At 35.2% G+C, this 144179-nt stretch overlaps 2 protein-coding genes and 1 pseudogene across 3 annotated transcripts; 2 read left to right on the forward strand and 1 right to left on the reverse strand.

The window, feature by feature from the left end:
- Positions 1–45511: 45511 nt before the first annotated feature.
- LOC143624258 (calmodulin-binding protein 60 A-like) lies at positions 45512–49571 on the forward strand. The gene is made up of 7 exons (XM_077094972.1): positions 45512–45884; positions 46152–46230; positions 46325–46377; positions 46628–47118; positions 47574–47734; positions 47967–48173; positions 49044–49571. Exons 1-7 carry the CDS (start codon positions 45772–45774, stop codon positions 49569–49571), a joined length of 1632 nt encoding a protein of 543 aa, XP_076951087.1. The 5' UTR covers positions 45512–45771.
- A 1308-nt stretch (positions 49572–50879) lies between these two features.
- LOC143624259 (calmodulin-binding protein 60 A-like) lies at positions 50880–105672 on the reverse strand (annotated as a pseudogene). Its single transcript, XR_013152076.1, has 6 exons — positions 105484–105672; positions 52697–52809; positions 52167–52620; positions 51917–52076; positions 51618–51818; positions 50880–51335 (listed from the first exon to the last, which is right to left on the reverse strand). The product of XR_013152076.1 is annotated as a calmodulin-binding protein 60 A-like (transcript).
- A 33677-nt stretch (positions 105673–139349) lies between these two features.
- Positions 139350–141605, forward strand: LOC143624273 (cytochrome P450 Tp4149-like). The gene is made up of 2 exons (XM_077094983.1): positions 139350–140217; positions 140984–141605. Exons 1-2 carry the CDS (start codon positions 139531–139533, stop codon positions 141587–141589), a joined length of 1293 nt encoding a protein of 430 aa, XP_076951098.1. The 5' UTR covers positions 139350–139530; the 3' UTR covers positions 141590–141605.
- The last annotated feature ends 2574 nt before the right edge of the window (positions 141606–144179 follow it).

Raw genomic sequence — 144179 nt, forward strand, 5'->3', positions numbered from 1 at the left:
CAACCTTTTCAACCGTCGGAAAACTATCAAGAACCTTCCCAACAACAACGTTATTATCAACCGTCCCAAGACCAATCGTATCAAAACCGACCTTATATTCCACCTTTTTCTACCCAAATTATCCACATAATGTTTTTCAAGCGTTTGGATCTCAACCGTCTCAAATTTCCGTTGATCCTCTAGACGATAACGAGGTTATACATCAATTTGCAAGTGTTTTTCTTCACGAAGTGCAAAATTTGATTGAAGATAATTCCGCGGATGAGGAGCCGCATCAAAGAGGTAATCGGCGTTGGTTGGCCGATGAGGAGGTCGCCTTGACCAAGGCTTATTTACATTGCTCCGAATCAAAAAAACACTCAAACTAACAAAGAGAAGAAGCGTTTTGGAAACGTGTTAAAGAAAATTTCTCGAAACTTCCCGGCGCAACCGAATGAAACAAGGATCAAATGATTGGCAAGTGGGGAGATTTGAATAAAAAAATGTCAAAATTTAATGCTTGTTATGTCCAAGAGGTAACTATTTTAGTTTATTTATTTTATAATCTATTACTTTATTTTTATAATTTGATATATATATTTTTTCTAAATGTTTTGTAGTCCCGAACTCCACAAAGCGGAGCGAGCGAGGCGACTATCATAAAGAACGCTTTGGCCGAATATGTCCAAGCTTACAAATGTATGGATTTTCCCCACTTGGAAGCGTGGGAGATTGCGAGACATCACGCGAAGTGGGAACCGATTTCGTTGGTCGATTTGAACGGACCAACGACTCCAAGGAAGAAAGGATCTTCTTCAAAAAGATCAAAAACTTCCGAGTCCGGGGACTACACAACGTCTACCGGCGGCTTATCATGCAACATGCCAAACATGAACTTGAACGAGGAACCCGAAGACAATCCCGACGAAGACATACCCACACCCACACGGCCGAATCGCAAGAAAAGTGGGGAACCGTCAAGACTTGGAAAGGAAGCGGTGGCCGAAACTTCATCGAATACAAGTCGGCTAAGATGGCGGAAATGGCCGAGATGAAGGAGCGAAGGAAAGAGGCTCATATTTTAAAAATGAAACGTGAGGAGACGTATATCAACCATTTGAATGAAAAACAAAAAACGCCGATCTAACTTTCCTCCTACAACCGCACGAACATCCTGAAGAACTCTTTAAATCGCTCCTACTTCAACGCAAACGCGAGATATGCGACAAGTGGGGTTGGGAAGGGGCGTAGGTTTTTTTTTCGTTTTTTTTTAATTTAGTTGTCTTTATTTAATGTAATTTTGTTTTTTTAGTTAATGTAATATTGTTTTCTTTTTATTTAATTTAGTATTTATTAAAAAAAACCATCACACACCATCACACCACACCACCACCCCTAGTAAAAAACCATCACATGTGATGGATTTGGGGTTGGTGATGTGACACCATTTGATTGGGTGGGGGGGTGTGATGAGTGATGTCATCACATCCCCCCCCCCCCCCCCCCCCCCTTATGTAACGTCACTCTAACTACAAATTCCTAATCATAAACGAGACAAAACAAAATTTAAGAAATTTTTTCATCTATTGTCTCAATGTTTCTTGTAATTTCGAGCATGTTCTTGTAACCTGTCTAATGGAGTGAATTTCGTGGGATGAATGTGGTGGCCAGGTTATTGGCCAGTGAAGGATATTTGTCCTTTCAACTCGATTGGCCACATGTAATTAATGCACAACAAAGGCCATAGTTACATGATGTTTTATTTGTGAGATTCATGCTAAAGAGACAAGACATTTCAAATCGGGGTGGGGTTGGGGACCAAACTATATCATCGCTAAGCATGATAATAAATATTTGCTCACCTTCACTTCGAAAATTATATACCCTCGTGTAAGGGTGGTAGATTTGATTTGATGTATTAATTAAAACATCTCCCTGACAAAAGATATGAAAACAAATAAACAAACGTGTTTATTATAATAATATAATCTCACTCAAATTATTGATAAAGCCTGAACAGATACGATGAAATGAAACCTCATATGGAGAGACTATTTGAATTGCATGCCAAACTTCTTGAATTAAACCAATCTACATACATGCTAGCATATAATCATTTAGTGACAATGCGGAAGATCGAGACAACACGAACAAACTGTGCCCGCACACAATAATCACGCGCAGTAATACAAAAAATTAATAATAAAACGATAAAAAACACAAGAATTTTACATGGTTTGGCCGTAGTGGGGACATAAACTTACATGTTGCAACTGTTGGAAAATTGAATAATATGAATGGAAATTTAAGATATAATTAATACTAAATTCTTTATGTCGCTTGTTTAATTTATTAGAATTTATATTAATATCAAAATTTTTAATATGGTGAAAAACTTTTTAGAAGAGATCTTTATGAATTTGATTAGTTTTAATTAGACTTTATATCTCTAATTAAATTTCTAATTAAGAGAGATTCTTCACCATCCATAACTCTTATACATAATAGGCTATGTGCCTCATTTTTAGAAGGCTAGAAAAAATACAAGTTAAAAACTTCAAGGAAAAATGCATGCATACATGAAGAGTTATTAGTGAAGAAGAAAGCTTTGAAGAATCATATGTTGGAAACTTATAGAGATGAGTTTCTCTACTTGATTTCTCTACCATTTATTCTATTTTTCTTCAAGTTCTAACACTATTTACCTGATGTAAGTAACCTTGGGTGTGTGGACATCTCCGGTAGTACAAATTGCTTCGGCTGTTGTACCCTGGCAGAAAAACGCGTTGTCTTATGTAGAGGCGCGAAATCTGTTTTAATGGAAGCGTGTTGAACACGTGCGTCAGCCTCAACTATTAACTTTTGTTTTGTTCATTCTTGCAGCCAAAGAGACTACCGGTTGCTGTTGTTGTGGTAAAAATTGAAAATTTTATTCTTATGTTTTTGTCAAGGGGATTACAAAAAGATGTTGTTGAATAACAAGTTGAAGACTTTATCATATGAAGTTCTTGAGTTGAATCATTAAACATATTTGTTATGTTTTTTATTGTTTTTTTTATTTTGTATTACGATATTTGTACCTCTTAGTTTCTCATGTTAATAACGAGAGTATCGTTATTATTTATATTAATTTTAATACAAAACGTGACCCATGTTCCTACAATCTTAAAACAGATTTCCATGAGATTGTTAAGGCAATTTTAAACCTTTTTTTACTAAGGATATTGGGTTCACAGAAAATATTAAAATTATTTTGTGATTGTTGCAACAATCTTGTATATTTGTTTTTGAAAGTATATATGTAGTACAAATTGTTGTGTATGGATTTACAAAGATGTGGTAAAATCTTAAATCCTATACCGTGATACAAGAGGTGAATTTATAGAGATGTGGTACAATATTAAATCATATACCATGATACAAGACGAATGGTTTTTGATTCAATCGTTCGATTTAAGACGGTTTTTCAATCGTTACTTTTCTAACTTGTGTGTTAGACCGGGTTTATTGGTGTAAGCCTATGTTCTTTGTGAACATTAAATTCTCGAATGGGCATGTTAGACCGGATGTATTTTATAAGCAATACATTTTGTAAATGCTTCATTTCCTAACATGCATGTTAGAAATTCTTACAAGTTTATAAATTGTATGGTTTAAAACGTTTGTCCAAACGTCCTGTTTCTTAAAACGAGTGTTAGAAGTAGTTTATTTTATATAAACTAATAAGTCTTATAATGATTTTTGTAATCATTTATTCTGTAAGGAATTTGTTTTATGACGGTTTATGTAATCGTTTATTTCTAACGAGTGAGTTAGAAAATAATGCACGAAGACATCCATTGGATGAATTTTAGTGAAATAAAAACATAGGCTTCCATGTTTGTGTTATAGTTAAATGGCACATATGAGACTCTCATGTGTGTCTATTAAAATTCCTCTCATTAAGTTACCAATAATCATAGACTTAATTAAGTGTAATGAAAACATTAACTAAGTGTTAATGAAAGCTTTAACTATGTATTAGTTAAGTGACTCTTGTGCTAATAAGGTTTTATGAACTAAATGTTTCATACTGTAACATAGAATAATATAGAAAAACAAATGGTTTAAATATGTTGTGTCTCAATGTTTAATTTTTCTAATAAGTGTGTTAGAAAGAATTATTTTATAACTTTAAACAATGCTTGTCTAAACATTTTAATAGTCTAACGTGCGCGTTAGATATGATTTTATTAGTGAAAGCCGATGGTTTTAAACGGTTTCGAAAGAAACAAATTATTTTATAGAATAAACAATAAAATAAAAGTTGGTGTTTTTATGAACATAAGTTTTGTAAAGTGCATGTAGTTAACAACTTGTTGTTTTGGATAAATTATGATTGATTAAGAGTATGGTTTCAAAATTGAAACAAGGATATGAGGATATGTGTGCATGAATTTCTATTTGAGGGAGTACCTTAATACATAAAATGATATCATTGGGATGATTTTGATTGGATGATGATGATGTTGAAGTTAATAACACTATTTGATGTCTAAATGTCGTATGTGTATCCATTGATTGAATTCTTAAAAGGTGATTTACACTTTATGTTGTAGTTTCGGTTGTATTATTATTTTGTGTTCAATATTTTTGGATAACACATGCAGTTTTACAACCAAATACAACAATATCTATCGTGACGAACAATTTATATATATATATATATATATATTTACGAAAAAATTACGTTATAAAAAAAGAAATATATTATTTTAAATTGATAGTTCAAAAAGAACTTTGCATAAGAAACAACTAGTGAGTTGTTACATTACTAAAGTCTATGACGACACATCAAATGTATAACCACATCATGAGAGGGTCATGAAATAACGTGGTGGGTGTATTAAGATGAAATACACAAGATTATTATATTCAAATCCTTAAAATTCATAAGTGTGAATTATAACATATAAACTAATATATGTTAATGAGAAATTAAACTTCTTGAAAATTCGCTAAGTGTGAATTAGAACATATAAACTATTTCTTGAAAATATGCTAAGTGTGAATTATAACATATGAACTAATATATGTTAACAATAAATTAAACTTCTTGAAAGTTCAATAATATTAATTATAACATATTAATTAATATATGTTGATGGTGTATTTAACTCGTTGGAGATTCACTAAAAGTTAATTGTAACGTAATATTGTTAATGAGATATTTATATCATTGGATATTCATCTTTGAAAATTCACCGAGTGTGAATCATAAGAGATCTATTATGTTATTGTTGTAATTGAATCTTAATAGATTTATTATAATATGCTTACAATAGCGATAAATAGATAGATGTTTCAACTCCCATCCATTTTTGAACTATGTGAAAGTTTGTCTTTTATTTTGAGATAGTATTTCAATAAATAGTTTCAAGAGACAACAACGAAATGTATAAATCACTTTATGCTGGTGTGAATTCCAAGAGTTTGAGTGTCAATCTAGTTGACTTTATCTCAACATAATAGTGATTGTATACGAATAACATTCATTTTGTAGGTGATAAACGTATTCATCAAAATGATTCGGGTTAAGACTTATAAGTCAATGGTGATGCCTTATAAATCAAAGGCAAAAGAGTTGCGTTCCTTACATGAATGAAAAAGTTATTTATTTATGTTCTATATACAATAACTTGTGAGACTTTCCTAAATATTAAGGTTTGGGGATTGTGAATAAGTCTCATTATTATGTCTAAACAAAGGGTTGAGTGTTTCAAAGTAATATTGTAATGGCTATGAAGGATCAGAATGATGCATCTTCTGTTCACATGCTAAAGTATTGTTTTCTAAAGTATGCTAGACTAATACTTGTTAATTATGGTGCTTTATGGAGTCTAATTAACGCGAAAAATTGAAGCATTAACAACACAAGAATTGTGTATAGACAAATTCAAAGAAATTTTCATTCAATATAAGGTAACAATGTAACTTATGAGGATCTTGAGAAGACCTCAACTTTCTAGGGTTGCCTTAGAGAGTGATTTAGAATCCTTCTAAGTTGGTGATGTTTGATAACAAACTTTTGACAAATGTCACTTTATTTGTAAGTAATGATGAACTCATTGATACAAAGACATGGTCTTGTTCAAATCATGAGTGACAAGTTGTCTTCATAAGTAAAGTTAAACATACAATATCAAAATGCAAGAAATGTGGGGGGGGGGAGTCATTTATTTAAAAGTGTGTAGAAATGGTAATTGATATGATTTATCAAACTTATGTAGAAAGGAAGAATCTTTCTTTACCCCATTCTGTTATCCAACAGCACTTAAATGTGGAGGTTTCTTGCATTTGAACTTGGAAGGTTTAGCAATGAGGATTATTGTAATCCAATCTAACATTGCAAACACACGACTTAGTGGAGAACAAAAGGTCGTAGTGCATAATGGAGATGTGTTTGCCTTAACGATAAGTGCATCTTACAAGACAAGTATTATAACAAGAGTCAGGTGGCCACTGAGGTTATAGTCTTAGAAAGTTGACAATAGGCAAAATTAATTTATAAGTTAAGAACACATCATGACAACTGATCTCAACTATGCAAGTTATTTGTAGTGACTAGACAGAGTCAAAGATAATGCTATGGATCCAACAACCTGAGGGTTTAGTAGAGAACAAGTTGTGGAATGAGACTAAAGCCCATGAAAAAGGGTATATAAAGGAAACCTAACTTAGATGACTGGAGATTTCAAGATCTAAGTTCAATAGGACAACCTAATTATATATCTAAGGGTGGTCACTGTGGGGGCGTAGCTTATGCATAAGTTGACATATAGGCTGATATATATATAGTCTCCTAAATTATTAAGGGAGTCTAATTACTTCCTAGTCCATTCTTATAACAACAGTGACATGTTGTGAGGCTAAGCATAATATATGGTTAATGATTTGTGTTAATCATTATAACACTAATGCTTTTAATGATTCATGGATAATCACTTACGTGAAAGAGAATTGGGGGTCGCTTCAAATGAAATTGTGGGGTGTGCAATTCCTAGAGCTTTCATGGAACAAGGCTAGTGTTCCAGGACCATAATGGACACGACAATGAGGGGATGTGCCCGGCTAGGGAGAGTATTTTGTGAAGTGTATTGTCGTCAACACAAATGGGGGTTTGTTCAAGGACATCACGTTTACTAACCGCTAGGAGACTAAGTACGCTTCACAAAGGAAGGTTCAAAGCTAACACCTACATATCCTGCAATACTCAACTGTCGAGGTTACATTGGATATTTTGAGTGTTTTGATCAATCTCCATTCATATGGGGGATTGTTGGAAAATTGAATAATATGAATGGAAATTTATTATATTATTAATATTAAATTCTTTATGTCACTTGTTTAATTTATTAGAATTTATATTAATATTAAATTCTTCATATGGTGAAAAACTTTTGAGTAGAGATGTAACACCCCGTAACCGCAGCGGAAACGTAAACGGGATGCAACAGACACCTCTGATATCAACCACATTGTTTATAAAGAAAACTGAATGCATTAATATACTTCAAAATTACATTATCTCATCTTTCATTACCGTCTAGGTGATACACACATCATACAATATGATTCATAATTCTATCTGTTATAATGTATCCTAACATCCCGCACACAAATCTTACACACATCAAGCACTTAGCACATAAGCAATCACTTCATCTAAATTGTACCTGAAAAGCATGTGAGAAAACGGGTCAACTACGAATAGTTGGTGAGTTTCACAATTCGAGTAAACCATGATATATCAATATCAAAATATAATATTATCGATGTAATTATGCTGAGCCCACAAGTGAAACCTCTGTTAACCCAGAGACACATCCAATAACCTCTGGGGACACTGTTAACCCAGAAACACATCTAATAACCTCTGGGGACACTGTTAACCCAGAAACACATCTAATAACCTCTGGGGACACTGTTAACCCAGAAACACATTTAATACCCTCTGGGGACACTGTTAACCCAGAAACCCATTTAATAACCTCTGGGGACACTGTTAACCCAGAACACTGTTTCGGGCCTTACAATGTTAGCAACTCAGACAATTACCATCTTAATACATTACCGTACGATTCCCGTACAATAAACATTATATAAATTCATTCATTTCCATGCGATCAGCATGTACTTAAACATTTTGATGGAAACATGCTTTCCGCCCCGGGAAAATATTTGAAAACAATTCAGAAAAAGGGGCTCGTGAAACTCACCTTAGCACATGCAAGCAGGTAACAACAATCATTATCAATTAACACGTCCAATCTGTAATATGATCCCTACGATCGTTATTATACAATTATTGTTTATATAATCTTTAACCTTATCAATCGGTACATCTGGGGACACTGTTAACCCAGTACTGTACCCGTTCCGGGGGCAATGTTAACCCAGAAACACTTCTCCGGACTCAGATTGTGATGTCGTTTTAGAGTTCCATGGTCCCAATTACTATTAGTCGTTTTTTCTCGTTTTGCGTGCCTAGCACGGTTATTCGTTTTTATGTTTTAAAAATGAGTTTGGTCACACACGACCCGAGAATAGTCGTTGACTGATAGTTTAAGTAAAGTTGTGAAATTTGAGCTCGGTTTAGACGCCCCGTTTGGCCGCGGGACCCGTTTCCGTCTTTAGCGTACCGGAAACTTGTTAAAATAGGTTAAAATTACTCAAATCATCCGAATTATTTTCGGATGATTTATTTTTACTTGTTTAACTCATTTATATGAAAATAGTTCATTTTTAGGGTTTTTATACACCAGTCAGCTCGCTTAAGCGAACTTCACCGGTTTACGCGTTTTAACTTTAAAAGTTTGATAATTAGCACAAATAATTTTTCGTTTATTCTCGGATCTTGAAATTTTGCACAAATCACTTTTTAACAGTGGGGAATTTTATAAAAATATTTCCAGAATTAATTCTTATATTTAAAATTTATTTATCTATTTTTAAACACCATTTAAACACTAAATATGTCGTAAATACCAAACGATCTTAGAAAAATCCCAAATTTTTCCTGGATGTCCCCTGCCATCCACATAGTCTCCTGTAATTTTTCCAGAACCAAAATCTTCTTTTACATGCCATTTTTACTAAAACCGACCTAGAACTCCCTAGAACTCGTTTAACCGAAAAGCCTACTTAGACTTCTCCAACTGAACTCAAATTTTGTGTGTGACTTATAAATGATAAAAAAGCTTATCTGCAATTTTACAGAATTTTTCATGATATTTAACTATTTTTCACCATTTTTGGCCAAAACCGAGCATTAAATTCACTAAATATTCATCCTTTATCCAAAAATTACCAAAAATTCACAGAACTCATATTTTCATGTGTTTAACACCTCTGTAAAATTTCATGCCCTAACTCTAAACGACCAACAATCTGTCCAAAAACACATACACCGACATAAACCGAATATACCTTTCGTTTTCCGCCACTACAAGCTACAAACTCGTCTTTCCGCCTTATCTACCACTAAACACAGAGCCTACAATCAACATACCACAATACCAAGCAAGTTACACTCACGATCAAGCCATTTCTTTCATGGTTTCGATTATGATTCAAAAACAAATATTTAAACCGTAAAATTTCGTTTTTGGTTCGTTTAACTCTTTTCTTGGACCCAGATCCCTTGTATAACCCGTATACATCACTTGATCATGCAAGAATCAGTTTTCATCTTTGAAACCTCATTTTCTTGCAAACAAACTCAAGAAACGAAGATGAACACGTATATAACACGATTTTTACCTCGGTTTTCTTGCTCAATTTCCGGATTTTTGGATGTTAAAGTTGAGAGAGATGAAGGATTGTTGAATGGATGTAAAGAAAAATGAAAATGTAAGGGGTATTACACCCCTATATTCCGATCGGAATTTTGGATGGGTGGGGTGGGACCCACAACTTCATTTTAAGCCACATATTTGGATTCTCGTAATCCGGATAATGTTTTGGATAATCTGGTTCAGTTCGTTTTTCGGTTAAACGTTTAATTTGGCTTAAAACGAAGCCAAAACGGTTGTTTTTCGGCTAAAAATGAAATTTATATAAAACCGATTTAAAAAAACTTTAAAAACTTAAACCATGACATTTATTAACTCAGAACATCATATTATTAATTATCGCGCATCTTTTTCGGCTTGATCGATTGTCTCTTGCTCGGTTTGGTATTAAAGGTTTCGTTTAATGTACCGTCGTACCATTAAATCGAAATTCTTTTTCTGTGCCGTACTTTACTTATCCCGAAGCATTAATGCTTCGTAAAATCACTAAATATCATATATCTCGTCTATAATTGAACCCTCGATTCGTTCGGGTTTCAATAACTATCAATCGATTAATCGCATATTCAATACGATGAATTATTTATTCACGCACAATCAATACAGTGAACCCTGTATTCTCGTATAGTTACTATGGTAACTCATGTACCCGACATTACATATGACGTAACTAACGTCTACCGGTTAGGGTATACCTGGTTTCGTCGGAATCGTTACAAGAGATCTTTATGAATTTGATTAGTTTTAATTAGACTTTATATCTCTAATTAAATTTCTAATTAAGAGAGCTTCTTCACCATCCATAACTCTTATAAATAATAGGTTATGTGCCTCATTTTTAGAAGGCTAGAAAAAATACAAGTTAAAAACTTCAAGGAAAAATGCATACATACATGAAGAGTTATTAGTGAAGAAGAAAGCTTTGAAGAATCATATGTTGGAAACCTATAGAGAAGAGTTTATCTACTTGATTCCTCTACCATTTATTCTATTTTTATACAAGTTCTAACATTATTTACCTAATGTAACCTCCGGCGTGTGGACATCTCCGGCAGTACAAACTGCTTCGGCTGTTGTACCCTGGGAGACAGACGCGTTGTCTTATTTAGAGGCGCGAAATCTGTTTTAAGGGAAGCGTGTTGAACACGTGCCTCAGCCTCAACTGTTAACTTTTGTTTTGTTCATTCTTGCAGCCAAAGAGACTACCGTTTGTTGTTGTTGTGGTAAAAATTGGAAATTTTATTCTTATAATTTTGTCAAGGGGATTACAAGAAGATGTTGAATAACAAGTTGAAGACTTTATGTAACATCGAGAAAATTCGAGTTCAAATTGATAACTTTCCAAAATCTAAGGATCAAAAATGTCAAAATTCCAAACCTTAGGGTTTAAAATAAAAATTTTGTTTGCTTGTCCTCTCACGATACGCTACGGGACAAAGGATAATCCCATCGCGTATCGCGAAGGGATTGGTCCAAAGGTTCTAGAAGGAGTCAACAGCGATACGCGATCGCTGTTGAACCAACGTCATCGCGTATCGCGATGACGTGGTCTGACACAGTGTGACACGTGTACCACGTCGCAGACGGTGGCACAGTGTGTCACCACGTGGCAACACGTCCACCACGTGTCGCCACATGTCAACACGTGGCACGACGCCTGCCTCATGTCACCACATGGCAGGTCTACGTGGTGACTCAGGCATCCTACGTCGCGATATGCGATGGGCTTGCCAATGAGGCCGTCGCGTACCGCGACGGGCTCCAAATTTTGCCCATAAATAGAAGGCCACGGGTTCAGTTCCAACTCACACCAAAATCAGTACTTCTCTCTCTCTCTCTAACACTCTCTAAGTTATACAAACCATACCCTCGACCCGTCTTGAAGTTCGTGCCATAATTCCTCGATTTCCGTGTTCGTTTCCTCGAAGTTTGTGCCACTCTCCACCAACATATCGACCAAGAAGGAGTTTGTATATCTCGACATCAAGATGGTGATTACTCTCAAAAGGGGTACCGTCAAGTGGTGAAAGATTGGTGTTATCGTTGACGTGCCAAGAAAGGTGTATCAAGAAAAAGAGTTGATCAAGAAAGTGAAGCGGCGATTGGAGTGCTACTCAAGTCGTTAGGGTTTATAAGCCAAACAAAGGTAGGCATAATGCCCGAATAAAATAATAATAAAATATTATAAAAGGCTTAAACCTTAAGTCGAGGTTATACTCGATACCTCGATAAAAGAAAAAGTAAACATAATAAAGAAAAGAACAAAAGATACGATATTGAATATTGATAAATATATATGTGTGTAAGTATATATTCTTTGTTATGAAAATATTATTTAAGCAATAATAACTATTCTTAAATAATAAAAGAAAAAGAATACGTTTCTTAACGTTTCTTAGAGAAGAAGAAACGTAGGGTTTTATAAATAAACTAAAGGTTTATAAATTACTTTTTAACTAAAGGTTTTTAAGTAAAAGAGATTTATGAACTAAAGGTTCATCGAGGTAAAGTTTATAAAATAAGACTAAAGGTCTTAAGCCGGAATGTATATCCGACTAACAAATGTTTATACTCGTACTATAGGTGCGAGATAACAAGGGAAAGACCCTCGGATGGTGATTGAAGCCGATCCAAATCAAAAAAGGTGAATATGCCCCCAAGCTTTTACGAACTTGTTTTCAAACGAGTCAACGTGTTATATGAAAAACTTTACATGTGACTAAGTGTCTCTAAAACATTTATAAACAAGGGTATAAATATTGGCCTCAGGCTATAGTATACGTTTGTTTGGATCCTTTCATATGTGGTGGGCACATCAGACCTGGTCACAATTACGCTCCCCTGTGGGGAGTATGACCTTGTGTATACGTATAGGCACTCAACTAGTCGAACGTTGCGGTGTTTCGCTGGGGGAACTGAGTATAGAGACTTGAATTTATAAATTGTATGTTTTAACTTGATTATTCCTAAGCCACGTTGGGCCGGGATCTATGTAGTCCCGAGGGGTGATTAAGTAAAGAAAATATTTTAGCGTCAGCATGTTCATCAGCATTCGTTGCTGACGTATTTTCTTACATTTTGCAGGTGACCAAAGTTTGCGCTTGGAGGAACGAAGTGCTCAAAAGATATCCAATGGCTCGGATCTATTTTGTATAAACTTAAAATATTAAAATGGTGGTTTGTAACTAAAAACAAGTAATGCTTTTGTTATAACTTAAAACTGGTATTTTTATAATCCCGTCTTTTGTTATATTACACTTTAAACCCACAAGTATATAAAGTCTTTCGCTATTAAACATAACTCTGATTTATTTACAATTGTGGTACCAACATAGGTGTCACACGCCTAGGCCGTGGTCTGGGGTGTGACAAGTGTTGGTATCAGAGCCATCGTTCTTAGCGAATTAGGTATTACAAGATAATACCTAAGCTTCGATCCAAGTATAGGAATTATTAGTTTATTCGAAATAGGGATAAGATAGGCTGGTAACCTTTTCTTTCCCTCCTCATTCTAAACCACCCAAATTGTTAGATGTCATTAAAGAACATGATAGAAAATTTTGTGCGCAAGGCAAAAGAGGTTGGATTCACCGAACCTTTCCCTGAGGACAACATGAGTGAAGGTTACTATTAAGCATACTTCGACCAAGACATAGAACATGATCTAACCAAACCCGTATATTACCCCGGAAGCAAACACTATCCAATAAATGTTCCCGATAGCCCACCGAAACAAAGAAGTGAACCACCGAGGCACTCAAGCTACCACCCACCAACAATACCCATGTACCATCCATCTGAGGTTCCCACATACTATGCATCAGAGATCCCCACATACCAACCATCGGAGATACCACCGTATTACCCATTAAGCAATCCAACATATTTACCACCAAATCCTCACCCATCCTATGCTTTCCTCTCCAATCGACCAATTAAAGAAGAACCAAGGTCTCCATCCTCCGACTAGATGCAATGTCACTCAGATCAACGAAGATGGCATACCGGATGCTCTACCTACAATTCAGTTAACTCCCAACCTAAAAACGGTGAAGGATCATCCCGCAAACCCAGGATGAGGGTGATGATGCCCTATGAAAGTTTCCAAATGCCACCGATTGTAAAAGAGACAGTTCAACTCATGGAAGAGGAACCAAAAGAAGAAGAAGAACCTGAAGAAGAGGAGGAACCCGAGGAGGAAGAGGAAGATCTAGAAGAAGAATCTGAGGAAGAACCGGAAGAAGAGTACCCTGATAATCCTAACGAGATATCAACACCAATGGAGGAATCACTCACTTCCCAAAATGCAAGCTATGGTTCTGTTGACCCCTATGTTCAATACCTCGAGAAACTCAAGAATCATGCTTCATCAAGTTTCCCACCTTTTCAAGGTACGATACCGACGGAAGAAGAGCAAGCCAATGAGATTAGAGAACAAAACAAATCTGCCGAAGCTTTCTTCCACTATACATCCGACGTGACCGCCTCCCCGTATCCAGAACCAAGAAAATACTACGACATGGTGATAATGGGTTACCGTGACCCACCTCCAAGATATGGATACCCCAACTAAATCCCGAAGTCACATAGGAACACTTGGACCGCGCTTTGCATGAGTCGAACGATTTGAGGAAGAAGATGGCCGTTGACGGGAAGAAAAAGAAGAAGATAGGAGAGACACTTCTTCGAAGATGTAACAAGTTAGCCAAGGTGGTGAGGAAGTTCATGAGAGATTGACGAGATGATGGAGAAGAATGTGATGGAGAAGTTATGTGTGTTAATGTAATTTTATGTGTTTTGTGAAAAATGTGTAACAAAGAACGTTGAAACGTTCTTAATAAAGATAGGTTTATCAATATATATATATATATCAATCAAACGATATATATATATGTGTGTGTGTGTATTGTAAAATATATATATATATATATATATATATCCTATTGTGATATATATATTAATGAAATAAAATGTATGTTTAATAAGGGAAAATTTGTTAAAATTTCAGATATAAAAGACATAATTGAAAAGAAAAAGATAATGTCTGAACAAAGTAACAACAATGAGAACGCTCGAAAAGAAAAAGAAATAAGAAAAGAAAAGGGGAAAGACCCCGAGAATTAACAAAAAGAACCAATTCCTGAAAAGTATATGAGTAAAATACAACGAATGATAAAGGATGCGATTAGAGAAGAATCTATGTCAAGATCCCAATCAAAACATTCCAAACATTCCTAATCTGTTAGTCCTTCCCATAAGTCCGCTAATTCTCGTCCAAAACCCTCCCATTTTGAAGAAAGTGTTCCCGAATCGAATGTTGATGGAGGAGTTAGACAAGAATTTAAGAAACTCAAGATCGGTGGGTGTTCGTTTAAAAATTTCAAGTATTATGGACCAAAGGAGTTCCATGGTGATAAAGGAGCCATCACAACCGTGAGGTGGCTTGAAGAAATGGAGACGATTGTAATAACAAGCAAGTGTTCCGATGAAGAAAAGATTCAATATTCTGCTCTCATGTTCAAAGGGGAAGCGCTCGAGTGGTGGAATACGATGATCATGAGTAAAGGAAGGGAGGTGATGTACAATCTTTCTTGGGAAGAGTTCAAGGTGATGATAATGGCAAAGTTTTGTCCCATGCATGAAACCGACCAAATTCAAGCTAAGTTTCTTAATCACAAGGTGGTGGGGACAAATCTTAGAGAATACAACACCAAGTTTCATGAATATTGTCGTTTGGTTCCCCAGCTGGTGAATCCTGAATCCAGCAAAGTTACACGCTATATTTGGGGACTACCGCGGGAAATCCGCGATATGGTGAGGTCTCATTTACCTCAAACCGCCAACTCCGCAATGGAGTTAGCTGGTTACTTGATGGGTGGAATGATCCGCAACAAGGAAGAGGATAAGAAGATGAAAACAACAACCGCCCAAGGGAGAACAAGTGGAGGCGTCAACTATAAAGGCAAAGGCGCAAATCAAAGTCGATCAGGGTTTAACTCGAATGCACCATTCTGCAAGATATGCCGAAAACACCACCGAGGGCAATGCCGAAATGCCTCAACAACCGTGTGTGAATCATGACAAAGACTGGGCCATGCTGCTGCTGACTGTTGGAAAAAGAAGATGACGTGCTACAATTGCAAGGAGATGGGACATCTGAGTTTCGAGTGCCCAAAGAACAAACCCGCGACTGGTGGTGCGGGTGGAAGTGGCCAAAACAAGAAGGGAAATCCAAGAGTCTTCGTACTCGACACGAAAAAGGCCGCTGACATACTGGAAACCATTACCGGTACGTTTCTAGTCAACGACACCTATGCTAGAGTTTTGTTTGACTCGGGTGCCAATTTGAGTTTTGTAGATTATAGCTTTTGTAGTCTATTAAACGAACCTCTAACAAAGTTATATAAAACTCTAAGCGTCGAGACTGCTAGTGGTGAAATCGTTAAGATCTCCAAAGCCCTTGAAAACTGAAAAATTCATCTAGCTGGTTATATTCTGCCTATCCAACTCTTACCAATGGCACTTGCCGGTTTTGATATTGTACTTGGTATGGATTGGTTATCCAACAACCATGCTCCTATCATCTGCAATAGCAAAACCATTGAACTTCAAGCCCCCGATAAACGAACCATTCGAATTGAAGGGGATAAGGATGCTGACCAAGTTAGCATAATTTCCATGATTAGGGCTAACAAATGTTTAAATCAAGGATTCTTAGCATTCATGGCCTACGTCACTGAAGAATCAAAGCCAAAGGAGATAAAGGACGTACCTGTCGTCTCCGACTTTTCTGATGTCTTTCCTGATGAACTTCCCGGAATCCCTCCCGATCGCGAAGTAGAATTTAGGATCGATCTTATTCCCAGTACTGCTCCAATTGCAAAGGCACCATACAGTCTCGCTCCGACTGAAATGAAAGAATTAAAGAAACAACTAGATGAGCTGCTTGAGAAAGGCATCATTCGACCAAGTTCGTCACCATGGGGAGTGCCAACCTTATTCGTCAAGAAGAAGGATGGATCTATGCGTATGTGTATCAACTATCGTGCGTTAAATAAAGTCACAATCAAAAACCGTTATCCACTCCCTCGAATCGATGATCTTTTTGACCAACTTCAAGGTGCTAGTTTCTTTTCTAAAATCGATCTTCGTTCCGGTTATCACCAACTCATGGTTCAGTCCGAAGATATCCCGAAAACTGCATTCCGGACAAGGTATGGACATTATGAGTTCACGGTCATGCCGTTTGGACTTACTAATGCTCCAGCTGCGTTCATGGACATGATGAACCGAATTTGTAAACCTTACTTGGATAAATTTGTGATCGTATTCATCGATGACATATTAATTTATTCTAAGTCTAAGGATGATCATGAAAACCATCTTCGAACTTTGCTTGAAATTCTTAGAACCGTGAAGTTGTATGCTAAATTCTCAAAATGCGAGTTCTGGTTACACGAGGTACAATTTCTTGGTCACATCATCAACGTCAACGGTATTCAATTCGATCCCGCTAAGATTGAAGCTATCTCTAAGTGGGAGATCCCAAAATCGCCAACCGAGATCAAAAGTTTCTTAGGTTTGGCCGGCTATTACCGTAGGTTCATTGAAAACTTTTCCGGAATTTTTGTTCCCCTAACTTCTTTGACTCGCAAAAACATCAAGTATGAGTGGGGAACAAAGCAACAAGAGGCATTCGATATACTTAAACAAAAACTCACCCAAGCACCTATACTGGCATTGCCAGAGGGTACTGAGGATTTTGTTGTCTTTAGTGACGCGTCTCATTCCGGCTTGGGATGCGTACTAACGCAACGCAAGAAGGTAATCGCCTATGCCTCTCGTCAACTCAAAGTACACGAAAAGAACTACACAACTCACGATCTAGAGTTAGGCGCCATAATCTTTGCACTTAAGATATGGAGGAACTATCTCTATGGAGTAAGATTTACCGTGTACACTAATCATAAAAGCTTAAAACATATCTTCGAGCAAAAAGAGCTTAATATGCGCCAACGACGCTGGATGGAAAATCTTAACGACTACGACTATGAGATTGTTTATCATGAAGGCAAAGCAAACGTCGTGGCTGATGCCTTAAGTTGTAAAGAGCACAAAAAGCCAAAAAGAGTCTGTGCGTTAAGGCTAGAACTTCAAGTCGATCTCTTCAAACAAATCAAATCTGCTCAAACTCAAGCGATCAATGAAAACAAGATCTTTGACGAAAAACGTAATGGCACTATTGACTCGCTAGTCAAGAGTGACGATGGTATCCTTAGACTCGATAATAGGATATGGGTACCAATCGTTGGGGACTTGCGTGAGAAAATCATGAATGAAGCTCATAAGTCCAAGTACATGATCCACCCCGGCAGTGACAAAATGTACCAAAACCTTAGACCAAACTACTGGTGGAACGGAATGAAAAAGGACATCGCTTCGCATGTGGCGAAATGTTTAACATGTTTGAAGGTCAAGGCTGAACACAAAAAGCCTTCGGGATTGCTTCAGCAACCCAAACTTCCCATATGGAAGTGGGAGTTAATCACTATGGATTTCATCACCAAACTCCCGAAGATGACCCGACAACACAATGCAATTTGGGTTATCGTGGATCGATAAACAAAATCCGCGCATTTCATACACATCAACGATTCATACTCAATGGATAGATTAGCGCGTATCTATGTAATTACCATTGTTGCTATGCATGGAGTACCGCTATCTATAATCTCTGATCGAGACAGTCGTTTCATGTCTCACTTCTGGAAGAGCTTCCAACAAGCCTTAGGCACAAAGCTAAACCTTAGGACCGCCTATCATCCGCAAACTGATGGGCAAAGCGAAAGGACAATCCAAACGTTGGAAGACATGCTCCGCGCTTGTGTGATCGACTTAGGTGAAAGTTGGGATGACCACTTACCCCTAATGGAATTCTCATACAACAATAGCTATCACACAAGTATTCAAGCCGCACCATTTGAGGCGTTATATGGTCGTAAATGTAGAACGCCCGTGTGTTGGTCTGAAACCAGAGACAATCAATTATCTGGACCCGAGATAGTCCAAGAAACCACCGACAAGATTCTTCAAATACGAGAACGACTTAAGACGGCACGTGATCGCCAAAAGAGTTATGTCGTTGTCCGTCGAAAGCCGTTGGAATTTAATGTTGGTGACAAAGTTCTTTTAAAAGTCCACCTTGGAGAGGCGTTGTTCGCTTCAGTAAGAAAGGAAAGCTAAGTCCTCGATTCGTTGGACCCTTCGAGGTACTTGAATGAATTGGCACTGTTGCATACCATTTGCGACTGCCCGAGGAAATGCATGAGATACACGACGTATTTCATGTTTCAAATCTGCGAAAATGCTTGACCGACGAATCTCTATCGATGCCCTTAAAAGATGTAGAAATAAATGAAAACTTAAAATTTGTTGAAAAACCAATTCAAATAGAAGATTCGAAAACAAAGAAATTGAAAAGACGAACATTAAAAGTTGTGAAAGTTAAATGGGACTCACGAAGAGGACCCAAGTATACATGGGAACTAGAATCGGAAATGAGAAAGAAATACCCCGACTTGTTCTTATAAAGCAATCTCGAGGACGAGATTTGTTTCAAGGTGGGGAGGATGTAACATCGAGAAAATTCCGAGTTCAAATTGATAACTTTCAAAAATCTAAAGATCAAAAATGTCAAAATTCCAAACCTTTAAATTCCAAAAATCTAAAGAAAATATTTTAGCGTCAGCATGTTCACCATCATTCGTTGCTGACGTATTTTCATACATTTTTCAGGTGACCAAAGTTAGCGCTTGGAGGAACAAAGTGCTCAAAAGATATCCGATGGCTCGGATCTATTTTGTATAAACTTATAATATTAAAGTGGTGGTTTGTAATTAAAAACAAGTAATGCTTTTGTTATAACTTAAAACGGGTATTTTATAATCCCTTCTTTTTGTAATATTACACTTTAAACCCACAAGTATATAAAGTCTTCCGTTATTAAACGTAACTCTGATTTATTTACAATTGTGGTACCAACATAGGTGTCACACGCCTAGGCCGTGGTCTGGGTGTGACACTTTATCATATGAAGTTCTTGAGTTGAATCATTTAACATATTTATTATGTTTTTATTGTTTATTTTTATTTTGTATTACGATATTTGTACCACTTATTTTTCTCATGTTAATAACGAGAGTATCGTTATTATTTGTATTAATTTTAATATAAAATGTGACCCATGTTCCTACAGCAACTAGGTTATTTCATTATTCAGCCACAAAAATACATTTACATGATACAATGGTAAAAATAACTAGGATTAAGGTTCTAAACTTGGTGACTAAGAAAAGTAAATTTGATCCCTAATTGAATTATTGAATCAACAAACCGGCCCCATTATTATCTTCCAGTAGACTGTAGACCCCAAGCAAAAAGTCGCCAAATCCTAACATGCAATTTATGCTCATAACAATTACATGATACAAGGTACTATATGGTTTAGGTCTAAAATAGACCATGCATACATTGGTTACAGTCTCCGTCAGCTAGCAATAAATTTTCAACAATTTGGACTACGTGATAAATAGTAAAGGCGTTACTAGTCAATTGTTGGAATGTGTGAGGATTGTAATTGTAAATGCTCATTGAAATACAGTTTGTTACATAGGCGAACAAGAAAATAATGAAAGTATCGATCAATTGAATGAACATTCTTTCTTAATATCTTCTCTATTAATTCTGCATGTATCACTATATCCAACTAGACTTCTTGTATTTAACTACATATATATCATAAATCAATAGACTAGTCACAGACACAAATAATGTAAACTGCACAAATTTGAGAATACATGAATAATGTAAATTGTATATATTAGTGAATACAAGAATTATAAGGGGTTTAGTGTATACCTTAATATGGAAAAAATACACAATATACTCGCATGGATTTTGTTTAGAGATTTGTCCATTTTCAAGTTTTGTATACGGTTTCTAAAGGATGTTGTGTAAGAATAAATATATGGATATATATATATATATATGAATGACCTACATGATCATTTATATTATAATAGATCAAAGTTAATTAATTATACCTTATTATTATAATAGCTAGGTAATTGTTGATGGACCAAATTACCTTTTCTTGCTAATCAAGGGTTTCCCCTTGGGTGTATATAAATACATGGAGAGACTAATTAACATCATTGAACATAACCTAAATTTCACATATAATTCGTGACCCTCTCTCCCTCTATATTATTCGGTTTCTCAAGAACCCTAATCCCCATCACTAATATACATCCTAAAGGAGAACCCGACCAAGCTGACTGTCATGTCGTCTGGATCGTTCTCATCAGCCGTGACCTCTCTCTCTGCTGTGACAGTTATGTTTTAGTTGTAGGTTTATCATAATATTCATGTTTTTTATTATATACATGAAGAACTGATGAACATGTGGTATCAAGAGCGATGTTGATTAATCAGTTCTTCATGTCTTCCATTAACTCAGGATCTACACCGGAAGACATGGACTAAAATCTGATAAACCCTAACAATTTTTGTTTTTTTCTTATTAGTTCATTTTATTTTATTATCATTATTAAAAATCCGAATTTAAGAAACCCTAACAAATTTTTCGGTTTTAAAACTCGAATATGATATAAACTGACAGGATTTCGAAATCTGATAAATTAATGATCTTCGTGTTCATGATAGTTTTTCCAAAACCCAATATAATCTGGTTCAAGATCTATCTGGATTGTTATAATGTTTCACTAAATTATTTATTAAGATTTAAACCAAGATATTTCGAATTATGTAAACATAATAAAGGAATTACTTTGAAAATAAGAAAATCTTGGATAAACAAACAATCTCTAAGAATTCAGATCAAACATTATTAACTGTTCATCAACTTATCGGTGTATGTGTTTACGGTTAAAACAGTTTTCGGAGAACACTGAATTTCTGAAAACACTAAAACCCGAAAACGCATCAAACCAAAAAACTAATTTCCCGAGACTAAATGTTTTTTCCATGAACAGTACACTAAACCAATGTTTTGTAAATACTTATAATATAAACATACATGTTACTTAATTGTTTGTTTGCTATTAACTAAACCAATGTTTTGTAAATACTTATAATATAAACATATATGCTACTTAATTTTTACAAAACATATAAAAAGCTTAACTTGAATAAATGATGTTGAGTCAATGATTTGACCAAAATGAGATATATGGAAGATTGGAATCTTCTCAACCTCCTCAGAATTCGCTAAGTATGGATTCGGGCACACCTTAGACCTCTGAGCAAGCTTTTACTTAGCCGGGTACGATATTTTGTCTATCGGGAAAGGTTATCTTCAAGAAGTCTTCTTTAGTGGATATCCGAGCAAGGTCTGCTAATTAGTGCATTACCAAGTATAGTTCACTGATATATGCATGTCCGGGCAAGGATCACTTTATCAAGCAGGTTTGTTCTTCATAGCCAAGTAAAGTTCACTTCCGAGTAAGCTTTAGGCTAACCAAGCTCAAGAAACCAAGTATTTGGAAGATCGGGCAATGTATTCATTAATAAAGATGGTCTGAGTACGCCTAGTGTTTAATGAAGTATTACAAGTATCATCGGGCAGGATTCAACTCTAGCAAGGTAAAGTGCCTCCAAGCACACTTTGCTAATAAGCTTATTCCAGGCAAGGAGTTGATATGACCATTGAAGAACAAGGTTGCTCGTAAGGGTTTGTTGGGCAAAGTTTGATAAAGCCAAGAAGATTGAAGTCTACCCGGTGAGTATTTTACTTGGTAAAATACTCTTCAAGTAAAGTCTACCCGGAAACTGATCCCGAGCACACTTCTATGTTACCAAGTTATGAAGGATGGCCGAGCATACTCGGAAAGACAAGATTGATGCAAAGCCTACCCGGAAGACTTGTTTCACACTTAGAATATTTCTGAATATGTAATTTGAATATGTATTATCGGATAGGGTTTCTAGAAGGAATGACAGTTGTCCACAGGTGTCAGGCCTATATAAGGAATAATTAGGGCACACCTAGGAAGACACACACAACACGGAAATTAACACAGAGAGGCAGACAGACACATTTATTGAGAGAGAATATTGTGTGACGGCTGTCCTAGGATTCCTACAAAAAACCCTAAATCGATTATCCAATTTGTATGAGTAACTTTATATGAATGGAAATCTTTTTGAGTGAATCATGTCTGTATTAATTACCTTTGAATACTTATTTAGCAACCACATGTTTGTTATTGATTCCGCCTTTAACAAACGGTAATCATTCTAAATATAGAAACCCGTCATTAACTCTCTTGTCGACACATTTACATGTGTGAGTTATGACATGATTTAAGTAAGATCCATCTGAAAATCGGGGACCTGACAAATGATGTACACTTGCCCAAAGGTGATGTGATACATCTGACATATTACTCAAGTCTAAATACAAGTTGTGTTAGCTTAGCTTAAAGACGATTTAAATGTATCACTTCTGCCCAAAGGTGATGTGATACATCTATATCAAAGCAAAACTAAGTCGTGTATAATTAAAATGGTTGTCTCACTTCTGCCCAAAGGTGATATGTTATAATTGTTTTGCACATATACTTAAGTAAAATTTAATTCTGCCCAAAGGTGATTTATCTTTTATTTAAGTAGAATTTTATTAATTATATTAGTCTATTATTTTGATGTTAACAATAGACATTAATTATAACAGCTTCATAATTTAAATGGTTCTTATCTATGCCTGCATTAGTTTACCCCTAGTTCACTCTAAGTTTCTTCTAGTTTAGTATCTTAACATTCTCATATAAATTCCAATAACTGCTCCGAATGGTGGAATTACATCATTAACTGGAGATAACTTTGCTGCCTGGAAGGACTCTCTTATGCATAATCTTGCCTTCCTGGATTTCGACTTTGCTCTAAACGAGGATGAACCTCCAGCACTAACCACTGAACGCACTCCTGCTCAGCACTTATTATTCAAAAAATGGAAGAGATGCAACCGCATGTCTCTAATGCTTATGAAAACTCCATTAGCATGCCCATAAGAGGATCCATTCCAGACTCTGAAAATGCTAAAACCTATATGGCTTCTGTGGAGGAACAATTCAAAGGAACGTCTAAGGCGCATGCTAGTACTCTTATTCTCAAGCTGGTGACTACTAAGTACGATGGAAGGAGTGGCATTTGTGGGCACATTATGATGATGAACGACATGGCCCATAAGCTGAAGGGATTAGACATGGAGATCAGTGATGGTTTTCTGGTGCACTTCATCATGACCTCTCTTCCAGCTGCCTATGAAGCTTTCAAGATCAATTACAACACCCAGAAGGACAAATGGACTACAAGTGAGCTGATTGCTATGTGCGTGCAAGAGGAAGAGCGTATGAAGATGGACAAACCTGAAGTTGCTTACCTTGCCACCAGTTTCAATAAGAGGAAGAACACTAATCCAAGAAAGGAGTTTGCTAAAATTCAGAAGACTAATACAGGTGCCTCAACCAGCTCTAAGAACTCCACTGGAAAGCCTTTCTGCAAGTTCTGTAAGAAGGATATTCATAAGCAGAAGGACTGTTCAGACTTTAAGGAGTGGTTGGCTAAGAAAGGTAATGATCTCTTTATGATACTTGAGTCCTATAGATTAACTGTTCTTGCTAATACATGGTGGTTTGATTCTGGTTCTATGGTTCATGTGACCAATTCTACTCAGGGATTCCTTTCAATCCGGAAGCTGGAAAGAGACCAAAGAACAATAAGACTGTGGAATGATAAAGAGCTTGAAGTCAAGGCTGTGGGAACTGTACAATTAATAATGAAAACTGGTTTATGTATTAAACTTTATGATACCTTATATATTCTTGAGATTACTCGGAATCTTGTATCAGGACCAAAGTTAGACATGGACGGTTTTGATCTTTCTCATGGTAGTGGCAAACTTACTATTTCTTTAAATTCTCAAGTGTTTGGTTATGGCTTTTTGGATGGGGGTCTTTATAGATTAGAACTAGATGATAATTTTTCTAAATCTTGTTGTCATATAATATTAATGAATCACTCACAAAGATTAAAGAGAAACGAGACTTAGAGACTTCTTCTATATTGTGGCATCAACGTTTAGGCCACATCTCACGAGACTGGTTAGCCCGCCTCGTGAAGAATGAAGTCTTACCACATCTCGATTTCACCGATTTTGGAACATGTGTCAAATGCCTTAAAGGAAAAATGACATCAGCAAATAAGAAAGGCGCCACTAGAAGCTCAAATTTATTAGACTCATTCATACTGATATTAGCGGTCCTTACCCCATTGCTGGCATAGCTGGACATACTTCATTTATCACTTTCATTGATGATTATTCCCGATATATGTACCTGTATCTAATTAAAGAAAAATCTGAATCTGTAACCACTTTTAAAGATTATAAAACTGAAGTTGAAAAACAATTAGATCGTCAAATCAAAGTTGTCAGATCAGATAGAGGAGGTGAATATTATGGAAGACATACTGATGTGGGTCAGGCCCCTGGTCCATTTTATGAGTTTTGTAAGGGGAATGGGATTATGAACTAATATACCATGCCAGGTACTCCTCAGCAAAATGGTGCCGCTGAACGGAGAAATGAACCCTTATGGATATGGTACGCAGTATGTTAGCCAACACTAATTTACCTCTATTTCTCTGGACTGAAGCCTTAAAAGCAGCCGTTCATATACTCAATAGAGTTCCTTCTAAGTCTGTCCCTAAAACTCCTTATGAACTTTGGACAGTAAGGAAACTGAGTCTTAATTATATGGAAGTATGGGGCTGTATTGATGAAGCAAAACTTTATAACTGTAACATCCCAAAATTTCAATAAATAATATTTTATATATTATCTCTTATGATGGACAAGTTACTTGAGTGGGTAAAAGAAATAATAAGATAATAGATGGTAAGATAAGTAGGCTATTAAAGCGAATTAATCATGGACTAAAAAGGAAAGATGGACTTTAGGTCCATGGGCTTAAGGGAGTATAAATACCCTTAAACCTTAAATCTTTCCATTTCCATCCATCTTATCCATCTTATTCTCTCTTTACACCGTAAAACACACACTCATCATACTACATACGGCCGCAAGAGAGAAAGAAAGGATCTGAGACCGAAATCAAGCCAAACATAGATAGATCTTCATATACAAGATAGATACGAGATCATAGTTCATAAACGAGCTAACCTGGAGCCTAAATACAATTAAAGGTATGTACCTTAACCTTAAAGTTTATGTTTTTATGAATGGTTAGCCATGAAAATTAACCCTGGTGTGGATCGGGTCTAAAGGAACCATAAAGTTACAAACTTGATGTTTAAAATGGACTTAACGAACTCATGGCTATATACGGTTCATAAATAAACCCTAGATCTATCCTATAACGTTATAAATCTATAAAGGCTTAAAATTTATACCTAAAACGGGCTAGATCTAGATGATGTAATAATGACGGGTGTAAAACGGTTAAGAATAGTAGGAAAGGGTGGTTAAAATCAGAGATATGGATCTTTAGTAGTTGCTAGAGATGAGAAAGGATCGATTAGGATAGAAAGATATGAGCTGAAAGCATCAGGCATCAGTTCTCGGTATTGGAGATCTCTGTCATAAGGTTCTCGGTCAAACACACGGGTTCTCGGTCAAACCTGAGCTCTCGGTCAAACACACGGGTTCTTGGTCAAACCTGAGTTCTCGGTCAAACATGAGAGTTCTCTGCCAAAAGTTCTCGGCTGGCCAATTTCTGTTTGAGTGAGCCTGAACCCAGTTGGGCCTAGATGCCATATTGGACAGTGGGTTGACCTGGCCTAGATGCTAAGCCCATATCTAAATTCAAAACCAAACCAGCCATCACCACAAACTAAACAAGCAAGCCCAACTTAGGATATATGTTGGTTAACTAAAATACCGACTTAATTAATTATGTGGTTAGTTAACATATATATATATATAACAGTTAGCTGGGCGCATTTAAAGAAGAGGATAACGATTAACGGCGAGCGCAACAGGATCCAGGTGAGTTTCTAGTCCCATTCCTTGTTATGTTTCCGGGGCTGTGTGCATACTTGATGTGTTTGTTAATACACTTATCCTAAGTGATAAGTGTATGCCTTATGTGATGATGTGAAATTTATGAATGATTGCTTGTCAGTACGTGAACGATCTTCGGATATTGCACGTAGTGTCAGGTTGTAATGCTATGTATAATGTAAGTATGATATGTATGCTTATATGTATGAATGTGATAAAGTTAATAAAAGAAGGAAAGGTATGGTGGTATGGTAACGAAGAGGAAACCGAACCCTAATAATATTCGAGGAAAGGTATGGTTGTATGGTAACGCAGAGGGAACCGAACCCTAATAATATTCGAGGAAAGGTATGGTTGTATGGTAACGAAGAGGGAATCGAACCCTACTAATATTCGAGAACTAGGGAACCGAACCCTACTAATATTCGAGGTAAGAGGGAACCAGGCCCTAATAATACCCGAGGAAAGAGGGAACCAGGCCCTAATAATACTCGAGGAAGTAGGGCGTAATGCTCTTTATAACGTAAGATATGAAAGTATGAAAGTATGAATGAAAGTATGTAAGTATATATGAAAGTATGAAAGTATGTAAGTATGTATGAAAGTATGTAAGTATATATGAAAGTATGTAAGCATGAATGAATTGTATATGGTATGATTAACTAGAACTCACTCAGCGTAGCTGACTTTTAGTATGCACACGGGTGAGTAGGATGAGGCAGCTCGCTTGAGGGGAACACTTGGCATTGAATAAGAAGCTGGCATCGAGAGACTCGAGACATTTATGCTTAATATTATGATATTTTGAAAGACAAAATGTTTATTTTAAGGCAAGTTATGGATTAATGTAATGTTTATGAAAGTTTTTAATTTCCGCGTATGTTTTTACTAACTCTGATTATTAGAACTATGTTTATGAGTAAATCCAACGTCCAAATGTGAGGCACCGGTAACGGGGCCTTACAATAACTCTTTACTAAAGAAACTTGACCCTAAAACTGCTACCTACTTCTTTATCGGGTATTCTGAAAATTCAAAGGGTTATCGTTTCTATTGTCCTTCCCATGTCACTCGTATTGTAGAAACCAAGCGCACCGTGTTCCTGGAGGATTACAAGAACAGTGGGAGCAGTACTAATCCTTATGAAGAATTGCAAGAAATACAAGATGCGGGGGAAGACTCGTCGATTATTGTAACTCCGGTTATTCCTCTTGTACCCCATGTAATTGAACCTTCTGCACCACCTTCTCCACACTCAGAACCTGTTATATGGAAAATGAAGGCACATCAAACACTTAAAACCAAGACAGTGCTGAACCTGCTAATAAACTCAGAAGGTCATCCAGGTCTAGAAGACCTACTAACTTTGATGATTATGTCACCTACTTGACTGAAGCTGATGCCGGAAAGCTTAATGATCCTATCTCTTATAATGAAGCCATGAGCAATGATCAGTCTTCTGAATGGAATAAAGCAATGATTGATGAGCTTGACTCCATGAAGAAAAATGACGTTTGGGATTTGGTAGAATTTCCCAACGGTGTCAAACCCGTAGGATGTAAATGGGTGTTCAAAACAAAACCTGATCTAAATGGGAACGTTGAACGCTATAAAGCGAGATTGGTTGCAAAGGGCTACACTTAGAAAGAGGGAATTAACTATCAAGATACTTTTTCACCTATTTCTCGAAAAGATTCATTAAGGATCGTTATGGCCCTAGTAGCTTACTTTGATTTAGAGCTGCATCAGATGGACATGAAAACCGCTTTCCTTAATGGCACTTTAGACGAAGAGGTGTACATGAAGCAACCTGAAGGTTTTAAACCTGAAGGTCAAGAACATCTAGTTTGTAAGCTCAACAAGTCAATATATGGGTTGAAACAAGAATCACGTCAATGGTACCTAAAGTTTGATGAAGTCATGAAGAAACAAGGTTTTGCAAAGAATCAAGTGGATCAATGCACCTACCTCAAAATGAGTGGGAGTAAGTTTACTATACTTGTTCTTTACGTAGATGATATTATATTGGCAAGTAATAGTTTAGACATGTTGCATGAGTCGAAGCGATTACTCTCACATAACTTCGACATGAAGGATCTCGGAGATGCTTCTTAGGTTATTGGCGTCGAAATTTACCGAAACAGACACAGAGGGATCTTAGGAATATCTCAAAGGGCCTACATTGACCGTGTCCTTACTCGTTACAAAATGTAACATTGTAATCCAACTGCAGCTCCTGTAGTTAAGGAGACGTTTTCGGGGCATTCCACAACAGAGGTTGAAAAGGAGCAAATGAGATTGATACCTTATGGATCAGTAGTCGGGAGCCTTGTGTATGCACAAGTTTGTACTCGCCCGGATATTGCTTATATTTCTGGAATGTTAGGCCGTTATCAGACTAATCCTGGCCTTGAACACTGGAAAGCCGCTAAGAAGGTGCTTCGATATCTTCAAAGGACGAAAGACTACAAACTGACTTATAGAAGAAGTGATTATTTAGAAGTGGTAGGTTATTCCGATTCTGACTTTGCTAAATGCAAAGATGACTAGAAGTCCACTTCGGAGTATATCTTTATATTAGTAGGCGGGCCCATCTCATGGAGGAGTTATAAGCAACTGTTAATGACTACTTCCACTATGATGGCAGAATATATAGTTGTTTATAATGCTACATATTGTGTAATGTTGCTTAAAACTCTGATCTCTGGACTCATATTAGTCAATTCCATTTCTAGACCATTGAAGCTTTATTGTAATAATTTAGCTGCCGTTAATTTCTCGAACAGTAACAGTTCGACAGAGCTGGTTTATATCTTGATACAAAGTATTTGTTCGTGCGTGAACGAGTTGAGGAAAATAAACTTTGTATATAGTATATTAGTACACTTAATATGTTAGCGAATCCGATGACTAAAGGTCTCCAACCTAAAGTTTTTGAATAACATGTTGCTAATATGGGATTTACTGAAGACCTTATTTAATTGCATATTGTACTTCTTTACATTTTATTTAATAAAATTTCCTCAGTTTTGATTTTGTATGTCTCTTAATATGTTTTACATGCGTAATGACATATAGAAAAATTATTATACAAATCAAATATTTGAAGGGCTTACTTATCTAATTTTGATCATAACTACTTAGGTTTTAAACAAGAACTGCAGTATGATTAATGGGGGTCTTGAGCTGATGTTCAATTCAATGACTGTATTTCTCTGCTCCAGTTTGAGTTTAAAGCTTAATAAGTGTTAAAATCTACAGACTAATCTAATGCTCATAATAAATTATTATTTGGCCAAGTTGGAGAATGTAAGAATAAATATATGGATATATATATTTATGAATGGCCCACATGATCATTTATATTATAATAGATCAAAGTTAATTAATTATATCGTATTATTATATTAGCTAGGTAATTGTTGATGGACCAAATTACCCTTTCTTGCTAAGCAAGGGTTTCCCCTTGGGTGTATATTAATATATGGAGAGACTAATTAACATCATTGAACAAAACCTAAACCTCACATTTAATTCGTGACCCTCCCTCCCTCTATATTATTTGGTTTCTCAAGAACCCTAATCTCCATCACTAATATACATCCTAAAGGGGAACCCGACCAAGCTGACTGTCATGTCGTCTGGATCGTTCTCATCAACCGTGGCCTCTCTCTCTGCTGTGACAGATATGTTTTAGTTGTAGGTTTATCATAATATTCATGTTTTCTATTATATACATGAAGAACTGATAAACACGTTGGAGTTTCCCGGCCAAACATTGTACATATTTAATGGTGTCCCTTTTTATACACAATGACCAATAGTCGATCTTAAGATCCCGATAAGTTAAGCTTCAAGACTAGATGGGGACCATCAAAACAGATGACGAGATCGATTGTGGGTAATATCAGGTAGCACCAACATTGATACGCTCTTCTAGGTTCACTCAACATAAAAGCCAAACATGAGAAATCTCCAAAGAAATATCAAATCATCTATACTTCTAAAATCTTATTGGAGAGGGAACCATTTAAACACCCCTTCGATCTACGAGAGGTCAACATGAATATCAAGTGAATTAATAGCGTGTCCGAAGAACTGGACTTCAATCATGTAACCGAATCTACATTTGGATATATTTTGTTTTATTTTTTATATTTTTTATTATTTTCATTTTTTGTCATATAGCTTTCTTTTCTCCCGGTCTTTGGTATAACCCACAAACAGAGCCGGCCCTACAAGGTAATCAGGTAAAGCTAGGGCTTTAGGCCTCCGAAATTTTGAGGCATCGTTTCTTCGAAACCAAAAATACAAAAATTTTATACATATAACATATATTATTTATACTTTCAGATCAATAGTATTCTGTTGCTGTAGTGCGATGGTAGGGCTCTCGCTTTGTAAAGCATTTTTCCCGCTTTCGATTCTCAGTCACGTCTGTCTATTTTTTTGTTCCACAAGCTTTTTTATCTAGGTATTGACAGCCTTTTTAGGAATATTAATATTAGTTTGTTTTCTGGAAATTACTATATTATTTTATTTATTTTGTTGATGGTTATCTTATTTTTCTTTTCCATTGGCCTATTTATGCCATTTTTTAATTTTCTTTTTCTAGTATTCTCTGATTAATTTTCTTTCTAGCATAGTAGCATTTATATTTATATAATAAAGGAATACGTATTTTTTTTTGTTACTTAACACAACTTTGTACCAAGACAATTTTGTATTAAAGTTATCAAACAGAACTTAATTAAAGTAGGATTTTTTTATCGGTATATTACTTATATATTGCGCACAAAAAGATAAGTTTAGATTGGGTTTTATAGTTAACAAATCAAATTTTGTTAATGGGTTATATAATTTAATAATTTCAAAACTGTTAATCGAATAAAAATAATGCAAAAGGCCTCTTGATTTTTGCTCCGCTTTAGGTCTCTTAATTTGTTGGGCCGCCTCTGTCCACAAATGCATATCATTTTCATTTTTAGTTTTGAAATAAACAAGAATATTGTATATTAACACAATATAATGGATCAATAAAACACAGGGCCACATACTGATTCTTAGGCGGACTCCCGCATTGTGAAGTGGAGTCCGATTGGTCTGGTTTGCCAGGGCGGACTAGAATCCAGACATCGATGATAGGCACATTTCACTTTAACTACTATTTGTGTCTATTAAAAAAAGAGAGAATTGTTGTTTTCATCCTTGTGGTTTGACCAAATATGTGGTTTTGGTTTCAGTCCAACAATTTCAAATTAGCGGTTTTGTCCAATGGTTTTGCTTTCGCTTTCAATTAAATCCAACGCAACTACCCGTTAACTCTAGTCATTAAACTCTTTAGCATGCCCCTCACGTGGGGCAATGTTATCCTTAATTGGTTGTGTAATGATTGAAGTCACCATAGATGATCTTAATCCTCGTTTGTTCATGTAGGGTCTGTGAAAGAGAAAGGAAAGAACGACGAAGATGAAAATGGGATTTGGGATAAGGGTTGGGGTATATTCGGGAGAAAAAGGACAATATTTCCCCTAGCGTGAGGGGCACACTAACGGGTTTAACAACCAGAGTTTACAGGGCTAGTTGGGTCGGGTTCAATTGCAAGTAAAAACAAAACTATTGGACAAAAACCGTATATTTGAAGTTACTAGACTAAAACCGCATATTTGGTTAAACCATAAGAATGAAAACAACAGTTCTCTCCAATGTTTTCATACCCGGCCCGCACATCGACCCAGACGTCTTACCGGGTCAAAGGTCGGACTAACCCGGGAAGGCGGACCGGTGTTGGCCCGGATGACGTCATAAATAATTTAAATATATATTTACATATATATAATTCGTATACATATAAAAAATAATAATAACCAAAAGTAATAACAATAACAAACTTTAATGTTTATATATGTTTTATACATTGTTTTTTAAATATGTATCATATATATTTAATCAATAGAGACATCAATGAAGCTTGGTTGGTTGGCTCATGGGTAATTATTAAACTTTCTATCTCTGAAATGTCTCAAGTTCGAATCTCGGCATTCACATTTCATTTTGAATTTAATGAAAAAATTGTTTTTACCGGTTCAACTGCTGGGTCAACCGTTCGGACCGTTCCTGGCCGACCATTCACCCGCAAAACCGGCCGGGTTTTTCAAAACGGCCCAAATACACTGACCCAACCCGGTATAGGGACCAGGTTCCGGTCCGACGGCCGGGCCGGGTTTCAAAACACTGGTTCTCTCTTAAAAAATAGTTTTAGTAGTCCCATTGGATACTTCATACCTTAAGAAAAAAAAATTAAAAAACATATAATACGCACTCCAATATACTTCAAAAGGTTTTTTAGAAAGATTTGAAATATGATGTAGAATGTTGAGGTGGAGCTTGGTAGGTTTTAATGTTGGAGATATTCCTAAGAATCATGAATTCAAGTTAATAAGCTACATAAATATTCAAGGGGCGGAGGCATTGGTTAAACCATATGGCTTCACCACTAATTAATAATGATCGTATTTTACGTGAAAGTTACTTTACTGAACATCAACTTCTTTCACTTTCACCTGAGAATCCAGATCTTGAATCCATTCTTAAGAACCGATGAGCTACTTGTAGTGGATAAAACAATTCGTGAATCTTTTAATGAGTAAATATTATTAACCGTCGACTTATTCAACTCCCGGTAACTTATGCACATTCTCTATGCTCGCATGCACATATAAGAGCGACATGTTCAATGGGAAGTGCTAATAAGAATAAGCCCCCCCCCCCTCCCCCCAGTAACTCTTGCATATATGTCAGAAGGAGCAAGACGGGTGTTTTGGTAGATGTTACCACCCCCATAATGCGATCAATTCTAAGTTCCACATGCATATTTTAGGAGGTGCACCTAGAAGTCCCTCTAAAAATACGTTTATGAGTCCATAAGGACCAAATTAGTGAGTATCCACATGTTCTTAGTGCTTATTGAAATTAACGAGTATCTTCGTTAATGATCGTAAGATGTATTCAGTATTTTCTCACCATGTATCATTTTAACAAGAGAGCCATTAGTGTTGACCACATTTTTCAAATACATGTAGAAGCGTGTTTACAAAATAATTGGACTCAAATGATACACATTGTTCATTTGTAGGCTTCGGCCTAGTTTTGGGTCAATTAAGCTGATAAGGAGGAGACACATGATACTGTTAATTAACGACCCCGTATGATAAGTGTGGTTTCGAATGATTGGAATAGTAGCATCGGTATTCGGTAATCGAACGATTTTATTATCTTTAAAGAAAAATTGAAGAGGTTGAAAAATTCCTTGAAAACTTGGAATTATGCTCGTATTTCAGCAATTGATGAGCAAATATCGAGTCTTGTTAGTCAGATGGTGGAAATTGAACATGCCATTGATAGGGGCGAGGGTACGGAGGCTTTGTGTTTAGAAATAAGGAATATTCTTAAGAAACTTCAAGATTTTGACAGGGTTAAAGTGATGGATGCTAGTCAAAAGGCAAAAATAAAATGGGTTATTAAGGCATATGAAAACTCTAAGTTTTTTCATGGAATTGTTAATCAAAAAAGATGTATTTCGTCGATCTAGGGTAATAAGAAGGATGGTATTTGGACTTCAAACCCGGATGTCATTAAAGATGTGTTCTTTGATTCGTTTAGCAACAAATTTAAGAAATTTGAGGGGATAAAGCCGATTGCTGGCACTAGAGCGTTCAAATCTTTGTCTGTGTTAGATTGTTCCACACTGGAGGCTGAGTTCTCATTTGACGAGGTGAAACAGACTGTGTGGGACCGTGGTAGTCAAAATTCACCAGGTCCAAATGGTTTTACTTTTGGTTACTGGGAGTTTCTTAAAAGAGATATATTGAAGCTGGTTGATGATTTTATAGGTTGGGTAAAATTCCTTTAGGGTGTAATTCATCTTTTATCTCGCTTATTCCAAAGGTAAGCAGACCCTTGTATGTTTCGGATTATAGGCCAATAAGTTTGATAAACGTACAATACAAGATTATTGCTAAAATTTTGGCTAATCATCTTTCTTAGGTTATTGATTCGGTGATTAGTTCCAAGCAGTCTACATTTTTAAAAGGAAGACGGATTCTTAACGGTCCTCTTATGATTAACGAATTTGTTGACACTTATGGTAGTGGTAGTAAGAAGATCTCGATGCTAAAACTTGATTTTGAGAAGGCATATGATTCTTTAAGTTGGGATTATTTATTTTCTATTATATATTTCCTTGGGTTTGGAGGTAAATGGATTTCATGGATTCGAGCTTGTTTAGTTTCTATTAAGGCGTCTGTTTTGATTAATGGTAAAGAATTTCAATTGGAAAGAGGTCTTAGACAAGGGGATCCATTGTCCCTTTTCTTTTTATTATTCCAATGGAGGGGCTCCGTGCGACTATTGAAGACAACGTTCAGGTGGGTTCGTATTCGGGTGTTAGAATTGGAAGAGGTGAATTAGTTCTTTCTCATCTCTTTTATGTGGATGGCATTATTTTGTTGGGTAAGTGGTCGATTGGTAGCTTGCAAAATATCATCATGGTCCTTAATTGGTTTTTATATATCCTCGGGTCTTAAGCTTAATTTCCATAAGTCTAGTCTGTTTGGGGTGGGAGTAGAATAGTATGAGGTTATGTCTTTGCTGATATGGTGGGATACAAAATTTAGAAGATTCCTTTTGTGACATTCGTCAATTTCGGATCTCGATTCATATTCATTTTGTAAACTTTTATTATGTAAACCAACCCGTTTTGTAAACCGAAACCTTCAATATAATAAAAATGATAGATTTTATGTTACATTATTGTTTTATACTAGTCAGGTCTCAAAAACACCCTTTTCAGTCCCTAAAATGGCCTTAATACACTTAAAAACAACTCCGGCGGCCAAAACTGCCAATTTTGAAAGTTATGAATTTCCACCAGGTGAATTTAGTGCCGCGCTAAGGTCAAAGGGCAGAGACCTTACCGCCACGCTAAAGGCAGCCTGCACCATCTCATTTTTTTGTTAGTTTTTAAGCAAACATGTGACTTAAACCATCCCATTTTCATACAAAACCCTTTATGCTTGACCATTTCAACTTACCCTATATAAACACCACCATTTCTCTTCATTTCCCCTGCTAAAACTCCAAATTCTCTCTCAAATTCAAAGATCTGAAGGTTGTTTTCTTAGTGTTCTTAAAGGTTTGACTTCCAAAAATCAAACTGAGTTTAATTTTTCATTATAATTAACTTATGTAGTCTTACTAACACTTGTTTATGGTTGTACAACATATATAATATACACCCCTTGTTACCTTTGGTAGTTATTCTCCGGTTCCGATCGGTGAGGTTTCGGATCTTGTAAGGCAATGCTTCATGGAGAACTTCGTATTCTTGATATATATATATATATATGCGTATATAACTTGTTTATACATACTAACCATGCTTAAATTCTGCTCATTTTAGTTTATTTAGAAGTTCCATGGTTATGGGTTTGAGGGTCTATGCTTCGGTTTAACCGTAAACCGAACTTTGCTTAATAGTTTTAGTTAAATACTTGTTTTAAACATGTTTAATGTTGGATCTCAGTTTATAAAACCATTTTTTATGAGTTCCATGGTTATGGGTTGGTAGATTCTAAACTTGGTCTTAACCCGAAACTAGATCCGAAACCGTAAACCGAACTTTTGTTTAAAGACTTTATTGTTAACTTTTGGTTGTAAAACTTAAGTATTTTCATTTGTACATTATCATATAAGTTCTTGGATATTTGGGCATGTGGAAACCATCTATGAACTTATTGTGAGATGGAAACCGAATCGATCCGATTTTTACTCCCTTAAGACACACAAGTGTGTTTTTAGCTATCAAGACTTGTATCTTTCTTTAAAAATAGTTTACAAACTGATTTTAATTATTTTCTTAAGTACTTGGAAATGTTGGATCCAACTTGATCTCATAACAAAGTTTGAACCGACAAAACCGAACACTCGCTTAACGTACGTTGTTAGTTTTAAATCAATAGATCTACATACTTGGTTAAGTCTTACTTAATTTTTACGAGTTATCTCATAACATTTAATATTTTGAAAAGTTGACTTTGGGTTTGACCAATTATCAAGACCCGAACCAACAACCCGAACACTCGTTAAAACCCGTTTTATTATCTTTAATCCCAAGGGACTTGCATTCTTGCATTTTACCCACCTTATTACTTAAGATAGGTTGAGTAAATATTAAGGTTAGATACTTTAACTCGGTTTCGAGCAAACTCACATTTTAAAGGGTTATTATTATAAGTTATTAAATAGTTACATTTTAAACCTTGAACTTTAAATTGTTTACTTTTCGCAACAATTATTTTGTTTAAAGACCTTTAAGACAACCTTTCTAAATCAAGACTTTCTTTTATTTAGGCTTCATACGTTAAACTCGTCATTCCGGCAAATCTCCAAATTATCATCTTTCAAGTTTATTATTTGAACGTGAGTACTTTCATACCCTGTTTTCTATCTTTTATTTTGGGGTGACATTTCATCTTATCTAAACTAAATATTTTATACTTGGGTCTTAAACCACAAACGTTATTGTATACTTTACTTAAATACTTGCTCGATTTGGTGTTCTATGATTATATGCCTATGTGTTGATCGCTTTTGGTTGGTTGATCTATAAATCCTAGACTACTTGGCATCCCCTTGTAGCAAGGTTTCGTTAACGTAATGCAATTAATGATAACTATAAAATCCTAGACTATTTGGCATCCCCTTATAGCTAGGTGTCGCTAACGCAATTCTATTAGCGATTTTATCCAAATTATTGCTTTTATTTATTGTTTCGTATACGAGTTTTGTGGCTATTTCTTACTATATATATATGCTCAAACTTATGAATTGATGACCAACCTTTGTGTTGATAAACTTTATTTTATGAAATGTTACAAGTTTGCATCTATGTTGATTATGGAGCTTGTGGAGAAAACGTCACAAATACCTTTAGGATATTAGTGAAATGAACAATATTTGATTTGCTATGTTTTGTGATATCTTGTTATGACTATGTTATGAATATTCGTTATGTGACATTTTCGATGTTGTGAAATGAAATGAGTTGTTAAATATTGTCGCTTTAATTAGTGTCATGTGCTTATGGGCAATTGTTACACCTCGACATGTTCCGCCGCATTTGGTAGGGGTGTGACACCTTTTACTTATTTTGGCCTTCCAATTGGAGCTAAGATGAATTCTTCTCAGGGATGGGATTTGATTTCGGAGAAATTCAAGAAACATCTTTCTAAATGGAAAACTAATTTGTTATCAATCGGTGGTAGATCAATTTTTAGTTCGTCAGTTCTTGAGTCCATCGGAAATTATTATTTATCTATGTTTCAACTTTCGGTCACAATTAGAAAGAGACTAGAGGCTATGAGGGCAAGATTTTTCTGGGGAGGAAATGATGAGGTTAGGAAAATTCTGTGTTAAGTGAGACATGGTTCTAGCCGATAAACCTAAAGGGGGGGTCGGGAATAGGAAGCTTATCGAGTCTTAATCAGGTTTTTCTTTATAAGTGTAGGTGGAGGTTTGTTTCAAGCATAAATTCTATATGGGTTAGAATGATTAAAAGTATTTATGGAGATATTCTAGATAACATAGGGGTTACTGAAGAGTGATACTAGTAGGGTTCATAGAAAAGGAATGTAGGCAAACATTAGTCAAGCAATTATTAAGCTTCATAAAAAAGACACTATTCCAATTTTTTCGATGATAAAAAAGTGGGGAATGGGAAAAAGACCTTATTTTGGAAAGAGGTGTGGCTAGGTGACAATGCTTTATGTGTATGATATCCTAGACTCTTTAATCTCAAAGTTCAGAAGGAGGTTTTAATTGGTGATCATATTATCACTCCATGTTTCGAGTGTGATTGGAGACAGGAGCCTTGAGGAGGGGTAGAGGCTTCTCAACTAACCGAGTTATGTAGGGAATTGGGTAATGTTCGAATCTCTTATTCGGGTGATAAATGGAAGTGGGACTTGAAAGATGAAGATGATTTTTCAGTTAAGGGAGTGAAAAATGTTATAGATCGGTTGACTCTACTGGATGCCCCTCACGCTACTAGATGGAACAAGACGTTGCCTAAGAAGGTGAACATTCATGCATGGAGGTTATTGTTGGACCACATTCCGACTAGACTTAACTTATTCAAGAAGAGGACTGGATATACCGTCTATTATGTGCGTATTGTGCTTCCCTTCAGTTGAGACTGTAGAACATATTTTTGGCGAATGCAATATTGCTCAACGTGTGTGGTGTGGGATTGGGAGAGGGCTTAATGTTTCGTTTCAAGTTCCAAGAAGTCCGAGATTGATCTCAAGTTGGTTGGATTCAAATCATTTTACCAAACCAAAGAAGAACTTGACTTAAGCTAAAATCTTTACCACTTGGTGGAGTGTGTGGAGAGGGCACAATAAAACTATTAATGGGAGTCGTGATGGAAGTAAAGAGTTGTTTCTTGATTTCTAAGATTTCCATGTCTTTTTTATGGTATTCTAGACGTAATGGTAAACGTATTTCTTTCCTGATTAGTGGTCTGCTAACCTAGTTGTTTCTTGTTTTATAAAGTTTGTCTTTGCAAAAAAAAAAAAAAAAAAAAAAAAAAAAAAAAAAAAAAAAAAAACCATACATGTGAGGATTGATACATAGTTCATTTTCAACAACAAGCTGGTGAAAATTGACAAAGTGATTAGATATATAAAGGTGCTGAGTTTCTCGTAGATTAAAAATATGATGAATCTACATTGAATGGGTGGAAATCTTTTGGTTTGTAGTTTGTAATCGTTGTTGTTTTTGGCCCCTGCCTTGCTACTGTCTCGATAGGAAGGGTCTTCGCTGAATGTTATTAGAAAAAAAAGAAAGAAAGAAAGAAAGAAACAATGTAATATTGTGAAACAAGGCTAATAGCTAAAGAATAAGAGAAGACATGTAAGGAGAAAATGGAGAGATTTTATTACTAAGGTGTGTATTACAATAAGATACAATGATATGTATATATAGGAAAAGATTACTTGGAGAAAAAGCCAAATCTATATTAGGTATTGATAACCATAATAATATATATTTATAACACTTCCCCTTGGTTATCAACTCAATACGTTTGGATATGCTGCCTCATTAAAAACATTGCTAGGAAAACCCAGTTGGACAAAACCATAGCTAAGGGAAAAAGAGTGCAGCGCGTATTGTCTCCCCCTGATTTATATATCATTTAAAATGGTAAATATCGATCTTCTGTCCCAAAACTTTTGTAGTCAATCATTTGTGTCTTCGTCCCTTGACATTTGAATCTTTAAGTTGAATAATGTTGTATGATCTTCACGTGAAAACTTCTATTGCTTCATCTGGTAAACACTATGATCCTGTTGTGTTTCTCTGCATCAACAAGACTAACCAAACTTGTTTTGATGGGTTAGTAAAATATAAACACATATCTTTCATACCTGAAATACATGTTTTAACCTATTCCGATGTTTCCTAACAAGACACATGCTGATAAATATAAATAAAGAAAATAATAATCATATATAGATAACAGTATGACATAATGCACATATGCATTTAATAATGGTATTTTCGAACCGATAATATTTCATATTTAGATAAGAAATGATATCGAGTCATTGTTTGACATCCTTTAACGTGCTAAATATGATTAAACTTGTCCATGATAAAATGTCTCAACATTTTCTAGATGCACTTTGATATTTATAAGCGTATAATTACACATCTACTCGAACTATAAGTCGAACAATAATCACACTATGTCAAGGTCTTTCAAAAAGAATTTTCTCTTTAAAAGCTCATAAGTTTCTCTTGGTGACATGTACATCATTGTAAACTGTGATTATAATGACATTTTAAGAGTGAAATTTTGATAAAAGTATGACTAATTATATCCAACTCATCTCCCTCTTTATCAAAATATCTCTTGATTTGTGTCAAACTCAATTTGTATAATTTAGTCCAAACGTAATAAGCATAAATCCATGCATTCACCAATCCATCATGGACTTCTTTTTAACTTGACGAATATGCATACGCATTCACTTTTCCAGGATTTTTGTTGCATAAACTTGCACATTAACATATCATTTTGTATCACATATCAAAAATCCATATTGTACAATCTCTTTGTTTATTGAGATATTGTACTTATCACGTACATTATCTTCTATGTGTATGCTTATTGATGCACATATTCAATTAATTTTTCAAGTATTCAATTACCTTAGGAAACTCTTCAGGAGTTCCATTTATTTTCAACATATTCAATAATCGTAAAGTATTAAAAATATGAATCTATACACAACAATCATTGTGTTCTCGAGAACTTACTTTACATAATTTGATAATTCAAATCCTTCATAGATTTTCTTGTAAACTCTCAGTATCAACTGAATAACAATATTTATTGGACGCATGTCAATTCTCTCTTCATATTACCAGACTGTTAGTTATCGAAAAATCATTGCTTCCACCATCGGAGAATGTGTCTCCTCATATTTTATCATGGGTCTTTGAAAAATCCTTGTGCCATCAGTTTTGCCTTATATCACTTGATGAATTTTCATAACTCATATACAAGACCCGTTTGTATCTAACACATTTTACAACTTTAGTTTGTATGGACTGCTGGTACAACAAACTTTTTGTTTTTTAGAGAATTCAATTCTGCCCTGTTTGCGTCTTTCCACTTTGGCCAATCATTTTTTATAGGCAGATTTAGAATCTTGATCCTCATCATCATTTCAAGCGCTAATTATATATATAAATGAAAGTATAACGACGTCGACTTTATTTCGATTCCATATATCTTTATAGACATGATACAATAATTTATTGAGAACTATTTGTTTTCAGGTACCTAAGGTTCTTTAAGAACCATCATGTCAAATCTCATTCAAGAGACCTTTTACTGCACCTCGACTTGACCATCTTTATTACTTGCTCCAATTTTCGAGGAAATTTTACCTTTGGAACCGATTAATCTACCACGCTACAAGCGTGCATTAGAATTATTATCAATATGTGTTTGTCATTCCGGGACTTTTATTAATTGGAGCATAAGCAGTTCGTATAGGTGTCTTAGCTAGACACACTCTTTTGGTCAGTGAATCGTCTGGTAATTCATTCGTTAATCTTTATTCATGAATTATCCTTTGAACTTTTAGTTCATATAATTTAGTTTGAGGATCAATGATAATTCATGCCAACTGCTTTATATATCCCCCTAATGTTGGGAATGTTGATTCACTAAAGTGAAAACTAATGAGCCATAAGCAAATATCTCATTAGTGGCTCTAAGTATATAATCATAAATAATACCGACATAAATTCCCAACTTCCTCTGTGACCTTATCTTTGTGTTTTATGGTGGATTAATTTCAGTATATAACACACATGAAATATTAGATGAGATTTGCTTGGTTACTGACCAAAAACCAATTATAATGAGGAGGAAGTATCATAACTTGTTGGCTTGATGTGAATTAGTTTCTAAGACATGTAAAATCATATGTACTCAAATTCAAACATGAACCTTTGTTCTCGTGATAATTTCCTTTGCAACCAATTATAGACGTTGAGTAGTCGTCTTTAACAAAACACTTTATGTAAGAACATAATCTATTATGAAGTTCAACACTTATTCAAATTATCATTATTAACTTGGGAATCAAATTCATTATTATACCAATATGGAATAATACGCTTGCTAGCTTATTAGCTAAGTCATTGATCATGCAAACATCAAGTTGCGATCTTGATAACCATTTAGACGATGCATCGATTTTCAAAACACTAAATGGTATCATGTTAGGATATGTGTATCCTTTTCTCAATTCCATAACATCTAGGGATTCACACCCTCTTTCATTGGTAAATAAATGGTTTCCCTTGAGAGCAATATTATATGTATAATTATTATGAAGAATCTTTTGGTTACTCAATAAATTTCACATCATTGACTCGGTGTGGTCTAACCGGTCGTACCTTTAGATAATCATGATCCATAAACTTCAGGTTTATAATCGTATATGTATTATGCTTCTTAATTGCAAGACTATAAATATGAGATAACATTGTATTATCGTTTCAAGCGATTATGTGATTCACTTTTGTATTTTGATATTTTGTTCTCATATGATCATTCTTATTGCCACTTGTGGTGGTCCGTTTTATTGTTAACATGACCATTATTATAACTCCAATGGGCAAGCTAATTCTTAGCATGATCGTCATTAAAGTTTCTCAATTACATCCATAATCACGAGGTCAATGTATGGTCACATTCACTTAAGGGAATGAAGTGAAACTAAACTAGTTTCATGGTTCTTCATTATATACTCAATCACATGAATGTGAAATTATTTCAAAATATATGTTTACCCATAAAACCAATCTTCTTCCCTTATAAAAGGAGAGACGATTTTGTGACAGACTCATGTAAATTTAAATGACCTGCTACAAACTGATCGATAATGAAATTTATGGAGTTGGACACTATGAGTGTATTATCTAAGCATATTTGTATATTTTTCATGAAAGTGATAACCATAACTCTGGTATTTATTAGCTTTATCCTATAATCTCCATACAAATATGCAATAGCTTCTAAAAGATATTTTTAACAATAATATACTACAAAGATAATACCATCATAAGTATTATAATGGTTTTAAACAAAATTGCAATAGAAATAATTTTCTAATAAGAACTACTAGATTAGACATCATACTATTCTCATTTCTATCAACATCAAATATATGCCTTCTTAAAATATTTTGATTTCATGAAGGGCAAAACTTATGTATGATAAAAGGCACTAAGAAATCATACATCTTGAATAATAAATTGTATTTATATACGTATAAGGATTAACTTAGTTTTTACATAGATCATGTTTATAACATGCAACCAAAATCAAATCAATAGATAAAGTTCTAACTTTTAGTGCATAAAAGGATACGTGACTTTTAGTTAAACCAAATGCTTCAAACTTTATAAGAAAACATGATCAACCAAAGAAAAAAAAATCTAAAGAGATGGATACTAGAATGCAATTTACTTGCAAATCACTCAATATTTTAATATAAAAATATAGTTAAACAGTTAATATAAAACTTTATACTCTTTACAAAAATACTACTAGAAGGTTACAATCTTTTGTTTTCTGTTTGTAATTAAAAATCACCATATGCAACTTGATTTGTTCAATATAATGAAACCATTTAAAGAAAACTAAATTAATCAATCGTGTTGTGCAAATGTAGTTGAAGTTTATCGTGTATATACGTCCAACATCTAGCAATCTTTCTTACACATTTAAATGCAAATTCACATTTATCTTTTAATATCATGGAAATAAATTATCCAAATAAAATATGTAATATTTACTTCTCTAAAATGTAAATAATTCCATTTTCATAAGCTTGTATACATAGAACTAAGGATTATCACCAACAATATTTTATGACATAATCGATATTGGTAATATCTCGTTAATAACAATAAAATTTTAGGCATATCACACTTTCTAATCAATTTATTATATATACTGCCTTATAAAATTTATGCAGTTTATAAGGTTGACTCATAAACATTTACTATACAAAAAAAAACTTAAAGTGGCAAAATAAGATTAAAATTTTATATTATATTAATAAACTGGATTGATATGTATACGCAAAAATTAATATGAATTACGAGATCCTCTTTTGATTTCTACTATTTATTAAATTGGCGGTACTTTTATGCCAATAACTAATTATAAACCAAAATTAAACAAGTGTGGTTTTTTAACAATAGCAATAAAATCCTTTTGAATCACATAAGAACACCGGTTGCATATGTGATGACCAACAATAACTATGAATCTTTATTAATTAAAGCTTGTGTAACAACTTGTTTGTCAAATTAAAAAAAAACTAATCACGTTTAATCTACTTCTTGATGCCAAAATTTATTCCCCAAATCTCAAGTCAAAATTCATGGCAAGATTTTAATAATCGGTTTCCCATATATTACCCAGAAAACAAATTTCATAAATTAATAATTAAGTATGTATATATTGTTACCTTTTTGTAGAACGTAGCAAGTCAGATGGTCGTCTCCAACAATTACCAGAAATTGAAAAGCTACTTGCCCCATTAGATCAACTTGTTGAAATCGAACTCGTTGAGAAACAAAAATAAATTAGGGTTGTTGGAGAGAGCACTCTCGTGCTGATAACGTATTGTGAAACAAGCCTAATAGCTAAAGAATAAGAGAAGACATGTAAAGAGAAAATGGAGAGATTTTATTACTAAGGTGTGTATTACAATAAGATACAATGATATGTATATATAGGAAAATATTACTTGAAGAAAAAGCCTAATCTATATTTGGTATTGATAATCATAATAATATATATTTATAACATGTAAGCATTTAATGGTAAAGGAGAATAGGAATATTTAGCTTTAGCCCATACTTAAAAGATTTATTTATATTTATACTCCTCTTGAGTATTTTAGTATAGGGACCAACTTTTGGCATATTCCGTACTTTTGTCCTTGCGAATGTAGCCCTTAAACTAATTTGTATTTACTCAATAAATTATCAAAAACAGCTTCGGGAGTTTTGTCTTGTAATCTGACACCGCATGTTGGTCGTGTTTGGTTTGATACTGTTCACCCTCACCGATTCATTCTTTATTAATCATCATTTCTTCAAACTCATCATCTCCACCTGGAAATAATAATTATACGTCCTCGTCTTCATTCAAAACCCTACTCTCCATACTCACCGCCTGTGGTGGTGGTGGTTCTAATCATGTCACAGAAGCGGCAAAAGCACGATTACACCACGCCGGAGGAACATCATCAACAACAACATGAACATGAACATGAACATGAACAAGATCGAAAACGCCCTTCTTTTAAAAGGTAAGTCCCATAAAACCCTAGCAAGCTTGCTTACCCTAAGATTTTATTCAATATGTTTTGGTTGATATATGTTTAATTGTGGACTCTTGGAGATTACGAACAAACAAACAAACAAACAAACAAACAAACAAACAAGCAAGCAAACAAAAGTACTATACAAACTAACATGTGACATATGAATCAAAACATTAGCAAAACAAAAGGTACTGGAAATTAATAATAATATAGTATATGTTTAAGTTATGTTTTCTTTCTTGATTTTTACAGTGCTGTGCTGGAGGTGATGAAGTTTTGTACCATTCACAAGTATGTTGAGCCTGTTTTGGAGCCATTGATCCGACGAGTGGTACGCAAAAATGTATCATGTGTGTTAAACTTAAGTTTATGTAAATCTTGTATTTGCTTATTATTGTATGATTCTTGTATATATTGGTGTCTAGGTGAGAGAGGAAGTTGAGGTGGCACTCCAAAAACATATAGCTAAAATGAAATGGTAAGGTGTACATATGATTCCGGCCCATTTTATCTCTTCACGGGTCAAACGAGTTAAATCATAAATTAGCTTAAAAGAAAACGGATCATGATATATAAGTAGCCATAGTGCATATGTACATGTGAATGTTATTGTAACCTTTTCTTTATATAAAACCATACTCGATCGGCACATAAATTATTTTGTAAAAAAGTTCAAATGTTTACATGACCTAATCCGTAATTAGGATTAACACGTGTTGCTCACACAGGGATAATGAGGATGAGATAGAATCTACCTTACAAAGAAAGTTTAAGTTAGAGTTCTTAACTGCTTTGTCCCTTCCGGTTTTCACTGGGGCCCGTATTGAAGGAGAAGATTGCAACATTCTAAAAGTAGCATTAATCAATTCCCATACGGGGAAAACAATTTTGACTGGGATTGAATCATCGTCAAAGGTGGAGATAGTGGTTCTTGAGGGGGATTTTGGTGATGACATTGGTGACAATTGGACACTTGAAGAGTTTAATGCTAATATTGTTAAAGAAAGGCGCGGGAAAAAACCTCTTATTAGTGGAAACTCATTGTTGAATTTAAAAGACGGGGTAGGTCTAGTTGGTGATCTTTGTTTTACAGATAATTCGAGCTGGACGAGAAGCCGTAAATTTAGGTTGGGAGCTCGGGTTTTGGATAATGTTGATGGAGTTAGAGTGAGAGAAGCAAAGACGGAGTCGTTTGTTGTCAGGGATCATCGTGGGGAATGTAAGTGTTTTTGAATTAGCCCATAAAGAGTCGATTTGGGTTGTCTTTTATCTCAAACAGATCAAATCATCAAGCAAATAAAAAGGATAGCTAAAATTGGAACGGGCCACACGGGTTGAAAGTAAATTATAGTCTATTTTCACGCCTACATCATTTTATTTGAAGATTTAGGTTATTATTGTAGTTATGATACTGCTTTCTTAACAACACATTAGCTTTTTCAATGTGAAATTTTGATGGCCCGTTTTGTCATATATAATGTGTCTATAGTGTTAGCCACCCATCTTTCCATCTCTAGTATTTAACATTTTGGTACAACAAAAGGTTACAGCATGTCATTTTCTGCAAGTGTACTACTTTGAACAATCATTATGAATGAAAATTATATACCTTAATTTACCTTCTGCAATCATTTATATTAAAAAATCTAATATGTGATTTTTATTGTTTTTTAGTGTACAAGAAACACCACCCGCCTTATCTATGTGATGAAGTATGGAGACTCGAAAAAATCAGCAAGGATGGAGCATTTCATAAGCGTTTAAACAAAGAAAATGTCAAAACCGTGAAAGATTTCTTAGTTCTTTTCTTCCTAGATCCTACAATGCTTCGACATGTAAGTTTTTTTTTTTTTTTTTTACTGTTTTGCTCATTAAGAGTCTTCTAATAATGATTGAAACTAGACATGGTCGATTATTTTTTTTACTGTTTGGACCCGTCTACTTATGAACTGGTCGATTTGTGCCGATTTAAATTAGATATGACACTTATTGTAATTATCTTATGCAAATACTAATTTAAGATTATTTACCACCTAAAACCTTTTGACTAATTTATGAACACTGCAGATCCTGGGCCCTGGTATGTCTACTAAAATGTGGGAAGTTGTTGTGGAGAATGCTACGAGATGTGTGATCGATGACAACAGATTGTACTTGTATTGCCCTCAATCCCAGAAAAAAGATGGTGTTGTATTTAATGTTGTGGGACAAGTTCTTGGAGTTCTTGCAGATTGCAAGTATGTTGTTTCTGATAAGCTCTCGGACACTGAAAAGGTTAGTTTGTTAGTAATTAAATTCATAATTAGCTGATAAACTGCGAGAGAAGTGTATTCGACCCCTTCACTTACTAACGGGTCAATTTGGGTCATGTTATATCTCTGGAGTCAAATGGATAGAAACAGCTAGAAGGAAAATGGAATGGGTCACCGGTAAAAGGAAAAGGGAACGGATAGGGGTGTAAAACTAGCCTGGGCCCGAGCTTCATTTATCAAGCTTGAGTATGCTCTCGAGCCTAAATGAGCCTTTTATCATACAAATTTTATTTTATATATTAAATATTTATTTACATAATAATTGTTATTATATTTGAAATTTTAATAAGAATACCTACATAATATATATTATGTTATATATAAAAATTATAATTTTAAATATATAAATAAATAATTATAAAAACATATAAATAAGTTAATAAATATAAACGAGTTGAGCTCGAGCTTTAGGAATAGAGATTGAAACGAGCTTAGCTCAAGCCCGAGCATTCGTAAGTTAAACGAACCAAGCCCGAGCTTAAACAAACTCGGGCTCGGCTCATTTACTCCCCTTGATGGGCCAAACAGGTAAAAGGAAGAGTGAACATGTCAAATGGGTCGAAAGTCCAAACTGTAATTTTAATTTGTAAAATCTTGGAATATTATATAACTATGGTGCATATTACGATTACGAAGATTATTTTATGTAGTTTTTTTCTATAAAGGTGATTTTTAGCAAAAGAGAAATAGAAAATAATAACTACGGTTGGCTTGCGAGTCGCAACCCGATTGATAAAACTTATATTTTACATGTTTGGCCGGCTAATAAGTAAACGGGCCGGGCTCATATTTCAAACAAATTACTGAACTCTACTCTAAATTCCATATTCAGACAGAAGCCCACAAATTGGTATTACATGCATTTCAAAACTTGGACAAAGTTCTTCCCTATGACGATGAAGCGTCGTTTAAAAACAGTATCTGTTCTTTCACCGAAGATTTATACCCGTTACACTTACACACCCAAACAATGAGCCAAAATCCTGAAGGCAATACTAACCCGGTTCCAAAAGGCCGGTTTAATTACCCCCTAATGAACCCGCCATCCCCAGATATCATCCGGCCCGGCTTGGGCGAGTATGGCCGGGACCCCATTGATGTGAGATTTGATCAACCGATGGACTTTGAATGCCGAGTGGATAATACCTTTATTTGTGACCCGAGCTCATCTATGCATCTGCAGTATCTGGGTGGTGATGGTGAACTGCAATGTGCAGTTGACCGGTTTTTGTTTCCTTGTTCGGCTATGGTCAAAGCTCAGAGGAGATGGAAGATCGTGTCGAGTGTTGTGAAATGGTTCTCGCTTATGCTAGCAATACGGAAAGGGGATGTGTCGTCAAATGATCATATGCGGTTATAGAGAGACAGACATAAGTTCAGTTTCAGGATTCGGCCGGTCCACTGGTCAATGATTTGGAAATTGGAATACATGAAACAGCTTTAGGTTGTTTGTTGAAGACCTTGGTCAAACTCAGCTAATCATCACCGAAAGAACTTGGTGTCGCGAGGTGGTACTGGTTTTCATGTTCATAGTGGGAAAAGTTGTTTTTTAAATTTTATTTATGTAGCAATTGTTGCTTCAAAAATTCAAACTGCATGGTTCGGGATTGTTATAGTCGAATTATATCATTGGGTTGGATCTTTTTTCGGGTTTGTTAAGTTTCTTGCTTTCAATTTCTAGCCATACACTGGGTCTTTAGGATATCATATGTTATAATAGAGTGAATTACATAGTATAATTCGCACCACCATTGCTTGACCGTAAATGAATTGTAAATTTACACTATATTATAACAAAGGAAAATTCAGAAAAATTTTATCAGTCTTTGGATGTTGGAGAATTTTTACCAACCGAAATTAATCAAATTTCAATCATGATATAGAATTTAGGATCAACAAATACATACACACAATGACCAGTGTCCAGATTCAAACTCATTTTAAAAGTCCCTACTCCTTTTGGCTTATTGTTGGAAGCGTTTGGTTTTTACTCATACACGGAATACCATAAAAATAAAATGCTTACGGCATTACAATCTCCCTCTCTTCCTTTTTAATTCAAAGGCATATTTTAGAAAATTATTAGTAACATAGTGTTATAGTTGATGTCTTCGTCAAGTAACGATATCGTGGACATGGACTAGCAACTAAAACCATGTTTGCGAAAAACTATTCTGGATATCAAATTGTGCTATGGATAGAATAGAACCCGTGTTAGAACTTAAAAGTAATCCACCAAATTAGATGCAAATCTTGATGGTTAAAATACGGTTATTTAGTTCTTGTGTTTAAGTTTGGATTTATAAAAATCATGGGTATTTAGGCTTCATCTGTTTGTGTTCACTGTGGTATACAAACCCTTCTGACCTTTTACCCCGCTTGACCAGATCATTTCGCTAGGTATAGGGACCAGTGGGCAACTTGAACAAACTCTAGGGCTAAACAATTTCTATATACACCACACTTAACGGGAAACAAAAATAATATGTATAGGTATATGTTTAAGACCAGTTAGAAAGGGGGGGGGGGGGGGTTTGGGGGGTTGATGGTTATGTAATATCTTATGTATCACATCCAAAGCACAATGCCAATGTGGGAACTCATTCATTTGTACATATTGCTTTGAGTGTAAAACGGTTATTTAACCGCCTGCATTTATCTCCCCGCTACTTCTAATAATATTTTATGCACCACATGCGAGTGCACTATGCGATATTGCGATTCTCGCGGTTTCGAGCATACTAAAACGAACGTGGGGATTCAAACTCATGGAATCTACTATTATCGTTTACTACGAAAATCTTTGTTTCTTGCGAGCATGAGAACCATGGAAACTTTTGTTTGGCAAGATTATGGTGAATCTTACAACCAAGAACAACTTCCACAATCTTTTACAGGACCGGTTTTCCTCTAGTTCAAGTCGCAGGGAAGTACAAAGACCCTCGTACTCGCGATAAACCTCATCATTAAGTTCGGGTAAGAACTGATGGTACGGATCTTGATCATCATGAAGCAGGGTGTTTTTAAGGAAACGATTGGAACGTGCATCGAGTTGGCCCTTAGTAAAGCGATTTACACCCCCCCAGTTCTTAAATGCAGAAATTACCAACTCCTTGGCAAATTCCTGCTACCACATATACACTATACAATTAGAGGTGGTAATATGATAAAGAAAGCATAAAAAGCTACTTTTATGAATGATTAGGGTGTCAGATATTAATTAATTAAAGAATTCATTGTATGGTATTTTGAAGAAAATGATTTAGAAGATTTTATACATCTGGGAAACTTTTGACCCATTTTACCTGTCAGAAATAAAACACTCTTCATAACTAAATAGGCCAACTCTAATTAGAAAAAAAAAGGATATTGTAATGTGATTCTAGTGATTGGATGAGAAGCATACCTTTTGGGTCTCTTGGAGTGTATGTTTGGAAAGAAATGAGTCCCCATGGTACAATCCCAAAACATCACCCGAGACTCTGAAAACAACTTCAGTTGTTTGGTCAGCACTAGAACGGTACGTAAGTATAGCTTCACATTTTCGAGCATGATCCACAGTTTCCTCAAAGTTTTTTGCTTTTGTGCACGCTCCACCATAAAATATCTAAAAAAAACCCAAGTAAATATTTCAAGTATAGTGGGGGGGGGGGGGGGGGGGTAGTACGGTCAGCAAAAGGGAAAGAAATATAATATCAAAGTTACCTCCTTGAGACATTGAGGTCGTAAAAATAGGTGCAGAATAAAATCTCCAACCGTTCCGATACCTGCATTGATTAACCTTCCTTTTATAGGTCCCTTTCTGTCGATATTATTTAATCGCCATACACGTCATCCAGAGATGGAATGGGATGCTTCTTGTTTTCTGCAAAATAATTCTCATTAGATAGTTCATTTTAGATATTACATATTGATAGTTTATTTGACATCTAAATATAGATAAAGGTTTGCTCACCTTTATCGCGAATATCTTTGATAAGGAAGGGCTCTGTATGTGCATCTTTAACATGAACCCCGTCAAAGTTGTCCACAAACTTTGCTTGCAGCCTAAGGTTGGGCGTTTTCGTCCACGCGCTCTCATGTGCAAACCAAATCTTAGGAAGATCAACGGTACCTTGTAGAAGATTCACAGGAAATTTAGTCACATAAATTCATTTCCTCCATTGTGGCTAACAAGTTTGCACTCAAATTCATTTCTTCCATCCTCAGCTTATGCTTTAATAACTACTATTTCAACTTTCCCAAAGGCTTCAGGCCCTGATTTCACTTCTTCCTCTGTTTGACTGTCTACTAAGGTCACAAAAACAGGCATGCCACCTATGCATTCTATGTTGTCCCCGGTCCACAAAGAGGAAATGTTGTTTGAGATCCTTAACTCTAAATTTCTTCCTAGTACAGAATTGTTGGACCTATTAATTGATAAGCAAACCTGTAATGAAAAACTTGATAATTCAACCTTTTACTGTAAACATAGATTGCACTCACCTGTGCGTCGCCTCCTCGTCACCATCTAGGCAGGGTTTGATGTTCCAATGATACGGACAAGTAAGTATTTGTAGAGAGTAGGATGGTGACAGATTCACCTTCCACGCGTCTTCCTAGTAATTGCCAATACCGGTTTTAACTTGAACTAAGATGTGCGAGTCATTCTTTCCGTCTCTTCTTGTCATTTTATATTATTATTATTATTTAATAAAAATACACACTACAAATTTTAAATATTATATATATATATATATACTATATTATAATACATATAGGAATTGCAAAAAGATAATTTGTCAAAAACTCTTAAAATTAAGAGTTTTACAACTCCTATAGCATATGTTACAACCCACAAGCTCCCTGGCTCCAAACAACAACTTTCAAAACCCTAAGGGGGTGTTTGGTAGAGGGATTTGATTGGGGAGAAATGGAATTAGAAATATTTCTTTTGTTTGTTTTCCACTTTTCATTTCTATTTCTCTTTCTATTTCTCTAAAACTAGAGAATTCCATTTCTCTTTAAAACAAAGAGAAATCCATTTCTCAGCAGCCTCCTCATAGCATGTCACCACCTCGTCTCCGGCCACCACCTCGTCTCCGGCCACCACCCCGTCTCCGGCCGCCACCTCGTCTCCAAGTCTGCAACCGCCACCTCGTCTCCAAGTCTGCAACCACCACCCCGTCTCCGCCGTTCGCAGTGGTGAACACAGAGATGGTAACCGGTTGTAGGTTGCAGGTGGTACGGGTGAACGGAGATTAGGGTTTCAAGTGGTGGTTCGTGGTAGGTTAGGGTTTTCAGATGGTCGGGTGATTGTGGTCGCAGGTGGGTGACAGTGGTGGTGGAAATCGGCGGTGGTCGCAGGTGGCTTCTGATTATCATCATCATCATCGCCACCACAACCACCACCACAAAATCTCCAAAGAGGCAGTGATGACAAATCTGAGCCTCCTTTTTCTATATCTTATGTTCCAAAAATTTGAATCTTTTTAATTTCTTGTGTACTGTGGTTGAAGAAGGGGATTTGGTGGCGGCAGCCGGTGGTGGTGGGCTGTGGTTGAAGAAAGGGCTGTGGTGGTGGTGCTGGTGGTGTGGGGCTGTGGTGGTGGGGCTGGTGGTGGTGGTGGGGCTGTGGTGGTGGGGCTGTGGTGGTGGTGCTGGTGGTGGTGGGGCTGCGGTGGTGAGTGGTGTCAGGTTGGGTGGAGGTGGGGTTGGGTATGGAAGAGTTCTCTGTTTATTTTCTCGTGTACCAAACAAGAGAAATGATTCTCATTCTCCATACCAATTCTCTTTCTCTACAATTCCATTTCCATTTCTATTTTCTTTCATTTTCCATTCTCTGTACCAAACACCCCCTAAGGCTCCATTTCAAAATTCAAACTCTGCATTTACTCTTTTCTTTGCCGCTCACGACCACCACTATACCTTCCATCTCTTTCTTTCACTTTTGTTGAGCGATCTCAGAGAAATAGACGAGGGAGACGGATCAGGTACTGAACAGTTTCCGGCTGGTCATCGACGTAGCCGTTGCTCTGAAATAGATAGAAGCCTTGACGACCATTGCGACGGTTTCGCAAGGAAAATAAGTATTTCCGGCTCAACCTTGATGAACAGGTGATCTAATCATCTAAAACGCATGATTACACAGATGTAAATTTTCAATTTTACAACCTTGCAATTACTAATTACCGTGTTATTACTTATTAGCAGTTACAAAATGTTAGGGTTCTCAATCTTGCACTTTGTACAATTTTAAGTTTAAAGGAGATCTAATTTCTATGTAACTGTTGAAAAATTGCAGCAGGTTCTAGCGGTGGTGTCTGCAATTGAGCGAAAGCATGAAAAGGAATTTGCTTCATTGACATATAGTTACAAAAGTTTGCACGATGAATGGATTTTTGAGTGAAGGTTTGTTTGTATGTTATCCTTTCATTTCATTTATAGGGAATTTATGTTAACGTGTAGTCTGAATATCTACTCATTGATATAGAGTTTCATTATGCTCTACAAATAATATTTTCATACGGTGGAGTGGGAATTCGTAAGATTCAAATGAGCTGGCTGCAAAACGGGTCGGTGTTATCTGCCTTCACATTTTTATTTCCCTCTTGACATTGTGTTATTTTAGTATTCAGGTTTAATTGGTTTATTGTAGCTTTCTAACCTTGATAGGTGCAATTGAAGCAGGATGAGTGTTTTTTTATTGTAGGTATGTCACAACAACTTTGTTTGTTATTCTTATTACTTGCATAAATGTTGTGACCCTTTTATAATGTAGTTTATTCTTATTTATGCATGTGTATTGATATTGATATTGATATTGATATTGTGGACCTGCGGTTAATCATATCAGCAAAGATGTTTAAACAGAAACATTATTGTGTTTTCAGATGTTGCAGGCGTCTCTTAAAAAGGTGAAGTATGTGCCTTTTACCTCTTTTCTTTCAAAATTGGCTACCATTTTGCTGTTTCTCATGTGTTTACTGTTTTCAGATGTTGCAGGCGTCTCTTAAAAATGATTATGAAGCTGCTCCACATGATTAACAAGTGTGTTTTTTTTGTAATGGCAGTTTGTAGTGTGTAACATCCCAAAATTTCGAATAAAAACATTTTAATTGTTTTAACGGAAAGGTTCACCTGAATTAGCAAATAATAAATAATAATGCTAGTGAGATAAGTAGGCTAATTAGATGGAGATAAATATATACCAAAAAGGAAATATGGGCCTTAGGTCCATGGGCTTAAGGGAGTATAAATACCCCTTAAACCCTAAGGGGGTGTTTGGTAGAGGGATTTGATTGGGGAGAAATGGAATTAGAAATATTTCTTTTGTTTGTTTTCCACTTTTCATTTCTATTTCTCTAAAACTAGAGAATTCCATTTCTCTTTAAAACAAAGAGAAATCCATTTCTCAGCAGCCTCCTCATAGCATGTCACCACCTCGTCTCCGGCCACCACCCCGTCTCCGGCCGCCACCTCGTCTCCAAGTCTGCAACCGCCACCTCGTCTCCAAGTCTGCAACCACCACCCCGTCTCCACCGTTCGCAGTGGTGAACACAGAGATGGTAACCGGTTGTAGGTTGCAGGTGGTACGGGTGAACGGAGATTAGGGTTTCAAGTGGTGGTTCGTGGTAGGTTAGGGTTTTCAGATGGTCGGGTGATTGTGGTCGCAGGTGGGTGACAGTGGTGGTGGAAATCGGCGGTGGTCGCAGGTGGCTTCTGATTATCATCATCATCATCGCCACCACAACCACCACCACAAAATCTCCAAAGAGGCAGTGATTACAGATCTGAGCCTCCTTTTTCTATATCTTATGTTCCAAAAATTTGAATCTTTTTAATTTCTTGTGTACTGTGGTTGAAGAAGGGGATTTGGTGGCGGCAGCCGGTGGTGGTGGGCTGTGGTTGAAGAAAGGGCTGTGGTGGTGGTGCTGGTGGTGTGGGGCTGTGGTGGTGGTGCTGTGGTGGTGGTGCTGGTGGTGGTGGGGCTGTGGTGGTGGGGCTGCGGTGGTGAGTGGTGTCAGGTTGGGTGGAGGTGGGGTTGGGTATGGTAGAGTTCTCTGTTTATTTTCTCGTGTACCAAACAAGAGAAATGATTCTCATTCTCGATACCAATTCTCTTTCTCTACAATTCCATTTCCATTTCTATTTTCTCTCCTTTTCCATTCTCTGTACCAAACACCCCCTAAATCTTTCCTTTTCCATCCATCTTATCCATAATATTCCCTACACCTCCATAAAACACACACAAACGTTCCATTTGCGGTCGTGAGAGGAAAAGGAAGATCCGAGATCAAATCAATCCTTTTATTGATAGATCTTTGGTATACAAGCTATATACAAGCTACAAGTTCATAACCGAGCTAGACCGTGACCTTACTAGCGATTAAAGGTATGTTCTTGGTCCTAAAGTTTACGTTTTTATGAACGGTTTGCTATGAAACTTAACCCTAGAGTAGATCGGGTCTAGATGTTTCATAAAGTTGCAAACTTGATGATAAAAATGGACTTAATCTATTCATTAGCTAAGGATCTAGCTAAAATGGGTTTAAAACCGATAAAGCTTTAAGCTTTAGACCTAAAACGGGATAAAGGTTTAAACTTTGTACCTATAATAGACTAGATCTTGATGAAGGACTACTAACGAGTGTAAAACGATTATGAGTAATGATAATAAAAGGGTTAAAGGTCATGATTTGAGCCATAGAACAAATTGGCTGGGCAAGGTGGGAACCTAAGGTAGAAAAACAAGTCGAGCTGGGGGTTTTCGGCCAACAATGAAGATCCTTGGGTATATTTTGTGGTTCTCGGCCATCCGGACAGTCAAAAAAAGTTCTCGGCCATGTGGTTCTCGGCCATGTGGTTCTCAGCCATGTGGTTCTCGGCCATGTGGTTCTCGGTCATGATGTTCTCAGCCAAAAACACGGTTCTCGGTCAAACTGGGGATTTCTGCCTAGAGTTCTCGGCTGACCCAGTTTCTGTTTGGGCCTGACCCTAGCAGGGCCTAAGCTTTAATAGATAGTTGGGCCTGGCCTAAACCCATAACCCATCTAACAACAAGCCCAACATAGAAGATGCTTAAGCTAACTAAATAACCCACTTAATTAAGTATACGGATGATTAACACACACACACACACATATATATATATAATTAACAGTTAGCCGTGCTCAACTAAAGAAGGGGATTACGATTAACGGCGAGCGCAACCGAATCCAGGTGAGTTTCTAGCCCCATTTCCTTGTTATGTTTTCGGGGCTGTGTGCGTACTCGATGTGAATGTTAATACACTTACCATAAATGGTAAGTGTATGTCTTAATGACGAATGTGATAGTTATGAATGTATGCTTGACAGTACGTGAACGACCTTCGGGTATTGCACGTACTGTAAAGGCAAGAATAGTGTAGTATGTATGATATGTGTATGTGAATAAGGAGGTATGTATGCTATGATATGTATGATATTAAATGTATGGATGTGATAATGGTGATGATAATGAAAGTTAAGATAAGGTTAAAGGGTTGCATACCCTAATAATATATGCGAGGGTTAACGGGTTGCATACCCTAACAATATATGCGAAGGTTAAAGGGTTGCATACCCTAATAATATATGCGAAGGTTAAAGGGTTGCATACCCTAATAATATATGCGAAGGTTATAGGGAGAAATGCTCTTTATAACGAAAGGTATGAATATGAAAGAAAAAGAGTAAGTAAGTAAGTAAGTATGTATAAACGAAAGTATGAAAGTATGGGGTACGTATGAAAGTATGTAATTATGAACTTGTTGTATGTTGTATGATTAGCTAGAACTCACTCAGCGTAGCTGACTATTAGTATGCACGCAGGTGAGTAGAATGAGACAGCTGGTTTGAAGAGGGACACATGACAGATGAATAAATAAGCTGGCATCTGAAGATGTAATTGTTAATGTTTGAACTAAAAAACATGTTTTAAGCTATGTTTTAAAGACAAGTTTTGAATGTTTGTATTGACTGTTGATGTTTTATGTTATTCCGCGAAGGTTTTAATTAACTCTGATATTTAGAACTATGTTTATGAGTAAATTCAACGTCCAAATGTGAGGCACTGGTAACGGGGCCTTACAAGTTGGTATTAGAGCAAAGTTCGAGAGATTTAAGCATCTTACGTGCTTAGACTCGAACAGAGAATGAGATTAAAGTAAGAAAAGAAAGAAGATGCCAGTTCAAGAATGCCATGTATCACTCAAGCAAGCTCAGAAAGGTAAAGTATGTGATTAATTTCACATGTAATGTAGAATAATGTATGAACGCTAGCTTAATTGTTAGGGATAGGAGTATATGATGATATGAACTGTTTGATTGTTTAACTGTTTAATGTAGAACCATCACAAATAGACTCATAAAGGGAAGTGTATAGGACACAGAAAGTAACGTGATCATCTAATCATAGCTGGCCACTGTTATTACCTGTTAGCCTTACTATCCTTGTATTAAATAGTTCCTTGAGTGATGACGTTTGTGTTTCCCTCTTTAGAATACGATATCTGGAACGGGAGGACATGTGGGAGCGGGAGGTCGCACTGGACGATGTGGCAGGCCTCGTTGTGCCCAGCAACCTTCGGTTGAGACAACTTCCAACACCAGAGATGAAGGGAGTGCAGCTGGAGGAGGTCCTGTCAACAACGAAGGGGTTCAATTGGATCCCGCAATTCAGGCAGCTATTGTTCAAGATGTAGCCACTGCTGTGAAGAATATTACTCCGGGAGGGTCCGCTGGAAGCCGTGAAAGAACTGCTGGAGGGGCAGGTGGTGATAGTAGGAGAGATGAGGAAGAAGAGAGGGAGGCCTCGAGTGGGGTTAATTCTGTGAAAGCCGGTGACGGGAAAAGAGGCCGAGGTGGGTGCAACTATAAGTCCTTCAAGGGTTGTGACCCGCCGAAACTGACTGGTTTAGGAGACGCAATCGCTACCCTTCAATGGATAACCGCCATGGATAAAATTATTCGAATCAGCGAATGCCGTCCCGACCAAGCTGTCGGTTACGCCACCCAATCCTTTGGTGATAAGGCGATGTACTGGTGGGAATCGATTGAGCAGAGGGAGAGTCCAGAGGAAATCAAGGCTATGAAGTGGGAGGATATGAAAGAACTAGTTATGAAGAAATTATGTGCTGACGCCGAGGTTGAGAGGGCGGAGATGAAGTTCTTGAACTTGAAAGCTAGGACGATGACACATCGTGAGTATACCACCGAGTTTAACCGAATGTCTAGGTTAGTGCCTGACATGGTTAACACTGAGGCTAAAAGGATCAAGTTCCATATGAGGGGATTGCCACAGAGAGTCCGCACGCTAGTCAGGACGAGTAAACCTGCCACCTTTGACTCTGATGTCGAGCTTGCAGATATGGTTTATTCAGACCTGGCTGAGGATGATATTGTGGTGGAAGAAGAGAAGAAGGATAAGAAGTGGGTCAATGTCAAACGACCCGGTACTCAGTTGTGGAACTCCAAGGATAAGAAGCAGAAAGTGTGGGAGAAGAGATCGTGCAAGACGTGTGGTAAGATGCACGGTGGCGAGTGTAAGTGGGGTAATGGATCAGATGTTTGTTTTAAGTGTGGAAAGGCGCATGGAGGAGAGTGCAGAGTGGGGTCAAACGCCTGCTATAAGTGCGGAAAGGTGGGGCACTATGCTCATGAGTGCAGCGAGAAGCCGGCGTGTTTCCGGTATGGTAAGACGGGCCACATGGCCAGAGAGTGTACTGAAGCTGGGGGAAGTGGGAAGAAGGATGTTGAACCGTCAAGGCCAAAGACGAGGGCCTACATGTTGACCCAAGAGCAAGTCAAGCAGATACCATATGTCGTGACAGGTACGTTTCTAGTAAACGGTATTTCCGCTTCAGTATTATTTGATTCAGGAGCGAACAAAAGTTTCGTAGCCACACCCTTTACTAAATTAGCTAAAATGAAATGTTGCCGAGTGTCTAAAACTTTTATAGTAGAAACCGCTAGTGACACTTCGGTTAAAATAATAAAAATGGTTAAGGACTGTAAGATCGAATTAGAGGGACATGAGTTCCCTGTTACCTTGTACGTAATGACCTTAGGAGGGTTCGATGTGGTTTTGGGAATGTATCGGTTGTCTGAGTACGAAGCTCAGACAGTATGTAAGAGTTGGATAATAAGGTTAAAGTCCTTGGATGGTAGTGTGGTGACGGTTTATGGTGATAAGGAAAGTTCTGGGCCTAACGTCATTTCGATGATAAAAGCCGAGGGATTGTTAAGGCGAGGGTGCAGTGCCTACCTGGCGTACGTTGTCAACGCTACAGCTGAGATAAAAGAATTGAAGGATGTTCCTATAGTGCGAAATTACCCAGAAGTATTCCCTGAGGATCTTCCGGGGTTGCCGCCGGAGCGAGAGATAAAATTCTAGATAGATTTAGTACTAGGAGCCCAACCCGTCGCGAAAGCACCTTACCGACTAGCACCGTCCGAGATGAAAGAATTAATGTCCCAACTGCAAGAACTCCTCGACAAAGGTTTCATAAGGCCAAGTGTTTCCCAGTGGGGCGCACCTGTGTTGTTCGTGAAGAAGAAGGATGGAAGTATGAGAATGTGCATAGACTATCGCGAGTTGAACAAGCTTACGATAAAGAATAGATATCCTTTGCCAAGGATTGATGATCTGTTTGACCAACTACAAGGTTCAAGTTGGTTCTCACGGATAGATCTCAGATCAGGCTATCATCAGTTGAAGGTGAAAGAGGCAGACATCCCTAAGACAGCGTTTCGGACGCGGTATGGACACTACGAGTTCCTCGTAATGTCATTTGGTCTAACGAATGCTCCCGCAACATTTATGGACATGATGAATAGGGTGTGTAGGCCAATGTTGGATAAGTCAGTTATCGTCTTTATCGACGATATATTGATTTATTCCAGAAGCGAGTCTGATCATGCTGAGCATCTGAGAGAGGTATTGGAGACTCTGAAGAAAGAGAAGTTGTACGCTAAGCTTTTAAAATGTGCATTCTGGTTACGAGAAGTGAAATTCTTAGGTCACGTGATTAATCCTGAAGAGATTACCGTGGACCCAGCTAAGATTGAAGCGATAACAAATTGGAAGACTCCGCAGAATCCAACTGATATACGAAGCTTCTTGGGGTTAGCTGGCTACTATAGGAGGTTCATCGAAGGTTTCTCCAAGATAGCCGAACCGTTGACCGGTATGACCCGAAAGTCGATAGTATTCAGTTGGGGTAAGGTTCAAGAAGAAGCTTTTCAGGAGTTAAAGAAGAGACTCACGCAAGCTCCAATCCTTGCTTTACCCGATGGTGACGAGGATCTGGTTGTTTTTACCGATGCTTCGCATCGTGGGTTGGGTTTCGTGTTGATGCAACGAGGAAAAGTGATAGCTTACGCGTCTAGACAGTTGAAAGTTCATGAGAGTACTTACCCGACACATGATTTGGAGCTAGCAGCAGTAGTGCATGCTCTTAAGATTTGGAGACACTACCTGTATGGTACTAAGTGTACCATCTACACGGATCATAAGAGTTTGAAATATTTCTTTGAGCAAAAGAACTGAATATGAGACAGAGAAGGTGTTAGAGTTGATTAAAGATTATGATTGCGACATTAAATACTATTCTGGTAAAGCTAATGTGGTAGCTGACGCGCTAAGTCGTAAGAATGAGGAAGTCATTGCAACAGTGAAGTTATACCAGCTGATTATGAATTCGAGTCTTTTTGAAGAAATCATCAAAGTACAGTCAGAAGTGTTAGTAGATGAAGGGTTAGTGAAGAAAGAGAGAGTTTACGGCCAGCAAGATGAGTTGATGGAAAACACTCATGGCGTTAAGACTAGATTTGACCGTATGTGGATTCCACGCCATGGAGATCTTAGAGGTCGAATCTTAGATGAAGCTCATAAGTCAAGATACTTGATTCATCCTGGAGCTACAAAGATGTACCAAGATTTGAAAAGAGACTACTGGTGGCCAGGAATGAAAAATGACGTGGTGGATTATGTTAGTAAGTGCTTAACTTGCTTACAAGTCAAAGCCGAACATCAGAAGCCTTATGAAAAAATGCAACCGCTTGAGATACCTGAATGGAAATGGGAACACATCACTATGGATTTCATAACTAAGCTACCTCGTACAGCTAAGCATCATGATACCATCTGGGTGATTGTGGACCGTTTGACCAAGAGTTCTCACTTTCTGCCTATACGAGAGGCTATCTCGTCAGAAACGTTAGCAAGCTTGTTCATAAAAGAGGTTGTATCTAAGCATGGAGTACCGTTATCAATCGTGTCTGATAGAGATACACGGTTTACTTCGAGGTTTTGGAAGATGTTCCACGAAGCTATGGGAACGAGATTGAACATCAGTACGGGGTATCATCCTCAAACCGATGGGCAGTCTGAAAGGACGATCCAAACCCTTGAGGATATGCTACGTGCTTGTGTTATAGATTTTGGTGGAAGTTGGGACGATCATCTGCATCTAGCAGAGTTCTCCTATAACAACAGTTACCATTCAAGTATTGGTATGCCACCATTTGAGATGCTTTATGGAAGGCGATGTAGGACTCCCGTATTTTGGGGAGAGATCGTCAGAAAGAGATGGGAAGTTTAGAAGTTGTGCAAGAAACTTCTTCAAAGTTCGATCAGATTAAGGATAGAATGAAAGCTGCTCAATACAGACAAAAGTCGTATGCTGATAAGCGGCGACGACCGATTGAGTTTAACGTAGGTGACAATGATATGCTCAAGGTCTTGCCTTGGAAAGGAATCACTCGTTTCAGGAAGAGAGGAAAGCTGAGTCCGAGGTACATTTGGCCGTTTAAGATTTTAGATCGTGTGGGCGAAGTAGCCTATAAGCTGGATTTACCCGATGAGTTGGAAGGAATTCATTCAACCTTCCATGTTTCTCATCTGAGAAAGTGTCTGGCTAATGACACGTTGGGCGTGCCATTGATGGACATTGAGGTTGATGAACAGCTGAACTACATTGAGCAACCGATAGCGATTGTCGATCGCAAGGAGAAGCAACTTCGTCACAAGGTTATACCCTTAGTGAAAGTGATTTGGAAGCATCGTAACGGATCGGATGCTACTTGGGAAACTGAGGAGGAGATGCACAAGTTTTACCCTAATCTGTTTATGTAATAGTCAGGTTTCGGGGACGAAACCTCTTTAAACCTCTTTAAGGAGCGAAGACTTGTAACATCCCAAAATTTCGAATAAAAACATTTTAATTGTTTTAACGGAAAGGTTCACATGAATTAGCAAATAATAAATAATAATGCTAGTGAGATAAGTAGGCTAATTAGATGGAGATAATTATGGACCAAAAAGGAAATATGGTCCTTAGGTCCATGGGCTTAAGGGAGTATAAATACCCCTTAAACCCTAAATCTTTCCTTTTCCATCCATCTTATCCATAATATTCCCTACATCTCAATAAAACACACACAAACTTTCCATTTGCGGCCGTGAGAGGAAAAGGAAGATCCGAGGTCAAATCAAGCCTTTTATTGATAGATCTTTGGTATACAAGCTATATACAAGCTACAAGTTCATAACCGAGCTAGACCGTGACCTTACTAGCGATTAAAGGTATGTTCTTGGTCCTAAAGTTTACGTTTTTATGAACGGTTTGCTATGAAACTTAACTCTAGAGTAGATCGGGTCTAGATGTTTCATAAAGTTGCAAACTTGATGATAAAAACGGACTTAATCTATTCATTAGCTAAGGATCTAGCTAAAATGAGTTTAAAACCGATAAAGCTTTAAGCTTTAGACCTAAAACGGGATAAAGGTTTAAACTTTGTACCTAAAATAGACTAGATCTTGATGAAGGACTACTAACGAGTGTAAAACGATTATGAATAATGATAATAAAAGGGTTAAAGGTCATGATTTGAGCCATAGAACAAATTGGCTGGGCAAAGTGGGAACCAAGGGTAGAAAAACAAGTCGAGCTGGGGGTTTTCGGCCAACTGTGAAGATCCTTGGTCAAACTTTGTGGTTCTTGGCCAACCGGACAGTCAACAAAAGTTCTCGGCCATGTGGTTCTCGGCCATGTGGTTCTCGGTCATGATGTTCTCGGCCAAAAACACGGTTCTCGGTCAAACTGGGGATTTCTGCCTAGAGTTCTCGGCTGACCCAGTTTCTGTTTGGGCCTGACCCTAGCAGGGCCTAAGCTTTAATAGATAGTTGGGCCTGGCCTAAACCCATAACCCATCTAACAACAAGCCCAACATAGAAGATGCTTAAGCTAACTAAATAACCCACTTAATTAAGTATACGGATGATTAACACACACACACACACACACATATATATAATTAACAGTTAGCCGTGCTCAACTAAAAAAGGGGATTACGATTAACGGCGAGCGCAACCGAATCCAGGTGAGTTTCTAGCCCCATTTCCTTGTTATGTTTTCGGGGCTGTGTGCGTACTCGATGTGAATGTTAATACACTTACCATAAATGGTAAGTGTATGTCTTAATGACGAATGTGATAGTCATGAATGTATGCTTGACAGTACGTGAACGACCTTCGGGTATTGCACGTATTGTTAAGGCATGAATAGTGTAGTATGTATGATATGTGTATGTGAATAAGGAGGTATGTATAGCTATGATATGTATGATATTAAATGTATGGATGTGATAATGGTGATGATAATGAAAGGTAAGATAAGGTTAACGGGTTGCATACCCTAATAATATATGCGAAGGTTAAAGGGTTGCATACCAAATAATATATGCAAAGGTTAACGGGTTGCATACCCTAACAATATATGCGAAGGTTAAAGGGTTGCATACCCTAATAATATATGCGAAGGTTAAAGGGTTGCATACCCAAATAATATATGCGAAGGTTATAGGGCGAAATGCTCTTTATAACGAAAGGTATGAACATGAAAGAAAAAGAGTAAGTAAGTATGTATAAACGAAAGTATGAAAGTATGGGGTACGTATGAAAGTATGTAATTATGAACATGTTGTATGTTGTATGATTAACTAGAACTCACTCAGCGTAGCTGACTTTTATTATGCACGCAGGTGAGTAGAATGAGACATCTGGTTTGAAGGGGGACACATGGCAGATGAATAAAGAAGCTGGCATCTGAAGATTTAATTGTTAATGTTTGAACTAAAAGACATGTTTTAAGCTATGTTTTAAAGACAAGTTTTGAATGTTTGTATTGACTGTTGATGTTTTATGTTATTCCACGAAGGTTTTAATTAACTCTGATATTTAAAACTGTGTTTATGAGTAAATCCAACGTCTAAATATGAGGCACCGGTAACGGGACCTTACATAGTGTGGATGGTTGCTTGCTACTACTAGGTGCAGTCTACATTAAGCTCACACTACTTTTAAGCTCACTAATTAGCTCGTTTAAATTAAGATACAAGTTTTAATGTCTATAAATTATATTAATACGTATATATTATAAATTTTGCATTTTATTAATTTGAGTTTGTGTGCTTATGAATAACTGGTTCATTATATAGGGTCGTGGAGGATTTAAAACTTAAAATGGTTGGCATCCTAAGAGTGAAGTATTGGTGGACAACTGGGACCATGAGAATTCTGGTCAACACTCTGGTCAAACTTGAGATTATAACCCGGGGCGTTTTTCAACTTTTCGATTTTGTTTTGAGATAAAGAATCATTGAGCCGGTCAAGTGAGTCAAACATGTTCTAAAATGCATAAAAGTGTTCTATTTTTTTATTTCATCATATGGCTCTCTTTGACTTTGAAGTTTTATTACTTGTTTTATTTGGCAGGGGTATTTCGGTCACGCACAATTGTAACTTTTGTGGCATGATGCTGAAGAGGGCTGTAGAGACAGTAGGTCAAATGCCTAATCATGGTAAAACAAAACTTATACTTCTTTGGTTCTCTATGCCCCCCCCCCCCCCCCCCATAAAAAAAGGTATGAAAGCATTTATTGACTGACTCAAATCATATTTTATATGTTTTGCTTACAATCAACTGATTACCGTTTCATTTTTTTTTATTTTGGGTACCTTGAAAATATTATTGAAAATGGAGAGAAGTTTCGGCTGCCGTGTCGATCTATGACGAGAATACCCCTACACAATCTGGTACTTTTTTTTGCTTTTACAGATAGCTTTTGAGGTTTATTTTATGAATATTAGATTTGTGTTATTGATACGGAGGTTGTTTAACGTTTAAAGGCGTTTTAATATATATGATTTCACATTTTTCGCAGTTCTTATATTTAAATTAAAAGTCTAATTGCAGATACAGTTAAAGTCAAACTATTAAGAACTGTAAATTATGTCATTTCGTAAATCAGTACATAAATATAATCTGATAAAAAATGACATTTTTGTTAAAGTGAAGAGATGGTTTTTAAAAATTTAAAAAGAAGTCTTTTTAAGCAGTGGAACTTGGTTGATATGGACTTATTATATACTTGGTTGATATGTGTTTTTATCAATTGTGTTTTTATAATTAAACTGATCCGAGCCTAGCTCAAACTTTCAGCTTGGTTTCAAAACGTTCAGCTTTAGTTTTACTAAACTATCTATGTTGATATATGCTTGGGAAAATACTTTTAGGTTATTCTTGATTAGCCCATATTCCATCCACCACATGCTGGTATATGGGGGTTGTTAATAATGATTTTTGTATCGTTATCATCGGGTTAATTTTTGGACAGAACATTTTATTTTGTAGATTTTTGACGGTTTGACCTCTAATATGTCAAACTGCAGATTGTTGATAGTTGCAGAATATAACATTATTATTAGAGAATTAAGTACGGGTCAGATGTGCTAATACGAGTCATTTGTTGAGTGTTTAAATTGGTAACAGTTTTTGTGTTTGTTTCATATCATATGTCAAACTACAGATTGTTGATAGTTGCAGAATACAACATTATTATTAGAGTATTAAGTACGGGTCTGATGTGCTAATACGAGTCATTTCTTGAATGTTTAAATTGGTAACCGTTTCTGTGTTCGTTTCACATCATATAAACACGGGTATTTTTGTCAAATTGCAAAATACAGATCAAAATAGTAAATTGATTTTCAAATGTATTTTCATTGATTTAGTGCATTGCAAAATGTTGTATACCAATGATTTTCAAATGTTTTGTTTAATTATTTTTATTTTTTATATTAAATGTGGTTTTCTTTCGGTTTTGAGCTGGTAGGTCCGGTTAGCATATATGTAACTGAACTGCTAGCACTGGCGGTTCTCGGTTGGACCAGCCTCTTTGGTCTGTGTTTATAAGCAATGAGTTACTTTATTTAGCACTTGTGGATGTGAATCATGAAAATTTTAGGGTTTACTTTATGATACCACTGTGAGAAAAGATCCAAATGGGAGAAAAGCACTTCAGAAATTTTAAAGAGGTTGGCCAAAACTATTGACTCTTAAAAGTCATACGAGGACAGTAATGTTTATGAAAATTTCGACTATGTTGGAATTTTGGACAATATGTATTTTTTGTTATTTAGTATGTATTTATTATTGGGTAAAGTGTCGCTTAATTATTTACAACATTGACATCAATGAAAAGGTTGAACAACTCAATGTGCTAGGAAGTTCAGGGAGTTGGAAAGGATAAATCCAACAAAGTGTGTGTGGCTATTTATCTAATCAAATGTCCAATAAATACTACTAAAGAAAGATACCAAAATGAGACTTCATTTTGTAATTAGTTTATTAAAATAATTGGTTTGACTAGCTATATATATTCTGATATTGTTTTCACGGAAGATCAAAACAATGCTTTCAATTTTATCTATATTGGCATATTGCATCTTATGGCATCGTGGTTCCATGTTTAATTGTTGTAGAAATGATAGTGTATACCCATTTCAAAACCATAAATGTTGTCAAGGAGTTGACAATTTTCTTATACTTTTCATTTGTGAGATTCCAATTGCTACGACAACAGTTTAAGGATGTAACTATTAAATGATTATAGATAAGATATTGATTTCCTACTTTTCATTCATAATATGTTTGGCGTTTATCTTTGGAACATGACACGATATATAAAAAATATAAACGAGTAATGTGTTGTAAGTTGTAGCTGCCGCCGCATCGCGCGGGCAACTACTAGTATATATATATATATATATATATATATATATATATATATATATATATATATATATATATATATATATATATAGATATATAGGGAAAGGATCAAGAGATAAATCCATATTAGGGAGAGAACTAGAGAACTCCAAACTAGAGGGGTGTAATTGTCAATTTGTTTCCCCAATACATCTCAAACGTATGTCCGGCTCCCCAAATCACTATGTAATTATGAACCCTAATTATCAAGACAATATTTACAAATCGAAACAACTCGATGATTGTAGAACCCTAATTTCCGAGTAAGTTGAAGATTGATTCCTTTTTTAACTCCATCTATACATTTATATGAAAAAAACGATGATTTTGTTCAGATACAGAACTTGATCATAAAGTTGCAGGTTAAAATCGATGATTGTGAATGTTGAAATTAAGAAATTGAAGGTATGGGTTACTATTGAGAAGAATAATTGGAAAACAAATTGAAGAAATCTGAAGTAAAAGGTTCATTTTTGTCTGCCCTACTCATTATCTCACCACTAGCCTATATTTTTCATATTTGTTGCATAAGGAAGTTTTTTGTGCCTAATTAGTTCGGATCAATTTTAACTAATTAGTTGTTATCAATTTTAACTAATTAGTTGTTCAATTTTGTTGTTGGACATGAATTTATTAATGTTGGAGTTCTGTTTATTTAATTATGTGATTTGATATAGTAACCCTCTATTTAAATTAAGAAGTTGAAGAAATTTGAAGTGAAGATTAACGTATTGAAATTACAAATTGATTAATTACAACATAAATTAGAGTCAAACGAGAAGATTAATTATGATTTTAAGGAGAAAGAGGTAATGAGGAGATTTGATACAAACGCATATTGAACGGTGATTGAAAGTATTATAGATGTGTAATATTTAGTATTACATGTGTGTAATACTGCTGTAATACTAAAAAGAAATTTCTGAATTTTATGAGAAAGAGGTAGATACTAGATCTGATTCGCCAATTTGTTGTTGAAAACTATAGTATCCATATTAGCTGAGAAATAAAACAGTCATTTTTTATATGCAGTATAGTGTTTGATTAAATTGAGTATTGTGTAATTATGTATACTAATTTTCTTAATTAAGTATGAAAGTAAATGATTATACTTATTTTGTTTTTTCAGGTTAAAATATGGTTGAGATGAGTTGGGCTGAAACACATTTTTGCTCAAAATTGTGTTCATACTAAGTTTGATGCAGCAATAACAATGTTAAGCAGGTTTGAAAACTATCAATTGTCTATTTATATTTTTTATCTACTTTCTATGACCAGTTTATTTTTTCTATTACAGGGTGAGGAAATACGTGCCAAGCTACAAACACACATAGACGATGCCATGTTACGCCGGTATGCTAAAGCGCGTTTTGTGGCTACTTAAAGGCTGATAAGTGATGATGTTAGGAACCGGACAACATTGTACTTTATATTATGCATAAAAATTGTGTCCATATGTTAACATAGGTGTCGTAAACTACTAATGTAATTAAAAAAATGTTTAGTTGAATTTGTTTGAGGATGTTTTATTTTTGTTGTATATGAATAAAATTTTCAAATTCAAAGCTGGTTTTTGTTGTGGTTAAGTAAAATATTTTACTATTTTTTTAGTTGTGGCCGGTACTTTAATAAAGACATGATTCCATTTGTTTTCTTTTCATATTTTGGGTGGTTTCATTTGTGTTGTTTTAGATTATATTTTTGGCGGCATACACTCTATTTTTAAGTAGTTCCCAAAACCGCCCACATTACCAATTGCTCTTTTTCAGCAACGTTTGTTTTAGCCGTCTCTAAATCGCCTAAAAGCATGAAATTCACTGCTTACATGTAAGTAAAATACATATTGCACATATGTAATACAAATAAATAAGCTTGTATTAGAGATTACAATTTGAGCATAAACAAACACCAATAATCATTTACAAATATACATTTTATAAAATGTAAGTAATATATACAATGCACATACGTAATACAAACAAATAAGATTGAATTGAAGTTATGGTTTGAATATGATTAAGCACAAGTAAACAATTGAGACGGAGACAAATGAGTTTGTATTCTAGGTCATATGTTATTTGGTCACCCTTTGGTTTTATCAACTCCTTTTTTCCAACACTGTGTTTGCTTTTTTCTTGGTAATTTCTTTGATGTCCGATCTTCATTGTCCAGCTATAAATTAAAGCAAACTGTTAGTATTTAATTATATGTGATAAAGTACTAATACATATATGCAATACACTAGCAGTGCATATATGTAATGCGGTAGTATTGCATATATGTAGTACACTGTTATTACAAATATGTTATATAATAGTACTACATATATGTAATACACTTAAGACAAACATGTAATAGTCTTTTGAAAAAATATACATAATGAAAGCACTACATATATGTAGTATACCTAAAGGAATGTAGCATTAACATTGTCATCACAATTTTCACATACACTACACATGTGCAATATTAATAAATACATGTGCTACATTAACATTGATAGGTTTAAACATGTTGCACATATGCAATATAATTAAGCATATACAATTGCATTAACATTACAACTTCCAGTGCTGCATATATGCAATATAACTAGAAGATACTGTAACATACGTCTTTTAGGTACTACATAAATGTAATACATTAGTAGTGCATATATGCAATGCATCAACGATGCTTATAAATGTAATGCAACATCACTACATATATGTAATACATCAAAAGGGCATATATGTAACACATTAGTGCTGCATATACATGTATTACATCAGTTGTATATATGTGCAATACTTGTCTAATCATTTAAAATACATAAGCTCATCAATATGTGCATCATTAATAGTTTTCATTTATTATCAACATACAATTTAATGTTCAACAACGCCATACTGTTATTCAATTAAACAAAAAAAACAAAAACAGAGCATATAAAACATGATAGCCTCTGTTTGTACTCGATTGGTGTTTAATGCACCTAATCAACATTGAAAATATGATAAATTGAAGATTAGGATCGTTTACCTGTTGATTTTCATCGAGTTTTAGCCTGATTTTGTAGTCGATTGATCGATTAGATGATCGAACAAGAGAATTTTGAAAACCCTAGGTTATCTCCTAAAAGACAGGGCTGGTATAGAAGATAACGAATGATTATAGTATTTTTCACTTCCATTTTTACCCTTCTCATTAAAAAACCCCCTTCCCTTTTATTTGTTTCTTTTTCTTTTATTTTCAGCCATCAATCATCCAAAATTGAAGATTTTAAATGAGTTCTCTAGTTTTCTTATTAGTAAGAGCTCTCTCTAGATCCCACCCCTATATATATATATATATATATATATATATATATATATATATATATATATATATATCTTATCTTTATCTTTACTATATATAATACATCAAACAAGGGCAAATTAAGACACCAAGTTTTTAAGTAATTTACAACTTGTAATGCATATGATACATCTTATAAAGCATCTAAGATAAGGACAAAGTTGTCTATTACAAAATATGCTTAAAAATAATTACAATATTTCCCCCTTTATTTAACTCAAGTTTTGTAAATTTATAAAATAGTTTCAACTTTGGTCCATCATATTTACTCATATATTCCTTATAATTTCAATTTTAAACCAACTTCCCACCAACAGTTTTTAAACGGCCATAACTTTTTCGTATGTTAATTTTTTTTTTTAATTTACACCATAAAAATGAGCATTCTTTTGTCTTTAATTTGAGTATGGTATTTTTATAATTTTTTTCAACTAAAAAATTTATCATGTAACCTATATGTGTGTTTCATAATTCGGTTTTGATGGTTTTTAAGTTAAACCGTGAGCCAAACCACCAGTAACATTTTGTTGTCGTTGAAGACCGAAACACACAGTTAAAAATTTAATCTGAATCGTTACTAAATGTTTAGTTTCACGGATGGAGCTTTAATTATAAATTTACCGTCCGGTCGGGTTTTATATGGTCGATTTTCGGTGTAACTGCAAACTAACTATTTGCTATAGTTTAAAATATTAGAAACCCCATTACCAAAAAAGGAGAAAACCAACCATAGGGGAGAGATACTTTAAGAACCAAATATGAACCACATGTTTAGTTAAAGATTTAATAATTTCTAGTTGTTAATTAAACCATAATAAAAAAAATTTAATAAAAGAGAAACAATAATATTAAATGGTAAAGGGGCATTTAAGTAAAAATGCAAAACAAAAAAAGACAAAATATTAATCATATTCTCTTTTCATTTATTACTTTTTAATATACATTTACTTTTAACCAAATCATTTTTTAATTAATAAAACTGATTTTTTTAAATTAAATAAGATTTTTATAATATAAATGTGACAATTGTTCACCAAAAAATGAAATTTAAATAATCTTTAAAGTTTTTCCAAATCGTATCATTTCAAATCATGTTTTTTTATGTAAAAACAATGTTAAGATGATAAAAATAAACTAGTTTTTTGCGCCAAACAAAAAAAAATACCTAAAAAATATTTAACTAATGTTTCTGTTTACACCAATTACACAAATTACAGAAACTACAACTACACAAATTACCTAAATTGCATCTACACTAATTACACAAATTTCCCAACCATAAAATACATAAATTACATATATTACCATTTACACATACTAAATAAGGTACATAAATTACACAATACAAAATACGCATATTACATAAAATACACAAATTACTCAAATTACTCAAATTGAACCTTAAGTGTAATATCACATCACCATATTTAACGAACCGAATATGAAATAACCATCGTATGAAATCCATATTAATTGTGATAAAATTTGATTAGATAATAAAAGTAATGAAACTTTATGTATCTATTATTATTTTTTCCAGTTTTAATAAAATTTGAATTAAAAAGAAAGTGTGCGCACAAACATAAAATTAGATCCAAATACATAAAATAGAATATTTGCCCATACCCACATATCTATCTCTACACATATAAACCATTTAAACTTCTATTAAACTGTAAAAAAAGTTGTAAACATTTAACTTGATAACTACTATAATTTAAAAATTAAAAAATAGACATTTTTTACTTAAATTATGTATTAAATAAGTTAAATTAATAACTTTGAGAAAAAAAAAATGAGGAGATAGAAATAGAATGATGATGGTGTAACGAGGAAAGAGAAATTTTTTAATTGTCAGATTATTGAAGAAAGAGAAATATAATAAAAGACCAAAATACCCTTTCAATATTTCAAATAAATGATGACGTGTTTTAATTTGATCCATGCATTAAGTTGTAAAGTTCTTACAACTCAAGGTGGTTCTTGAATGAAATCATCCCTATATATAATAAAGACAAAATGCCAAAAGACGTCCTTTATGTTTACACGGTTTTTCAATTGACATCCTTTGACAAACTTAATGACAGAAAACATCATTTATGTTCAAAAAATCCTTTTCATTAACGAGGGTTAGTTTTTCTTGTTAAATCTAGTCATGTGCACCTCATGTGAGGCCAATTTAGTCTTTTTACCCCCTTAGGGATTATTTGTGTAATTGATTTAAAATTTTGGGTTTTAAATCAATAAAAAATTTCTCTTTTTAACCCATCTTCTTCCCCAAATATAACTCTCTCTCTCTCTCTCTCTCTCTCTCTCTTAATCCATACTCCCAGCCATTATTTTCCAGTTCAAGGCCACCACCACTACCATCGTTCATATCTAACATCATAGCCACCGTCGCCGGAATCACCTAATTATCCCTCTCTCTTCTCTTTTTGTCTCTACACCACTAGGATAGCGGGACCCCTGCCACCACACCCCACCCCCGCTTAGAACCGAAACCACCCACCAGTCAACACCAAACCAGTTCCGGCTGCTTCTTCCCTTCCGGCCACTTTGTGTTTTCTAGATCTAAACCCTTTCAAGCTTTGTCCGGAACAACGATGGACGCTCTTAGCTGGTGGTTGTCTGATTTAGGGTAATAAGCCGTTGAAGTTGATTGGTTAGGAAGGGGCTTCTATGCGGCAATATTTACAATATCTTTGATTGATTGGTGATTGGTTAATTTTGGTGGTTTGGGTATCAAATGAGTATCGTATGATGTTTTACTCAACTTGATGCTGCATAAAATCAGGAAAACAAGGATGGCGTTGCCGTTGGTGGAGAGCCGACGATGTTGGAGAGTCTGTCGGGGACGATGGTGATTAGTTGTGTGTGTGTTGGGGGGGGGGGGTTCCTGGCAGTCGTGATTTAGGATAAAAGATTTTGAGATGGAGATTGTGTTTAGGGGGGAGAGAAAGAGAGAGAGAGTTTTAGTTTATATAAAGTAGGTCAGGCGGGGGTAGAGGATGGAGACGGAGAGGAGGAGGAGGAGGAGGACGGCGGCGATCAAGGCGTAGATGAGGGTGGTGTAATGGGGGCGTCGACGGGACCGATAAGTGGTGTTTACGACAGGTGGTGGTTACGGCAGGTGGTGGTTTTTACGGCAGGTGGTGATTACGGTAGGTGGTGGTGGTTACGGCAGGTAGTGGTTACAACATGCAGTGGTTGTTTGGTGATGGTGGTGGTTGAGAGAGAGAGAATGTGAGTGTGTGGTGATTGTGTTTTATATGTTTTTACAATATAGTTTTGATTATGAAATTAATTGTAAATTTACAAATATACGCTCATATGCATTACACATGACCAAATTTAACGAAAATACTTAACTGGGTTAGTGTCAAAGGACGTAACGTGATAGAGTTTTTAAGCATAAAGAATGTTTTCTATCATTAAGTTTGCCAAAGCACGTCATTGAAAAACCGTGTAAACATAAAGGTCGTCTTTTGCCATTTTTTCTATAATAAATTTATGTATTCACCATTATATCGGTTAATCCTTAAAAAAATCTTCTTTCTTTTAAAATTCGTGGTTCTGAAAAACACATCACGCAAATAGTCTATATTTTTATTACTTCAATTGGGTGCGGATTCACGTATAGTTAAAACAGGTAATTAGACCCATTAATTTTTTGAAATTTTAATAAAATCTTTAAATACTATTAAAGCAATACAATGTGGACACATGGACTTCTTCTAGGCTGTCCACATGTGCAATCCAGTCAGCATGTTTCCATTCTCATGTGCTCTAATATTCTGCCACGTGTCATCTCACACACTATTTAACCTTAGAATTTTCCACCCTAATCATTTTAATCCACCATCTTCTATATTCCGGTAATGTAGATCGAGATTAATCGTTTTCCGGTAAGGTTATATATTATACTTTAATGGCCAACAATGTTATATGATTTTCCGGCAAGGTTATATCTTTTTCCGGCAACATCATATTTTCTTCCGGTTATTGTAGATCTAACCTTTTTATCTTTATTTTCATTGTTAACTGATTTTTTTTTAAAAACTGTTTAGGTTCTAAATCAAAAACGGTGATGAAGCTAATATTTCTACGTATTTACGTTATTCCGGTAAGTTTTTCGGTAAGTTTTCGTTAATTATGTGTTTTACATATAACAATGGGTGTTTTATATTTTTTTTGAAGTTTAATATTTTTCCTGTTTTTTTGTTATACATGTTTTTCTTCTAGGTTCTAAATATAAATCAGCTTCATCCATATTCAGTATCATTATTTTGTTTTTCCGGTAAGACACATTTAAATTATCCGGTTATAAATTATAAGTCTAATATTCCATAATATCAATGTTCTAACAAAACTTTCTTATTTCAGGTAATTTACCCGATTGATTTACGGAAAATTTGATTTTAGTTTTTTAATAAAAAACGGAGATACCATGGTTATTATCATTATTTGTTATTTTCCGATAAGACACTTAAATTTTTCGGTTATAAATTAAATATCAAATGTTCCATAACATAAACATTAATATTCTACTTTACAATTTCAGGTGAACGTCACGAGTCATACAACCTAATTTCAATTTAAATTCTACGAAAAATCCGAGATACCATGGTCATTCTCACAATTTCGTTTTTCCGGTAACACCTTTTAAATTTTCTGGTTATTAGTTATAATTAAAATAATCCATAATATCAATATCAATATTTGATTTTATTAATTCAGGTTATTGTCCCACTCATATTATTTAATTTCACGGATTGAGGATGACTTTATAAGATGTTTTTTTATATTGATGTATATTTATTTTTTGAATAATCATGTATATATTTAATTATCCCATTAATACAATTTATTTAGTTTGACTTTCCTTATTTGTTTAAATAACCGAATTAACATGAATATGGTAATTTAAATACTTTAATTATCTCAATCACACTTTAATTAACATCAATATTGCATATTGACTTTTCTTATAAATAATGGTCCATAATAATAATTATTATTTGACTACAATATATTATTTTATATAGATTTAAATTTTGACTATATTTTAAAACATAACTTATATTACCGTATTTTTATAATTTACCAAACTATTTGATTTCTGTTTATATTCTAATTTAAAAACTTGGAATATAAATTTACAAAACTATTTGATTACTATTTATGTTCTAATTTCAAAATTTTATTATCGTTTCTATTTATATTATTGTTGGGTCCATATTTGGTGGTTTGTACTTAGTTATGTGTTTATTGGGCTGGGCCACGGGTTAGCTCTGTAAACCGAGAACTCTAAAGAGTTCTCGGTGGGCTTGTGATTAATATGGGCTTAGTTGTTTGGTTTCCCTATATATAGTTCATACATGTATAGGGTTTAGGGTTGCTAGTTGTTCACGAGAGCAGAGAGAGAGCAGAACTAGAGAGTTGTTCATTCTCATTATTATCAAGTATTGTAAGTGCTTAAGCACCCGACGTATTCAATATATACGTGTGTTTTGAAGCAATTCCGTGTTAGTTTACTTGTTACTATTCGTGTTCTTGAATCACCGAGGATTGGTATTCCGCACCAATACTCGTTTGGTTGATATCATATTGTAGTGATCCAGATTCGGGACTTACAATTGGTATCAAAGCCTTTGACAAATTCAGGCTCGTTATTGTGATATCAATGGATTCAAGATATCAAGTTTTGGTGGTGTTTTGTTTTTTCCGGCGAACTGATCATCGGAGGAGAAGAAGGTTGTATCTTGATAAAGATTGTTTTTGGATTTGGAAACATATCTACATTCCAAAATTTACGAATGTTTGTTGCAACTAAATTGGAAAGATTGGGTATTCGGCCAAGATTAATTCCAATCTAATCTTAGTTCTCGGCTTGCTTAGTTTTCGGCCATAACTTGCACAAAATTAGAGTTTTCGGTCAACAACAATAGTTTTCGGTCAACACTTGTGGTTCTCGGTCAACTTTGTTGGTTTTCGGTCATCTTGGGTTTTCGATCAACCCCTGTTTTCGGCCAAAATAGAAGCTGATCAAATAATCATAGTTTTCGGTCAATTTCAAAGGTTCTCGGTTGATTTTTGAGGTTCTCGGTCAAGGAGCATTAAAAAAAAGTATTTTGGCGGGAAAAATCTTCTTGAACGAAATTTTTCTAGAATACTCCTTATTAGTAAAAATCCATCCTTGAAAATTTTGGCGAAAACATTTTTTTCGGGTGATTTTTGGTGAAATTTTGGCGGGAAATTCGGAAAAATTTGTCTTGAACGAAATTTTTCCTAGACACTTCTCTTGACTGTGACGTTCTTCTTGAGAATTTTGGTGATCATATTTTTTTGAGCAATTTTGGCGGGAAAATCAGTTTAATCTGATTAATTACTCAATGGATTATTCAAAACTCGTTTTTAAACCATGTTCCTTAAATTGTGGTGAGAAAATAGAAATGTATAAACTTCATAATGACAGTTTAAGTAGAGATATGGAAAGACTAAAATCAGAGAGTTTCAAACTTAAGAAAAATGAAAAGGGATTTTTAGACAAAATTGAATCTCTTAACAAGGACATTAAGAAACTTAAGTCTGATTTTAGCATAAAGAGCTGTCACCATAGTGATGCCAAACAAGAAATTGCTGAGTTAACTGCTAAACTGGAAGCTTCCAAGTTAGAAATCTTAAATCTAACTAGTAAGTTTGAAAAGGCTGAACTGGATTTTAAAAAATTCGAGGGTTCTAGTAAAGTAGTTAACTCAATGATTGAAAACCAATTGTGGTGGAAGGAAAATGAAGGTGAGGGAATATGATACAGTCAAGTTCCCCCACCTTACAACCACAATTATGTCCCTACCCCTGTCACCAAATAACAGAAGAAAAAGATAAAAGACATGAAGTATGGTAAACAGGTTCAATCTGAAACTGTTGGATCAGGATCCCTAGAGGAAATCAAGCCTGCTTTTAAATGTGTGAACAATTTTGATGCTTCTACTTCATGTGAAGATATAGTAAATGATGTTGCTTCTGATAGTAAAGGGGTTCAGGCTAGTGAAAATGAATCTCATTCTAACGTGTCATCAAACTCAGATGACACCACAACTCAAAATTGTACTAATAATAATACACAGAGTTGTGGCAACAAAGGGAAGGCACGTAAGAAATCAGCACAACAAGGACGGCCTCGTCCTCATAGATCCTGCGAATCTCCATGTGTTGACAAATCATCGGTGCTACTTATATCAAGAGGCAAACATGTTACCACTGTGGCACACCAGGACAAATAGCCAGAAATTGTGTTCATCGTCTATATGTTCCATACTACAAGTAAAATCATAAGGCTGTCCTAAGGGGCAAGAAGAATGGAAAAACCTTTCATAAGAAGAAATTCCAACATGAGGCTAGTGCTTACGTTGACATTAGAAGAAGGATGAAAGCGTGTTTCGTCTGCGGGAACGACAGGCATTTGGCAAAGGAGTGTCACTACCGTGCTGTTAATAGACAAGCTCCTCAGGTGAAAGGTAATAGGTTTCAACCGAATCCAGTGGTTAAACAAAATGCTTATTTTAGAAAACCACGAGTATCTGTACAACGGGTCACAGATACTCAAGGATTCAAAGCTAATACGATAGGTTTGCACTCAAATGATTTAGAAACTGTTAAAAGAAAAATAAACTTTCAGAAATCAAAGAGTGTTGAGAGTTCTAAGAATTCGAATTCGAATTGCTCCACTCCAAAGTCTGTTCTTTTTAAATTTCATTAAACCAAGACAGACTTGGAAACTTAAAACTCAGCAAACAGAATCTGTAATGAAAAATGATTCTATTAAAGATGGGAAAGATATGAGTTGGCAAGAGGTCACATATGTTGATGCTCAAGGGAAGGGAACCCCACGACATTTATGACTTGGGTTCCTATGTCCAACTAATCCCACCATGCGTGTAGGAACAACCACAAATTCTTTGTTTATTAAATGGGTTATTCCAGGCACATGACAGGGCAAACATCCATTGTTTTTAAACTTTTAAACTTTAAAATGGATTGTTTGTTGCCTGGACGGGATGATTTTAGGGTGATAGAACGTTTTTAATCTGCTCTCTAAGTGTGTAGGAACAAATCAGGAAATACATTGCATATTAAAATGTTGTTCCAGACTTTCAACTCGCAAGGATGCAGAATCTCAAAACAAGCTTATTCCTAAGGGGAGATTCTCACAAATGAAAAATGATGTCTTGAAGATAAAAGATAACCGTATCACTTTGGTATGAAAGATTGATCAGTCAAAGAGATTTTAAAATTTTAAATTTTTATAAAAAAATTACAAAAATATGTTCACGTATAGTTTTTCAAGTATAGTGTATTTTGTTTCTAAAAATGTGAAAATGACTTGGACGTACATGAGAAATGATAGTACATCAGTTGGCTGACTATCACATTTTTTATTAAATACTTCGTTTCGATGATTGAATCTTTTTGAGGTTAAATTTGTACATAAAAGTTTTCCTTTCGGTCAAAGTTTTTGCACTTTAGAGGAAGAAAATTAAAGAATTGAAAACGAGTGTGCGTAAAATTAAGAAATTCAAAAAGAGTGTGCGTGTGTTTAAATATTTAAAAAAAATTGTCTTTCAGATTTCATTATCGCTTAAAATTATGTCGGCTGCTTAAGTTTGAAGAACATATACTTGTATATGTTTGGTCCGGTGATCTACTTGTAGATTCACAGGATAGCCATTTATCTAAAGACTGAAAGCATCTGGGGCGATTGTGATGTTTTTTTTGTGTTTTGAATTCTTTCACTTAAAATTATGTCGGTAATTCCAAGTTGGTGGGGCATGTATTCTCATATGTGTTTGGTCCTGTTAACCACTAGTGGTCATACGGGATAGCCATTTACCTGAAAACTGAAGAATGACCTGGGTGACTGAGTTCTTAACATGTGTGTCTTCTGTAATTTTATGGGAAGTGATATATTTATTCAGTTAACAGCTTTTCAAAAGCTTCAAAAATATTTTCAAATGAAAATTGATCCAACCTTTGGAAAATGATAGATAAATTGTTTTTATGTGCCTAATGGGTGAAGTTATTAAGCTTAAAATGCTCTAGAACAGTCATTGATATTGTATGGTAGCTTTCCATGATGCGTAAAAGTTGAAGTGATATAAACTAAATTTGCTAAACTTAATGTGGAGAGTCATTTTGAAGACATGTGCATGTCTCCAGATACATCTCTCCGAATGATAGGCAGAAAAGCAATTACCCAGTCATACACGAGCCCGTTAGTGTCTTGATCACCAAAAATATTGTGCTATTATGTATTATGTTTATTATTATAAAAAAAGAAGAAAATATGAAAAAATAAATAAATAAAAAAAGGGAAAAAAAAGAAAAAAAAAACTTATTATGAGTATGTATATAATTTGTGCTGTTAAAAACTTGGTATTTCAAAAGCTTAAAGGGTCAAACTAGAACTACAGAGATGGGGGCACACAAGTAAGTCCTGTCATGTCTCGAATGAAAGGCTTGTCAGTTTACTGGCACTAAGTCCAACGTTCAACCTTAAAGCTTAAATTTGCGTTTATAAAATCTTTTGATCAAGCACTAGGGGGTTGGAGTCTAATTGGGGTGATCTGGGGAAAGCCAAATATGCTTTGAGAAGAGATAGGAGGCACCACAGGTCCATGAGTGATGTCTATCTAAGCTTTATGCCGAACTGAACCCTAATCATATCACTGATGCAATAAAAATCATGCTAAGTATGTTATACCTGCTATCAACCTGTCTCTTTATGTCATAATAACGCTGAACATGAATCTTTGTGAAAGCATCTTAAACAATATGATTCCATGTTCGGATCTTTTCATAAAAGGCGGCGTTTTTATCAAAACTGAAATTTGATCCCTAATTTTGCTAAATTACAAGAAGACCGGGTGATTAAATTAATTTTATTTGTTGTTTTTAGTTTTATTTTATTTTATTTTTACTTCTTGATTACTCTTGTCGAAACAAATGTGTTAAGAAATTTTTTGGGAGTTTTTAGCTCATGAAATCTGATATTGGTTATTGTGTTATAGTTGGTTTAGCTGGTGTGATCTCATTTCCAGTCTTTTCAAGAAATTTAAAAAAAAACAGAAAAACATAAAAATTACAAAAATATGTCTGTCTTATTTTGTTTTATTTAAATTGTTTTCAAAAATATTTTGGTTGATCTTTCTATCAAAGTTGATTGTTCTTTCAAGACTAATTTCTTGCAACGAAAGCATATGAAGTGTCTGAGACTCAAATTGGATGATGCTATCAAAAAGGGGGGAGATGGTACAGTATTGGATGCAGATGCTGAAGTTGCTGATCATGTTCAAGGGGAGATGGTAGAGTATTGGATGCGGATGCTGAAGTTGCTGATCACTGAAGTTGCTGATTCTGAAGATCTTGAGTGCATCAGTCAAAGGGCAAAACTGTTGGGTCACGATTTGGTTAGACTGACGCATATCAAAAGACCATGATATGATCAAGACTAAAGTGATGCAAACGAAGACGAGTTGAAGAATTACATTGGTGTAATACCGAAATTCCTATGGATTTCGGTTAGGTTAGACTGAAGTGAAATAAACAAGAACAAAACTACAAACCAAGGGGGAGATTTTTGGGTCCATATTTGGTGGTTTGTACTTAGTTATGTGTTTATTGGGATGGGCTACGGGTTAGCTCTGTAAACCAAGAACTCTAAAGAGTTCTCGGTGGGCTTGTGATTAATATGGGCTTAGTTGTTTGGTTTCCCTATATATAGTTCATACATGTAAAGGGTTTAGGGTTGCTAATTGTTCACGAGAGCAGAGAGAGAGCAGAACTAGAGAGTTGTTCATTCTCATTATTATCAAGTATTGTAAGTGCTTAAGCACCCGACGTATTCAATATATACGTGTGTTTTAAAGCAATTCCGTGTTAGTTTACTTGTTACTATTCGTGTTCTTGAATCACCGAGGATTGGTATTCCGCACCAATACTCGTTTGGTTGATATCATATTGTAGTGATCCAGATTCGGGACTTACAATTATATCTTACATAAATAACTATATGTAAAAGATAGTTATAAAATTGATCACGCACTCAAATTTCACCTTACATATTTAAGGTAAGTGGAGGTTAATGCGTTGAATATGGTAATTATAAACATTTTTGGTATATGATTAATCATTAATTTATAATTAATGGTCCTTATTAATAATAATGATTTGACTAAAATGAATTATTTTATATACATTTAAAGTTTGACTATATTTTTACATTTAAACAGCTTAATCTAATTGTGTTTACAAAGGTTAATAACTTAAGGACCTATACAATATATACAATATACAACATTGTATATATATAAAAGTTATCTTTGGTAATTGTATACAATATACAATATTGTATATATATAAATTACAAATTCAAATTAACTTTCTGGTAATTGTATGCATATTTGGTATATGATTTAGACTTTATTTTAAACTATTTTGATAATGATTTGACTATAATTTTCAACCTTTATATGAACTTTACAAAAATAAGTTATAGACTTTAATATTAAAAAATCAAAATTCAAAATTATCCAATCTATTTCAATTTTAAATCCAATATTATTATCTCTACAACTACTACGAATTATTTCGTACTTTCGTTTTAAATATTACCCGGGTTTGAAATATATTGTTAGTTTTAAGATTCTAATTTCAAAATTTTATTATCGTTTCTATTTATATTATATCTTACATAAATAAGTATATGTAATGGATAGTTATAAAATTGATCACGCACTCAAATTTCACCTTACATATTTAAGGTCAGTGGAGGTTAATCCTTTGAATATGATAATTCTAAATGTTTTTGGTATATGATTAACCATTAATTTATAATTAATGGTCCATATTAATAATAATGATTGACTTAATTATATTATTTTATATACATTTAAATTTTGACTATATTGTTACATTTAAACAACTTAATCTAATTGTATTTATAAAGGTTAATAACTTAAGGACCATATACAATATATACAATATACAATATTGTATATATATAAAAAATATCTTTGGTAATTGTATACAATATACAATATTGTATATATATAAATTACAAATTCAAATTAACTTTTCGGTGATTGTATGCATCTTTGGTATATGATTTAGACTTTATTTTAAACTATTTTGAGATTTGACTATAATTTTCAACCTTTATATGAAATTTACAAAAATAAGTTATAGACTTTAATATTAACAAATCGAAATTTAAAATTATCTTTCAATCTATTTCAATTTTAAATCCAATATTATAATTTTTACAACTACTACGAATTATTTCATACTTTCGTTTTAAATATTACCCGGGTTTGAAATATATTGTTAGTTAAAATACTATCATTTGGAATAATATTGAACAATATTGAAATATATCATTTATTTATAAGTACAACTTTGCATTTGATTAAATTTATATGATGTTATATATATATTATGTTTTAAATATGTTCAACCGCATGTAACACAGGCACTATCCTAAATCAATATTAGAATATATGTTTCTTTTAAGAGATTTGAATCACTTGAATCTTGCTAATGTTAGAAAAGAAAGGGCACATTTGGATTTGGAAAATGAAGTTAGCGAGAAGGTAAAATGGTTGTTAGAGTGTGAGAACTATGAGTCAAATTTTGATGATCTTCTAAACTCTATGGAATCTGAAGATTAAATTTAAGGTAACTATTATTAAATAACTAAGTTATGTATGAATTTGTTTTTTAAATTTATTATGTTTGTTGACATGTTTTTCCACCTGTGTGTAACACGGGCTATACCCTAGTGTATACAAAAGAAATGTTAAGTGAACCTATCAATACAATTAGAGATTCCATATGCCATTGATGCTCTCATATTCGACGACGGTGTCCGCAGCAGATCCGAAAGCTCCGGCCACTGCCGCCACTAAACATTTGCATAATCGATTATCTAAATCAATGTGTTTATATGTGGTTTTTGTTAACTTGAATACTGTTGCGTAAACCCGTGAATGGTGTGTTTGATTTGGGGCTGGTTGACCTTTGCCGGAAAACCGATCGTGCTCACCACTACAAACCATGCTTTTATTAGTCCACCACAAACTGAAAGTTCCGGCCGAAGCCATGCTTTTTAATAGTCCATTATCATACAAGAAAACAAAAAGATAAAAAAAATAACGAAATTACTAATTAACCCCTGACTTAACGGATAAAATTAGACGGGGTTAAAAAAAGGTATTAAAGTTGCAAGTTTTTTGAAACTGAGGTAGCCATTTGCATAAAATAAAGAATAGGTACTAAAGTTGCGTAGTTGACCAAAGCACATGTACTAAAATGACACTTAACTCTAAATAAAATTATAATATCGAATACTTTCTATATAATTTTGCCATATCCATACTCAAAATCTTAAAACCACTTATAATAAATCTTAGTAAAACTTATAAATACGTTAATCACCTATCCAATTACCCAACTTCAACGATATTCGTGTTTGTAGCCTTACAAGTATCAACATAAAAACATTTGATTAATTCGTTAAACTATTCGTACCGATAAAAAAATGTCTTAATATATTAAGTAAATTAATATAATTAATTAAAATAATATTAAGTTTTAGTTAGCTTTTCTAAACCCTTTACGTTCTTTTTTTTTTGTTTGTGCATAAGTCTCACTCTCTCTTCGTGTTCATATGATTCTCTTTGATTATTTTTCCGGTACTTCTATGAAATGAATAGTCGTCTTATTCCCCTTAATGTAACTTAGACCAAGTGTTGTGAAGACAAGCAGACATCACCCATGTCCACCTGGCACCCCATTCCCAAAACTGGGCGCTGCCTATGGTCTGCGGCAAAGGAATGGCGTCAACCATTTCTGCTTTCCAAAATTTGGACCATTGGATTGGTTGAGTCAATATGGCGATACTTATTTAATAAAGAAAATGATTACTAAGTTATTTAACCAACTCCCCTCCATTACACATGATTTATTGGTTAGTTAGTTAAAGTTCACTGTCTACGTAGCAGTGACGTGTCGTTTTAACTAACAAAATCACGACACATAGTATTAAAAAAAAACTGATAAAGATCTCTCTTCATTATACCCTTAACATGCTAACTCTATTTCCGCCCTTTCTCTTAATTGATGAATATTAATTAATTATCTTCAATACAAGTTTAGTTATTTTAACTATTTCAGTATGAAATTAAAACATCCGACGCTCTAAGTTATTGTAATGGCAGTCACGTTATAAAAAAAAATATCTATTGAGCAACTATAGCAACTATATATGGTGAGACATCGATACAAACCTACCCATAAAAATATATATAACAAAAAAAAAAAGAAAAACAAAAATAGAGACAAGCAAACTATGACAAAAAAGAAAACTACAAAAAATACATACCAAACGAACCACAACAAAAATGTAGGTCACAAAACTGGTGTGTTTTGGGTCTTTCCACATGAAAGTTCAAGGGTTTTTAGCTAATTTTATATTTAATTAAGGGATATTGGTTTTAAATACTTCAAACTTTGACTCATTGGTAGATAGCACCCCTAACTTACGAATTGTTCTCTAACACTCTCAACTTTTAACATATTTTCTTCTGGCACTCCCGGGGTAACGAGACACTAACTTCTTTAGTGTTTTGGGTAAAAAATGGCATTTTTCAAAGTTCAAGGGATTAAATCAAAATTTATTTATTATATATTTCATCATCCATCTCAACCCAACAACCACTCTTCTTCCATGTTCCCTGCCGACAACCACCAACCCTCGACCACTAAGGGTTTGAGAGATTGGACATGACGGAATCCGGGATGGCGAAGATGTTGGATTCGGAGGTTGAGAGGAAGAGGTCCGGCGAGACGTGGATGAGGTTGGCCATGAAGTTGAAGTCATTGGATCGGAGGAATTGGGAGGCGTAGGATGGGAAGTCGAGTGGGTGGTTGTTATTGGGTGGGATACGATGGTGGTGGTGGTGGTGTGGTGGTGTGGTGGTGGGTGGGAGACGGTGGTGATTACAATTGGGAGGAAGATGGTGGCGGCGGCGACGAGGAGAATGGTGGTGATGATGAAAAGTTGTGTTTTCCGCAGTGGCGGATTTATATGTACATGAGGGGGGGGGGTAAAGACCCCCACTCAAGTATAGATTAATAGTGTAGAAATTTCATTTGTGTTGATAAAATTATAAATAAATTATACAATGCCCATTTGTATGTGGTTACTGTTTAGTGTGTCTCTTTATTAGTGGAAGAAAAATAGATAAAAAAGGAAATCAAAATAACAAAGAGAGACAAGAGATTGAAAGAAAATAGAAATGGTGATGAAGCAGGGAAGAAGAAGAAGACTTCAAAGAGAAAGAGAAAGAAAAACCAATAAAAATAAATAAATAATATTCAACCATCTTGGGAAATAAAAAGGATTTTGGGAAAATGAATCCCAATTAAATTTTAACTATTATTTTTCATTAATAATTTTTATCTTTAATAAAGTATGGCATATTGTGTTTTATTTAGTTTGAAGATAAATTTAATTAGTTATTATTTATATGATTAGCAAAAAAAAAAAAGACTCACTCATTATTCTATCATTTGTACTAGCATGATTTATTTTCACTTGACATGTTCTAGTCTTGTGTATTTGACCCCACTGATAAAAAGTTCTGGATCCGCCACTGGTTTTCCGGCCATATTATCGGAGGTAAAACTGTTTTAATGATGAAGAGTTGGGTTTTTCCAGCGGCCATATTCCGGCGGCATTTGAGGCGTCGGTGAATTCTTGCCTGGAAAGGTCGGTGGGTGGGATCGATTTGGAGTGTTTCCTATATAGTTTTCTACCGACTCGGTTTCAAACACTAAAGAATGGGGTGATTGACAGCTGTCAGTGGCTGTGGTAGCTGGTGGTTGTCAGCAGGGAATATGGAAGAGGGGTGGTTGTTGCCTTGTTAGGTGGAGATAGATGTTGAAATATATAATAAATAAAATTTGATTTAATCCTTGAACTTTGAAAATTGACATTTTTTACCCAAAACACTAACGAAGTTAGTGTCTCGTTACTCCGGGAGTGCCAGAGGAAAATATGTTAAAAGTTGAGAGTGTTGGGAAACAATTCGTAAGTTGGGAGTGCTATCTACCAATGGATCAAAGTTGAAAGTATTTAAAACCATTATCCCTTTAATTAATCATTGTTTTTAGCTAAATTCCACAAGAATGTAGGACACATCTATTTTCATATTAATTTATATTTAACTAGGTTAAAAACCTGTGTGTTACACAAGGTGAAAAATTAAAATGATATAATTAAGAAAAACGTATATGTTTGTTATCATTGTAATAACATATATTACATGTAATAACGAAAAAGTGGAAATTTACGTTTGTTATTTAAAAATCTCTGAAAAACTTATTCTTTACCAACCAAAAAAAACCTACTATCATTAATAAACCAAAAGAGTTCAAGTCACATCTCAGCAACACGCTAATTTCCATTGAATACAAATTCTCCAAAACCTAACATATACTCATTCATCACAAACTCCACATGTACTACTTTAAGATTAGGGACTTGCTCCATTACTATGGAGTGGAACCAATTTATAGGAAAACCATCATAACTATTATGTAAAACTAAGAAATTTCTCTTAACATTTTGGAAGGATATAATTCCTTTTTTCTCTTGCGATGATACTGTATCTCATTAATACCTACCTCATATTAGCTGCTTATTCTTTTTAAGTTGTTCTTTGCCCTTAATGTAGCTATTATTTGCGCCTTTACTTCATTATCCTTTTTTACCCTTTTGAATGTACCCTTATGCTGTTGGAATTATATTTTGCACTTTGCATGCCCGTTTGTTGCATTTTCCAAATATAAATGCACAAAATAAAATCTTACTTTCAAAGCCTTTAAATTCATTTTAGCTGTGATTCTATATAATAGCTTAAAGACCAATATAAACTATTTTGAAAATGATCCTACATTTAAACTGGCCCATTTTTCCCCTAGCCAAATGGACAATTTATTTTAAAAATCACTTGATCTCGCACACTTTGTCCGGCTTAGTAGAATTAGGATAAAAAACATTGTTTTATCAAGAAAGTTTTCACATATAAACTTGTGGTGCTCTCGTGATGCAGTCAGTAATACAAAACCTATGGATTCACAATCTGAACAAAAGATCCATTATTTACGCCTCAACAAAAATAAATTGAAACCTTATAATTTAATTCTTATAATACGGCTGAGTTCGGGTTAAAACCAGTTATGATCAGAATACGTTTGGGTTATAACGGGTTGATGTATCAAATGTATCAAATAAGGCCGGGTACCGTCGTTAGCACTTGGGTGGGGCGGTTGTTTATTGATAATTACTTTCTAAAAGAATATTCATTGATTTTTTGCTGACCATCATCGTCTACACATTAAAAGTATGCAAATAATATACATTGAATTATAGCGTTACAGGTGAGCATTAAAACTATTCAAACACACAAATCTATCAAACATGATTTAGGTATAAAACCCTAACTACAATACAAAATAATACCAAAACAAACACAAATTTAGGTGTAAGAACCCTAAATACAATAGTCAATACGAAGATACACATTGATGAAGATGAAAGGTTTACAAAAACCCTGCTTGCATACAAATTAATCAATTAATTGTGACCATGTATATTGTGAAAACAATCATGAAGAACTAAGAATCGTAATCGACCAAGGGAAAATATTATGATTTACCTAGATGATAATGAATAAATAAGGTACTTTGTAGCTTTAATTGAAGAATTAATCTTCTAACTAAGAATTAATTTCAAGAAACAATAAAAAATCTTAAAATTTAAGAAAGTTTGTTATTAAAAAATTACTCATGCATAAATTAAGGAAGCTAATTGCAAGGAGGGTCAAATAAGATGGTTCAATTGAAGTGCCACTTGGCATAAAAATAGATCAATTAGGTGCCATGTGGCACAATTATTATTTTTGTATATTATAATAGTAGATTATTCTTCGTTTTTGGCTAATTTTGTTAGTTTGTAGTTTATATTTATTTATGTGTTTTGGGTCTTTCCATAGGTGTTTGCGTGCAAGTGAAGCCACAGCGAGCAAGAATCATCAAGAAATGAGCACACAGGAAAGTTCAGGGGTTAAAGTTAAAACACCAGGAAAATGCTTCCTTTGCAACACAAGAGGGATTGTTATGTTTCCTTAGCGACACACGAAGGAAGTACAATTACAGAAATATCCTTAACGAATTTATGAAATTACAAAATTTCCATCTCCACTATTTTGTCCCTCGTAGCATGCGAGGGGCCTGGATTATTCCTTAGCAACACGCGAGAGGACTGGAATTAGGAAAACAAATTTGGGTTTTGCTGTAAAATAGGGGTGAACAGAAAACCGAATTAACCGAACCGAAACCGAATTAACCAAAAAAACCGAACCAAAGCATTAACCGACAATTAATTTTTTCGTTTTTTAAACCGAATTTTCAGTTTCAGTTCGGTTATCCATTTTTAAAAAACCAAACCGAACCGATTGATGATTATGAAGATTATGAAGATAGAGACTGAGAATAAACTTTAAAAATGAATAAGATGATGATGAATGAAGATTGAAACTAAATTTTTAGTGTTTTTTTATTAAGAGTTTTAGTGAATTCTAAATTATACTAATTTAACGGCTTTTTATTTGTCTGGTTTCATGTAACATGTGCTTATATTTGTTTTTTGAATTCAATATATATGTGGTACTATAACACATTCTTACAAGCTTAAAATCATCATTTTCATTCTTGAAAATTTTTTTTTGCAATGTCTATACAAAAAAAATCACTATAACCGAAAAATTAAAAGCCGATCGGTTTGTATATTCAAAAAACTGGTGACTTTGGTTTCGATTTCGCCAAGTAACCAAACCGAACCGTTTGACTTCGGTTTCGGTTAATAATTGAAAGAGTCGTGATAAAAGAACTAACAATAATAAGGCTTCATCTTCTCACAGATCAAGAGAGAGCGTGAAAGTACCGGATGTCTGTTATGTCTCTATGTATCTGCGATATAGTGCAGCGGTCTTCAGGTTGGTTCATAAGAAACTTTTCGCAAAATATAAAACTTCAAACATATATTACATAACATCCAAAAATCTCGTTTTAACATCATTCCAAATTTGTCTTTCAAATAAACATAAGTAAATAAACATCATAACATTATCCTTAAGATGCCAGTATCTTCGTTCCAATGCCATGTGTCCTTAGTCAAGCGAGCTGCCTCAACCTATTCACCTGCGTGCATACTAAAAGTCAGCTACGCTGATTGAGTTCTAGTTAATCAGGCAACATACATTACATACACATACTTACATAAATACGTATCCGAAGATACATATTTCATCCTTCTATTCATTCTTACATACATACATTCATTCTTTCCTTCATACATACATACATACATACATACATACATACATACATACATACATACATACATACTCATACGTTTTAAAGAGCTTTCCGCCCTATAACCTTCGCAGATATTATTAGGGTCTGTTCCCTACATTCGCAGATATTATTAGGGTCTGTTCCATACATTCGCATATATTATTAGGGTCTGTTCCCTACATTCACAGATATTATTAGGGTCTGTTCCCTACATTCGCAGATATTATTAGGGTTTGTTCTCTTCTGTAACCCTATATTCCATCCATCCAATAACCATACATACCTTTCTATTATAATCATACTTTCGTTCATTACGTACTTTCATACATACATATCTCATACTACACATTACTTTCCCTGACGATACGTGAATATACGAAGATCGTTCACGCACCGACAAGCATTCATTCATAACATTCATACATACTATCACATCAATCATCATAGCATACACTTAACATTTAAGGTAAGCGTATTAACATTCACATTGAGTATGCACACAACCCCAAAAACATAACAAGGAAGTGGCGCTAGAAACTCACCTAGGTCCTGTTTTTTTTTTCATGAGTTTATAGTAATTCCTTTCTTTAACTGGGCTCAGCTAACTGTACAACAATTACAAGCATCAATTAATTAGCCCTGTTCATATCATATCTCTACTTATATAAACCCTCAACGAACGGGGGTCTGGGGCAGCGCCCCTGAAAGCGGGGTATAGGGGCGGCAACCCTTAGCAGGGTCCAAGGGTCAAAGCCCCTGGCTGGGTTCGAGCTGACGAATGATACGCTACCCCATTCTAAAAGTTTTATTTCCATTAAAGGTCCTTTACTAAAATCTCATCAAAAACTCAGTTTTTATTAAATACTTTAAATCATATGCTACCCCATTCGTTACGACGAATGATTCCAATTGTTATAACGAATGGCTTGATCTGAGACGAATGAGCACATAACTAATGACTAGGGCCATTCTTGCTTTCTTTGAGACGAATGAAAGGCTCATTCGTTACAGGAGCACGCGAAGGTATCTATAACGAATGGCTCTATTCGCTGTCTCCTCATAGCGAATGAATGGATGACGAATGAATTTGGTCATTCGTGACTTTTATAGGACGAATGAGGGCCCATTCGTTACGCATGCATTCTCATTCGTTATGATTGCTTATCGAATGACCAGCGATTTGTTCAATCATGACGAATGAGCATCAGCTCTTATCCAAATCTTTGACTTAAATGTCAAAGTCAAAATTGATAAGAACACTAAACACTCAACTGAACGAGATTTGCGATTAGACCCCAAATCACTATGAAACAACATAAAATTGACATCATTAGCCTCGTAATAGCAGCTTTAACAAACCCCACACATCAAATAAGCTAAACATTTGTGTTTTAATGGTGTGATTGACCAATACAAGAACCCAGTTGTTTATAATAAAATTAACCTATCAATCTTTAATGAATTTCATTGAATATCATTGCGTTTGATTAGTCTTTATCATTTGTACAAATCTAGGAATCCTAAACAAGCCAAACGAGTGTTTCGTTATAAAACGTACCTTTTAAACGAATCGGTTAACGAACACGATCAAGTCTTGATGTCGATTTTGGCTCGTTACGATGCTCTACACTAACAAGCTTCCCTCTTTAAAGAGTTTTCTTCCCCGAAACCTAACCATTGCATAAACAATCCCGGGTAAAACTTGCGCATCTCTTTTTCAACTTCCCAAACGGGATAACTTTATGATGAAGTTGTTTTTCCTTGCAGTCAACGATCTCGACAGGCTGCTCGATATAGTTTAACTGTTCATCAACCTTGATGTCTACTAATGGCACATGAGACGTGTCATCAGCTAGACATTTTCTCAGATGAGAAACATGAAAAGTAGAATGAATTCCTTCTAACTCTTCGGGTAAATCTAGCTTGTAAGCCGCTTCACCCACGATATCCACAATCTTGAATGGTCTAATATACCTTGGACTCAACTTTCCCCTCTTTCTAAAATGAATAATTCCCTTCCAAGGCGAGACCTTGAGCATCACCAATGCTAAATTCAATCGGTCGTCGCCGCTTACCAGCATAGGAATTCTGGCGATCTTGAGCATCTTTCATCCTTGCGTTGATCTGATCAAACCTTGATGAGGTTTTGATATACATCTAATTATACATCTCGAATCCCTTGTAAAGTTATGTATATTTAAGTTCGAGAGTTTGGTTTTTGTCGTGTTTAAGTTACTTTTATTCATTTAGGGTCTAAGGTCTTAGTTAAGTCATTTTTATTATGTTCTGATGTCATTTGAGTCATGTCTGTAAACCCAAGTTTGGTTCTTGTCATATATTGAGGATTTAAGTCCATTGGTGTTCGTTATTCGTATCATTAGATCACTAATGTTTTGTTATGTTCTATCAATAGATTTATAGCTTGGTGATCAAGGGAAAGAAAGTCTAGAAGTTCCTAATCGTTACTTGGAGTTCAAGGAAAGGATTGATCAAGATTTCATAAGATCTAGCAAGGATATCAAAGAAAAACTCGTGGCCCACTCTTTATGTACTCCGCGCGGCGCCTTCACCTTCTGTTCAGCAAACCAAGCCCAGCACGCATTACATAAACATATTATTATAAACCTTGACGGGGGGGGGGGGGGACACTTGGTGGCAGCCAATTTTGAGAAGAAAAAGAGGGTTTTGAAGGTGCTTTAGAGACTAGGAAGAGAGAAGATCATCGAGCTTTCATACGGGTACTCAAGGGTCGATTAAGACGGGTTCTCTCATTCTTTTTATTTGTTCTTGTTCATTATCTTTCATGATTCTACTCTATGTTCTTTGTTCTAGTTATTTGTCTTTGATTATGATTATGCTAGGCTAGACTTTATGTCTACCTAGGTTTGATGAACATGTTTTGATTTGATTCTTGCTTTGGACGATTGTTTTGATTATGGTTTCGTTATATTAATAGTAAAGACTTGATTTTGCTTTCATGATGCATATGAATGTTTATTATCTTGGTTGATTATTAACTATTGCTTCACATGGATCTTGTATTCTATTGATTGTGTTCTTTAGATATTTGGGTTCATGTTTAATCAATTACTTGGTGTTTTGATTATTATGATTGAATAGGCCTATTAGATCATAGAAGTTTGTTGATTATTGATTAGGATTTTGAATGTTTTGCTGAACTCCAATAGCTGTGAGGTGAGGAGTGGTTCGTGTGTCTTGATCAATCGCATTCTAGGTTAGATTAGTGACAGTATTCTTACTTGGTTATTGTGTTGCTCCTTGTTCATGATGTCATGTTTAGTTTATCGAGTTATCCAGGGTTTAGTGTTTTGTAAGATTGCTTGCTTTAGATACTATTAATTAACCCTAATTGATGACTGTGAGGAAATCAATCCAACTGATTAATAATCTGACAGTTATTCTTTTGGATTTTACTTGATGAGATCGAGGGTCCCATATGGTTTGTTAGATGAATATGTTTAAAAATCAGTTCCCATATCGTGTTACTTGTCTATTGCTTGATAATTGTTGATGCATGGTATTCTTACCTAGGTAGATTCCTTCTCTTATTGGTTTCAATCTTGTGATTTATTGCTCGTTCTAGTTTATTTGTTTATTTACTTTCTTAGTTTAATATTAGTTTAATAAAACCCCCGTTAATCTTATTTAATAAATATCCGTAATTTGTAATTGAGTTTAATTAGGTTAATTAACGTAATTTATAGAGTCCTGTGGGTTCGATATTCCGGACTTACTTAGCTGTAGTACAATTGACCGGTTCACTTGCCGTTGTTTTGTGTAGTTGAGTCTTAAGTCTAGTTTTCATTACTTGTTTAATTTAGTTAATATTTAATTGACTGTTTTTAGCACATCAAGTTTTTGGCACCGTTGCCGGGGACTCTTGGCAATTGCGTTATTAGTTTAATTGGACTTATTTGCTACATACGTGTTATTTGTTTTATTTTCGTTTGATTCGTAGGAGTCTAATTAAATTTTAGTTTATTTTTGTTTTAGTTTTTATTTTTAGTCTACTCACTTAGTCCGTTGAGTTTTTCAGGTTTATGCCACATCTTCGTTCGCAAGGACCACCACTGAAGAATCTAGAATTTTCCCCGTTAAAGACTGAGGCTAGCTCGTCAGCAGAGAAAAAACCTTCAGAAGTCGATTCAACACCAAAATCATCACCAGACAGTTCACCACTTGAAAGTCCGAGAAGTCAACCAGATAACCAAATGGCCGACGATAGAACAGTTGCTGCTCAAGCCTTCGATGGCTTAACCGAAAACCGATCATGCATCGTCATCCCCGAAATCGACAATCCCAACTTGTGGCAAATTCCGTCATACGTCATGAACAATATCGTTCAAACTAATCAGTTTCATGGGCGTGATGACGAGGATGCATCGACACACATTAATCAACTTTACCGCGTTTTGAAAACTTTAAATTTACAAGGTGCAACTGACGATGCCATTTTCTTACATCTTTTTTCCATTTTCACTTGCAGGGAAAGCGGCTCGTTGGCTTGACACTCAGCCCCTAGCACGTTCACTACTTGGGAAGCACTGCGCTCAGCTTTTATCAAAAGATACTTCCCACCTACTAAAGCGGATATTCTTCGTGATCAGATTCACACGTTTCACATGGAGCCGGATGAACAGCATTGTCATGCTTGGGAGCGTTTTCAGAACATGCTAGCTCGTTTCTCACAGAATGGTCTCACACCATGGGCTCTCGTGGAGAAATTTTACAACGAGCTGAACTACGAAACCCAAGTTCGTTTCGACACGGCCGCGGGAGGAAATCTAATGGCAAAGAAGAATGTCACCGAATTCAACGAGATGTTTGAAAGCTTTGCTCAATCTGACTTTGCCGAAGGGCCAGATCGCGGGAATTCCACTCCCGTTACTAGTACATCCTCATCCGCTCGAGGTGTACACCAGATTAACCTGGATACTAGTGTGGCTGCTGCTTTGGAATCACTAACTAGAGAGGTTAAGGAGCTGAAGGAAAAGGTTGATAAGTGTGAGGTTTGTAGGGGTGGACATGGCACTTTGGAGTGCCCGTTGATGAATCAAGAGGTTGATTTTATTGCTGGTCAAAACAGGGTTCCAAATGCTTTTAATAGTAGCAACAATTCAAGTTGGAACACCTACAAAAACACGAATCAGAACAATTCTAATTGGCGTCCATCGGGCGCACCACCCGGATTTCAAACTTCTTATAAAAAATGATAAGGTCAGTACTTCAATAATAATAATACTAATGGTACTAATGTTCAAAATGGTGTGCATGATTCGATTGGTGGAATTGGACGTTTAGAAGAGATGATGAAGCAAATCCTGGAGAGAGACCAAGATACATAGAAGAAGTTCTCCGAGCATGATCTTCTTTTTAAGAATCAACAATCTGCTATTCTCGATATTCAAAGAACTGTTGGTGATATTGCTCGTCGTTTAGAAGAGAGGCCTCCGAGTCACTTTTCGGGTATTCCTTAGACTAATCCGGTAGCTCAATTGAAATCCATCTCCACTCGTAATGGTTGGGTTTTTGGTCCGGAGAGAGTTGGTAGAGAAGTTAAGAAAGATGGTGAAGACGAGTTGGTGGATGAGGAGATAGAGATGGAGGTTCCGGGAAAAACACAAGGTAACACACCAGTTATTGAGCCGCAAGTAGAAAAAAACATCAAAACGAAGCCGGTTGAAGTCGGGCCACCACACCTCATCTACCTTGCTTATGTCTCGTATCCCGCTCGTCTGAAACATCAAAAGTATACGAAAGATTACGGGCATTTTCTCAATATATTTAGCCAATTGAATATCAATCTTCCGTTCATTGAAGTCCTTCAGCATATGCCTAAATATGCCAAATTTTAGAAAGATCTTCTTAAAAGAAAGGATAAGTTGGAGGAGCTTTCGACTGTTCCACTAAATGGAGAGTGTTCTGCGGTGGTTCTTAATAAAGTACCGGAGAAATTACCTGACCCTGGCATTTTTATTATCCATGCCTTTTCGGAAGTGACACGACGTGTCAAGCATTAGCCGATTTAGGAGCAAGCATAAACCTCATGCCGTATTCTTTATATGAAAAGCTAGGCCTGGGAGATCTCACCCCTACTCGTATGACGTTGTCTTTAGCCGATCGTTCCGTTAAGAATCCGATGGGTGTCATGGAGAATTTGCTCGTTAAGGTTGATAATTTGGTTTTACCCGCAGATTTTGTTGTTTTGGATATGGAGGCCGACGAAAGAGTTCCTATCATTTTGGTTCGTCCATTTTTACGTACCGCTAGCGCAATCATTGATGTTTTTGAGGGAAAGATTACTCTTAGAGCCGGTGATGATTGTGCCACATATATGGCTAAATCCATGAGACAACCGAGTGGTCAAGAAGGTCTTATTGATCCATGTCATCCAGTCTACTCGATAGAATCATTTATCTCGGGCATGGATCCACGTCTTGACGATTCCTATTCGGTGAGAATTAGTGTGGGGAAGGAGCGAAAGGTTTTGAGTTCTCGAGCAATGGTGAAGTGGGTTGGAGAAAGAGGTGTTGGAAAGCGTAAGTTTGAGAAGGTTCGTGGAGTTAGAAAGAAGAAGACCAAGATTGATGAATGGTCGGATCATGATTCGATATTTTTGAGGGCATTGGAGTTCTACCGAGGTGGAGGAAGCTCCACTCGGTCCGCCCCGTGATTTGCATAACATGGGTTCTTGAGTGAAAACTCAAGTGTAGAGTTTGTAAATTTTCTTTTATTTCATTTTTATTTTCATTGAGTCACTAACGTAGTTTTTTGTTGTTTTTTTTGTAGTTTTGTGTTTTTGAGTTTTGCTAGTGTGAAAATTCTTTGAGCTAGAGAGACGATCCCCAAGGAAGAATTTAATGAAAAAGACAAGTGTAGGGATGGAGCAGCTGATTCGTATACTTTATATTTATTATTTGATGCTAATTATTCATATTTTATATATTTTTCGGTTGGTGAAGTACTTTGAATTCATAATATCTATCATTATGATAAGATACATTTTTAGATATGTTTGTTTTGTTTTGCCGCTTACGTTCGTGGATGAGGGAAGGAGTTGTTGTTTTGCTGAGCACGTTCGTAGTTGGAGGGCATTCATGGAAGAAGACCTTGGCATCATATTTCATGCGCAAATTACCAGCTAAGTCTTTTCCATTATTTAGCTTACTAACTTTTTATTTTGTTTTTATTTTTTTTAAGTTTTTAGTTTTTTGTAGTCCGACTTTATTTTTATTTTAATTTTGTTTTGAGTCGTCCTTATCCTTGCATTGAGGACAATGCAAAATTTAAGTGTGGGGATAGGATATTTGAGTCATAGTTTAAATTTAATAAATTAATTAAAAAATAAATAAACAAATAAATTTTTTTGAAAAATGTTTAAAAAATATCCATTGAATATAGTTTTTTTTGCGTTAAAGTAGGAGATGATGATATTTATCGGAAATTGGTTTTTCAAACTACTAATTATATGAGATAAATAAAAGAGAACACATTTAACTTGGGATGTGTCGGTAGGCTCAGCCTTGAGAAAGAAAGGGCAATTTGATAAAATGGTTAAAACGGAAATCTTTTGTGGGTAAAGCGTTTTATCCGTGGAAGATAAGTAATGAAAGGTCGGGCCGTACTCAAGCCTCAATTATTGGTATGAAAAGTGGAAATATTATAAAATTTTTAAAAGCTGAATATGTTATCATATGATGCTTGGGTAGGTTTAACATTAGAGTATGCTGTGTAGCCTGTGATATAAATCTTAAACTGCTAGTTTAGTGTTAAACGCTTTTGTGGGTAAAGCGTTTTGTCCATGAAAGATAAGTAATGAAAGGTCGGGCCATACTCAAGTCTCAATTATTGGTATGAAAAGTGGAAATATTATAAAATTCTTAAAATCTGAATACGTTATCATATGATGCTTGGGTAGGTTTTGACGTTAGAGTATGCCGTGTAGCCTGTGACATAAATCTTAAACTGCTAGTTTAGTGTTTTACACCTCATTGACGTATGGTTTTATAACCTTAAATCTTGTATTGATGGGATGCTTCGGGTCCGGAGACCATGGGGCTGTATGCAATCTATTCATCTGGGTATTCACAATTCCTAAGTGGGGTTGTGGATATTTAAATAAAGCTAAAAAGAGCAAACCCTTATAAGTCTTTAAACATGACACAAAAGTACAAATGTACAAATACACTACAGACTTGATAATCCACCTTGTTAGTCATATGGGGTCCCCTTGCTCGCGTCTCATTACCATTAAGAAATGGACCACAAGGGACACACTACATGTAAGCCCTACTGATGAAATTTTGCATGCTCACCTATGGTGATGGGTTCGGGGTATTGCTTGATAACGGGGGTATGTGATGTTGTGGGGAACACTAGCTATTAACTAATTGTACCTTAATCGTATCTAATGGTTGCTTGGTAGACTTTGATGCTTAAGCTTAGGTGGATAAACAATACCCTTGATCGTCTTAACTATTCATAAAAAAAAGAGCAACAAAAGTTTTAAATCTGCTAATTTTGAGGATTAAGTCAAGTTGGGGTGGTCTGGTCCAAAATAAGCGGGTCTTAATTGTGTAAACCACTGAGTAATATTATTGTCGGATCTTATTTGTCCTGGTAAAGATTAAGGCATGGGTTTAAGTGGACAACAATATCGGTGATCGTGGTTTTTGCATTTTTCTGAGCTTTAAATTAACCTATATGTTTTTAAGACTGTCTTTTCCGATTCTGATCCAACTACATTAAACTTTTTCAGGGACGAAAAAAGAGTAAGTGTGTGGATATTTGATATATATCTAATTATACATCTCGAATCCCTTTTAAAGTTATGTATAAATGTCGAGAGTTCGGTTTTTGTCGTGTTTAAGTTACTTTTATTCATTTAGGGTCTAAGGTCTTAGTTAAGTCACTTTTATTATATTTTGATGTCATTTGAGTCATGTCTGTAAACCCGAGTTCGGTTCTTGTCATATCTTGAGGATTTAAGTCCGTTGGTGTTCGTTATTCGTATCATTAGATCACTAATGTTTTGTTATGTTCTATCAATAGATTTATAGCTTGGTGATCAAGGGAAAGAAAGTCTAGAAGTTCCTAATCATTACTTGGAGTTCAAGGAAAGGATTGATCAAGATTTCACAAGATCTAGCAAGGATATCAAAGAAAAACTCGTGGGCCCCTCTTTATGTACGCCGCGCCGCGCAGAGGTGAGGCTTCATGCTGGTCGCGTGGCGCCCTCACCATCTTTTCAACAAACCAAGCCCAGCTCGCATTATATAAACATATTATTATAAACCTAGACGTGGGGAACACTTGGTGGCAGCCGATTTTAAGAAGAAAAAGAGGGTTTTGAAGGTGCTTTAGAGACTAGGAAGAGAGAAGATCATCGAGCTTTCATACGGGTGCTCAAGGGTCGATTAAGATGGGTTCTCTCGTTCTTTTTCATTGTTCTTGTTCATTATCTTTCATGATTCTACTCTTTGTTCTTTGTTCTAGTTATTTGTCTTTAGTTATGATTATGCTAGGCTAGACTTTATGTCTACCTAGGTTTGATGAACATGTTTTGATTTGATTCTTGCTTTGGACGATTGTTTTGATTATGGTTTCGTTATATTAATAGTAAAGACTTGATTTTACTTTCATGATGCATATGAATGTTTATTATCTTGGTTGATTATTAACTATTGCTTCACATGGATCTTTTTTTCTATTGATTGTGTTCTTTAGATATTAGGGTTTATGTTTAATCAATTACTTGGTGTTTTGATTATTATGATTGAATAGGCCTATTAGATCATAGAAGTTTGTTGATCATTGATTAGGATTTTGAATGTTTTGCTGAACTCCAATAGCTGTGAGGTGAGGAGTGGTTCGTTTGTCTTGATCAATCGCATTTTAGGTTAGATTAGTGACAGTATTCTTGCTTGGTTATCGTGTTGATTCTTGTTCATGATGTCGTGTTTAGGTTATCGAGTTATCTAGGGTTTAGTGTTTCGTAAGAATGCTTGCTTTAGATATTATTAATTAACCTTAATTGATGACTGTGAGGAAATCAATCCAACTGATTGCTTAATAATCTGATAGTTATTCTTTAGGAATTTATTTGATGAGATCGAGGGTACTATAGGGTTTGTTTGATGAATATGTTTAAAAATCAGTTTCCATATCGTGTTACTTGTCCATTGCTTGATGATTGTTGATGCATGGGATTCTTACCTATGTAGATTCCTTCTCTTATTGGTTTTGATCTTGTGATTTATTGCTTGTTTCTAGTTTATTTGTTTATTAACTTTCTTTGTTTAATAAAACCCCCCGTTAATCTTATTTAATAAATAGTCGTAATTTTTAATTTTAGGTTAATTAACGTAATTTATAGAGTCCTGTGGGTTCGATATTCCGGACTTACTTAGCTTTAGTACAATTGACCGGTTCACTTGCCGGTGTTTTGTGTAGTTAAGTCTTAAGTCTAGTTTTTATTACTTGTTTAATTTAGTTAATATTTAATTGACTGTTTTTAGCACATCAGGTTTCCTGCATGACTTCCAAACTTCCAAGCTCCTTCTGACCAATCTCTCTCCAACATATCGGAGTTATATAATGTCTACTATACAACATCTCAAACGGTGACATACCAATACTCGAATGGTAGCTGTTCTTAGAAAAGAACTCTGCTAGATGCAAATGATCATCCCAACTTCCCCCAAAGTCTAAAACACAAGCATGTAGCATATACTCAAGGGTTTGGATAGTCCTTTCAGACTGCCCATCTGTTTGAGGATGATACACCGAACTGATGTTCAATCTTGTTCCCATAGCTTCAAGGACCTTCTTCTAGAATATTGAAGTAAAGATAGTATCTCTATTAGACACAATCGATAACGACACTCCATGTTTAGTCACAACCTCTTTTATGAACACATTTTCTAACGTTTCTGATGAGATGGCCTCTCGTATAGGCAGGAAGTGAGCACTTTTCGTTAAACGATCCACAATCACCCAAATGGTATCATGATGTTTAGCTGTACGGGGTAGCTTAATTATGAAATCCATGGTGATGTGTTCCCACTTCCATTCAGGTATCTCTAAAGGCTGACTCTTCCCATAAGGCTTCTGGTGTTCGGTTTTGACTTGTAAACAAGTTAAGCACTTATTGAGAAAATCTACCACATCATTCTTCATCCCCGGCCACCAATAATCTCTCTTTAGGTATTGATACATCTTGGTGGATCTCAGATGAATTGAATATCTTGACTTATGAGCTTCATCTAGGATTCGACCTCTAAGATCTCCATGACGTGGAATCCACATACAGTCAAACCTAGTCTTCACATCATGCTTGTTATCCATCAGCTCGTCTTGCTGCCCGAAAATTCTTTCCTTCTGCATTATTCATTTGCAAGCACCTCATACTGCGCCTTGATGATTTCTTCAAAGAGATCTGAGTTAATAATTAACTTATACGACCTCACTGTTGCAATGACTTCTTCATTTTTACGGCTTAGCGCGTCGGCGACCACATTGGCTTTACCAGGATAGTACTTGATATCACAGTCGTAGTCCTTTTTCAACTCTAACCATCTCCTCTGCCTCATGTTTAACTCTTTTTGCTCGAAGATGTATTTCAAACTCTTATGATCGGTATAAATAGTACACTTAGTACCATACAGGTAGTGTCTCCATATCATGAGAGCATACACTACCGCTGCTTGCTCTAAATCATGCGTCAGATAAGTACTCTCATGAACTTTCAACTGTCTGGACGCATAGGCTATCACTTTTCTTCGTTGCATTAACACGCAACCTAACCCACGATGCGAAACATCAGTACAAACAACCAAATCCTCATCACCATCAGGTAGAGCAAGGATTGGAGCTTTCATGAGTCTTTTCTTCAATTTCTCAAAAGATTCTTTCTGAAACTTAACCCAATTGAATACTACTGCCTTTCTGGTCATTCCGGTCAACGGTGCGGCTATCTTGGAGAAGCCTTCAATGAATCTCGTATAATAGTCAGCCAACTCTAAGAAACTCCGTATATTAGTCGGGTTTTGCGGAGTCTTCTAATTTTTTATTGCTTCAATCTTAGCTGGGTCCACGGTAATCTCTTTAGGATTGATCACGTGACCAAGAAACTGCCCTTCTCGCAACCAAAATGCGCATTTTGAAAACTTAGCATACATCTTCTCTTCTTTCAAAAGCTCCAATACTTCTCTTAGATGGTCAGCATGATCAGACTCGCTCTTTGAATAAATCAATATATCATCAATGAAGATGATAACTGATTTGTCCAACATCGGACGATATACCCTATTCATCATGTCCATAAATGTTGTGGGAGCATTCGTTAGACCGAACGACATCACGAGGAACTCGTAGTGTCCATACCGCATCCGAAACGTTGTCTTAGGGATGTCTGCCTCTTTCACCTTCAGCTGATGATAGCCTGATCTAAGGTCTATTAGCAAGAACCAACTCGAACCTTGTATTTGATCAAACAAATCATCAATCCATGGCAACAGATATCTGTTCTTCACCATAAGCTTGTTCAACTCTCGGTAGTCTATACACATTCTCATGCTTCCATCCTTCTTCTTAACAAACAACACCGGTGCTCCCCACGGGGAAACACTCGGCCTAATAAAACCTTTGTCATGGAGTTCATGCATTTTGGACATTAGTTCTTTCATCTCGGAGGACGCCAGGCGGTAAGGTGCTTTCGTGACGGGATGTGCTCCTGGTATTAAGTCTATATGAAATTCTATCTCTCGCTGCGGTGGCAACCCCAGAAGATCCTCAGGGAACACTTCCGGGTAGTCGAACAGAATAGGAACATCCTTTACTTCTTTCGTCTCGGTCGTCGCCTTGAAAACATACGCCAGGTAGGCACCGCACCCTCGCCTTAACAAACCTTCAACTTTTATCATCGAAATGACATTAAGCGCTGAACTTTCTTTATCACCATAAACCGTCACCGTACCACCGTCCAAGAACTTTAACCTTATTAATCTACCTTACACACTATCTGAGACTCAAACTCAAAAAGCCAATCTATTCCTAAAACTACATCAAACCCTCATAAGGTCATATTATACAGGGTAACAGGGAATTCATGTCCCTCTAATTCTATATTGAAATCCTTGACCATTCTCAAGATTCTAACCGAGGTTTCACTTGTGGTTTCTACTTTGAAAGTTTCAGGCACACAAAAACATTTCATTATTGCTAACTTACTAAATGTTATTGCTATAAAACTTCTATTCGCGCCCAAATCAAACTATACTGAAGCAGCAAAACCGTTTACTAGAAACGTACATGTGACAACATCTGGGATCTACTTGGCTTGCTCCTGAGTCAGCATGTAGGCCCTAGTTAGCTTGCTCAACATCCTTTCTCTCATTTCCTCCAGCTTTACAACCCGTACAATCCCTTGCTAAGTGACCTATCTGCCCGCACCTATAACACATGGGTAACAAGTATTCTACCTTAGCCTGCATTCATGAGCAAAATGCCCCATCTTACCACATTTGTAACAAGTATTCAACCTTATCCTGCATTCCCCACCATGGGATTTCCCACACTTATGGCACACATCAGAACCAGTGCCCCACTTGCACTCACCAGCGTGCATCTTCCTGCAAGTCTTACATGACTTTTTCTCCCACGCTTTCCGTTGCTTATCTCTAGGGTTCAATGATTGGATTCCGGGTCGCTTGGCAGGAACAACCCATTTCTTCTATTTATTCTCCTCCACCACCACCACCACATCCTTCACAGTCAGATCATCAATAACCATTTCTACGAGTTCAACAGAAGAGTCGAATGTAGCAGGGTTATTAGTCCTGACTAAAGTGCGAACATTCTGTGGCAGTCCTCTTATGTAGCACTTGATCCTTTTAGCTTTAGTATTAACCATGCCGGGAACCAAACTCTACATGCTATTGAATTCAGTGGTATACTCGCAGTGTGTCATCTTTTCCGCCTTCAGATTCAAAAACCTTATCTCAGCCCTCTCGACTTCAGCAACAACACAAAAACGTTTCATGACCATCTCCTTCAGGTCATCCCACCTCATAGCCATAATTTCTTCTCGAGTCTTCCTCTACTCTACCGACTTCCACCAGTACATAGATTCATCTCCGAACGATTGTGTGGCATAACCCACTGCTTGATCAGGACGACACTCGTTAATTTGGATAACCTTGTCCATGGCGGTTATCCATTGGACAGTAGAGATTGCATCTCCCAAACCAGTCAGTTTCGGCAGGTCACAACCTTTGAATGACTTGTAGTTACACCCGCCCCGGCCTCTCTTTCTGTCATCTACCTTCACAGACCTAACCTCACTCGAGTCACCCTTCTCTCTCTCATCATTCTTCTTACCTTTCTCTCCTGACCTCTTAGTAGTCCTTGCATGGCTCCCAGCCGATCCTTCTGGATGCAGGTTCTTCACTGCAGCAGCTACAGCTTGAGCAATGGCGGCCTGAACCGCAGGATCAAGTAGATACCCCCTCATTGTTACTCAGATTATATCCAGCTGCACTTCCTTCTTCCTTTGTGTTAGTAACTGACTCTACAGAAGGTTCCCGGGTAATGCGTGGCCTACCACGACGTACTGTACGACCTCCTTGACCAACAACTTTCCTTGCTCCAGCCATTCATATTTTATAAGGAAACACAAACGTCATCACTCAAGGAACTATTTTGTACAAGGATAGTAAGGCTAACAGGTAATACAGTGGCCAACTGTGATTAGCTGATCACGTTACCCTCCGTGTCCTATTCACTTCCCTTGTGAGTCTACTTGTACTGGATTCTACTTTTAACAGTTAGACAATCAAACATTTCACATAATCAAATACCCCGATCTCTAGCAAATAAGCTAACTTTTTTTACACATCCTTACATTACACATGAAATTAATCATGTACTTTACTTTTAATTAGCTTGCTTGAGCGACACATGGTTTTCTTGAACTGGAATCTTCTTTCTTTTCTTACTTATGTCTCATTCTCTGTTCGAGTCTAAGCATGTAGGATGCTTAATTCTCTCGAACTTATGCTCAGATACCAACTTGTAAAGCCCCGATCCCGGTGCCTCAACTTGTAAAGCCCCGAACTTATGCTCTATGCAATTTTTGTTAAATGTTGACCCGGCAAAAATATATGTTGTATATATTTAAAGTGTTTGGATTCAGTTGGTAAATATTTTGCGGGTTTAAATTTCTAAATATTTTCAGAGTTAGGGGGTTGAGAGTGTAATATCATTTATAACTCGAGATGTTTTGACTCTATTCGCGAGATAGGCTAACCCTATAAATAGGTCAACTCAACTTCTCTTTCACTTTATTCACTCAAACCTTATCCAAAACTCTTTCTCTCTCTCTCTCTCTTACTTTTCTCCCAAACACCACCATCTTCAACCTTCAAGATATTATCCAGATCTTCAAATCAAAACTTCAAATCTACTCATTTATCACACTTATATCTTCAAATCAACATGGATTTGTTTCCCGTGGTATTGTATTTTCGTGTTTAAATTCATGTTCTTGATTTCTGGGCTCAAGAACAGTTCCGCATACCCGATTGAGTTTCTATTTGTTGATTTCCTTTATATTTGATGTTATAATCTTATTAATTGTATTATTAGGACCCTTCGTGTTGATTTAATTGAGTTTCCATCAAGATTTGTATAGTTTTTGTAATTTTAGACGCTTTTCGGACTGTTCTTGGGACAATTAACCCAGAAAAGATGTTTAAATGTAGGTTATGTTTGTCCAGATCGTCACACTTGATGGGCATCAACCCAGAAATGTGCTTAAGAATTGTTGTATAGAGATTTGGATGTTTAAGTATTATATTCGAATGAAATGAACACTGTAGTCGAATGGTTGTGCGATTCGAATGAACTGTGCAATCTAATGGGAATCGATTAGAATAATGTTGGTGAAAATTGGTCCCAAGGAAATGTAATCAAATGTACATTCTATTAGACATATCGTATTGAGAAAATATTCAAGTACTGAGTAATCGAATACTGATTCGATTAGAACACAGGGAGATATATAATCAAATGGCTATTCGATTGGAACATCAACTCTGAACAATATGAAAAGGACAATGTGTTCGAATTCCCATTCGATTAGACCAATATTGCATACAGGATCTGTCAAGTACCAAGTAATCGAATGTCCGTTCGATTAGAAAAGAAAAACTCAGAAAGATTCTAAGTCATGAGTAATCGAATCTCAATATAAAAGACAAAGGACTTTCTAATCGAATAAGAGTTATATTCGAATAGAATGAAATTTATAATCTAATCGAATGACCATTTGGTTCGATTAGATTATAAATTGCATTCGATTAGATCATTCAATCTAATATAATCCATAAATCAACCTAATCGAATGTTTGTTAAATTAGATTAATTTATGACTAGATTAGATCAAATTCACATTCGATTAGTTTATATTTGTTAAATTTCTTAAAATTTTCTTCATTAACCACTTGTCGATTCTATTACTTATGCCTTAACTATATTTTATTCTCATTCAATTTGATTGCTTGAAACTTGAAACTTTTCTATCAATCACTTTGTCGTTCGATTCAAATACTCCACACTTAGACAGTTTTCTGTTTCAAGTCCAAAACTTATATATAAATTTTTGTAATGTTTTATTTTATGTTATGTTTGATTTATTTTTAGTCTATCTTTGTGTATAGTCTTTAACTTAATACTCAATTAACAACACTAATGTTCCTTTTGTGTCTTACAGGGTCATAAAGCTCTTGTCCTTTGAAAATCTCAAAGAAGAGAAAGTATAAAGTGTTTATATCTACGATCAAGGGTTTATAGGATTGTCCACTATCCTAAGCCATCTATGTTGATCCTGAAGTTCACAGTTCATGGGTAGTTCTAAGATCACATCCATGAAAGATGGACTGGAAGTAGTGGTAAATGAGGAAGTAATATGACAAGTATTGAAGATCAAAGATAATGCTACTGATCCATTTACTACATTCACCAAAGAAGACATCGTCGAGAATTTGGAGGAGAAGGGTACGACGTCAAGTGGTCTACGTTTGAGAAGAAGAACCTTATTGTCTATTGGAAGCTTTTGTTTCACATAGTTTCCAACTGCCTGTCATCTCAAAAGGGCGGCTTTGACAAATTGAATGCAAATTGGGTTGGGGTGATGTTATGCTTAACACGTAAAAGAAAGTACAACTACTCAAAGTTGTTTTTCAAGTATATGCAATTGAATGTGCTTGCCAGTAAATGACGAATGATGTATCCAAGATTCGTTCAATTGATCATGGATTACTTGCATCCTGACACACCCAATCCTGTTCACACGGATGAAGTTGATGAAGAGGGAAATGCTGTTGAGTCGAATGAGCCATTTCATGTGAAGATGGTTTGACAGTCTGCTTTAAAGGCTATTCTTGAGCCTACTGGGAGAAGTGTCCCACAAGTATAAAGGTGAAGAGCCCGGCGTAAAGTTTGGTCATGAGAGAACTTCATAGAGACCAAGATCTAGCCGCTAATACGATACATCAACACGAAATCGATACTTTAAATATAATACTTTATTGATAAATATGGAGTAAATACATTATGGTGGAGATAAGTTATGGAGAGAATAACTTAAACTATGTACAAGTTCTCTACTAAATTATGAGCATGAGCTCCCTATTTATAGGCTATTTACAATATACATTAAATACAAAGACTAAACCGCCTATAACTTATTCGATCACTACGGACACCAAAACCGTGCACTAACAGACTCCCCCTTTTCCGTAGCTATCAAATACTTTATCCTTGAATACTTTAACTGCAAATCACCAGTCACAAACCGTGCACTAACAGACTCCCCCTTAACTGATGATTTTCGGGCTTGTGCAGACAAACAATCTTTAAATCTTTTTCAGCAAACTAATAACACGTAGCTTCTCATATCAGATCTCCCCCTCAAAGTGAGCAACTCTTGGAGATCATTCCGATCATCCACTGGCGTATGATATGGTTAAATCTTTCAACAATCAGCATCAAGTCATCAGCTATCTGTCAGCACCGGTAAAGAAAACATATCTTTACGTTTAACCTCGTCACACATCTTCATGAATAACTCGATCATTCAACATCTTTCACTTTGGTTTTCCCTCTCTTGATAACGTGTATCCAAATATACTCTTTGAAGCTCTTCCACATCTTGTTCGCAAAGATGCACTAATGTTTAGGCATAAGATTCAGAGTTCCAGCCTTCATTAATAAACCCCAAATGATCAAATTCTTCACTCCAATGACAAGACTCGTATATTCTTCAATAAGATCAACTCGTTCGAGAATCGTCCCCCTCAACAGAAGTAATCCGCCATTTACTCGTAGCCAACATAGTCAGGATCAAGTCCCTCATAAAGAAGTAAATGAACAGACACTCGTATCCCACATAGTCAGGTTTCAATCTTTGAACAAATCAATCACCAATCAAAGAACAACTGCAGTCTTGAACTCAGTTAAACGCAGCTTTTCAAACATGAATTACCACCCGAATTGCAGTAATTTTTCAAGAAACCTTGCAAATGTAGAAAGATACAAGCCAAATAATCTCAAATGAAAGTTTTATCTCCCCCTTTTCTTGACAAATTCGGCAAGGTCTTAAATAATCTTCAATGTTCACAAACAAACACACTCCTCCTTAAATTACACGAGATCTCCCCCTCGGCCAGTCGAAACGCATAAACAGTCAGCCGAAAAATATATTACCAAAATTTGCACGAAGAGTCTCCAATACATTAGGAACATCCTAGAAAAATTTCGAATAAGAAAATTTTTCCGATTTTCCCGCCAAAAATTCACCGAAAATTTTTGAAAAATAAATATTATCACCAAAATTTTCAAGAATGAAAACTCACTTACGAGGAGCATTCAGGAAAAAATTCGCGCAAGAAAATTTTTCCCACCATTTTACTCTTTTTTATTTATATATTTATTTATTTTTTAACGAATTGCCTCTCTAATTCGTTACAAATATACACCCTAATTCGTTAACTTAGTTCGTGCTCTCCATTCGTTAAAATTTAAACCCCAATTCGTTATAAACATCCACCATTCGTCAACCGTTCACTGATTCGTTACATACTTAACGAATCTGCTCAATTCGTTATAACTTACCATTCCAATTCGTTATAACAGTTGCACGAATGGCCTCCCATTCGTTAAGAATTCCAATTCGTCATACACATAACCTTAATTCGTTACCAATACCTTAACGAATCACCTTAACGAAATAACTTAACGAATTGCTTTAATTCGTTATCTTTAACTTAACGAATCAGCTTCACGAATTGCCTTAATTCGTTACATATACCTTAACGAATTAGCTTAACGAATCACTCTAATTCATTATCATAACCTTAACGAATAATCTTAATTCGTTAAATTTTCCATAACGAATTGCTACAGTAATTCGTTAGACTTTACTAACGAATCAGCTACAGTAATAACGAATCAGGTGGTTGGATCTGAGGTGTTCGCCGGAAAAACGAAATTCGCCGGAAAAATCATTTATCTCGCCGGAAAACTCAGATCTGGCCGGAATCTGGATTTTTTGAACTTCATCCATGGTGAAATCATCTAAACACCATAAATAACCATGAAAATCTACCCGAACACTCGGATTTTCACCACGATTCCGAATATATCAACCATTAAACTTAACAACCATTAATTCAACATCAATTAACTTAACCCGTATCATGCTCTTCCATGGTGAAACCTTCAATTCACCATAATTAACCACCAAAATCCACAGAAACATGAGGATTTCAATTCTAAACACAAATCCATCATCCAAATAACTTAACACTCACTAAATCATCATAAACCGAATCAACCCATAACCATGCTCTGCCATGGCATATCCTTCAATACACCATAACTTAACACCAAATTATACAGGAAGCTTCATCTTCCATCAATAAACACGAATTTACAAACAAATCCACCAATAACACACTAAATTACTCCAGATCTGACCAAAACCCGAAGAACACGAAAAACACGAAAACTTAGATTTTCCTTATTGATGCATCGAGAGCAGCTCCTGCTCTGATACCAATTGAGAGAACGTCATAGAGACCAAGATCTAGCCCCTAATATGATACATCAACACGAAATCGATACTTTAAATATAATAATTTATTGATAAATATGGAGTAAATACATTATGGTAGAGATAAGTTATGGAGAGAATAACTTAAACTATGTACAAGTTCTCTACTAAATTATGAGCATGAGCTCCCTATTTATAGGCTATTTACAATATATATTAAATACAAAGACTAAACCGCCTATAACTTATTCGATCGCTACGGACACCAAAACCGTGCACTAACAGGTCAGTTTGCCGAAACAGAGACTGATAGTGATGAGACAGAGATGGAAGAGGAAGGTGACAATAATGGTGATGACCATGATGATGATGATTGTCAGGATGCAGTAGGTGATGAAGAATAGGAACATCATAAGCCTGTTAATGAACTAGCTGTTGTGAGTGAGACCGAGTTGGAAGTTGATGTTGTGATGGTACACATGTCAAAGAAAAAGCATGATAAGAGCAAGAGCAAAGTTGGGGAATCATCAAAGAGATCTGTTGCTGCTGCTGATGCGGAGGAGGAAGAAGACGAGCCAGAGCGTCCACTAAAACGCTTGAAGAAGGCCAAAGATTCCAAGAAGTCTTCGCTTTAAAAATACTTTCCATTAAGGTACGTTTTCCTTCGATTTCAGCTATGATTAGTAAATCCGTAGCACCCAGAACATTAGCACACAAACCACCACACCACAAACCACCACCATACCTGACCCACACATAGGATCACCCACCACTTTGGCCAAGATCATAGAAGCCCTCAAAGCCAAACAAATAAAATTCACCAAAGCCCAAACCTCGACCTCACCAAAAAAAACAATCCAAAACCAAACTCAAATTCCCACCCAAATCCCAAACAAAACCAAAAACTAGGATTATCCTGAAAACCAAACCAAAACCCAAACCAAAAACACCATTCCTTAGAGACGAACCCATCACATCTCCCGAAACCTCACCAACCCGACTAGATGAGCCCATGCCAACTATGTCTGAAAACATTCCTTTAACCACCCAAGCCCAAACCTTAACCTCACCTAGGACCATCGCACCCGTTACCTCACTAATTTACCAATTCACTTCACCAATTAGAGGGACAACATTTTGGTCCTCCACATTCACATCATCCATCCAATCCCAAACCACCACATCCACCATAGAAACCACAACCGAACCTACCAGCCTAACCTTAGCCTTAACCACATCATTCCCAACCTTATCCCTATCCCTACCCATACCAACCACACCACACTCAACCATTTCAACCACACCTCCCTCAACCCATAAGATCCCTATCATAGCTGCTACTCCCATCTCAAGTGGCAAAACAAAGAAGTCACCAGTGTATCGAGATCCTATCCTAGATAGGATTAAGGCATTGGAAGAAGCTGACAAGAATAGAGCCAAGCGTGAGCTGGTGTTGATCAAATTCATCAAAGATGAACAAGTTATCAGTTAAGACGTTACTCGACAACAAGACATTCTGGATGATGAATTGGCTATTCTACAAAAGCAGCGTGATTTGGATCAAGCCTGAATTACAAGTCAGAAAGAGTGGATTGATACGTTGCAGCATAGAATCAACAATCAGCAAGAGTTAATCAACCGTAACTCGTTGAGAAATGCTAATCAATATTATGGCCTAGAAAGAATCGAATCAAGAGTATCCAAGCTGGAGAATGATCTTCCCTTCTCCTCTAACTTTGCAAGCAACTTTAGTAGGTAACTTGACTCCACACTTGATAACGTTTGGATTGACTTTAAGCGACTGGGCTCAAGAGTTGGTTTATTGGAAGGTGGAACCAACAGAGATGTGGATAGGTTGATGGATGAGAGTGTGAAGCTGCGTGATATGATTAAGCATCTAGAAGGCGAAATGGAGGATCAGCACGACTCTCAAGGTCGCATAAATGAATCGTTGGTAAACCGCTACCTTGCAGCTATGGAGGTAATGCGGTTAACAGATGAAGATGTGGATAACTTGAGAATGCACCTTTTGGAGACCTTTCGTGGGTTTCAACATGTAAATGATCCAAGGACCAAGCAGAGCAACAAACGATAAACTGTTCTTGCTATTCTTGTCATTGATGCCGAAAGCGTCAGAGCTCAAGGAAACTTATACGATTTCTAATAAACAGGTGAACCTAGAAAGGATGCCGGTGAAGGTGGTTCAGGTGTGAAGGCTAGTGTTGAAGAGCTTGCTGCTATTGTTGAAACAATTGTGAGCACTGAACCTGTGGTTACTACTGCCGCTACATCTGGGCAGGTCAGTTCCACAAGTTCACCACTTGTTGCACTGACTACTGGTGAACAAGTCAGTGATGTCTTTACAACTACTTTGATTCAGTATGTGCCACAACCACACGTTGCTCAAGGTGGTGGTGTGGAGGTGATGGAAATGGTGGTGATGATGATGAGTCTAATGATGAATACGATGATGGTAATAATGATGATGATGAGGAAGATGATGAGAACAAGAATGATGACGATGATGATCATGAATATGATAGTTTGATGATCCTCGTGGTAGTGATTGTAAGGCCCATTTATAGATTAGTCTTTCGCATTTGTATGTAATGTATTGTCTATGTATTTGTTAGCTTGTTAGTGTTATCTTTTGTATGCTTTGGCCCAAGGCCACTTGTACTTAAACCCATTGGGCCGTATATAATGAATGGAAGGTGTATGATATTACACACTATATATAGAGTGTGTAACTCGTACACACGAAAACCTTTTTGCAAAACCTTATCTGCAACTCACAAACTCTCTCTCTTTTCTCTCATTCCCTCTCGGCAATAAACACACACAAACAAAATCCGAGATCTCGGACCTCACTAGTGATTTCCGCTATCTAGTGTAGAGGTTGATCCAATATAACTAGTAATAGTAGTTGTGTTGTTAAATTCGGTCAAGGGACCTACACTGTTAGTGCACGGTTTTGCGTCTCTAGTCTTTGTATTTATCTTTAACGTATTTGTAGTTTTGTTTAATGTAATAAACAATTATTTATCTAATTAGTTCGTTAATGTAAGGTCTAGTTCGCTAATGTTATTTAGCGAACTAAGACTTAAGTTTATTCCCTCCTGATTCGTTAGGGGATGTTAACGAATCAGGGGGTGATTCGTTATGGTTGTTTAACTTTAATGTATGTAACGAGTTGGGTGTTAATTCGTTAGGGGGTGTTAACGAACTAACCCCATCCTCTATTTATAGGTGAACACTGTTCACGTTTAATTTAAATTTTTGAGAGATAATTAACGAAACTCTGTCCAAATCGCTCTCGATCTTCATCTTAACATTATTCATATATATATATACACTAATACTGATAATACATATAACATATAACATATATAATCAAACGTAATTATGTGCTAGATCCGTGATATAGGATTAATAGTATTCATACAGATCTGAGATCTGTTTATAGTAAACGTATTAGATCTGTGTTCAAACAAGTGGCATCAGAGCTTTCGGAGCTCAATTACGCTTGATTTGATTTTTTATTTGGTTTATTAGACTGATAATTGGTATTAGTATGGTCAATGTTCTGTTTGATTGAATTTTGATCAATTTGAGGATAATTGGTTGAATTATGGAATGTATGGATTGGATTTTAGGTCGGTTAAGGTAGAGTAAGGATTGGATAATCAGAATTGGACTGTGTTTTGGTTTTGGATTGATTTGGTATTGGAACTGTTTTTGGCTGAAAACAGAGGATTGTTTGGGTCAAATTTTGTTTGATTGATGATTAATTGAGTTACGAGCGGAGTTGAATTGAATTCGCGTGGTGTTTCTGAGTGTTTTGATCGGCTATTTGTGAGATTTGATTTGGAATTGAGTTTGTATTACAAATTTGATCTTCTGGGTTTCTGGGTTGATGTTCATCATTTAAAGAAAATCTGGAAATTTTCTTTAAATATTTGAAGATTTGAATTTGATGGTGACTCGTTATCATATTCATATTGATTCGTTACCTGATCTATTCAATTCGTTATAGATTTCTAAGTGATTCGTCACAAATTCGTTACTGAATCCGATTCGTGTCCAACAGATTCGCGTGACACGTGTTCACTTTGGAATTTATGTCATAACAACCTTTGCCACGTGGCATTAGGTGTTAGAGTTTGTTACAAACCGTTGTAACAACCTGATTCGCTATTAGTTGATTCGTTATCAACTGTAGCTGGTTCGTTATCTATTTCGCTAAGTCGTTCTTAGTTATTCGTTACTGAAAACCTTCTATTTCGTTAATGTTACACTTAGCAATTCTCTAGCCAATTCGTTAGTCAATTTGTTCGTTTGACTTTTTGTTGAATTTGCTTCGTTGACTATCTGATTCGTTGAATTGATTCGTTAAGATCAATCTTGATTCGCGACCTGATTCGTGACCTGATCAATCTTAGATTCGTTAAGATTTAAATCGTTAATTTACTGTTTACAATTCGCTACATTTAAACTTTAAATTTTTGAAATTTGTCAAAAATGGCCGGCATGTATGCATTAGCTTCTCAAAACATGTTGATGCAACAAATGTTACAACTTGATACCGAGATAGGATCACATTCGAAATGTCCCAGGTTGATGAAATTTAGAGATTTTGCTAAATGGGAGCCTCGGTTTCGTGCTCATTTGGGTTCTGTTCATCCTGATTTCTCGTATTGTCTAGATGAGGTTCACCAATGATCGGTGATGACACTACTGGTTTTACTCCCAAAGCTATTTCTCAATATTCACAAGAAGAGAAGAAAGCATTAGAGATCGAGATAAATGCTTATTCTACTCTTACTATGGCTTTATCTGAAAATATCTTTCATCAAGTGGGTAGCATAAAGAGATGTGCTTCCTTATTCCAACATCTTCGTATGAGAATTATGGGGAATACAGCTGAAAGTAAGAAAGTGATGCTTAAGTTTCAATTTCGGAACTTTAATTTGTTGAAAGGAGAAACAGTTGAAGAAATGATTACAGGGTTCAATCACTTAATTGCTGAGATGGATAAAATGAAACTGGAAATTTCTGAGACTGATAAAATTGACACTATTAAAAGTGTGCTACCAAGTTCTTACTCAACATTTCTAGTGGTTTTGAAAGAGAATGATTATTTCTTGAATGAAGACTTGAGTGCTATGGAATTCTTACAAAAGATTGAGGATAGAGAATAAGATCTTAAATGTCAAAAATCTTCCAAGGAAAGTCAAGATCCTGCTTTCTATGGTGGTAGTATGCCTCTAAGTTCAACTATCTCTCCGATAACCGCTTTTCTTACTCAAGCTGCAAGTGAAAAAGAATCAACTATCTTTAATGATTCAAGAGCATGTTTTTACACTGCTGGTAATTCTGGATCATCTGGTGGTTCTGGAAGTTCAACTACTACTAATCCATTTGCTTCATCACCTAGTGTCAACATGAAGGAAGCTGAACAAAATTTTGATTTTCTAACAGCCTTCATGTCTTCATATGAAAACCTGGTGAGTAGTAAGATAGCCACAAGTGATCTAACTGATGAGGATTATGTTCAGATTGATCCAGATGATTTGGAAATCATGGATTTAAAGTGGAACATGGCTATGATCGTCCGTAAAGTTAAAAGATTCATGCAGAGGACTGGAAAGGATCTTCCAGCCTTGAACAAGAAATTGGGATTTTTGGTACATTTACATGTGTCACACCCCAACCTAAGGGGGAAATGTCGAGGCGTGAGCTGATTGCTCACAGCTCTCAAGGTACTAACACGCAATAATTTAAAGGTGATAACATCTATTTAATTTAATTAAATATCAAATAAATTCAAATACAAAGTACAACTCACTAAACAAACAATGAATACAAATCTAAGTCTTGATTATAATTTTTTCAACCTAATTCTTAAGTAAGTCTTCACCAACTTGCATTGAATTCCTACGATAACCTGCATATGCGTATAAAATAGAGATTCTGTCAACAACACATGTTGAGTGAGTAAACTGTTCTTGTGAGATAAGCAATTGAGCCATAACATATAAACAATTCAATCAGATAATAAAGATAGGGCAAAACCGTTGCCATGCGAATGGGCATTAGTTACCAAAAATGAGTTGTCGGTGAAACCATTGTCATGCGATTGGACGCCGGCCACTACGACGGTCTTATGATCATACTAAAATATGTTGGGCCTCTCCGAATGCGTTCAAATAAGCAAATAGGAATATAGCAAGTTATGCATTATACTGATATTCACATAGGATAACAAATGCAATTGAATACTATATAATAAGTAAATATTTAAGTTACGCATATGTCCCAAAAGATTTAAAAATAAGTAAAAAAAGTGGAGTGAAATACTCACCTTAGCAATTAAGCAAGAGATAATTATTTGTTAAGAAAAAGAGGTAGATCAAGCTCTTCGGGAATTACCGACAAGATATCCTAATAAAGAATAGTTGCGGAAATATATATAATTTGAATAACGGAACTATACTAAATAGAGATTCGGGAATTTTGATGATGATCGGGTGTGCTCTTGCAAATGCTAAATATCTCTTTAATTTATTATTAATTTTATAATCAAAGTTTTATCGTAAATAATATGATTTAATTATATAAAATACTTAAAAATACATAAACAAATATTTATAAAAATTTATAGTTTATATAAAGAGATTTGTTTATTTCAATCTACAAATGCGTTTAATGTATTTATATATATTTTCATTATTAATAAAGATTTCATTTAAATAAATATTGAAAATAATAGATCATAAATAATAAATAACAATATTTATATAAAATATGATCTTTAAAAAAATACTTAAACTATATTTGTAATATGTGATATATTTTAAACATATATTCTAAATTAAAACCCTTTTTTTAAATATTAAAAACTTTACCAATTTTTAATAATCTAATATGCATATATATATATATATATATATATATATAGAAAAGGGTTCAAATAAAAAGAAGTTGTTTCCTATGAATGGTAAGAACCAATAGAATTTTGACATTTGGCATTAAAATCTATGGTGAAAGAATAATTTTAGGAAACTATGTCGGTTATAATGATGAAAGAGTAATTCTAGGAAACTATGATGGTTTTTGGTAATTTTAAATCTCAACCATTGATTGATATGATCCAATGGCTATGATTTATTCTTAGTCTTTCTAGGAAATTACTTATTTTTAGGATAACCCTCCCCTATATATATATATATATATATATATATATATATATATATATGGGTTCTAGTATGTCGTTATTAACAAAATTTAGATTAATTACTTATAATAAGTTTTAATCATTTAAATAATATATATGTATATATATATAGTAATAGTAAAAAGACTTTACAAAATAAAAACCCAAAAACGGGCCGGGGGAGGCTCGAACATGCGCCCCCAGCTCGTCCAGTGTCTTAAACATGTTGCACGCAACCAACTGTGTTACCTAGTCAATCGTTTATAACATGAGAACCACACCTTTTAAACAGACAGGCGAACACCCAAATTCAGACATAAACCCTAACAAACCCAATTGTTTAATCCAGATTTTTTAATTCAATTAACCATAGGGTTAATCAAATTGGAATAAAAATGAAATCAACTGTAAGATCAATTACCTATAACGATGTCTATCAGATGGTTAATTAGCATAACTTGCAGCCGGGCAGAAGATGATCACGGACATGTATTTAACAACTATGATAATATACTTGGTTATAGGGCTTTTTTAGGCACTGGTATGAGGGTCATACATGAAGGTTTAATTGAATTATAATCGTTGTTATAATGTATATTGATAAACAGGTTAAAGACGGTTTAGGTTATTAGTTAATTCGTATCACGTAAGATTATATTTTCCTAATTGTATCCATTGGTGGAGTCGTTTAGATAGGTATAAAGATCGGCAATGATCAATTTCACTAATAGAACGAGAATTGTGGTTCAATGAACGTAAACGGGTCATGGGTGTGCGGTTTGGATCAAGAATACGGGCATGAGTTAATCTGTTAAATGTGTTAAATGGGTTTAAAGAATATAATAAACAGAATTTGCAATTAGGTCCTTGGAGGTTTGAGGTGGAAACAATAAGTGATTAAAGTATATTTTAGGGCTAGAATTGTATATATATCAAAGTAGTTTAATTATTAAATAAATTTTAAAATAATAATGACCCATTAAACGCGATATTTTATTGGTAAAATTTCCCTAACATAAGAGCAGATCGGGTAGCAAATAGATGTATTAAATGTAAAAACCGAGTTGTTACAACGTGTTAGTCTCGACCTTAACGTGGTTTTCGGTGATGTTATTGGCTAAAGTGATTGCATCATGGAGAATTTTTGGATTGCAGCTTAGAAAGAATCTTGAATTTGCATAGGCAAACTCGAAATGTACTTATCGATGGCACGCTCGAGAGGACTCACCATATTCGAGAGAGGAGGCTTAGTTTGTGGAAACGATCGTTCTAAGTCACATTATCACCATCTTCTTGTTTCAAATTTCAAAACACATCTTCATATTTCGGGAAGAACGTCTTGACCATGAGCTTCTTAAGTTCATCCCATGACAAGTCCATGGCGACTTCTGCCCCAAGAGAGTGTTTCTTACAATTCCACCAAGTAAAGGCGCCCAAACCAAAGACACTTGAGGCATAAGTGGTATTCTTAACTTCCGATCATCCACAATGAAGAAAGACACTCTCCATACGTTTAAACCATTAGAGGATAGTGGTAGCACCCTCGGCTTCAACATATTCGTGCGGGTTTGCGTTGGTGAATTGCTTGAAGGAACAAGCAAATGGGTTGTTAGCTGCGGGTCTAGGGTTGACATTCATGGTTTAAAGTTAGGAAATGAGGGTTGGAAGAGCTTCCACAATTCCCATGGCGATGCGTGATGACATACTACGATCTGAGTTACTGGTGCGACGGCGAAGGTTGCTAAGGCGAGAAGACATGTTGTGAGGACAAAATGTGTAAAATTCCATGAGTTTCGAGTAATTGATGTAAATGTACAAGGTTTTTTTTGTAAAAGAAACACTTACACACGAATATAATTTAAATTTCTCTTAAATTAATTTGAGGTTGAGGATTTTAATCGTTCGTAATATAACTTTAAATAAAAAAGACAAATTTAATAACATGGTACAAAAGATATTTAGGAGTTCAGTTTTAAAAACAATATTGTTAAAAACAATAATTAAAATTTAGTTGTTGAATTATCCATGTATCATCATGGCTTTATTTCAACAAAATGATCGAAAACTGATTAAAATCAAGATGTGAGGCGATGTTGCGAACGGTTGGGGTATCCATGAACCACCATGGCTTTTCCCATCCATTCATTCAACGAAAACAACGTAGGAAAAACCGCGTTTACTCAAGAATCACCATGAATTCGATTATAATTAAGGAATGTGATCATCACATGACCAAATTTGATACAATAAGGTTAGTAGATTCATAGACGTTTGGTGTGATATGTTTCGCCCTAATAGGTTTCACACTTGCGGAACCCTCCAGGAAACCAACCAGGTCTCATGGTTTTTTGAGATTTATATGCATTGCATTTCCTTAGGCTCCCTAGCCTTGGTGTCAAGGGTTCGGAGAACAAGTGTCCCCCTTAAAGTTACTACATATCTGTCACATGAATCACCATCAAGGAGATGGGAGTAAAAACCGATATTTTGGGAATTATTAAAAAATTCCCAATTTAAAATAACATCTAAGGTTTTGAAAATGATTTTGAGATTGAGGCATAGCCTCGGAGTTGTGTGTTCTATTTGTGTACAATAATATGAATAAGAACATTTAAATATAACTAAGCTATGAACAAATAATTTAAACAATAGGGTACACCTATAGGACCCTAAACACACTATTAGGTCGTTACGTCTAACCACCTATATTATAGCCTTCGGCTCTGATACCAATTTGTCACACCCCAACCTAACAGGGGAACATGTCGGGCGCGATAATATTGTATAATAGCTCAAAGACAGTAACAATAATAAGTGTCAATATCTAAATTATTTATTCACAATAATGGTACACAAATAGTTCAAGTGAAAAAGAAATAAATACAACATTTACTTTATAGTTGTTATTATCTGATACACACACACACACACACATCTTTTAAGCATCAAATAATCTTCAAAATATCATCGTTTATTATATTATCTAGTTCAAATAGCTACTTATTATGTTAATTTCTATTTTTCAAGTTTACTCCAGCCTCAAACGGAGAAACAAGTGGATACATGAAAAAAAATGAAGAAGAAAATCAAAGAAATTGTGTTTAGTCAACATAGCATACCCCCATGTTGCAAGCAGAACACCCCCATGGTCACCTTTCCAAGATAAAGGAAAAAATCTGATATAAACACGCAGCCGTGCCTCAAGAAACACACCCCCATGGTCACCATTCCAAATAAAGACAAAAATCTAATGAAAAAGACAAAACCTGATAAAGCAAACACGTGGCCTTGTCTCCAGAAACACAACCTGTGGTCACCTTTGAAGATAAGGCAAAAATACAATAATCCGACACTCCAAACATGGGGTCGTGCCTCACTTAGCACGCCCCCATGTCTAGTCAGCATGTATGATCTGACAAAACATTAAATGCACATGGACAGCTGGACACGGAGGCATGGCTCACAAATCACGTGGCCGTGTCAGCCTCTCCAGACAACCTATTAATAAAGTGCATGTCTCATTGTTTCAAGTGTGCTTGGAGAGGGTTTGGATGGGTTTCTCACTTAAAAACACTCAGTTTACACTTAAATTGAATATTCATTGGAGAGTTTGAAGGCTTGGATACATCTATCATCATCATCATCCATCACTATTGAAAAAGAAAAATTCATCATCATCATCATCATCATCATCATCATCATATTTGTTACATTGTTCTAATTTAATCATGTGTTCTATCTTCATCCTCTTTGATGTTCATTGTCATGCTCATCATGAGCTAAACCGTCATTTACCATCTAAATCTATGATGAAACTTTCTAATTGATGATTGTATTGAATATGTGATTTTGTTTTGTGAAGTACATGGTTATTTTGCAATTATCCTTTGATGGGCTATGTTTTATCATCATAATTCATTAATTCAAGATTGATAATTAACACTCATTCATGATTCACTCATGTTATTGGAAACTAGAAATGGTAAAAAGAATATCTTGATCTTTTATCGAAAACATATTTCCTTGTGTTGTACTTTGAAAAGATGAGATACAAGTTATGATCAATTTCTCTATTTTTGGTAATTCCAAAATAAAATTGTTAACACGATTGATTAGGTTGTCATGCTAGTTAAAGAAATCATATGTTAAAGGAATGTGTAATTATAATGTACTTAAATCAACCAAGGGGAGGTTGTGTGACTAAACTATAACCACTCGAAGTTGTTAGAATTGGTATTTGAGAAATCGAAGTCAATTCTACTCTTTATCCTTCACTAAAACTACTTGCTTAATTAAATTGATATGTTCGTGGTAAACATGAGGTTATGCATTCTACTTTTTTATGTCATAAGGTAATTCACTTAGGAATGAGGAGTTATTCTATCCTATATTTTTAAAGCAAGTTAATCACATATTCATCATTTTAATCATCAAAGAAGAGTTGAGCGGAATCTTGATTTAGATGGTAACCTGCACATGTTGATTTTGTCTTCTAAAACTCATCTACTTGTTCACCTATTTTAGTTTACTATTAATTTAAAAATATTTAGTTTAAAAACAACATTTAATGAATATTACTTTCGGTTAAAATAGGTAAAAGATTTATTATTAGAAATCATTCGTGTCCATGGATCGATTCTTGATTCTTACCATCACTATTCTACATATACGATAGGTACACTTGCCTATATGTGTTTGGTTTAGTTTTAGTAGAAATCATTTTTATAAATTTAAAACACGGTCTTGTGTGAAAAAAAAATCAACAGCTTTTACATACTACAATCACACCACACAATTATCCTAAAGTCCAATCTAAGTTCTCCACTTCAAACCATATGAGATAACAACTTTCAATATGCGTAAAAATAATTTGTCAACAACACATGTTGAGCGAGTAATTCATAGTTTGGTGTAATAATATTAATAGTAATAATAATAATAATAATGAGAAATAAAACAATTCCTTGCGTTAGTGAATATCATCAATTAACATAAACAAATAGATGTGTTCTTTCAACATGCCAATAGATTCAGACATGTTTACTTGGATAAGTTTGCGACCAATAAGTGTGTCTTTTTGAACATGCACTAGATTCGGGCATGTCTACTCGGACGGCGTATGATCATACTATGAGGATGAGGATGAGATACCAACCAACCATAAATGCAATTAAAACACGTATTTCGTATAGAAATCAACAATTAATCGAGCAATATAACAACCGCGCAAATAATGGAATTGTATTTGAGTATTAAAAATGAAATATCTATACTTTAGTACGCATAAAGCCCCTAAAACAAAATAGAGAAAAAGGGTATGTGAGTACTCACCTTCAATAAGGTAGATGGAAACAAGAAGGCGGTCACGGTTAGGGCGGACTAGTTAGATCCACTAAGAGTCTGAACGATAAGTCCTGGTATGATGTTGTAATGAGGGTGAACATCAACCTAGGGTCTTCGGACAAGAAACGAACTCAAATTTCTCTGAAATGACTTTGATTGTTGCAATTGAAAGAGGCTTTAGTTTCATGATGCGAAGGGACTTTGATTGTTGCAATTGAAAAAGGGTTTAGTTTTGTGATGCGAAGGGGGTGATATAGGATCGTTTAATTGAATTATTGTGTATATATAGTGTTTTGCGGTCAGTTCAGACCACGATTCTTTTTAGTGAATATCTGGATAAATTAGTTGGATAATATACATGTTTAGGCTGTAATTAAACGCGTGTTTGATGAATTATCGAGTAAATGTGATCAATTCTATGAAATCAGGCTTAGATTTTGGATCAAGGATTAAGGGGAAGGGGTGTTTTTGCCCATCGGTGGTAAGAGGGAAACAAGTTAAAGAAAGAAGAAAAAATTATTTTATAATTTTTTACAATTTGGTCCATATAGTTTGATTATTTAAACAAGTTAGGATAAAACATAGTCTAAGGGGTGATTATTGAACATGAACGACAGTTCTTAAAACTCGTTTAAAATGATAATTACTTGTGTAACAAACTAAACAAAAATTGATCAAATAAAATAACAATAATAACAATAATTCGTAATTTTAGTTAAATAATGAATCATAAAAAAATAAATAAATAAAAAGAAAAAATAAAAACGGTCGGGTTTTCGGGTCCAAAATTTGACGAATGTTACAACCATGTACCGAACCGAACCTAATACTCGATTAGAGATATACTATCTACGAGGCCATCTAAACCCAATAGTTAGCATCGTGTTTTCCATATTCGTCGTTTTCATGATTTTATACTTATTAGTTTCTTTCCAATTATGAACTAAAACCCCAAAAAAAATTTGAAACTCAAGTTTAGTTTAGTTTATTTTTATTTATTATTTATCTTCCGACACACTCCTAATCTTGGAATCAATTTTTTTCTAGGACCCACTCATTAAGACTGTGCCTTTCGATGCGACTACTTAAATACTGATTCCTCTATCTCTTCGTCGCTTTTTCAAGTGAGTACTTACTCTCACCTTTTTATATTTTATACTTTTGAGGGTAGCATGCGTAACCATATTGAAACCAACATGTTTTAAGACCTCAAACCTCATACACAATTCCTCAATCCGTGTTTATATGAATAATGGCTTGATTACTTGTCTTTGCCTTAGTTATAATTATATGCTTAGGTGTTTATTTATGGTTTGGCATCATCCTCATTAAGTATTATCATATGCCTATGTGTTTATTTATGGCTGTTACTAATTTGAAAGGAGTCTCAGTTACTTATATTTCATATGCAATGATTGTTGTGATATTCTATTTTCACATAAGAATTGTATCTTTGCCACATATTATAATTTTCAAATCTAGTGAACTGCTCATCAACATTCTTGATGTTCAAATTCATTTTTATGCATGCTATAGGTTTGATTCTAGGTTGATTATGAAGATTTAAGACTAATCATTTAGATTGGACTTTAGTGTTATATCAATCGAAAAAATTACTACCTTGTTAGATGGTTTACTTCGATTTATTGTATTTTATTATTTGGACATGTGATATTTGAGTTTGAATAAATGAAAAAGAGTTAATTAATTATTGTCTATTAATAGTGTCTCGAGTTCATTGGCAATTAATGTCGCGTCCTGGCATGTTCCGCCGCTTTATTCGAGGTGTGATATGGTATCCCGCTCATTAGCCTTTGTCAAATCCGCTCTTAACGTTAAGATATACCCATGGCCTAAGAACCCTATAGAAAAAACACAATTGTGTCATCAATATCTTGCTAATAGTGAGATTAGGTCATTAAAATACGATTTATGACACGCATGTAGATTTAGGAAATAGTGTCATAACTAACTTATGTACTACGGTCTGTTAAAACTTCTCTTTTATGCTTACCAAAATTAAAATATTTACGTAGTATGAGTTGGTTGATGTTGCATCACAAGTATTATTATTTAGGCAATTAGTAAATGAAGTTATCTAGTTTTGAATAAGCTTGGAAAACTGGGTAGATCAGTGGTTCGGATAATGAGTTAAAATATGTTAGAGTCGGACAAGGTTTTGAGCAAAAATAAGTTCGAGAAAAAATGTGCATTTTGTAAAAGTATCAAGTTGAGGTCAAAATTGGTTTTTGATCAAAATGAGGTCGGGTTTAAACGAGTCATTCTGGAAAAAAGGGGGGAGTACATTGGCATTGACAACAATAAAGGTGATTATGACGGATGCGATGTAAGGCCCCGGTGCCGGTGCCCTACATTGGCTTTGGATTTACTCATAAACACAGTTCTAAAAATCATAGCGAATAAAAACTTCGTGGAATATCAACCATCATAACATCCAAATCTGGTCTCAATCAATACTCAAACTAGTCTCAAAACAAAACATGAAATAACATAAACTCTTCCTTTCCTTCAATGCAAGACCTTCTTCATATGCCATGTGTCCATCTCAAGCCAACTGTCTCATTCTATTTACCTACGCGCTTACTAAAAGTCAGCTACGCTGAGTGAGTTATAGTTAATCAGGCAACATACATTACATACACATACTTTCATATACGTATCCAAAGATGCACATTATATACTTAACCTATTTACCTTCCTTCATATATGAATTCATACTTTTATACTTTCATTCTTTCATACTTTCATACTTTCATATCTTTAACTAACCTTGATTATTTAGTACAACATAATCGTTTTATGTTTTAAAGAGCATTTCACCCTACGTACCTTAGATATTATTGGGGTTCGGTGCTCTTCATCCTCAGATATTATTAAGGTTTGGTGCCCTTCAACCTGGAATATTATTAGGGTCTGGTGCCTTTCTTTTCATACCATACTATCGCATACCTCGGTTATTATTAGGGTTTGGTGTCTTATTTCCATACAACAATACATACATTCCTATATATAATCACATAATCTTAACCTCTTTATATACATACAACATTAACACATCATGAACCTACTATATTAGTGAGTGTATTAACCTATCACATAGAGTATGCACACAGCCCCGAAAACATATAGAGAAAAGGGGCTAGAAATTTACATGAGTCCTGTTTTTTTCTTAGTTAAGTGTAATATCCCTAACTACCCCTAACTATACCATATTCTAAGTTAGTTAGACCCTAACAAACTAGGGTCCGGAGGCAGCGCCCCTAGAAGCAGGGTCCTAAGGGCGGCATCCCCTAGCAAGGTTCAAGGGGCAGAGCCCCTGGCTGGGGTCAAACTAAAGTTTAAACGAATTGAGTTTTACATTATAATCGAATCGAGTTTTCATTCTAATCGAATTGACTTCTCATTCAAATCAAATCGAGTTGTCATACTAATCGAATCGATTTTTAGTTCGATTCGATTCTTTTCAATTCGATTTGATTCGATTTGATTCATTTCATTTCTATTTGATTCTTTTCATCCTCCAAATCAATCGAGTTTCTCAGTATCTCGATTCGAACATGGATTGCATTCCTATCCATTCTAATCACTTTCATACGTCCCGTTATGCCTGTTTTAAAGATGAAACGTGTTCTCGGCAATAACAACTTTATTTTCTTACTTTATCTCGGTCTGAACATCACTAGTTTGTCCCGACTCATCCCAGACAACTTGTTTATTACAAATTTTATGTTTTTGTAACAATATGAGGTCTGATTCATCATCCTACAAAAGTGTATGGCAAACTGACATGAATTACATGACCTTTAAACTACAAATGTACCTCTTATGGCTTAGTTTTGCTTCGGACTTGATTCAACATGTGTATCTAGGTGTTTCACTCATAGTCATATGGATCGCTCAACTGCCCACGATTTCCATTCCGGATCGGCCGTACCGAAACGTGGTACGAACACGATTAGGGAATGCCTTGTATCGCGATTCTGGTTATGCAAATGGCATTCCACAAATTAGGTCTATTGGATGAGAATGGGTCAATATTGGATCAAATCCCTCAAGTGGGATGAGTTCTTACCTCGATTAGAACCCAAATCGGATAAAAATGGAACCAAATTCGTGTTAGGGTTTACCTTCGGCTGCGTCGCTTGATGAACGAGGAGAAGGGGAAGTGTGTAATAAACGTGGTGGATTCCATTAGGGTTTATCTAAGTTTGAGTTGATTAACATTTAACTCCCTCAATCTTCACAAGTTTATGATTGGTTTCCAAACTTGTAAACTAATACATAAAAAGTATAAAATTAACATTATATATATATATATACACTAGTATGAAACCCGCGCGATGCTGCGGAAATGCAACATGAATAGGGGCATCGGTTCGGTTCATTACCATAACCGTATTAACACAAATAAGTTTTTGAGATTGTTCGTAATTTAAGAGAAATGATGGAGTTACTAAAATAATACTAAATACATTTCATCATAAAAGTACCACAAATACATAAAAAGGTGACCAAAGCAGGATGTCACACTTTTCGTTGCCCGCATGTAATATTCATTACCCTGTCAAAATAAACAGAAAGACATGCACTGACTGCATATTTGTTTTTCGAAACAAACATAGTACAATATATTAATAACAAATTAATGATATACGTCAACATTTAACTAAATCTTTCTAGATAATCTATGTGCCTGAAACTACATCTTATTTAAACTCCAAAAAAAATCATCGTAATCTTGTTACTCTATATGAAAAGAATATTCATAGGCTTGAGTGACAGCCCCTTCAAATTGTAAGACTCATTAAAAAGAACTATTCATTTGAAAAGAACCAACGAAACCAGGTTGTTATAGGAATAACTGCTGCACATTTAGTTAACTAAACTATGCACTTTGAGCTTTGAATATCCTATATTGCCCTTTGTTACCAATTTAAATTATGTTAACAAGTAATGTTTGTTTTGACTTAACTACCCCTGGATTAAAATCTGGCTCGAACATGAGCAAATTTAACCAAACTATCCATAGTACCAATTAGCCAAATTTATGCTTACTGTGGTTGTTGTTATGGACCATTTTTAAGGAATAAATGAAAAAATATGTTATGCTTACAATTCTGAGCTTGGATTGTTTCGAGCTCGACTCGTTAAAAATTTTTCAAGCTTGAGCCACTTAGGCTTGCGAGACAGCTCGTGCTCGACAAGTCAAAATGAGGCTCGAGCTCGTTTATTAAACAAGCTTACACTTAGAATAGAATGAGAATAATAATCAGTTTGTAGAATGACCAGTCAACTTTTGACATCCATGTTGACCCAAATAAAGTCAACAAGGTGTAGAAAGCCAACTCTGACAAAAATAACGTTAACCAAAAATCCCATTTAACCCTACAAAGTCAAATTTTAAAATATTTTTCAAAAAAAAGATTTAAAATATCACTCAATATTGGCTCGTTCACAAAGCTAGACAGTGCATTCCGCTCATTTATAAACCGACTTTTAGAACTCTAATCTACTTCATCAAAAATAAAAAGTAAATAAAAGAAATAACTTCTCTTTAGCAATGATTTAATTAATTGAATTAAAAATAATAGAAAAACACACACACACACATAGAGAGCAAGAGCTGCTCTGTTTTCGTTTACAAAATTGTTTCAGCGGAGATTTCATAAAGTTTATGAAAATATGATTTAAGGAATAAAAATACTATTCAAACCTTAGCAAGAGCTGCTCTGTTCTTGTTAATGGCACAGTAAGATGCTCCAATGTTGAACTTCCAGGTGTAATCAGCCTATTCTCTTCCACATCGCTTATCATAGGAAGTGTAGGCCTAATGATGAATACATAAGAAAGTCATGTAATTAGGATCCCTGTAATAACCGTCAACTTTTAGCTTTAAAGATTCAAACTTATGAAGCCTTGATTTCGATTTAGAAAATTGTTAAAATGTTTTTTTTTAAATTGTGCATAATTGCAATCACTCTTACCGATACCATTTATTTTCGTTAGTTTATGTTTATTTATATTGTTCATTATGTTTTTTCATATTCATTCATGTGCTTTGAGTTTTTATATGTTTATCTTTGTTCATTAACTGTTAATGAACAAGTTCACTCTCTTAATAACGAACACGAACAAGAAAACTTTGTTCGTTTAACTGTCCGTCTATGATCATTTGTTTGCTTAAAGTTAAACCAACATGCTCCAATTGTGTGTGTTGGTTCATTTACAAGCCTAATGATCATTCTAACAAATGAAAATAATAATAACAATAAGATAATCATATCTAAATTACTTTTATTAACTTGTTTTCCGAATTAACGAATTTGTTGTCTTGGTTTTGTAGCACTTTTAAAATAAAACACATTTGTATAATTGTCATGTTAAACTTGGTAGTAACAAACTTGTTACATTATATACATAAGCTAAATTCAACAAAACACAAATGTTTTATTTTCGTATTTTATTGGAATACAAGTTTTATGATTATTTGGGTGACAGGTAATCAGTATGATATTAGTTGAAACAAAACTGATCATCAAAGGGTTGGTGTAAAATTTCTTATATACCCTTATTGAATCCAGTTCTTTAGCTAATACCATAGTTGTTCATCTCAAGTTTTAGTTTAATTACTCAATCACAAATTCACTTTCGAAACACTACCAAGTAACTGAAACGTATTTGATACGATAAACAATAAAAATTATGAGTTCTCACAAATAATACCTTTTAAATGAACAAGACCGCCATTTACATCTTTCCAAGTCCAGCTTTGACAACCTGACCAAACCCGAACGCGAACTCAATCCTGTCGCAGTAACTCTTCAAATTTCAAGTTCGAAAAACCTGAAAATTAAACAGTATTAAAAAATAAATTAATAATAGAAGACAAATTTAAGGTTAATTTTTTTTTTTTTTTGATCTTGAGTGCAAAAATGTACCACTGATGCAGCTGAGCCCGGCATCTGAAATCTTGTCACATAAATTAAAATTTAAGGCCTCAATGTTCTTGCAGTCTTTAATATTTAATAGCCCCGAATCTCTAACATCTAAACCAGAAATATATCCAGTTAGTAAAGATGATCCATTAAAACCAATAGCATCCATCCAAGCATCATCAAGACCCAGATATTCGCCTAAAATTATATCCTGCAAAAAAATATAATAAGAGTAAATTGTAACAATGCTCTAAATAACTAATACCGTTATGATAGTTATATTCTAGAAAACATGTCAAATGGGTTCGCGGATGAATAACCAAGCTGCAAACGTGTTAATCGAGTTGGTGGGTTGTAAAAAAAATTGGTTAAAACGGGTCCTAAACGAGTTAGTGAATCAGGTTGTTTTTAAATAGTCGATGCATTAAAATGAAATGGGCCAAATATAGCAGTTTAGCCAACCACCTCAATCAAATTTTTTAAGATCGAGTTGACCCCTAGCTCGTTTAACTTACAAAAGCTTGAATTCGGCCAGTTATCATCTAGTAATTTTTATCATAATTTATATAAATATTATTCTGTAAAAATACACTTAAAAGTATTGAATATTAATTACAAAAGATGTCTCATTTATTAAACAAGCTTATTGTTGGGCTCAAGTTGAGATTAAGCTCGTTTAACTTTCAAGAGCTCGAATCTGGCTTGTTTATCATTTACCTAATTTTATCATGATTTATATATTATAATTATAGCAATTATTCTGATATGCACTGAAACAAATAACAATTGTAAACCTCACAAATTTGTACCTTGATATGAACCGAAAAACCTTGCAGACTCAACTTAACTTTGTAATCTCACTCAATCTCGACAAAAAAGGGTACTCACTCTGCATAAATCAAATAACAATAATCATAAACCTAACAAGCAAAACTGAAAAACTTTACTGCAAATAAAAACTATTACATCTATATGTATTGCTATGTTGCCCTTCTGGTTAGCAAGTCGTCAGATCACAACCTGCAACAATATAAACTGTCTGGTTAGGGTTCGATTGTAAATGAAGAACAAACTATCTGTCAACATAGAAACTCAAGCATAATATAAAAAAAAATAATGCTACTACAAGCAGTAGTACCTAGGTTACTCATGTTGAACCATCTGCATACATAAACAAAAAATCCATCAAAATAGCAAACATATAAGCTTAGTGCAAATTTGAGTTAAAAGACATCAAGGAACTTTTAACTCTCTATTCTTACAGATCATAATGTAATATTTGTTCTGAAAACTAACACATATCAAGAGTAATAACATTTAATCGAATATGAACTAGATCCATAACTGAATAGGCTTAGAGCCATGCAATTAATGTCCTGCCAAAGCGTCTAAGTGATTATCATAAGAAAACCAGGATTAGGGCTTCAACAAGCAAAAGAAAACTAAAAACTTACCCTTGAAACTCTCTGATCAGAACCCGTTAGTCACATCACAGCCCTTCATCCTTCTATCAGTTATTAGAAAATTGTGATTTTGTTCGATCAATTGTACCACCTAAAAATGATTTTAGATTCAATATTGGATTGATTTTTCAATTAAGGATGAAAGAATCACGAGCAAGAGGACGAACGAATACCTAAAATCAAGGTGTAAGAAGTAGCGATGTACCTGTGGGAGGTGTGTCAAGAGAGAGAGAGAGAGAGAGAGAGAGAGGTGGAGCCAAACTTGGGTAATGGTTTAGGGTTTGACTTTTGAGAGAGTATGAAAGGTTTTTTTTTATTTTGAATTTTGAATTTTGAATTTTGAATTCTCTTACTTGAATATGAATGCGTATATGAACATTGTGCATATATTTTGTACATTGTGTATCACATGCAGTAAAACTCTTAAAAATTTAACATCTCTCATTTCTCTCTCTTATATGCATTATATGTAGTAATATATATATATACCATTTTTGAAAAATTACATGCATTGTACCACATTATATGGTACATCGTACCAGATCGATCCAAAATGAGCCTCCCCCATCGTACCGAATTTTAGAGACCTAGTGAATTGTGATCTTGTTTCACGTTCCCGTACCAGAGAGTACCGCGAACCATGTGATTATGGTTTCACTTGTTTGGTGATGCTTGAACATGAATCTGTTTTCCTTTAGCTAGAATTCGGATCCGTATTGAATGAGAGTGTTTGTGTGTGTTTTTGAGTGTGTATGGAGGCAAGGTTGGTGGAAATGAGGGTGTTAGGGTTTTAGGGAGGTTTAAGGGTGTTTAAATACCCTTAAACCCATGGACCTAAGGCTCATCTCCGTCCATTAATCCATCTTTTGTACAGAGCGATGGGGAATTAGACAGTGATGTGACCCACCGAGTTCAGGTAGGATGTGTGGGCACACAAGGCTTGACCGAATAAGAAACGTTGTGTTTCGCGAGAGATTAGGGGTGGCGAACATAGCAGACAAGATAAGAGAGTGGAGATTGAGATGGTTTGGACATGTAAAGAGAAGACAGACGACGAATCCTGTTAGATCCGTATAAAACATTACTATAGAGGGGAGGAGGGGTAGAGGACGACCGAAATTGACTTGGGATGAGAGGATTAGGCATGATTTGATAGACCTAAACCTCTCCGAGGACATGGTTGAGGATAGGAATTCGTGGAGAAGTAGAATTAAAGTTAAGGATTTTTAGAGAGAATTGAATACCTTAGGGCTTAGACTTAACTTATTTAGGTTACATACCATAATGGTATTTCCCTTGCTTATAGTAGTATTATTATTATAATTATTATTAGCTTTTATATAGCTGTTAAACTGTGATCTTATTATTAATATTATTAATATTATTATAATTAGTAGTAGTTTTTATATAACTGTTAAACTTTGATTTCCTTTATTTTGCTTCATACACATGTACTTAGAGCCGAGGGTCTCTCTGAAAGCCACCTCTTTATTCCTTTGGATAGAGGTACGGTGTGCCTACATCCCACCCTCCCCAGACCCTACTTATAGCTTTGCTGTCGGTGAGATTTTACTGGGCATGATTGATTGATTGATAATTAAATAATAACATGCAAGTCATTTAAATAAAGTGTTTTACTATTTATTCATAAAAGTAGGATTATAACATCCTACTTTTGATAATAATAAATAAAAGAGTTTTATTTACTTAATAGTGTGTTATTATTTAATTAAGTTAGATCATAATAATATAGAGTGTGGGCTTGGACAGTAGAAGATGGAATAAGGGATGGTGATGGGCCTTAGATCCATGGGCGTAAGGGTATATAAAGACCCTTAAACCTCCCTAAAACCCTAAAACCCTCATTTCAGCAACTTTGCCTCCCTTTACACTCAAAAACACGCACAAACACTCTCATCATTTCGAACCTAGATCCGAGCTGAAGAAAGTTTGGATTTCATGTTCAACATCCATCAAACAACAAGATAAAAACGTTCAGATTCACGTGTTGAATCCAATCAAAAGCAAAACCAAACCTACAAGGTACGTTTTAGATGTAAAGGTTAAGTTTTTGAGGTCGTGTTGCCCTAAGATTTGTTACTAAGGAAAATTGGGTATTAGTTGTGTAAGAAAAATGTAAACTTGAAGGTTACAAGACGTTCGGAACGAGACAGGACAGACAAGTAACGTTTAGACCGGGTTAATGCAAGAAAACGATGTGGTTATAGACCAAGGCTCGTTTCTTACGAAAGACGAGCAAAACGAGTTAAAAGGAAAGGCTAGAAAGTGATATGAATGGAAACCATATATGAATCGAGCCCTTAAGAAACTTGATTCAAAAGAAAAGCAGACGAATCGAATGAGTAATTAGATTCGATTAGAATGGTCATTCGATTAGAATGGTCATTCGATTAGAATTGTTAGTCGATTAGAATAGTCATTCGATTAGAATGGTTAGTCAATATAATGGTCAATCGATTAGAATTATGGTTCGATTCGATTGGTTCAAACTTCAGTTTTCTGATGAATTTATAGTAAAGGACTGTTAATGAATTTTTAGCTCGACCCCAGCCAAGGCTCTTTCCCTTAGATTACACTAACCTAGAAGTATGATATAGTTAGAAATAGTTAATTAATACTTTTAATTATTACACAGATAGCCATGCACTGCTAAGGAGGGGTATTACGTTTAACTATGAGAAGCATAGGACACAGGTGAGTTTCTACCTCCATTTCCTTGGTTTTTTTTTCGGAGCTATGTGCATGAATAATACACATGTGATTAGTTAATATACTTACCTTAAGTGGTAAGTGTATGATATGTGAATATGAATAATGCATATATGATATATGAATAATATAGGAAAGGTTAAAAGTATGTATGAAAGTATTATAAGCGTCCAATTACCAAACGGATTCAGTTAAGAGGGTGACAGACCCTAATAATATCTATGAGATTATATAAATATAAATATAAAATTAAAGGGATGTATGTATGAATTGAGGGTAAGAGGGTGGCAGACCCTAATAATATGTGTGAAAGGAGGGTGACAGACCCTAATAATATCTGTGAAAAGAGGTTGACAGACCCTAATAATATATGTGACTGTAGGGTGGCAGACCCTAATAACATATGTGAAATAATGGTGGCGTACCCTAATAATATCTATGAGATTATAGGGCGAAAAACTCTTTAAAACGTATAAGTATGTATGTAATTAAGATAAAATATGAAAATAAGAAAGAAGGAAAGTAAGAATGTAAGAATGAAGGTATATATTTATGTATAAAGTATGTTAAGTATGATGTATGTGAACGTAATGTATGTTGCCTGATTAACTAGAACTCACTTAGCATAGCTGACTTTTAGTATGCACGCAGGTAAATAGGTTAATAGAGCTAGCTTGAGGATGGCACATGGCATGGATTGAATGGTTGACATTTAAGGAAGGAAGACATGATGCTTACTTTTAAGTTTTATGTTGATACAAATTGTGATGTTTTAAGACAAGTATTTAACGGTTTGTAAGAATTGGTTGATTTTAATATTTCCACGAGAAGTTTTAAGTAACTCTGATATTTAAAACTGTGTTTATGAGTAAATTCAACGCTAAAGTAAGGCACCGAGACCGGAGCCTTACAAGGATGTTACATGAGGTGGTGGGATGATTACAAGGGCGTATCGAGGTGGCCACGTGGTATCCTTGCATTGGGGTCAAATGTGGATGACAGGATAGAAAGGGAACGGTATGTCTGTTAGCACGAATTCCATCCGTGAGGATTGCGAGAAGAGAAAGGATGTGTGTTAGGAACGTTCTCCATACCGGACCAGCATTGAAAGTAAAAATCTTGAAATTGGCAAAAAAAGTGATGGATACAAGTACCGAAAATGTTTGGTATAGTAAGACCGGTGACAAAAGCAAAATTACTTTTATTAAAAGATTGTGACACTTTTATTAAAAAAATATGACACATGGGTCGTACGAAAACATGCTCAATATACATTGAACACGGTTTTTCCTCTTATCTAATAACATTCCATATTAAACAGAAAAAGTCCCTAAGAATCTATGATTTGATTCATATGTCCTTCGTTACGTAAGTGATGACCAAACTCTAATGGCTTTCACATGTGACTCGTAAGACGGTAAGAGCTTAACAAATACATTAGTTTTTGGTTTGCTAATCTGAGCTCTATTTTTTTAATCAATTCCATAAACATAGTAATAAAGAACAATAAAGGGTCATGACTCTTAGCTAGATCTTGAGGATAACGATGACAGACTTTCCGTTTATAAGCGTACCATTAGGATGGCTAAGGTGAGCTTGAATCTCATGTTTTTAGAGAGAGAAAAAAACGATCCTTCATGGTGTTGGCAGCTAGTGTTAGAAGAAGATCAGCCATCTTATCCCTCTTTAATAAGCTCTCAACATACAAAACTCAAGGGAAAATCCTATTTAATTATTATATGGGTAATTACGGCCATTGGATAATTACTTATCATAAGATATTTATTTAAGTCGACAATAAATTATAATTAGATAAATAATCATAAGGGCCATATATTTTATTAATATAAATATTAATCTTATATTCTCCTGCTTGAAAAGGTGATTATTTATGATAAGTATTAGTTAAGCATACCATAATCTAATACTCAATTCAGTTTTAAACTGACATTGTATTAGAGAAATACAAATATTGAATTTGAAAATTAACTCATTAGTCATACTAGAATCTGAATTTAAAACTTAGGGTCAAACTGACGAATAAGCCCTTTACCGTTGATTAGTGTAATTACTGTGTATACATCCTTAGGTATGCATGAATGTATTCAAGGACAAACAAATCCTAAACGAGTGAAGAAAATTAACAATTAATCATTCATAGTACAAGTGAGAAATAGAAAGGTACGTTTGTGAGAAAGATCACCATCTATGAGGAACTATGAGAAGTAAAGGGGAAAGCTCATTTAATCTCATCGATTTTGACCGTTAAAGCCTTTATGGAAGTAGCCTTTAAATAATCGATTTTGACCGTTTTTCATCCTTTTTTCCCTCGTTTATTTTTTATCCTCAAAACTAAAAGAACGCTTTCTAACACAAAATTTTAATTTTTATAGATATTTTTAAAGTAGTTTCACTTGAACCGATCCCAATCTTATCTGAATCAGTTCCTATCAGATGCTCCTTGGGAACTGGTTCCAGTATGAAGACTAATACTTGTTTGACAAATCCAAACTGGTTATATAAAACTAGTCTGGTTTAACCCCAAAATTAATTTTGTGAACCTCTTTTTTTCCATTTTCTCATCCTTTACATGTTAACTAAGGGGCAACTTCATGGCCTTTTAATAATTCCATTAAAAGGGCATCTCTTAATTAGTTAGCATTAAGTGTTTTTGTTTCACCAGAATCAACATTAGAATTAATCAGCAAAACCTCTTACTCAGTAAGTTTCAAAATATTGTTGAATTAAAATGTTCCTCCTATATGTTCAAAACTCTTATTCTGTCACTCACGCATCACCTCCTATACCCACCACCAATCACCACTACATTTTCGTAGTCAACACTAACTCAAAACTTGTTGACTTAGAATCTTTTAATCATTTAGACATTTTATTGACTCAAAACTTAATGTTATGAGCTATTATTAGCTTGACTACATGAAGTACGAAAAGTTACCTCACTTGAAGATAAGTATACATATTTCTTACAATAATGTATAACATTTATATGAAAAAAAAAGTTCATGACACATGATCCGTACAAAGCTTCGTTTAATATAGAACCAAACACACTTTTTCTTGTAAAAGGATATTCATTATTAAAGTGATAAATGTACTCGGATACGCAAGTCTTAGGCCCATAGAGGAAAACCATAACCAGTTAACCACACAATCTATGGTCCACTCCAAACACCTTCTAGAACGATAACTTCATAAGGGCAGCGGCCCCTCTTGTACATTTCACATTATTGGCTCGTAAGAAGTAAGAGCACATAATACATTAGCTTTTTCTTAGGCCCAAAGAGAAACCATAACCACACGATCTATGGTCCACTACGTACACCTTCTAGATAAGATAACTTCGTAAGGGTGGCCCGACGCTGGTACCCTTCACATTTGGCTCGTAAATAGTAAGACCACACATAACACATTAGTTTTTTCATATTCCTTACAGGTTGAGTTCAACAAATAAGCGTTAAGTGGATTTTATAAGTAGATTTTAGAGGTATGTATTCGTCAAAAAAAAAATAACTTTTGTTTTTGCTACATCAAGTTTTATTTTTTACTTTTGTTTTTGTTTTGTTTCATTAATTTACATAGTGTGATTGTTTGATGGTGCAACACCATTTTTTTTATCTAATAAGTATGACCTTATCCAATTTTTAATTAGCATGACACGACAGTGAGAGCTGTCAAAACAGGTTTGGTTCAGACTTCAGAATACATTCAAAGCAAAATAGGTTTGAACCAAAACGAGCATTCTTAAAAAAAATATATGAATTTCGTTCGGGTTAAAACGAATTCTAACCAAAATAGATTAGGTTGAAATGAGTTGTATACTTGTATTAGAAAAATTAACAAATCCGGTTCACCTGTCATATTTCTTTATAGTGGCTAGTGACAAAGGTGGAGATGGTTGCAACAGTGGTGGTATGTACGACTACATCGTGGTGTGAGGATGGTGGTGGCAATTGTGGTGCCTGTGGTAGTGTACATGGCAATGTTGTAGTGGTAGAGAAAGTGAAGGTGGTAGGTAGCATAATGGCAATGACGACGAGTAGCCAATGTTGGACACAAGTCACAAACAATGACCATGGGTGCCGCTAACATGTTCGAACCCTTTTCAAAAGTGACATACTAATGTACGTGTCCTGAGTAAGCCAATTTAAAATTTAAATTTCCCACATCAAATCATTGTTTTGAACAATGAAACGATAACTATTAACTCTACATTATTATTAATTAATATTTAAAAGTAAGTAAATTGAAGTACGTAATTAAAAATTTTGGCACCACTATATATTTAGAGTCCATATATACATGAGGCAAAGGGCAACTTAATTAATCAATCATGGCATTTGATTTACAGAGTATTCTCCTTATATTGTTACCATTCATCTTTTTCATTCTTTTTACCAAATGGTCCGATCAGAAGAACACCAACCAACCACCTTCTCCATCAAAACTTCCGGTCGTCGGAAACCTCCACCAACTAGGCTCAACCCCTTACCGAGCCCTCCAAAGATTGTCCCAAAAACACGGTCCGGTCATGCTCCTCCACCTCGGTAGCATACCGACACTCGTAGCCTCATCAGCCGAAGCCGCTAGAGAGATCATGAAAACCCATGATCTCACATTCGGTAGCCGACCAAACTTAACCATTACCGCCATATTATTTCACGGCAATAGAGACATAGCATTCGCCCCTTCGGGCGAGTACTGGAGGCAGCTGAAGACCGTGGCAAAGGTACATCTTTTAGGCCATGCGAAAGTTAAGTCGTATAGAAAAATTAGAGAAGAGGAATTAGGGTCTATGATTAGCAAGCTTGGAGGAAGTGATGGAACTACGGTTGATGTCGGGTCATTGTTTGTTACATATATAAATAACATAGTATGTCGTGTGACGATTGGAAAGACGTACGAAAATGGGCTAAAGCGTAAGAACTTACTAAAAAGGTTTATTGATGCATTCGCGGGTTTCAGTGTGGGGAGTTATATTCCGTGGTTATCATGGGTAGATCAACTAATTGGCTCAGTTGAAAATGCAAAAAGAGTTTCTAAAGAGCTTGTTGATGAGTTTCTGGAAGATGTTATCCAAGAGCACGTAGCTAAGCGAAAGGCGGGTGGAGCTAAGGATGATAAGGGACAGGACTTTATTGATATCTTGCTAGATGTTCAGAAACAGAGCACAGCTGGTTTTACTCTTGATAGAGATGCCATCAAAGGTGTCTTGTTGGTACGACTTTTTCTATCCTAATTCTTAATCTTGTGTCACTACTAAAACAAAAATGCGTAATTAGCGACAAGATCGATTAGCGACCAAGAAAACAAAAAGGAAAAAAAATTTATCAAAATAGGAAAGTGGACAAAACATTTTACAAATTAGTTTTATAAATATAGGTAAAGAAAAATAATATAAAGTGCCCAAGTATTAGATTGATTTCTTTTAAAAGCCACTTTGAGTTTTTAAAACTTGAAAGAACTCAACGTAACAATTTATCTTTCGAATTCTTTTTACACATTTCTTATATACAAGTGTAGTAACGTAAAAAAAATTACAGTATTTTTTCACACCGAATCGACTTTTTACACATATGTAACTAACATTAAAACTTGTGTAATAATTAAAAATCTATACTCATTTAATTAATTTTATGGTTCATATTAAGTTCTTAAAATTCTTACAATTCATTAATTTCTCAAAATATCTCTTCCCTTACCATAAATGCTACAAATATGTCTACGTATTTCAAGGTTATGTGCTTAGGCTCCAGAATTGTCTAGTGGTGCGTTAAGGTATTATATGTCTCTCTCTTATTGATTATGACTATTTTATTAGGCTTCAAAACTGTCCATCCTTTAAAGAAACAGGGCATGTACGTTGGTAATAAATATAAAAAAATAAAATTAATTTGGTTGAAAAAATTTTAAAACCAAGAAATATATATAATTGAAATGTCGCGCACTCTTTTTTAAGATTAAAGATTGTTTTTTCTTTGCAGGATGCATTTGGTGGAACCGAGTCAACATATGCTAGTCTAGAATGGGCCATGAGCGAGCTAGTAAGAAACCCAGGAATAATGAAAAAGCTACAACAAGAAGCAACAGAAGTAGCACATGAAAGATCTATCATTTCTGAGGACGATTTGAAGAACATGCTGTATCTGAAAGCAGTCATCAACGAGTCGTTTCGATTGCATACTCCTGTCCCACTTCTTGTTCCTCGGGAAACGTTACAAGATGTAAAACTAATGGGGTACGACGTTCCATCACGCACACAAGTTCTTGTCAATGCTTGGGCAATAGCAAAAGATCCTGCAATATGGGATAACCCAACAGAGTTTAGGCCAGAGAGGTTCTTGAAGAGCTCGGTTAACTACCAAGGGTCTCACTTTGAACTCACTCCATATGGCGCAGGTCAAAGAATATGCTCCGGCATGGACTTTAGTATAGCGATTATTGAACTTGCGTTGGCAAATTTGGTATACAAGTTCGATTTTACGTTGCCAAATGGAATGAAAAATGAGGATTTGGATATGAGTGAGGCGTATGGAGTTTCAGTGCATAGGAAATCCCCACTACTAGTTAGAGTCAGTCCTCGGTTCTAGAGGTTTATATGTTATGATAAACACTTATACGTAGTACTGGTCAGATATGATGAGAAAGAGAAAGATGATAGATTAAGAGGTTATATTATGTACGTTTAAAGCAATAGGGGTCTATGTTTATTTGGTTATCGTGCTTCTGTACCCATTTGAGTGTGTACTAAAAAAATAATCATTGTTTGTTTGCGTTTATGCTATTGTTAGTGATGAAATTGTATTACATTTTATTTCAATAAAATTAATGATATAGTTTTGTTTCTTCTTGTAAAACTTGCTCTCAGTTTTAAAAATTTACTCATAGCTAGCCTTGATTGGATAAATGGAGCAAATTTCACCTAAAGTAAAGCCGATGGTAATAGCACCTCTAACACTGGTTGCCTGGTGGAGGCGTCCAGATGACGAGGATCGGAAATGACGATGAAGCAGCTAACCAAGTCCCGTTGTGGAGTTAAAGTCCGGTTCTGCAAACAAATGACGGCTAATTCGATTAAAATAAAAAACAAAAAAAAGCATCGTTTTTTTATAAAACACCAAAGGCTCACTTGGTTTAAAGATAAAAATAAAAAAACTAAAAATAGACACTTGAATATAAAACATACACCCACTCTCATTCAACCAATTTAATTTTAAATTCAACCTACACACTTACATTTCAAATCGTTTTAATCTTAAACTCAGCCTACACATATTTCAAACCATTTCATCTTAATACCCTCTCAAAAAAAAAAAAAAAAACCCACACTTTGATAAAATAAAAAAAGAAAAATGAAAAAAAGAAAAAGAGGAGGATTACACTCCATATCAACAACGGGTAAAGGATGCCTTCCCAACTAAAAACTCAAGCCGACCCATTCCGAGTCCAAACCTTAGTCAATACCAAAATCCACCGATGGGCTTAAGTCAACACACCGCCTATCCACACTTCCAACTCCTGACCTAAATAAAGGGGCGTAGACAGTTTTAAGTGAACGGGTTCGGTCGAAAACATATAAAATTTTGTTTTAGTGTTATATATTAGTGTTTTTGACATCGAACCCGAAGAAATTTCAATATCGAACCCGTAGAAAACCCAAGTCTAAGTGATAAACAATCGGTCGCCTGTCCCTCGAAATTTCCAAACCCGTAGGTAAAAATTTCTGGCTACGCCACTGCCTACATGATGCACAACTAGTCCAGCTTCCATCATAATTTTCTCTTGGGTTTAATCTGTACACAATGTATCCATTACTTCCGTCTACTTAATTGTTGGGAATGGCGTCCACATCTATTGTGGCTCGTATGAGAAAAAATAAAAAAGAGAAACATATAACCGGGTCATCTTCTAAGCCAAAATTCATGATACATAGATGGATCTTTAACGAGGAAATACTCCTATCCCGTGTGTACATTGACACCTTTGTTGATGTCACACCCCGATCAAAGACGACGGAACATGCCTATCGCACAAATGATTGCTCAAGAACACAATGACACCATTAAAGTGACATATTTAACCAACTCATTCATTTCATTCAATCATCAAATTAACACAACTTGTTCATTACAAATAACACAAAATACAAGATAATAAATAGTTCCATTTAACTAATAACCTAACGGTCCAAAATAAAAATAACGGCTTCAAATCTTCATTCAACCGTTAATCAAACCTGTAACGTTGCATAAAATATATTTTGTCAACACGAATGTTGGTGAACAATTCCATGATTTATATATATATATATATATATATATATATATATATATATATATATATATATATATATATATATATGAGGCTCCTTTCTAATATGTAAAAATACCAAATTACAAGGAGGAGTGTATGATCATACTTATTGAGGATGAGGATGAGGCCAACCAACAAAAGCAATAAAAATCTAGCAATTAATCAGATGAGGCATATAACACACAATTGAACAATTATTCTAAGTAACAAATAAGCTAGAATTGCGGTTTGAGATCCAAGTCTTAAATCATTTTTGTTTAAGTAAGTATGCAAGCTACCCCCAACATATAAAAGCGAAAATGGGAATGAAATTACTCACTTGGACAAAGTGACGTCGATGAAGAAAACTTAGAATAATAATAATCTTCAAGAAAGCGAGCCGACGGTTTAACGAGCGTGTCTTAGTTTGAAAGATCTTGAGTTAATATTGAGTTTTGAAGATGAAAAATAAATGATATAAAAGTGCATAAAAACAAGGCTTGGAATTTCGGGAGTTTAAGTTATATTTTACAAAATGCGGTTAAATAACGTAAGTATAACATAAAATGGGTTTTACATGAAACCAGGTATTTGATGTTTAGTTTTACTCAACCTTTGTTATGTTTTACATAGGGTAGTTGGTTTAGTGCTAGTATGCACGATCCCGCTAATGTAAGCATCAAAATCCGACTTTTAAAGATGTGTTCGACTTAGTCGGTTCGGGACGTGATAAAGCAACAAATCCACATCCAACTTCCCATAACATATAAATATATAAATGACTTCAATAAAATCAGTAGCTTAAACAAGTTTAAGAATTTTTATTAATTAAAGTCCCAAACTCGGGTTTAAGCGTGCGTAAGTCGGCCCGATCTCGGTATAAAACCT

The sequence above is a fragment of the Bidens hawaiensis genome, unplaced genomic scaffold (assembly GCF_021521415.1).
Source record: "Bidens hawaiensis isolate Kalapana, Puna unplaced genomic scaffold, B.hawaiensis_p1.1 tig00003752_1, whole genome shotgun sequence".
Lineage (NCBI taxonomy): Eukaryota > Viridiplantae > Streptophyta > Magnoliopsida > Asterales > Asteraceae > Bidens > Bidens hawaiensis.

What these genes read in the sequence shown, in the direction of transcription:
- LOC143624258 (XM_077094972.1), top strand. Translation starts at nt 45,772, where the DNA reads ATGTCACAGAAGCGGCAAAAGCACGATTACACCACGCCGGAGGAACAT. An exon ending in CATATAGCTAAAATGAAATG is followed by an intron (nt 46,378 to 46,627) that starts GTAAGGTGTACA and finishes TTGCTCACACAG; the next exon opens with GGATAATGAGGATGAGATAG. An exon ending in CAGGGATCATCGTGGGGAAT is followed by an intron (nt 47,119 to 47,573) that starts GTAAGTGTTTTT and finishes ATTGTTTTTTAG; the next exon opens with TGTACAAGAAACACCACCCG.
- LOC143624273 (XM_077094983.1), top strand. Translation starts at nt 139,531, where the DNA reads ATGCTCCTCCACCTCGGTAGCATACCGACACTCGTAGCCTCATCAGCC. An exon ending in CCATCAAAGGTGTCTTGTTG is followed by an intron (nt 140,218 to 140,983) that starts GTACGACTTTTT and finishes TTTTCTTTGCAG; the next exon opens with GATGCATTTGGTGGAACCGA.